We start from the raw sequence: 115,669 nt of genomic DNA, 5'->3' as shown, positions 1-115,669 counted from the left end.
ACTGGCTAGGCAACTCTAGCACCTTGAAAAGCTTCTTACGGAGCCACTCTTTTTAGTTGCCCTTGGCTGTCTCTTTCGGTCATTGTCATACTGGAAGACCCAGCTATGACCCATATTCAGTGTTCTTAATAAAGAAAGGAAGTTGTTGGCCAAAATCTTACGATACGTGTCCCATCCATCCTCCCTTTAATATGGTACAGTAATACTGTCCCCTTTGCAGAAAAGCACCCCCAAAGTATGATGTTTCCTCACCATGCTTCATGGATTGGATGGAGTTCTTGGGGTTGTGGTTGTACATTCCCTACAGGACTTTAATGCATGACGGCGTAGTGTGTTACTAACGGTAATGTTTGAGACTGTGGTTCCAGCTCTCTTCAGGTCATTGACCAGGTCATCCCATGTAGTTCTGAGGTGATTTCTGACCTTTCTCAGAATCATCCTTATCCCACAAAGCGAGACCTTGCATGGAGCCCCAGACCGAGGAAGATTGACAGTCATCTTGTGTTTCTTCCATTTACTAATAATTGTGCCAACAGTTGTTACCTGCTCATCAAGCTGCTTGCGTATTGTCCTGTAGCCCATCCCAGCCTTGTGCAGGTCTACAATTTTGTCCCTGGTGTCCTTAGACAGGTCTTTGGTCTTGGCCATGGTAGAGATTTTGCAGTGTGATTGAATGCAGAGTAGGAGGGCTTCTTAAACAAAAACTAACAGGTCTGTGAGAGACAGAATTATTGCTGGTTTATGTAATAAAATGCAATTTAACTATTTAAAAATCATACAATGTCATGTTCTGGTTTTTATTTTAAGATTCTGTCTCTCACAGAGAGATTCTGTCTCTGTACCTACGATAAAACTTACAGACCTCTACGTTATTAGTAGGAAGCTAAAACTTGCAAAATCTGCAGTTTACGGTATCAAATATTTTTTTCTTCCCCACTGTATATTTCTATGAAGCTGTTAAGTTTGGGGCAGATGAATTGCCTCCAAGCCACACATTGCAGTCCATAGATGTCTGAATTCAGCTTTCGGTTAAGTTGACACATAGTGGACTTTTCCCGCAGCGGATTTCACTATAAATCTATGACAAATTTGTGCCAAAATCTACCTGCAGATTTGCCAGAGATTTCACATGATGCATTAATGATTATGTATAATACATTTCAAAATGAATCATAGTTTGGTGATAAACACTTGCCATCAAGAACAGAACAAGCTATTTTAAACTATGTGCACACAAAGTCTTTCTGTTGAGGTTATGAAGCAGAACCTCCAAGTTTCAGCTACAAAACCTCCTAAAAAAAAAAACTGTGTGTACATAGCCTTAATATCCAAGGCAGAGGTTTCAGAATGCAAACCCAAACCCCTTCTGATGGTGATTATTTTAGTGGTCTCCTGTCACCTCCATTTACCGCTCATTTCTAGAATATAAATATCCTGCAGAATGAAGCTTGCTCTCTGCAAACCATAAAATGTGTCCTCCCTTCCAGGGTGCTCTAGGTGAGTCTCTACGCCTTGTCTCAATCTATGAAAACAGGACCCCTGTGTGAATAGAGATTAAAGATCCCCACACACTATAAAGTTGGCCTAACCCACTGATTTCAGCAGGACCAGCTGACTGTACTTTGGCGATGTCGGTCTAATGAATGCTGAACAAAGTTTCAGTCTGAGCGCGATTCATCAAAACATTGGATTGTACTCGGACCAATGTTATTCAATGAGGCAGTGCACGTGGCCGATTTTTCATCGGACCAAGTGGTCCAAGGAGAAAAATTCATAGCGTGCATGATTTGTCTCCAATAACCGATAATAATGCCTGTGATTCCATGGAAAACATTATACCCCACTCGGATGAGATCAGTCAGAATAGAGAAGATGGAGGAACTTTTTTTTTTTTAATTCTTCAGATCTGAGAAAACTGGATCCCAGTCTGATCAAACTCTGATCAAAGTGTGACTAGCATAATCGGACCAATTTTCTCTGATGAAGAACATATGGTCATCTGCACCTGCCCTTACTCTGCTTCCCCAATAAAGACACATGCACACTTGTCCAACCATGCGAGTACATGTCTTGGAGGAAATATAGCTCAAATGACAGCCATTAAAATATACTGGCACTTTAAAAAGGGATTGTCCACTATTAATTAAGGATGATGAAAAAAATAGATTTATATTACCTTGGGAACTGGAGGAATGCCATTTGCATAATATTTCAGGTACTGATTTAATTGATCACTGTAGTTTCAACAAAATTTGCAGAAATCAGTAGTACAAGTAAAATTAAAAAAACAAACAAAAGGAAATATGCTCAAATTTGGATCCACTTCTTCTTTTCCTAACCCAACACCAAAACTCCCCAACTGCAAAAATCCATCTTTGTCATAGTAAGATGCCCCAGGAGCTCACTGAGGGATCAGATTTGAGCTCCTTTTAAATGGTATCTGTCACCAGGTTTTTGCTATGTAATATGAAGGCAGCATGCTATAGGGGTTAAAACACAGATTTCATCTATTCCTCTGTAATCAATCTCTGTGGTTTTGTTTACTTGCAATGATTGTTTTATCACCAGGAGTTTATCATTGCTAGGACACAGCAGCACCTGCTGGTCCTACTACACCCCCTCCTGTGAAAAGCAGCTCAGGGTCTATAGATATTGTATATATAGAGCCTGGTGTGGGCGGAGTTAGCTTTCTCAGCTCTGCTGCATTGCTGAATCTAAAAACTTTGTCATAACCACTGCACCCAGTAAACTAAGTGATATATCATTGGATTCATGGTCTCTTTGCCTACATTATGCTGGTGTCAGATGAGGTAGCAAAAATCTGCTGACAGATTCCTTTTAAAGTCTATGAAGAGGGAGTAGCGCTGAGCACATAAGACAGATAACAGACAGATCTTACTGCAGCTTCTCACAAATGTTTTGCCTCACTCCAGAGTAGGATCCACAGCCACACTGCTCAGTACTGCTGTATAACATCTTCCATGCAGCTGCTTCTGAACAACTGCTACTTGAAGAAGAGAAAGAATCCCTCTGTATCTGTGTACTGTGTTCAGGAGATATCTTAGCAGTTAGTCTCCTTATACCAGCTTAGAGAGGACAGAAAAATTAGAGAAAGTCTAACCTAATAAAAATTGCAGGATAAAAGTCATATAATGGCCAGAAATAGTGTTGTTCTTTATGTACACACACAACAGCTTGTACAAAAAATGTAACTGAAATGACATGTACACCTTAAAGGGCTTGTCCAGGCAGAGGTGTATCTAGAAGGGGCAGCTGTGTCATGTGCCCCTGGCGCAGTCAGCAAGGGTGCGCCATTGGGCCATCTAGTGCGGCGGTCAGAAGTGTCTCCCCTGGCGGACGAGCTCTGAGCCGGCTCTCAAGCTGGCAGACGACACAGAGAAGCTGCAGTGCGCCAGCTCTCAGAGTTCATTGAGCAATTGTACGTGCGTCTTTCAGATCGCATGTGTGATCCCGACCTAAATGTTTTTGTGATCCCGACTAATGCTCATGTTTTTATTTGTTAGGGAGTATTAAAGGGGTTGTCCAAAGTTTATGATGAGTCTGTAGTCATTCTATGTGACTGCAGACCACTGAATTCTCACAGGACGCACTGTCAGGATTCTCTTGTGCCAGCAATTTACATACATGCGGTCACATGCCGACGAGATGTGTGGCCTCATTCAATGGAAATGAATATTGAGTTGGGCTGGACACGTCTAGTCTGAATGTGGCCAGAAGTATACAGATCGCATACTTATGCTGACATGACTGTCCACTCTTGCCACCAGCAAGGGAGAATTTTAAAAGTGTGCAGTGCATGCGCTGTGAGAATTCGTAAGCCTGCTGTGACATAGAGTGACTGCAGACGTTGATCTCAAACCTGGACAAGCCCTTTAATTATAAAATGAAGCCCTGTAGCCAATCCTAAAAGTGTGCAATATACACAGGATTCAGCTCTGCTTGCAGATTCCAGCACTCATCACATGGCTGCTTCAATCAAATGCGATTTTCGTACTGAAGGTCCGGTGACAACGAGCTTTTCTTTCTGCTTCTCTGTTTTTCACTGAACATTGAGAGAATTAGGGAAAGCAGGTCATCAGCACTTGACTAAGTGTGCAAATCGCATATGTGCTTGGGGGGGCGCTAAACTCAATTCTTACCCCCCAGGTGCCAGAAAACCTAGATACACCTCTGTGTTCAGGACTTAAGTATTGATGACCAAGCTAAAGGATAGATCTGCAATATGGGATCTGTGAGGATCCTGGACCAACACCGATCAGCTGGAAACTGTAGCGGCAACAAGCTGAACTAAGTGATGCATGGGACTGAACACAGCAGCCCTATACATTACTTATTGGTTACTGCCAAGTACCATTGTTTCTCTCCCATTCCAGTAGGTTCAGTATGCAGTTTTCAGCAGATCAGTGTCAGTGGAGGTTCCAGGTGTCGGACCCTTACTGATTCCCACCTAAGCATAGGTCATCAGTACTTTAGTCCTGAACAACCCTTTCAATAAAAGCTTTGGCAGGCCTGATATATAGGCTAGCTAATTTCCAATTTTGTTGTGACTAGCTGTCCATCCGAGGGTCTCCCGATTGTCCACCAACAGATGAAGATGGAGAGTATAAGGCCGGCTTCACACTCAGCGTATGAAAATACGGTCCGTATATTACGGCCGTAATACGCTGAAAAGTCCCGAAAATAGTGGTCCGTAGCTCCTCCGTAGGCAGGGTGTTTCAGCGTTTTTTGCGCATGGCATCCTCCGTATGTAATCCGTATGTCATCCGTACTGCGTGTTTTTGTCGCAGGCTTGCAAAACCGACATACGGCTATACAAGGGATCCATGTGTAAAAAAAAAACATATATACTGTCTATATATATATATATATGTCAGTAGACACATATATGTATATATATTAATATTTCATCCAGCGCGATATAGCAGAAAGCCGGTAATTCAATTACCGGCTTTTGCCATCTCCTTCCTAAAACCCGACATGATATGAGACCTGGTTACATACAGTAAACCATCTCATATCCCCATTTTTTTTGCATATTGCACACTACTAATGTTAGTAGTGTGTCTATGCAAAATTTGGCCGTTCTAGCTAGTAAATTAAGGGGTTAAATGGCGGAAAAAAATTGGCCGGGAGCCCACGCCAATTTTTTCTGCCATTTAACCCTTTAATTTACTAGCTAGAACGGCCAAATTTTGCATAGACACACTACTAACATTAGTAGTGTGGAATATGCAAAAAAAATGGGGATATGAGATGGTTTAGTGTATGTAACCAGGTCTCATATCATGTCGGGTTTTAGGAAGGAGAAATTGAATTACCGGCTTTAAAGCTGTCTAGCGCTGGAAGAAATATTAATATATATATACAGTGGGGCAAAAAAGTATTTAGTCAGTCAGCAATAGTGCAGGTTCCACCACTTAAAAAGATGAGAGGCGTCTGTAATTTACATCATAGGTAGACCTCAACTATGGGAGACAAACTGAGAAAAAAAATCCAGAAAATCACATTGTCTGTTTTTTTAACATTTTATTTGCATATTATGGTGGAAAATAAGTATTTGGTCAGAAACAAAATTTCATCTCAATACTTTGTAATATATCCTTTGTTGGCAATGACAGAGGTCAAACGTTTTCTGTAAGTCTTCACAAGGTTGCCACACACTGTTGTTGGTATGTTGGCCCATTCCTCCATGCAGATCTCCTCTAGAGCAGTGATGTTTTTGGCTTTTCGCTTGGCAACACGGACTTTCAACTCCCTCCAAAGGTTTTCTATAGGGTTGAGATCTGGAGACTGGCTAGGCCACTCCAGGACCTTGAAATGCTTCTTACGAAGCCACTCCTTCGTTGCCCTGGCGGTGTGCTTTGGATCATTGTCATGTTGAAAGACCCAGCCACGTTTCATCTTCAATGCCCTTGCTGATGGAAGGAGGTTTGCACTCAAAATCTCACGATACATGGCCCCATTCATTCTTTCATGTACCCGGATCAGTCGTCCTGGCCCCTTTGCAGAGAAACAGCCCCAAAGCATGATGTTTCCACCACCATGCTTTACAGTAGGTATGGTGTTTGATGGATGCAACTCAGTATTCTTTTTCCTCCAAACATGACAAGTTGTGTTTCTACCAAACAGTTCCAGTTTGGTTTCATCAGACCATAGGACATTCTCCCAAAACTCCTCTGGATCATCCAAATGCTCTCTAGCAAACTTCAGACGGGCCCGGACATGTACTGGCTTAAGCAGTGGGACACGTCTGGCACTGCAGGATCTGAGTCCATGGTGGCGTAGTGTGTTACTTATGGTAGGCCTTGTTACATTGGTCCCAGCTCTCTGCAGTTCATTCACTAGGTCCCCCCGCGTGGTTCTGGGATTTTTGCTCACCGTTCTTGTGATCATTCTGACCCCACGGGGTGGGATTTTGCGTGGAGCCCCAGATCGAGGGAGATTATCAGTGGTCTTGTATGTCTTCCATTTTCTAATTATTGCTCCCACTGTTGATTTCTTCACTCCAAGCTGGTTGGCTATTGCAGATTCAGTCTTCCCAGCCTGGTACAGGGCTGCAATTTTGTTTCTGGTGTCCTTTGACAGCTCTTTGGTCTTCACCATAGTGGAGTTTGGAGTCAGACTGTTTGAGGGTGTGCACAGGTGTCTTTTTATACTGATAACAAGTTTAAACAGGTGCCATTACTACAGGTAATGAGTGGAGGAAAGAGGAGACTCTTAAAGAAGAAGTTACAGGTCTGTGAGAGCCAGAAATCTTGATTGTTTGTTTCTGACCAAATACTTATTTTCCACCATAATATGCAAAAAAATGATAAAAAAAACAGACAATGTGATTTTCTGGATTTTTTTTTCTCAGTTTGTCTCCCATAGTTGAGGTCTACCTATGATGTAAATTACAGACGCCTCTCATCTTTTTAAGTGGTGGAACTTGCACTATTGCTGACTGACTAAATACTTTTTTGCCCCACTGTATATGTGTCTCACTGACATATATATATATATATATATACAGTATATATACAGTCATGGCCAAAAGTTTTGAGAATGACACCAAAATTATATTTTCACATGATCTGCTGCCCTCTGGTTTTTATTAGTGTTTGTCTGATGTTTATATCACATACAGCAATATAATTGCAATCATATTATGAGTACCAATAGGTTATATTGACAGTTAGAATGAGTTAATGCAGCAAGTCAATATTTGCAGTGTTGACCCTTCTTCTTAAAGACCTCTGCAATTCTCCCTGGCATGCTCTCAATCAACTTCTGGACCAAATCCTGACTGATAGCAGTCCATTCTTGCATAATCAATGCTTGTATTTTGCCAGAATTTGTTGGTTTTTGTTTGTCCACCTGTCTCTTGATAATTGACCACAAGTTCTCAATGGGATTAAGATCTGGTGAGTTTCCAGGCCATGGACCCAAAATCTCTATGTTTTGTTCCATGAGCCATTTAGTTATCACCTTTGCTTTATGGCAAGGTGCTCCATCATGCTGGAAAAGGCAATGTTGGGCGCCAAACTGCTCTTGGACGGTTGGGAGAAGTTGCTCTTGGAGGACATTCTGGTACCATTCTTTATTCATGGCTGTGTTTTTAGGCAAGACTGTGAGTGAGCCGATTCCCTTGGCTGAGAAGCAACCCCACACATGAATGGTTTCAGGATGCTTTACAGTTGGCATGAGACAAGACTGGTGGTAGCGCTCACCTCTTCTTCTCCAAATAAGCTGTTTTCCAGATGTCCCAAACAATCGAAAAGGGGATTCATCAGAGAAAATGACTTTGCCCCAGTCCTCAGCAGTCCACTCCCTGTACGTTTTGCAGAATATCAGTCGGTCCCTGATGTTTTTTCTGGCGAGATGTGGCTTCTTTGCTGCCCTCCTTGAAACCAGGCCTTGCTCAAAGAGTCTCCGCCTCACAGTGCGTGCAGAAGCACTCACACCAGCCTGCTGTCATTCCTGAGCAAGCTCGGCACTGCTGGTAGTCCGATCCCGCAGCTGAAACAGTTTTAAGATACGGTCCTGGCGCTTGCTGGTCTTTCTTGGGCGCCCTGGAGCCTTTTTGACAACAATGGAAGCTCTCTCCTTGAAGTTCTTGATGATGCGATAGATTGTTGACTGAGGTGCAATCTTTGTAGCTGCCAGGGGCTGGCTGGCACTTTTCAGCCTGGGGGGGCAATCACAAGGCAGTGGCCCTTCAGTTGCGGTGGCCCTCCTTTTTCCTGCTTACCTCTGGCCATTGCATTAAAGCAGCAGACATAACAGGCTTTAAAAACATGCTGGTACAGAGATATGGAAACAGAACTGAGCTTGCTGCATAGATATGGGAGCAGAACTGAGCTTTCTCCAGAGATAAGGGAGCAGAACAGAGCTTACTACAGAGATATGGGAGCAGAACGGAGCTTACTACAGAGATATGGGAGCAGAACGGAGCTTACTACAGACATATGGGAGCAGAACAGAGCTTACTACAGAGATATGGGAGCAGAACGGAGCTTACTACAGACATATGGGAGCAGAACAGCTTACAACAGAGATATGGGAGCAGAACGGAGCTTACTACAGAGATATGGGAGCAGAACGGAGCTTACTATGAGATATGGGAGCAGAACTGATCTTACTCCAGAGATAAGGGAGCAGAACAGAGCTTACTACAGAGATATGGGAGCAGAACGGAGCTTACTACAGAGATATGGGAGCAGAACAGAGCTTACTATGAGATATGGGAGCAGAACAGAGCTTACTACAGAGATATGGGAGCAGAACCGAGCTTATTACAGACATATGGGAGCAGAACAGAGCTTACTACAGAGATATGGGAGCAGAACGGAGCTTACTACAGAGATATGGGAGCAGAACGGAGCTTACTATGAGATATGGGAGCAGAACTGATCTTACTCCAGAGATAAGTGAGCAGAACAGAGCTTACTACAGAGATATGGGAGCAGAATGGAGCTTACTACAGAGATATGGGAGCAGAACAGAGGTTACTACAGAGATATGGGAGAAGAACAGAGCTTACTATGAGATATGGGAGCAGAACAGAGCTTACTACAGAGATATGGGAGCAGAACAGAGCTTACTATGAGATATGGGAGCAGAACTGATCTTACCCCAGAGATAAGTGAGCAGAACAGAGCTTACTACAGAGATATGGGAGCAGAATGGAGCTTACTACAGAGATATGGGAGCAGAACAGAGCTTACTACAGAGATATGGGAGCAGAACAGAGCTTACTATGAGATATGGGAGCAGAACTGATCTTAATCCAGAGATAAGGGAGCAGAACAGAGCTTACTACAGAGATATGGGAGCAGAACGGAGTTTACTACAGACATATGGGAGCAGAACGGAGCTTACTACAGAGATATGGGAGCAGAACGGAGCTTACTACAGACATATGGGAGCAGAACGGAGCTTACTAGACATATGGGAGCAGAACAGAGCTTACTACAGACATATGGGAGCAGAACAGAGCTTACTACAGAGATATGGGAGCAGAACAGAGCTTACTACAGACATATGGGAGCAGAACAGAGCTTACTACAGAGATATGGGAGCAGAACGGAGCTTACTACAGACATATGGGAGCAGAACGGAGCTTACTACAGACATATGGGAGCAGAACAGAGCTTACTACAGAGATATGGGAGCAGAACAGAGCTTACTACAGAGATATGGGAGCAGAACAGAGCTTACTACAAAGATGTGGGAGCAGAACAGAGCTTACTACAGACATATGGGAGCAGAACCGAGTTTACTCCAGAGATAAGGGAGCAGAACAGAGCTTACTACAGAGATATTGGAGCAGAACGGAGCTTACTACAGACATATGGGAGCAGAACAGAGGTTACTACAGAGATATGGGAGCAGAACAGAGCTTACTATGAGATATGGGAGCAGAACAGAGCTTACTACAGAGATATGGGAGCAGAACAGAGCTTACTATGAGATATGGAAGCAGAACTGATCTTACTACAGACATATGGGAGCAGAACAGAGCTTACTGCAGATATATGGGAGCAGAACAGAGCTTACTATGAGATATGGGAGCAGAACTGATCTTACTCCAGAGATATGGGAGCAGAACAGAGCTTACTCCAGAGATATGGGAGCAGAACAGAGCTTACTACAGACATATGGGAACAGAACGGAGCTTACTACAGAGCAGTGGCGTAACTACAAAAGTTATGGGCCCCACTGCGAACTGTCAAATGGGGTCCCCCCATGCCAAAATATATAGATGAATTAGAAATGGCGACACACGCAAACGTCATCTGCATTAGTAATACATGCACCATTACATAATTAGTTGTAGGCTGGGTTCACAAGAGTGAAGTTTACATTCTGTATACACACCACAACCTCCAGCCTAGCGGAGGGTATCCCTCCTGTAAACCCAGCCTGACGGGGTCAACCCCTTATAAATGGAAGTGTGCTCCTCTAAACCATGTAATCACTGCCAATCCTCCAACCGTAAGTGGTGAATTTCCAGAGCTGGGAAATGGGAGCTCAATATTAGAACACGTCAACTTTAGTTCCCATCCCGCCTCAAGGAAGTATGGCAGACAGGTGTGATAAGACTATTAGAAAAACTACTGCCACACACACAGCAGTACATACTGGCAGAAGTGTGAGGGCATTAGTGCCCGTGTATGGACATGTTAGTGCCTCTTAGCTTCTGGCAATGTTTTACCTCAGCTCACATTTGGGCCATACCATTGTAAAACAGGTAGACACATTTACCCACTGACCCTACTATTCATAAGGAACTGCTGTCTACCCCTTAGTTGCCACTGTATATAGTCAGGGTGGGAATGTGGGCTATAGAACAACACAGGGCGATGACACTGCTACCTGAACCCTTCAGCTGCCCTACTATGTGCAGGGAATAAAACCAGTACAAAGTATGGCAGCCTCCCTGCAGAGCTGTCCAGGGCCGTACTGGAACAAAAAAGGAGCAATGCCACACAAACCCCACCAGCCCACAGACTATAACACTCCCCGACACCCGATCAGTGGATTTTCCTATACTGTGTTGTGTTCTTCAACGCTCCTCTTAAAGGCGTTATTGGAAGAACTATGTTTGAATGCCGTCGCAGTGCGCACGATTGATCGCTTCTTTAGAGCGCCGGTTCTCGAGATCATGGGGGTCCCAGCGTTCGGACCCCAGCAACTACAAAGTTCTCGGGAAAGGGAATTACTTGGTATAATCCATTTAAATGTGTTTTCCAATATATATATTTTTTATTTTCCCATAGTATTCCTGAAAATAATAAACCAATATTAACCCTCCCAAAGACCAATGTCGCCTATCCGAGAACAGGACAGGAGGAGTGGTACTGAGCATTGTATATATACAGGACAGGAGAAGTGGTACTGTGCATTGTATATATACAGGACAGGAGAAGTGGTACTGTGCAGTGTGTATATACAGGAGGAGTGGTACTGTGCTGTGTATATATACAGGAGGAGTGGTACTGTGCAGTGTATATATACAGGACAGGAGGAGTGGTACTGTGCAGTGTATATACAGGACAGGAGGAGTGGTACTGTGCAGTGTATATATACAGGAGGAGTGGTACTGTGCAGTGTATATATACAGGACAGGAGGAGTGGTACTGTGCATTGTATATATACAGGACAGGAGGAGTGGTACTGTGCATTGTATATATACAGGACAGGAGGAGTGGTACTGTGCAGTGTATATATACAGGAGGAGTGGTACTGTGCAGTGTATATATACAGGACAGGAGGAGTGGTACTGTGCATTGTATATATACAGGACAGGAGGAGTGGTACTGTGCATTGTATATATACAGGACATGAGGAGTGGTACTGTGCATTGTATATATACAGGACAGGATGAGTGGTACTGTGCATTGTATATATACAGGACAGGAGAAGTGGTACTGTGCAGTGTGTATATACAGGAGGAGTGGTACTGTGCAGTGTATATATACAGGACAGGAGGAGTGGTACTGTGCATTGTATATATACAGGACAGGAGGAGTGGTACTGTGCATTGTATATATACAGGACAGGAGAAGTGGTACTGTGCAGTGTGTATATACAGGAGGAGTGGTACTGTGCAGTGTATATATACAGGAGGAGTGGTACTGTGCAGTGTATATATACAGGACAGGAGGAGTGGTACTGTGCAGTGTATATATACAGGACAGGAGGAGTGGTACTGTGCAGTGTATATATACAGGACAGGAGGAGTGGCACTGTGCAGTGTATATATACAGGACAGGAGGAGTGGTACTGTGCAGTGTATATATACAGGACAGGAGGAGTGGCACTGTGCAGTGTATATATACAGGACAGGAGGAGTGGTACTGTGCAGTGTATATATACAGGACAGGAGGAGTGGTGCTGTGCAGTGTATATATACAGGACAGGAGGAGTGGCACTGTGCGGTGTATATATACAGGACAGGAGGAGTGGTATGTGCGGTGTACATACACAGATACTTAGATTTACACCATGCAGGCTATATACAGTATATAAAACTGAGCAGCACCAAATATTTAAGGGCTTGTCCACTACTAGGACAACCCCTAAATGTTCGGCCCCGATAAATTAATAAAGCCTATACTCACCTCCTGTGCCAGCGCCGTTCCCACAGAGGCTGTGATGTGGTGTTGTGACACGTGATGCCTGGCACCAATCAGTGCTAGTGTCACTGTCTCAATCTTCGCACAATCTGAACATGAAGAGGATGTCCGGGATCAAGCAGCTCACCCTGCACGTCCTCTTCATGTTCAGTTTGTCTGAAGGCGAAGACAGTGACACCAGCACTGATTGGTTCCGGGCATCACGTGTCATAACACCACATCACAGCCTCTGTGGGAACGGCGCTGGCACGGCAGGTGAGTATAGGTTTTATTAATTTATCGCGGCCGAACATTTAGTTTAAGACGAGGTTGTCCTAGTGGAAGACAATCCCTTTAAGCAGTGGACTCTTTATTAGCCCATATTCTCGGCCATATTCTCGGAGTCCTCCGCACACACACAGGGAACCGTGGAATTACTGGGGCTCTGGCCTGTTGCAAAATGGCAGCGCCGGACACCCACGCAGCACTGCTGGGCACCGGAGACACCCGCAGCAGCGGCCAGCAACCGCCAGGCATCCAGAGACACCCAGCAGCAGCACCAGACATGCACCAGCACAAGACCCCCACACCATCACGCCGCACATCAGTGCCCCCCTCATCCTGGCCTGCAGCATCACCCCACTCCTGCCTCCTCCAGCAACGACCCTGAGACCCCCCTTCACTGCACCCAGTAAGCAATAAGACGCATGGATTATAAGAAGCACCACCATTTTATTAAAAAATATTTTTTTCTTATTTTTCTCCTCAAAATTTGGGGTGCGTCTTATAATCCGGAGCGTCTTATAATCCAACAATTACGTATATATATATATATATATATATATATATATATATATATATATATATATATGTATCCAAAAACGAGGCAGCACTCCATAGTTCAATATAAAAACGTGCAGGGTTTAATTTACCCACATATTCTGGCAACGTTTCAGCTCACAATGAGCTTTTCTCAAGCCTTAAGAAAAGCTTATTGTGAGCTGAAACGTTGCCAGAATATGTGGGTAAATTAAACCCTGCACGTTTTTATATTGAACTATGGAGTGCTGCCTCGTTTTTGGATACTTGCAATTGTGGATGATCGCTGGACTGATTGTCTTGGGGCCCTGCACCTGAAGATAAGTATTTCTGTGCTGTTCCCTTTTTCTACTCGCTATATATATATATATATATATATATATATATACACATACACACACACACATACATACATGCACGCACACACGTAGACACACACACACACACACATACAGACACTCACACACATATCTATATATACACATACATAGACACACATACATACATGCATGCACACACACAGACACACACATATACACATACATAGACACACATACATACATGCACGCACACACACACACATAGACACACACACACATACGGTATATATATACATACATACACATACATACATGCACGCGCGCACACACACACATACATAGACACACACACTCACTCACACATACATTATATAGGTGAAACCGCGACTGCGGTATGTACATTATATAGCTGATACCACTGTGTGTAATATACTGCGACCGCTAAGTATAGCCCATAAAGGCCAGACGCTGTGTGTGTACAAATGTGTGTGTGTGTGTGTGTCTGTGTATGTATATATATATATATACACACACACACGCACATAAACACTGCGGCTGACCTATATGGCCTATACACAGCGGTCGCAGTATATTACACACAGTGGTATCACCTATATAATGTACGTACCGCAGTTTCACCTATATAATGTATATACAACAGTATACAATATACATTAGACAGGTCAAACTGCAAATGCTGCATATACTTACAAAAGGTTTCATCTTGGTTCTCACCTGAGATAGTGGAGGATGAGGAGGGTCCACTGTCCAGCTGGCATCGGAGGTGCTAAGGGCGTGGGGCAGATGCCGGCTGGGGATTGGTGAGGAGAGCACTGTTCTCTGACGCTGGTTCTGGCCAGGGTCAGACACGGTGAGGCTCAGGTGTCTCTGCGTGCGGTGGCGGCCTTTTCAAACCTTTGCACAGGCCTGGTGTGTGCGCTCTCCTGTTTGCCTTCACTGACAAAAGCTGCAGCCGTGTACGCAAGCACAAATGAGGGCTGTGCTCATGTGGGCCGCCACGGCCTTGGTCAGCGCGTTCAGCAAAAGAGCACGCACCAGGGCCTGTGCAGAGGATTTAGAGGGCCGGTGGCCCATTTTGTAGCTCTGCGTGCTTAGGGGTCCCTTAACACTCCGGGCCCTGCTGCAACCTCTGTACTTACGCCCCTGATAGTGGTATACCATAGGCACAGATATACAATGTTATAAACACTGGATGGATCAATCCTGCACTTGGCCCAGGACATACATGCACTGTATATATACAGGGCCATGTATATAGCATGTGATGTCTGGTCACCAGGTTCAGGCTTGATCACTCCAGTGCTGGATTCTGTAGACAGTCTGTGCTCACTCTCGGTATAGGGAGATTTATTGCAGGAGGCTGAACTTTCCTGCAGTCTGGTGAGCCTGGAGCCGATGGCCTGGCACTGACAGGGTGACAGTTCAGACTCCTGCAATAAATCTGTGAGCATCAGCAGAGCGGCCACTGATACTATAGGGACCGGCCCTGGACTTATCGGGAGGTGAGCAGCAGCGTTCACCTCCTCACCACACAGAGAGCTGAAGGTACTCACTGATGTCTGGGCCATCCACATGCAGATCTCCAGCAGTTACATGCAGCAGTGTTCCTCTACCTCTGGAGCCGCCGCACACAGGGAGCAGGGGGCGTGTCTGCAGCTCCACTGTGAGGCAGCTGCCAGGACATAGAGAACACAGCGCCCAGCAGCCCGAATTAGCTGCTTGGTGACCGACCCGGGGGGCACATGCCCCTTTTCCACCCGGCCCAGCCCGCGCCTGGTAGCTGCGATACTCTTCCCTGTTAGGCCATTTTTGTGCAGTGCAATGATGGCTGCACGTGTTTCTTTAGAGATAACCATGGTTAACTGAAGAGAAACAATGATACCAAGCACCAGCCTCCTTTTAAAGTGTCCAGTGATGTCATTCTTACTTAATCATGACTGATTGATAGCCAGCCCTGTGCTCATCAACACACACCCACACCTGTGTTAATGGATCAATCACTAAAACGATGTTAGCTGCTCCTTTTAAGGCAGGACTGCAATGATGTTGAAATGTGTTTTGGGGGTTAAAGTTCATTTTCTGGGCAAATATTGACTTTGCAAGTAGAGTAATTGCTGTTAAGCTGATCACTCTGACATTCAGGAGTATATGCAAATTGCCATTAGAAAAAATGAAGCAGTAGACTTTAGAAAAATTAATATTTGTCTCATTCTCAAAATTTTTGTCCATGACTGTATATATATACCTATTCTATGTGTACACATTTATTCTACCTATTCTACTGGAAGCTGTCAGTGTGATTTTACTGTACACCGCACTGAATTACCGGCTTTTCTCTCTAACACCGCTGCGTATTTCTCGCAAGTCACACTGCTGGTCCGTGTGTGATCCGTATTTTTGGGGCTTCCATAGACTTTCATTGACGTTTTATTTGCGCAATACGGTGACAAACGCAGCATGCTGCGATTTTCTACGGCCGTAGAAAGCCGTATAATACTGATCAGTTCAATACGGCAGATAGGAGCAGGGGCATAGAGAATAATTGTGCCGTATGTTTTGCGAGTTTTACGGACGTAGTTTCTGCGCTCTTACGTCCGTAAAACTCGCAAGTGTGAAGCCAGCCTAAGGATTAAGAATTTTAAATCTAAACTCCCATTTCTCTTGTTCTCAGTGGAGATAATCTGCAACAGAGATGTCTGACTGCATTTTATTCTCTTCTCCCCATTGAAAACACATCAATGCTCAGCAAAATGTTCATGTGTACGGGGATATCGGGAGACATAGACGAATGCACAGCATAGTAACATAGTTATTAAGGTTGAAGGAAGACTTTAAGTTCATCTAGTTCAATCCATAGCCTAACCTAACATGCCTTAACATGTTGATCCAGAGGAAGGCAAAAAAAAACCCATGTGGCAAATGGTAAGCTCCACATTGGGGAAAAAAATTCCTTCCCGACTCCACATACGGCAATCAGACAAGTTCCCCGGATCAACGTCCTATCAAGGACTCTAGTATATATACCCTTTATCATTATACTTTTCAAGAAAGGCATCCAGTCCCCTCTTAAACTTAAATAATGGATCACTCATTACAACATCATACAGCAGAGAGTTCCATAGTCTCACTGCTCTTACAGTAAAGAATCCGCGTCTGTTATTATGCTTAAACCTTCTTTCCTCCAGACATAGAGGATGCCCCTTGTCCCCGTCTCAGGTCTATGATTAAAAAGATCATCAGAAAGGTCTCTGTACTGTCCCCTCATATATTTATACATTAACAAAAAATCACCCCTTAGCCTTCATTTTTCCAAACTAAATAGCCCCAAGTGTAATAACCTATCTTGGTATTGCAGACCCCCCAGTCCTCTAATAACCTTGGTCGCTCTTCTCTGTACCTGCTCCAGTTCAGCTATGTCTTTCTTATACACCAGAGACCAGAACTGTACACAGTATTCTAAGTGTGGTCGAACTAGTGACTTGTATAGAGGTAAAATTATGCTCTCCTCATGAGCATCAATGCCTCTTTTAATGCATCCTTTTAATGCATCCCATTATTTTATTTGGCTTTGTAGCAGCTGCCTGACACTGGCCACTAAATGAGAGTTTGTCATCCACCCATACACCCAGGTCTTTTTCATTGACGGTTTTGCCCAGAGTTTTAGAATTAAGCACATCGTTATACATCTTATTTCTTCTACCCAAGTGTATTGCCTTACATTTATCCACATTAAAGCTCATTTGCCATTTATAAGCCCAAGCTTCTAATTTACATAAATCCTCCTGTAATATAACACTGTCCTCTTCTGTATTGATTACCCTGCAGAGTTTAGTGCCATCTGCAAATATTGAAATTCTGCTCTGTATGCCCTATACAAGGTCATTAATAAATATGTTAAAAAGAAGAGGGCCTAATACTGACCCCTGTGGTACCCCACTGCTAACCGCAACCCAGTCCGAGTGTGCTCCATTAATAACCACCCTTTGCTTCCTATCCCTGAGCCAGCTCTCAACCCACTTACACATATTTTCCCATATCCCCATTGTTCTCATTTTATGTATCAACCTTTTGTGTGGCACCGTATCAAAAGCTTTTGAAAAGTCCATATACACTACGTCCACTGCGCTTCCTTGGTCCAGTCCGGAACTTACCTCTTCATAGAAATTGATGAGATTAGTCTGACATGAACGGTCCCTAGTAAACCCGTGCTGATACTGGGTCATGAGGTTATTCCTCTTCAGATACTCCAGTATAGCATCCCTTAGAATGCCCTCCAGGATTTTACCCACAGTAGAGGTTAAGCTTACTGGCCGATAATTTCCGAGTTCAGTTTTTGTCCCCTTTTTGAATATTGGCACCACATTTGCTATACGCCAGTCCTGTGGTACAAACCAATCTTTAAAGATTAAAAATAATGGTCTATCAATGACTGTACTTAATTCCTGCAGTACTCGGGGGTGTATCCCATCCGGGCCCGGAGATCTGTCAATTTAGTGATTTTTAGACGCTGCCGTACTACCTACTGGGTTAAGCAGGTGACATTTAATGGGGAATTTTTGTTATCACTGATCATATTGTCTGCATGGGATTTTCTTGTGTAAATACTGATGAAAAAAAGTCATTTAGCATATTGGCTTTTTCCTCATCCTCATCCTCCATTTCACCCAGACTATTTTTAAGGGGGCCAACACTATCATCTTTTAGTTTCTTACTATTTACGTAGTTAAAGAATATTTTATGATTATTTTTACTCTCTCTAGCAATGAGTCTCTCTGTCTCAATCTTTGCTGCCTTGATTTGCTTTTTACAGAATTTATTTAATTTTCTATATTTATTTAATGCCTCATCATTACCTACTTCCTTTAATTCTCTAAATGCTTTCTTTTTATCACTTATTGCGCCCCTTACAGCTCTATTTAGCCATATTGGTTTCCTCCTATTTCTAGTATGTTTATTCCCATACGGTATATACTGTGCACAGGTCCTATCCAGGATGCTAATAAACGTCTCCCATTTTCTTTGTGTATTTTTGTGTCTCAGGATATCGTCCCAGTTAATTGAACCAAGATCATCTCTCATACGTTGGAAATTTGCCTTCCTGAAGTTTAGTGTCCTTGTAACCCCTCTACAGCAGACAGTTTTCACATTTGTATAGAATCCTTAAATGGTTGTCCAGGCTTGGGGTTCAAGTCTGCAATCATTCTATGTGAGGTCTGTTCATTTTTTTAGGGATGCGTGTATATGGAGTTCGCCTGTGCTCCCCTTATTTACTGGAGTCAAAAATCTGTCAATTGATGTGACGATTATCACAGATTTATATCTCTGATGTAGAGACCTTATAAACTTCTATAGAAACGATCCAAAATGTATCCAAAATGAGTCTTAATATGGGCTTGTGGTTGAGCCCTTATAGCAATCGTATAATACCAGTGTCTCTATAACCCGATCAGGACAAATTTCTATCATTTAGAAGATTTTCATACAGGGAAGGTGCCGGCTGTGTTACACAGTAGGCTCCTGGCACTAACAGCTTCTACTTCTGATCGCTGATGATTAGCCACTTTGATAGTGGCATCTATCTTTGTTGATTTGTGTTTCCCAGGATGAAAAGAGCACATTTTTTAGGTGATGCCTATACTTCATGAATTAGCTTTCATAACAGTTTATTTAACACGGGAAAGTTGAATATCTCCCCGATGAAATTCACTACAGTGCACATTTCAATGCCTGTTATGACTTTCTATATTGAACAAGTTCAGGTGAGATTGAATCTACACAAGTCTGAATGGATTTTAAAGGCTGGAGATTTCTTTTTCGTTCCTCCAGAAAAACATAAGGAATCATTTGCATGGTATTCGATTATTCTCGATCCTGATACACGAAGTGTTGTGCTATTCTGTACATTCGGTGCCCTTATAGTTCAGATGAGTGACGCAGCTTTTCAGCCTGAGCAATACACAATACAAATTCCACAACAGAAGAACCCAATCTTCTGATTTTTAATGTTTTTGTGATTCCTTTGCACGCTCCCTACAACACGCACGGATACCGGAAGTCCATCACGTGACATCGTTGGAGGACCATCAACGTTTGGTGTTATCTAAGAAGTCCAGCTCATCGGGAGAAAAGGCACGAGAAGGATGGAGGAACAGACGACACTGAACAAGTTGGCCACCGAACTAGTGAGTATGAACTTCTCCACACTGAAACACCTGTCTAGGAATAGTACATTTAACCTCATACTTCCCAACACATACAAATCCACAGACATGCTCTGGTCAGTTTTGTTGGACCAGGCATACGCACATGACAAACTGTATCAGTAGAAGCATTTTCCATAAATCAAACAAATGTCTCAAAATGCTGGCCAAATTGGTGTATATCTTTGAGGACAGCATTTGAAGGATAGAACATATAGAAACATTTGTTAACAAAAGAAATGCAGAGGAAGTTTCACGCTGGATAGCTTCCACTGCCATTGTTGTGTGGAAAACATCAAACAAGTATACAAATTTGAAACATGGTTACAAGAAAGTGACCAGTGTACAGCCGACAGGGGCAGGGAAATCTGTGTGTTGGAATCTAGACTCTCGGAGAAAGAGACCCATTATTCCTACATGGACAGAGAGCTCCTCCGACTGTACACTGAGATAAATCAGTTTATGCTATGATTTTCTATATTGAACAAGGTCAGCTGATATTGAATCTACACAAGTCTGAATGGATTTTAAAAGCTAGAGCCTTCTTTTTGTGTTAAAGTAAGGGAACATGTGCCTGTGCATGTTAGGTCACAAGATGAATGTGTACACCATGTAAAAGTAAATCAACTGTTCGCCCCACGGCTCCACCATTTGAAAGGACAGGGAGCATAGGTTGCTTTCAGTGATTGCAATTCAGACACGAGGAGAAATTTCCCTCAATGGATACAGAACTGTAAAGACCTTGAAGAATCTGGTAGCCTAAGTTGAAGCCTAAGTATGTCAGAACAAGGGAACCAGATAGATGGATATCAGGGACATTTACATGGGCAGGCACAGAAACATGTGGCCATTGTAAATGCCCCCTAACGATTCCACAGAAAGAACCATGGTTAAGAACCCACAGTTGGTAGTATGCACCTTACAGGTACCTACTGAGAGTCTTGTAGACATAGATTGACGTGTACGTATCCCTAACTATCTGGCACCACTATGTAACGTCATACTGGATGCTTCTGGGAGACCCCACATAAAGGCCAGAATCCAAGATCAGGATACACAGATCATGCTTGACATTGGTGTGGAAATCTCCATTACTAATGTCAAACATGATTTGCATCCCAGTAGCCCTCAGTGTGTGGTGAATGGATAAGATTACCAAAAAGAGAAGTGAAGGCCCACAGAATAGACAAAGTCATTATCCAGATTGCCAAATCTATAACCCTCAGGATCCCAATGTGGTATTCCCCCAGTTCTGACAACATTATCTGAACTGATGTAATGACACAAAATGGATGGATCCTAGATTTGGCAAACTGCACTGTATGGAAGGGAGCCAGTCAGTCAAAGGTGTGTGTCATATAACGCCAATGTCTGGGACCTCCCTTGCCAGAAATGGAAAGCTCAACAGATGTACTCGAACACAAATGGCCAGAGGTCTCACACAACATAGACCTCGAACCCATTGTGTACGAACATAATGATCTGGGGGCCCAGAGTAAAAACGACTGAGGTAAATTGACTGTTGTTCAGGTGGATATACAAGGGCCAGACACATCCCCTCAATGCCAATACCACTTCCCACCAGAAGCGACAAAGTCGATACTCAACACTGTCCTGGAATTGGAAACAAGGTGTGTGGTCATAGAGGGAAATTCAAAGTGCAACATCCCTTTATGGCCGATGAGGAAGAAGGATACCATTGCGTGGCGTCTCACTATAGACCTATATGTCCTTAACAAATATTCCCCGATGTCTGGCACCAGCAATCCTACATATGTTCACCAGGCATTGATGGCCGTACTGAGCGTATTTTCTCGGCCAGAATGTCTCCGCAATACCTAGATGACTTGCTCCTGCACACAGAAACCATAGAAGAACACTTTGTTCTGCTAAGGGAGCTGTTGGTACTCCTAGTCAAATCTGGCCTCAAACTGAGTCCTCACAAGGCAGAGGTCTATTTTCCTGGAGGTCCAGATTTAATTTGGAGCCAAAGGAATTGTGGTGGGCCGAGTGGAAGCCAAAATTAAGTTACCTTGGCCTGGCTCTCTGCAGGACTTACAAAAGTTCCTCGGAGTGGACAATTTCATGAGGGAATTCATACAGGATTTTGCTGCCAAAGCGAAACCCCTCTATGAACTTCTCAGAGGAGAAGAACCCTCACATAAGGACTGGTCAGAACCACAGGAAAAGGCTGTTTCATCTCTGAAAAGAGACCTATCCTCTGTGCCTGTATTGGCCACCTACAATTTAGATGAGGAAATGGCTATCAAGGCACATGCTAGGACTGAATCTGTCTCTGTTGCATTTCTACAACTGATAGCGGTCTATCGTCATGTTCTAGGATACTTTTACTGGATCGCCTCGCTTGTCGAACGAGAGTTCGACGAATATGCCAAACAACTGGCTGCATACATTATGCTGTCAAAACCTCTATTATAGGCTTCAAACCATCACATTACACACTCCGCATTCCCTTTTGGTCCTTTTGCTCCAAGATATACTTCCCAGAGTCTCCAAATAGAGATTTGGAAGGTGGATCATGGACCTCAGTGGCAAGAATCTGAAAGTGGACCACAAGGCGAAGTATGTTCTGTCCCAGTTGCTGAACATTACAGGGACCGAACATGACTGTGGAGAATCACCACAGATTGCTCTAACACAAATGTTCAAGACCGAAAGCGATCCAGAAGACAGGGTCATCTTTGTTGATGGCTCTCGTTTCTGTCTGGATGGCACCTATGCGACAGGGTTTGCAGTTCTGGATGAGACACAGGCACCCAGAGTGTATATAGGTTGCCAGGTCACATGTAGCAGAAAAGGCTGAACTGGAGGCTGCCAAGGAGGCTCTCCTCCAACCTTCAGGGAATTAAACTATGTATATATAGCGATAGTTCATATGTAGTTCAATCCCTCACCCTGCATATGGACACATGAAAGAGATGAGGATTTGTGGACAATCAAAATAAACCTCTGACCCACATAACAATCCTGAAGGCATTGTGGGAATGAGGCGTGGCACAACCGGTAGAGGCTGCAATTATTAAAGTCTCAGCACACCAGAAAAAAGAACAACAGGGACGGAAGGGGTGGAGAAATGAAGAGGAAACGCCGCCCATCGGACCAGTAGAAAACTCATTTAAATATCCCGCTAATTTGAGGTGACAGATTCCCTTTAATAGCCCGGGAAGCTGCATGGGTATTACCCCCTTCCCAGGCTATAAACATCTGCTCCAGTTGCTGACTTTCCCTCTGCTGGTTTTGAAAAATGCGCGGGAGCCTACGCCATTTTTTTTTTTTCAAATAAAAAATTGTTTATTAATTAAATACATGTCCAGAAATTTGCACACACACTGTATTAATTGTATTGATCACACACATCTATCTAACTATTCTGCATGGATTTACTGTATGTAAACCATGTCTCCTATCCTGTCGGCTCCTGCATTGATTGTACAGAAGCCGACAAATGAATTAACGGCTATTCTTCTATCTATATCTCTATGCAATATAAAGATATGTGTGTTACTGACATATCTATATATATATATATATATATATATATATATACACCTATTCTAGGTGTATATATCTATTCTATTATAACCTATTCTATTCTATACTGTAAGCGGCAGATAATTTGCTGGCTTTAATCTATCTAATATATACTGTATATAAAATTCACGTACATACATTATAGTCCTCTTTTTTACATCTTTTTGTGCTGTTTCCCTTTTTTTTACTGTCTGAAACAGCATTGGAATGCTGGTCAGGGAAGTGTGCACGCTTTAAGGTATTTTTTTCTGGCGCTGTTCCTCATTTTCTACATGTGTATATATATATATATATATATATATATATATATATTGAAGAATATCTGTTTTTAAAAGGATGTGTACAGTTGTATTAATGCGATTTTAACATGAGCTTTTACATACAGAGAACTGCTGAATGTAAAAGCTCATGTTAAAATCATATTGCAATTGGATAGCAATCGCACTGCACTCGGATGTAAATCGGATGCTAGGTGTGAAAATCACATTGTACTCGCATGACACTCATTCGTTTATTTGGTCCAGAAATCGGACCGCTTTTTTCCCCACATATGGGTATGAGCCCTTAAAATTGCTATAGGGATAGCTAGTGATAGGCAGGTGGGCTCTTATTAATGTATGTATGTTTTTAGGTAAGTGGGTGGGAAGTACTATTAGGTTATTGTTGGTGTAATTATATATTGGGTGGTATTGTTATTATTGTATACTGTGTAAGGGCTCATACTTGTGAGAAACGTCAATACCCGGCGCTGCTGCCGGAACTCAGATGGGAGCGTGCGGCCGCATAGGAATACATGCAGCCGCACGCTCCACCCCTGAGTGCCGGGTGCAGTGCCGGGTATTGCCGTGCGAGACTCATCCGAGTTTCTCACAAGTATGAGCCCTTAGTGTGATAATTAGTAATATATTAACTGTAGACTTGCGTGTAATAAATATCTTTTATTGATACACGGTTTTGTCTCAGTCGCTGTTCAGTATAGTCAGTATATTATATTGCATGGAATCTGAGTACGTAACAGGTGAGGTATTAGTCGAATATTGGTAATTCATAGTCAAGCGGACATTAATAACTAATATACGGCATACAGCTTGTACAGTAAATGCCATACACCAGAAAGGACTTTTTTTGCCACCGGTGTCACTTACGGGGGCGGTGCTGGTCTCTGCACGCTGAGTATTCCGACAACGCGCTTCGTTGCTGGCTTGTTACTGCTGATCTGAGCCGGCAACAGAGCGCACTGTCATCATGCACATTACACACTAAATCTCATTATGTGCAGGCGCCAGGCAGGAAAGTAACGCTATTAGTGCTGGATTAACCCCATATCTGCAGGTTTATAGTGTTTTTTTCTGGTGACGGGTTCCCTTTAAGGCCTAGCATCATTCTCGGTACAGAGACTATGAGGCAACGTGACATCAGGAAGCCATGCATATTTAGTGGTCAGAGTGCTGTGATAAATCTATGTACATTCCTACTAATTAACAACATTGCTCCCAACATTAGTTCTCATGTCTCCAACGTGTGTAACATAGACTCACAGCACCCAATCAGAATCAAGCTTTTATCAAACTAACTGTGGAAAAATGATAGCTGTAACCTGATTGGTTGCCACCAGTAACATGGGAACTATCGGGGTCACGTCCAGAAATCTCTCTCTGAGCAGGTAACTACGCGTCATGTAACACATCTGCGCATGCCCAGTACTAACAGGAAGCCGCATTCCCCAGTCTGTTCGTCCCGTGGAAGGTCCTCTCCTGCCTGTCAGGCCGGAGGAGGGACGCGGCCGCTTCAGTTCCGCGTTGTCGGGCAGCCCTGTGCTCAGCAGCAGGTGAGCGGGGAGGCGGCGGCTGCTGTGTCAGTGACAGGGAGGAGGAAGTGACAGTGTGCCCGAACACAAACACCTCCATGTCTGCGCGCAGCCTGGCACTGCCCTGTGTGAGGGCACCAGAGGCAGGACAAGACAGTGGTTTCGCCATTAACACTGGAAGGTTTATAAAGGAGAGCGGGGACTACTCCTCAGATCGGCTACTGCCCCTCCAGCCTGGCCATGGTGCCCTGCTACATCCTGGTGTGTCCAGCCCTGGCACAGGTCTGATGGCTCACTATGAGTGAGGCACACACAGACAATCTGGGCTGGACAGCGATCTGACAATCAGGAAGCAGCCGAGCTCCTGGACTGTGAGATAGAAGAAGCCCCAATACACACCCCTGGAGACCCCTGCAGTGCCCGGGCACATCATCATCATCATCGTATCTTCCAATATTTATTATTCCCTGCGGCGCTGTCACCATGGATGCCTCCACACTAGAACTGGACGCTCTGAAGTTCGCAAAGTTAGCGGTGGTCAACGATCAGATTGGAAAATACAAGGAAGCCGTCTTCTATTATAAGGTAGGCGATCCGGGGTCTGACATGGAATAATGGACCCTTCTGTGACCGAGGCTACTGGCTTTTAAAAGGAAACTGTCAGCTGATTCCTGCTGCCCGGACCGTCCGGTTCTGACTTCTGCAGTCTGTTTTACTCGGTATATTAGAGAATAGCGGCTGAAATCGTGTCTGGGGGGAGAAGTACCCACTCCAAGAGGCAGGTACCCACTGACTTCTCTTGGACTGGGGACCTCGTCCCTGGGGAACAAGCCATGTGTATACAGAATAGGAAGTGGTGACCGCTCTGCCTCCTCCGGACCCAGTGGTCGCGGGGTGTAGGGAGCGAGAAGGAGCTGCTGGGTTTCATCATATCCAGGGCTCTAAATTTGCCCCATAACTTTGTCTAATGAATGAAAAAAGAGCAAAAATTCTTTAAATATCAGAACAAGAGAAAATTCTGGAGCTCTTAAAACTGCATACATCAAAAAAGCTGAAATGTGCCTGGTCATCAACTGGGAAAAATGGACCAGTATTGAACTGGTTAAAATAGTTCTCTAATGCTGGCATGCATGTACCCGGACAAGTCCCAGACTGATGATGCTCATTCTAGCTGCGTGCTGGTATCGTGTCTAGTGATGAGCGAACTGTCTCTTGTTTGTGAGATGTTCCCTTCAAGCCATTCACAAAACATTACAATTTGTCATGAGTGAACGTGCTCGGATGAGGTGTTATCCCAGCATGCTCGTGTGCTAGCAGAGTGTCTTCGGTGTGCTCGAAAAGTATGGTAGTGTCCATATGGCTGCGTGTTTTGCGGCTGTTTGACATCCACTACACATGCAGGGATTGGCTGTTAGGCCGATTGAGTTCAGCGCTGTCAGCCAACATAAACCAGTCAGCACCTCTGCCCCTCTACAGATGCCACGTTCATAGTGTTATCCTGTACAGCACTGAGCGAGGGCAGCCGCAGACAGGAGCCGGAGAGGAGAGCCAGCAATGGCACCATGTGAACGTTGCTGCAGTGTCTGTGCAGAGGTGCAAGGCCGCTGTTATATCCTGAAATACAGCACTGAGCTGAATCAGCAGCTCTGCACCTCAGTGTAAACTCTGCAGGAGTCCGGCCACATTCATAGTGTTATTGCTGCCTCCTGTCTTCAGTCCGGTACTGAGCGCTGGCAGCCGCAGACAGGAGCCGGAGAGGAGAACCAGCAATGGCACCATGTGAACGTTGCTGCAGTGTCTGTGCGGAGGTGCAAGGCCGCTGTTATATCCTGAAATACAGCACTGAGCTGAATCAGCGGCTCTGCACCTCAGTGTAAACTCTGCAGGAGTCCGGCCACATTCATAGTGTTATTGCTGCCTCCTGTCTTCAGTCCGGTACTGAGCGGTGGTCGCAGCAGACAGGAGCCGGAGAGGAGAGCCAGCAATGGCACCATGTGAACGTTGCTGCAGTGTCTGTGCATAGGTGCAAGGCCGCTGTCATATCCTGAAATACAGCACTGAGCTGAATCAGCGGCTCTGCACCTCAGTGTAAACTCTGCAGGAGTCCGGCCACATTCATAGTGTTATTGCTGCCTCCTGTCTTCAGTCCGGTACTGAGCGGTGGTCGCAGCAGACAGGAGCCGGAGAGGAGAGCCAGCAATGGCACCATGTGAACGTTGCTGCAGTGTCTGTGCAGAGGTGCAAGGCCGCTGTCATATCCTGAAATACAGCACTGAGCTGAATCAGCGGCTCTGCACCTCAGTGTAAACTCTGCAGGAGTCCGGCCACATTCATAGTGTTATTGCTGCCTCCTGTCTTCAGTCCGGTACTGAGCGGTGGTCGCAGCAGACAGGAGCCGGAGAGGAGAGCCAGCAATGGCACCATGTGAACGTTGCTGCAGTGTCTGTGCGGAGGTGCAAGGCCGCTGTTATATCCTGAAATACAGCACTGAGCTGAATCAGCGGCTCTGCACCTCAGTGTAAGCTCTGCAGGAGTCCGGCCACATTCATAGTGTTATTGCTACCTCCTGTCTTCAGTCCGGTACTGAGCGGTGGTCGCAGCAGACAGGAGCCGGAGAGGAGAGCCAGCAATGGCACTGAGTGTTGCTGCAGTGTCCGTGCGGAGGTGCAGAGCCGCTAACTCATATCCTGATTTACAGCATTGAACTGAGTCAGCGGCCCTGCACACGAACGTCCCCGGATAGCACCTTATCAGGGCACATTCATTCATCACTATGTATTACAGGTATGATTTTTATAGGCGCAAAATTCCCTGTATAGCATAGATCAGGGGTGTCAAACTGCATTCCTCGAGGGCTGCAAACAGGTCATGTTTTCAGGATTTCCTTGTACTGCACAGGTGATAATTTAATCACCAACTCATTATTTGTGTAGGTGATTAAATTATCACCTGTGCAGTACAAGGAAATCCTGAAAACATGACCTGTTTGCAGCCCTGGAGGAATGCAGTTTGACACCCCTGGCATAGATGGTTTTCAAGAGTTTGATTCTTCAGGAAACACCATCTTTTTTTTTTTTTTTCATGAAGCCTCTTTTTCTTAGCTTTTTATTGATTGTTTACTGAGCTCTTTTTCTACATTATTTGATCATCTGTGGGGTTCTTTTAACTTTTTACTAGCATTTTCCATTTTTTTCTTTTTAACTACATTCAGCAATGAAGAAATAGATCTATACACACACACACCCGACCCCTCCTTTTACAAACCTGACAAGACATTTCGATACTCGCCCCCTCCCCCTCACACATTTTTGTATAGTGTTGACTTTTTTTTTTTTAACCCAAATCAGTGTTCTATTTGCACCCTTTTTAAAGTCTATTTTATACGGGGTCTCCTTGTTCGTTTTTTTTTCTGTGTGAGCATAGTCTTTCTGTTTCAGATATTTTTGCCTGATTCATCAATTGTAACTTTTTGAAAAGTCACAAATTTGCTGTAACTACACTCCAAGCGAAGGTTCAGCATGTGCACTTCCATTCCAGCCATTTTCAATGAGGCTGCCAAAAATAACAACTCTGCAGACAATGATTATACAGCGGTAGAGCAAAGCCTGACCTCGGCGCCCCATTTTCTGGATTGGTGGGGGATCCAGCAGTCAGACCCCCAGTGGTTAATTACCATAGTTATCCCATATCTTTTTCAATCTTGTAATATCCCTTTAAGTATTCCACCATGTGACGATGCATACCTTATGTTTTATGAGAAAATGCATCTGTGCCCTTGTATAAAGCTAGAGGCATACACTGGTGCAGTATAGAGTCATACAGGGGTATGACCACATTATTACAGATATTTTGGGAGCATTACCTGGCACGCAGAAGAGAGTGCATAGTCGTCAGTATAGATCAATGCCAAAAATCTTACTGAGACCTAGGAATGAATTTATATTAACAGAACAGGTCTAGTGCGTCTGCTACTTGTCCTATTTATATACTAGGTGTATACCATCCATATACCGCTGTGCCAGACTCTGAGAACACTGATCTCACTCCCTGCATTCACTACGTCCTCAAATACCATTGCCCATATGTCAGAATTACTATTTTAATTAGCATATTGGGACTAATAATAATAATAATAATAATAATAATAATCTGCATAATAACTGTAAGAAGTAGAAGGAGTTAGTCCTGGAAGTGACAGAGATTCTAAATCAAGGTCCCCATTAAGGGGTGAACTGAGTGGATTTACTTGCTTGGCATTGAAGGCGGTGGGCACCTTACCAACCCACTGAGTCACGATGACTTGATCATGTTGCAGTTAGCTTATGTTTTTTTCTGAACTTGCATACAGTTAGGGCCAGAAATATTTGGACAGTGACACAAGTTTTGTTATTTTAGCTGTTTACAAAAACATGTTCAGAAATACAATTATATATGTAATATGGGCTGAAAGTGCACACTCCCAGCTGCAATATGATAGTTTCCACATCCAAATCGGAGATAGGGTTTAGGAATCATAGCTCTGTAATGCATAGCGTCCTCTTTTTCAAGGGACCAAAAGTAATTGGACAATGGACTCTAAGGGCTGCAATTAACTCTGAAGGCGTCTCCCTCGTTAACCTGTAATCAATGAAGTAGTTAAAAGGTCAGGGGTGGATTCCAGGTGTGTGGTTTTGCATTTGGAAGCTGTTGCTGTGAGCAGACAACATGCGGTCAAAGGAACTCTCAATTGAGGTGAAGCAGAACATCCTGAGGCTGAAAAAAAAGAAAAAATCCATCAGAGAGATAGCAGACATGCTTGGAGTAGCAAAATCAACAGTTGGGTACATTCTGAGAAAAAAGGAATTGACTGGTGAGCTTGGGAACTCAAAAAGGCCTGGGCGTCCATGGATGACAACAGTGGTGGATGATCGTCGCATACTTAATTTGGTGAAGAAGAACCCGTTCACAACATCAACTGAAGTCCAGAACACTCTCAGTGAAGTAGGTGTATCTGTCTCTAAGTCAACAGTAAAGAGAAGAGTCAATGACAGTAAATACAAAGGGTTCACATCTAGATGCAAACCATTCATCAATACCAAAAATAGACAGGCCAGAGTTAAATTTGCAGAAAAACACCTCAAGAAGCCAACTCAGTTCTGGAAAAGTATTCTATGGACAGATGAGACAAAGATCAACCTGTACCAGAATGATGGGAAGAAAAAAGTTTGGAGAAGAAAGGGAACGGCACATGATCCAAGGCACACCACATCCTCTGTAAAACATGGTGGAGGCAACGTGATGGCATGGGCATGCATGGCTTTCAATGGCACTGGGTCACTTGTGTTTATTGATGACATAAGAGCAGACAAGAGTAGCCGGATGAACTCTGAAGTGTACAGGGATATACTTTCAGCCCAGATTCAGCCAAATGCTGCAAAGTTGATTGGACAGCGCTTCATAGTACAGATGGACAATGACCCCAAGCATACAGCCAAAGCTACCCAGGAGTTCATGAGGGCCAAAAAGTGGAACATTCTGCAATGGCCAAGTCAATCTCCAGATCTAAACCCAATTGAGCATGCATTTCACTTGCTCAAATCCAGACTTAAGACGGAAAGACCCACAAACAAGCAAGACCTGAAGGCTGCGGCTGTAAAGGCCTGGCAAAGCATTAAGAAGGAGGAAACCCAGCGTTTGGTGATGTCCATGGGTTCCAGACTTAAGGCAGTGATTGCCTCCAAAGGATTTGCAACAAAATATTGAAAATAAAAATATTTTGTTTGGGTTATGTTTATTTGTCCAATTACTTTTGACCTCCTAAAATGTGGAGTGTTTGTAAAGAAATGTGTACAATTCCTACATTTTCTATCAGATATTTTTGTTCAACCCTTCAAATTAAACATTACAATCTGCACTTGAATTCTGTTGTAGAGGTTTCATTTCAAATCCAATGTGGTGGCATGCAGAGCCCAACTCGCGAAAATTGTGTCACTGTCCAAATATTTCTGGCCCTAAATGTATCTCCAAAACTGAGCATAATCTGTTTTAAGGTTTAAAGGGAACCTGTCACCCCCAAAATCGAAGGTGAACTAAGCCCACCGGCATCAGGGGCTTATCTACAGCATTCTGTAATGCTGTAGATAAGCCCCCGATGTATCCTGAAAGATGAGAAAAAGAGGTTATATCATACTCACCTGGGCGGGCGGTGAGATCCAATGGGCTTCGCGGTCCGGTCTGGGGCCTCCCATCTTCTTACGATGACGTCCTCTTCTTGTCTTCACGCAGCGGCTCTGGCGCAGGCATACTTTGTCTGCCCTGTTGAGGGCAGAGCAAAGTACTGCAGTGCGCAGGTGCCGGGAAAGGTCAGAGAGGCTCAGCGCCTGCGCACTGCAGTACTTTGCTCATCCCTCAACAGGACAGACAAAGTACGCCTGCGCCGGAGCCTCAGCGTGAAGACAAGAAGAGGACGTCATCGTAAGAAGATGGGAGGCCCCGGACCGCGACGCCCATCGGACCGGACCGCAGTGGGAATGACCCCAGTTGAGTATAATCTAAACCTGATGCTGGTGGGCTTAGCTCACCTTTGATTTTGGGGGTGACAGGTTCCCTTTAATATATGTATTGATTGATTTAATTATATAGCTTTATGGGGATCATGCTTCCATTCACCCAGTCATAGTTCTGTAACCACCAGTAGGGGGAGCACAGGAGCTATTCCTCCTATATAATTAATCGCTGTATGTGCTCTTATTTCTTTACTTCCTGTGACAATTTATTTGAGGGGCTTCTCAAATGGGACACCACAGAAGGATGGCCCTTTAGTAACTTCCCCACAGCTTTTATCACCCCTACTGCTCCCCGAAACAGGACATCATCAGAGGGCAATACTGCAGTCGCTTACCACATCTATTTTCACCACCGTCCCCCTGATGACCTCTTGTTTCTGTGGGGAGGGATGGTGAAGTAACCGCAGCCCCTTTCCGCATCACCCTCATCTTCAGTGGTCCCACCATAGTTCGTGCTTTTGATTCTGCTGCCTCTTTCCCTGAAACTAATCGTCATCAGGATGTGGTGATAGAAGCAGTGTGAGTGACACAAGAACTACCCATTGATGGTGAATAGGATTTGCTTACTTGCTGTCATGTGCCAACTAGACTCTCCTCCGTTAGATCACCTTTGATATGGAAGTGAGTGGTCCCGACAACCCCTCTAAGTGTGTAGCTATGTGTCTTAGCTAACCTCCTCCGTATTCAGGCTACTGTCACACTAGCATTGTACTCGGCCCGTCGCAGTGCGTCGGGCCGAGGTTCCGACGCTAGCAGTGAAATGCGCCGCACAACGGAGGCAGCGGATGCATTTTTCCTGCGCATCCGCTGCCCCATTGTAAGGTGCGGGGAGGTGGGGGCGGAGTTCCGGCCGTGCATGCGCGGTCGGAAAAAGGGGTCCGTCTGCAGCAAAAAACGTTACATGTAACGTTTTTTGCTCCCGGCGGTCCGCAACAACACGGCGCAACCGTCGCACGACGGTTGCGACGTGTTGCAATGCGTCGCTAATGTTAATCTATGGGGCAAAAACGCATCCTGCAAACAACTTTGCAGGATGCGTTTTTTCCCATAAACTACGCATTGCGACGTGTTGCAAAAAACGCTAGTGTGAAAGTAGCCTAAGCTGGCCATACACATTAGATGGCTGTCAGCTTCGGATGAATGTTCGGCCATACACAGGACTGCTATTTTGGAGGCCTGTTCTTCTTTCCTTTGAATGTTACTGACTGCTTATGGTTGGTCAGCATCATACGGCGAGAAGCCCCCAGTGAAAATGCTGATAACACCCATTATAAGCAAAAATACTCTTTAAGTTCCAAAAAGTTTGAATGCTAGTATCTCTGCAGTTCAATGTGAAAACATTTGATCGCTGAAAGGTTCTCTTTAAAACTGCAACTAATTTTTTAATCTGACCAGTAATTTCTACAATGCAGGAAGCTGCTCAAGCCCTAATTTATGCTGAAATGGCAGGATCCACACTAGAGAATATTCAGGACAAGATAAATGAGTACCAGGAAAGAGTTCAAGCTCTTTATTCAGCAGGTAAGTGGGTTATGGAGGTAGGAGGTGTCTGTCTGTCTGTCTCCTGCTGTGTACAATGAATCACTCCTTGTTATCAATTATTATTGCTGTATAGTCCCAGATACCCATCTGTATACAAGCATTATATATTTGTGATAGGTCATATAAATATTCATGAAAGCATGAACATAACTTAAAGGGGTGTTCCCAGCTCCAAGATCCTATCTCAATATTCTTCTGATTCGCTATGTCTCTTTCCTCATGTTATCCAAAAAGTATTGTTTCTCCTTGCGGAGATCGACATGCTAAGCATGCCGAGATGAAGAGACTTAAAGCCGCATTGCTCCTCTGGGTAATATGGTAATTATGCAAATTGTCTCTTAAGAGAGGAAGAGAGCTAGAACTCTAGTGCCACCTATTGGAAGTAGCAATCCTACAAGTCAATGTTGACCCTTTTAACGAGCCTTGTCACATGACTTAGCATAATAGCCAAAAAAGAATCTCAATTTGCAGACACTGTGTTTCGGGGTACTGCCCCTCGTCAGTGCAAAGCGAAGATCTGGTTTGGCTGTGTGAGAGGCGTCTGACCGGGATCCAGGAAGTATCGTTTCTCCTTGCGGAGATCGACATGCAAATTGAGATTCTGGTTTGGCTATTATCTTAAGTCATGTGACAAGGCTCGTTAAAGGGTCAACATTGACTTGTAGGATTGCTACCTTCCAATAGGTTCCGTTATAATAGATGAAATGTGGATTACATCCGCGCTGCTGCGACAAATAATAGATCCAGATATACTTGTAAGATGTTCGGGTGGTTTATTTAACGCGTTTCGAAGCTCATGGCTTCTTCTTCAGGAAGTTTCCACACAGAGATATCGCGTTGAATAAACCACCCGAACATCTTACAAGTATATCTGGATCTATTATTTGTTGCAGCAGCGCGGATGTAATCCACATTTCATCTATTATAACGGTTCTGAGAGGTCGCAGTGCCGACCTGTGGATCTGCAGCAGCTGACAAACTACACGCTTGTACTGTGTACTACCAGGTGAGCAGTTCTCTCACAATTGATCAGAAACAATCCTGGGGATAAGACCCTATTTGCGCTTTTTTTGTCTCCTATCTTTCAATACCTTCCAATAGGTGGCACTAGAGTTCTAGCTCTTTCCTCATGTGCAGGCATTGCAGGACTTTAGGTATCCATGGTTATGCTTAGAGATGAGCGAACGTTTTTAATGTTCGGTTCAGTTCACCGAACGTTTAGAAGTTCACCGAACATTTAGACGTTCACCGAACATGTTCGACAAACGTTCCCGAACCCCATTAAGTTCAATGGGAAGCCAAAGCAAACGTATACGCAACACCTTAAGGGGTGATAAAAAGCTTCCCAAACAGCTAAAATTAGGGACAGACACCATGAAAAGTGGCATCAACTGACCCACAGTAGATATTTGCTCATGGTACAGAATCGGTCAGCCGTGGGCCGTGCATGAGGTATCGTGGTTTAGCCCGGCATTTACAGCTTTGAATTGAAGTTTCAATGAGGACCTGGTGGTTAAAGGAACGGTGTAAGCCTTTTTAGCTGGGAGTCCTATTACCTCATACGACGCCTTCTATTTTTTTTCCCCAGCCACACTCAAATGGCACGAAGGTCAGTTTCATACAGCACTATTGGTAGAAAAATGTAAGGAAAGTAACATGGGTAGTTGACTGAAAGTAAGTGCAGGCCTGCCTGTCTGGGAGCCCTACTTACACAGGCAACACACATGAAGGAACCCCAACTTGAATTCGCCACATTTAAAAAGAATTATTGTCACACACCACAAAGTGGCATCAATTTCCACAAAGTAGAAACAGTATAATAGCCCTCTGACACACCTTCTACCACCCACCAGATGGAGATCCAACTTTGAGTCTCCACAGCTAAAAAAAATTGTAACATGAGCAGCAGTAGCCACAGCAGGCATAGAAGCCACGACAAAGGTGTCACAGACTGCAATAACGCAAGATCAATGCATGACACTAAAAACAACACCATTGCTTAGTCTGCCCAGTGATACTGGGGTGCAAAGTCAGCCATGACCTTTGCCTTGTTCATTTTAATGAAAGCTAAGCGGTTTAAACTTTCAGGGGACAGTGGGATGCACTTATCGCCAGGACACCACCAGCCGCGCTGACGACGGGGTCCGAGAGAAAATGCAAAAGGACCCAACCACCCCCTGATGGAATTGATATTGAGCTAGAGATGCTCCTGCACCATCGCCTCTAGTCGTTCTCAACATGTCAGACTTGGTGCACGGGCTGCTCTAAAAAATGTGTGAAACGACTCACAGAAATTGCTTTTGCTACTTACACTGCTGCTGCTAATATTTTTCAATGATTCCTTGACGTTCCTGGGTTGGACATCTAGAATTGCGTTGCACACTGTGCCTCACTGCTGTCCTGGGGAACACCAATCTTAAGATTGTGTACAAGTGTGTTTCGATATTCCAGCATGCACATGTCCCTTGAAAGGGGGGAGCATCTGACAAAATTTACTCTGGTACCGCGGATCTAACAGAGAGGCAACCTAGTAGTCCGTACTGTTTCTAACTCTAAGAATACAGGCTTCATGTTGCAGATAGTGCAGAAAGAAGGCGCTCATGTGTTGGTGGGGGGAGTAACACTCAAGGTTGCTTCCTTCATTCCCTCCTGCCAACCATGGACAACAGAGAGGGGATCATTATCCTCTTCATCCCCTCACTGTTGCGCGTCCATCACTTCTTCCTCCTCCTTTTGTTCCTCGGCTCCTGCAGCTTCTCTAACAGTTTCTCTGGTACCATGAGCCCCCCTTGATCGCTGTAATCCACCCCCGCATGGCATCTGCCTGTGCGACGAAAGTCCAGAACTTATTGTTATGGCTTTCACATCCTCTTCTACTTCCACCTCTTCCTCTGGGACCACCACCTCCTTATGTCAACTATTCAAACTGTGCATCCATTAGATGACCGGAATAGTGATGCTGAAGACTGCATTGTCAGCGCTAACCATCTTTGTAGCCATTTCAAAACTGTGCAGAAGAGTGCAGAGGTCTTTCATCTGTGCTGCCCACTCTACAAGCGTGATTTGCATCACGTCCGTACTGTGTTGGCCCAGGCTATGCAAAAGGACATACTGCACCAGGGCTCGTCGCTGATGCCGTAGTCGCTGCAACATTTGTGTAGTGGAATTCCACCTTGTCGGAACATTGAAAATGAAACCGTTAACCAGTAGGCCGAAAGACCTCGGTAGTGATGCAAGTCAATGACCTGTGGGGTGCAGTCATCGGAAGTGAGCACACAGCGACTATGCTTTCTGTAGCATCGCACCCAGGCTGGGATAGTGGTGGAGAAATTTCTGTAATTTCCGATGGCCATCAACTTTCGGAAACTATTTGTATCCACCAGGTGAAAAGGCAGCATCTCCGTGGCCAACAGATTGAAGATTGTGGAGTTCAAGCTCTTAGCTTTTGGCATGTGTAGGAGGAAACATTCTTTTACGTGATGTAAAGCTGCAGCAGCTTCGTACGCAGTGAAGAAGCAGTGACCCACAAATTCAAACACAACAGTCTCTTTTAATGTGTTTCTTCACAGCATTAAAGTCCACTTCACATAAATGCATATAAATTCAGTGATCAGTTTACACCAGTTCAAAGTAATGCATATCACATGGCTTTAGATTTGCGGTCCCTAAACAGGCCAGACTTCCCTTGTCCAGTTTCCCTGGGCGACCGCACGCCATCTCACAGTCTCTATACGTCTCCGTACAGACAGCCTCATATGTTGCAGACACTACACACGCCAGCCCTCCTCTGACTAGTTCTCGTGGGTGTCCTGCATCGCTGTATCATAGTCTTACAGACTCATTACTCACACAGTCATACACAGTTCAGGATATCCTCCGGATAGCAGCCGGGCACCATATCCACCTGTTTGCAATCGTTACACATGCTAGTCCTCTTTCGGGTACAGGACATCCACCTCCGGGCACAGGACTATCCACATCCGACTCCTACGGGCACAGGATATCCACCTCCAGGCACAGGACTGTCCACATCCGAGACCAGTACCATGGACGACTTGCATCTCTGTGTACGCTGCGGGTGCCAGGCTATCAGCTGCCCTGGGTGCTGGCTCTGCTAGCCTCCATGCACTCTGCAGACCAGCACACACCAGACTGACACTGATGTGCACCTCACACACCTGGCCTCTCCTGGCCAGACACCTGACACAACCTGCACAGCCTGACACACCCATACCCCTTACTGCAGGGCTTTTAAACACACACAAACCTGTGGCCTCCAGCCACATGGAAAACCCGGACCGGAGATCCGTGACTCTCATGCACACCTATGGACTTCATCCGTCTGCATGCACATTCTGGGGAGAACAAACAGCGCCCCCTAGCTGTATCAGAGGCCACAGCCTCACAGTGACCATAACTGCGGGAACGAGGGCTGGCTGCTTTGCTGAGAGATGGTGAAGTAGTGGGAGCAGGACAAACTGCTGGACTGTTAGAGAGATGCAAGCGGAGATGTTATGGTGGATTGAGAAAAATGTGTTGTGCTAGGTGACACAAAAACAGGAGGCATGTCCACTTCCGTAACAGCTGACGGGCTCTCTCACTCCGACTTTAGAGGGTAAACAAGTGGGTTTTCTGTGCCAGAGATCTGTGTGAGAACACTTGACACGGTGAATCAGGAGGAAGAAGCAGCAGATGTGGTTGGGGCTGTTGCTTGGCGGGATTCGCTAGTCAGCATTTCAGTGCAGTGAGATTCCTAGACTAAGGCATGTTGGTCGCGCATGTGGCGGTTCATGAATGTACAGTGCTGTGCAAATTGGGACAAAGCATTTTTTAAGTAAAATCGTAAGTTGGTTACCAGTCAGTGATTCAACCCAGTTTTAATATATAATGAATAAATCTTGGTCAACTAGCCAGTGGAAAAAGGTAGTTTTCAGAATTGGTATGTAACAGTGCATTATAACATTTTATTTTTTTGCTTTGTCCCAATTAATTTGCACAGCACTGTAGTTGTCAAATTATTGCAATTTTTGTCTCTACTTAGTTTTTTTTGCAAACTTGGCAGATAATCCTTGTCGCCCCTGCGAACTGCAGATTCGCGACCCGTGCTGGCCACAGTTGTGGTTGAGGGTGTAGTGCTTGTTGCGTATGCATCACTCCATGTCTGTGCGGCAATCCGCATTGTAACCTTCTTGTCTTCCTTCTCTGTTGAGCTACTCAGCTGCGTGCCTCTGGGGGCACGCCAAGTGGGATCTACAACCTCCTCATCATCCTCTGTTCTCTGAGTCCTCACGCTGAGTCACCCTCCTCCTCTTCCTGCCCTTACACCACAGTACAGTCGGCGTGCACCTCTGGTATCTCTCATCCGGATCACCTCCACCCCTGGGGGTTAACATCTGGTGACGAAGGTCTGGATTTTGCTCTGACTCTACTTCGTTTGGCCCCGGATCCAACATGGAAAAAATTTGGCCATCGGTGCAGATGCTTTCCTTTTCTGGATTCTGTGAATGTTTGGAGCAGACCTCTGATGCCCATGGAATAGAAAGTATGAACAGCTCTGAAGACTGGCTCATCTGTCGTTCCCCACTTTGAGTTCGGCGTTTGAAAATTTGTGACACGGGGGAAACGAGGGTGATTGGGGTATCACCTCTGAGGATTGTGCTGTGTATGATGCTAAGGTGGAGGTAGATGAGGTGAGGCCACTTGATGCAGTGCTTGTCATCCACTTGAGCACATGCTCTTTCTGAACCTCATCTACACGGCGTTCCGCTGTGCGGCTGCCAAAGAAAGGGAGTCGAGTAGCCCGTCGAGTAACAGACTTTGTCGGTGGTTTTTCAATAGGATGAGATGTTGTTTGTTCAGTTGAGCTTTGATTCACAATAACACCTAACCCATGTATACGCCAAACACCCTTCCACTACGACCTCGCTTTTTCCCACTCACGTTGTATGTACCCGCCCCCTCTTTTAACCAGCGGTTTCACAACTCTAGGCCCAGACCTGTCATTCACTTGTCACTAAATTCATAATCACTATTTAGTGGCTAATACAGTGTGGCTAGACCACAGAATTAACACAAAAGATTTTGATTATGTTGATTATGAAATGAGGCCTGGTGCATGTAATACATTATTAGCACAAAGGATTTATATTTTGAAATATGGGCTGGTCAGTGCTGGTGCAGGTCACGACTCTATCGCACACAGTGGGGAACCTGGAGGCTCGCATCCAGACATGTGAAACATCAACCACAGAGCTCCATCAGATGCTTGCACAGCAACAGGAGGAAATTAAGCAACTGAGGGAGCACAATGATGATCTGGAAAATCGCAGCCGAAGAAATAATCTACGATTTGTGGGTATCCCAGAAAACATCAGAGGAGAGGACCTTACTCTTTTCCTGACCAAGAACTTGCCCGCAGCTCTGGAACTCTCCTTTCCACAATACCCCCCACTGCTTGAAAGGGCTCACCGTATAGGGGACACCATGCCAGCAGACAACAAGAGACCGAGACCTGCAATAGCCAAATTCCTGCACTACGTGTCTAAGGAAGCAATCCTTAGAGCATATCGACAAAAGCGCAATGTCTCAGTCCGAGGTCTCAAGATTTTAATTTTTCAGGACTTTTCAAAACAGGTCTCAGACAAGAGAAAATTATTTACGCCTGTGTGCTCCTATCTGGCGGAACACAACATTAGATTCCAGTTGCAATATCCTGCTAAACTCAGAGTGCTGGAAAATGGGCGTTTTACGGTGTACACAGATCCTGATGAGGCTGGGGCTAGGCTCATTCGCCAAGAGGACACTGGCTAGGAGAAGTTATTGGGTGTTAAACACCTAGCTTGAGATTATTGCAATGTTCTACCCTGTATGCTCACGACTTCAAATTAATGCTTTTATATGTTATAATTGATGTTTTTCTATCATAGGTTTGTTCTTATGCTGTTTTTACCCTTGTGTGGACTCCCCTTTCCCTCCCCACCAGCACACGACTCCGTACGCCTTACCATAGTAACATAGTAACATAGTAACATAGTTAGTAAGGCCGAAAAAAGACATTTGTCCATCCAGTTCAGCCTATATTCCATCATAATAAATACCCAGATCTACGTCCTTCTACAGAACCTAATAATTGTATGATACAATATTGTTCTGCTCCAGGAAGACATCCAGGCCTCTCTTGAACCCCTCGACTGAGTTCGCCATCACCACCTCCTCAGGCAAGCAATTCCAGATTCTCACTGCCCTAACAGTAAAGAATCCTCTTCTATGTTGGTGGAAAAACCTTCTCTCCTCCAGACGCAAAGAATGCCCCCTTGTGCCCGTCACCTTCCTTGGTATAAACAGATCCTCAGCGAGATATTTGTATTGTCCCCTTATATACTTATACATGGTTATTAGATCGCCCCTCAGTCGTCTTTTTTCTAGACTAAATAATCCTAATTTCGCTAATCTATCTGGGTATTGTAGTTCTCCCATCCCCTTTATTAATTTTGTTGCCCTCCTTTGTACTCTCTCTAGTTCCATTATATCCTTCCTGAGCACCGGTGCCCAAAACTGGACACAGTACTCCATGTGCGGTCTAACTAGGGATTTGTACAGAGGCAGTATAATGCTCTCATCATGTGTATCCAGACTTCTTTTAATGCACCCCATGATCCTGTTTGCCTTGGCAGCTGCTGCCTGGCACTGGCTGCTCCAGGTAAGTTTATCATTAACTAGGATCCCCAAGTCCTTCTCCCTGTCAGATTTACCCAGTGGTTTCCCGTTCAGTGTGTAATGGTGATATTGATTCCCTCTTCCCATGTGTATAACCTTACATTTATCATTGTTAAACCTCATCTGCCACCTTTCAGCCCAAGTTTCCAACTTATCCAACTTACCGACTTCCTGGAGGCTCCTGCTCGCTGGGACAGGGACCACAGGATCCAGATGCAGGATTTTCAGCATTTTGAGACGCCCAGGACTGGGGTAGAATGAGTAACACACCGCTTAACACACAGCCATACGCTTTTGTATCCTGGAATGTGGCGGGCCTGAATTCCCCGATTAAACGTAAACGGGTCCTTACGCACCTAAAGAGGCTGAAGCCTGATGTGGTCTTCTTGCAGGAGACTCACTGGAGGCAAGGGGATGATAACACTTTGAGAGCACCTTGGATTCAGCATTGCTATTCAGCGCCGTTTGTTTCCAAGTCGCGCGGAGTGGCGATTTTGTTGGGGAATTCTCTGCCTTACACCTTGCTTGATGAATACTCAGACACGGAGGGACGGTTTTTATATCTTGCGATCCAAATTGGAAACACAGTATACACACTATTGAATATCTACGCCCCAAATTATCCCAATACTACTTTCTTTTCAGAGTTATATCAATTTATTCTGACAAAGCGCACAGATAATTTAATTGTGGGCGGCGACTTTAATGCTGTCCTTGCTCCACACCTGGACAGGTCTTCCGCGGCTTCCCATGACAAACGAGCTACTTTAATCATTTTAAAGATTATGCAGCACGCTGGGTTGTGCGATCCGTGGCGGGTGCTTCATACCACGGAAAGGGATTACACATTCTATTCGAGGGTCCATGATACCCATTCTAGGATAGATTACTTCTTAGTAGCAGAGGCTCTATTCGAAAGGATATCAGAAACCACAATAGAGACTATCATGATATCTGACCACGCACCAATTAAACTGCAACTGGGGATGGAGCCTTCGAGGGGCTCTTCGGCGCCCTGGAGGTTTCCATCCTATTTGGTTAACTCAGAGGATTTCAAACAGTTCCTCCAGGTCCATTGGAACAACTTCTTGGACGATAACATGTCCTCATCTTCGGATACCTCACTGATGTGGCGAACATCTAAGGCCGTCATGAGAGGCCATATCATTTCATACATGATACACCAAAAAAAGGAAAGGAGATCTAGGTATAATCTTCTTCACACTGACCTGCTAGCCATGCACCAGGAGTACTTGAGAGACCCTACAGACATTAATAAACAAAATTACTTCTCCGCCAAACAACTGCTAGATGCTTTTACTATCACCCAAGCAACCAGGAATATAGAGTTCACAAAAAATCATTACCATAGATGGGGGGGGGGGGAAGACGGGTAGTTTACTGGCCCGTCTGACTAAGCCGCATACCTCCAAGCGCACAATCCTGCAGATTCAACAACCCAAAAGTAACCGACTAGTCACCTCGCCACTTGAGATACAACAGGCGTTTATAACATATTATACCACACTTTATAAAGAGAGACCGTATGACGCCCAGGGTGCATGGGACTTAATTTCCTCGGTGGAGCCCACAAAGCTAACAGCAGAGCAGAGAGATTTCTTGTCTGCCCCGATAACCATTGAGGAGGTGCAATCGATGATTAAATCTTTCCATAATAATAAGTCTCCGGGACCTGATGGACTGACCATAGAATATTATAACCTTTTGCAACCGTATAATACCCCTATTCTAGTGGATATACTCAATGATATTTATCTTAAAGGGGAGGTGGTGGAGGGCTTTCACGAGGCCCACACAATTCTTATACCCAAACCAAATAAAGATCCCCTTGATGTGAGCTCCTTTCGCCCTATTTCACTAATGAATGTTGACTACAAACTTTTAGCTAAAATATTGGCGAATAGACTGCAGGTATTTCTGCCACAGGTATTGACACCCTCACAGTTGGGGTTTACGAGGGGGCGACACTCGACCTTAGGGGTCCGATTGGCGGTGGCGGCTACGGTTATGGCCAAACAACAAAACTACCCCCGGACAATGCTTCTCAGCCTTGACGCGGAGAAAGCGTTTGATTCGATCTCATGGAAATTTTTAAATACAGTATTGCGCTACAGGGGTTTTGGAGAGACTTTTCTGGGATTTCTGCAGAATACTCAACGTGGCGCGACTACTAGACTTTGGGTGAACAACTTGATGTCTCCCCAGATTAATTTGGAAAGAGGGGCGAGACAGGGATGCCCGATATCACCCTTATTGTTCAACCTGGCTTTGGACCCTTTCTTACAGTATCTCCATGGCTGGACAGGTCTTCAGGGCATACGATATGGGGCGACAGAAATTAAGATTGTGGCCTTTGCTGATGACTTATTGATTTTCCTGTCAAACCCGCGGGAGTCTCTGGGCCCGCTCCTTAGAACAATAGAACAGAAGGGGGCGTTGGTGGGTTTCACCATAAATGTTGGTAAGTCTGAGGCAATGATGCTCTCTGGGCCTTCTGAACCACGTTGGACACAGGAACACTCTTTGCACTGGAAGACTCACTCCTTGACTTACCTGGGGGTTCAGATCACGAGAGACCCGGCAAAACTTTACAAAACTAACCTGCAAACATACATCACCTCATTACAGGACGAGTTGACAGCATGGGAAAAGTTTACCTTGTCCTTCATAGGCCGGGCAAATTTGATAAAAATGATCTCATTTCCCCGATTATTATACCTATTTAATGTCCTGCCATTTTATCTGAGACCAGTGGATGAGCATAATATTAACCGTTTGTTTCGCAGATTTATTTGGCAAGGGAAGAGGCCCAGAATAGGATTCCACACCCTCACACAAACCCGAACCAGTGGCGGAGTGAATTTCCCAGACATTAAGCTGTATAACCTGGCAGCAAACATGCGAATTCTCCGAGACTGGTTGAAGGGTACCTCTATATACTCAGCTCTAGCGGTTGAAACATCACTAATGGGAGGTAGGTCACTGGTAAACGTACTACATGAGCCTTATACATTGATGCCCCAGGAGCTGAGAGCCAATCCTCTGTTTACAACAATTTGGCGGTCTTGGGTTGTCATACGCCGTGGGTTGGGGCTATCGCCGCGGGTGTCACTGGCACAGACGTTTTGTACTAATTCTAGGTTTCAGGCAGGGAAGGCACACCACATTTTTCATGGTTGGCAAACACTAGGCCTGGGCAGGGTGGGAGACATGGTGGATGTACATTCCAAAAAGGTCCTTACTTTCAACCAGGCGACACTTTTATTTGATTTCATCAATACACACCCTTTCCACTTCATGCAACTACAGAGCTATGTGACGAGTGTTACTTGTGGCTTCAGTGATAATGACTGGCAGGATAAGCTGATAACCAAACTTACCACATGCAAGCTGACGAAACGGCTTGTGTCAGACTACTATACATTCCTAAGAACTGAGACCAAGAGGGAAGAACATTCCACAGGAATAATGAAGTGGCAGCTCTGTGACCCGTCATTGACACCTACTCTGATTTTACAAATGTTGAGGAACACGCTTAAATTTACACCGTTTATATCTTATTGGGAAATGGCGTTGAAGATTATGCATAAATCCTATATCTCGCCAAGGCGCAACTTTCTTATGGGTAATATACCGAGTCCGATCTGTTCCAGGTGTGGAGAGGCCGAGGCAGACATGTTCCACTGTTTATGGGCTTGCTCACAAATCCAACAATTTTGGCAACGCATACTTGTATTTACTCATACGCATACACCATATAGAGTAGCTCTCACCCCAGCCTGGGCTCTTTTCGGGTACATTACTAATGAAGGGGCTGTGATCCCCACTCATGGTAGAAAATTCTTGTACATGATTTCGGCCTCGGCCCGGAAAACGATTTTACAAACCTGGCTGGCACCTAATGTGCCCACCCTGAGGATCTTCCTGGACAAACTCTCCTTCCTATTTAGGATGGATTGGGTGGAAGCATCCCTTCAGAAGGAACTAAAAACCCAAAAATTTTTTGAACTATGGCAGCCACTTATACCCATCCTTCCAACGCATATACAACAGAGGCTCAAACAATGCTTCTGTACAACTACATGGTTTCTGGAACAGGCGGTAGCGGGCCGAACACCCTTGTGAGCGGAGTTGTCTCCTAAATAACACATTGGGCGAAGTGCGGAGCCGTGTGTCCCACCACAACCCCCCCCCCCCCTTCCCTCCCTTCGACTTTCCCTAGTCTGTTTGTTGACCCCTCCCCCCTCTTTTTTGTTCTTCATTTTTTCTCTAGCTATAACTTCCCCTCTCTCATCATTTGGGGTTATCTAGTTACAGAGTGGTAGTCCACTCGTATTGTATTTCCATGTTGAATTCTATGTTTTTAGCCTTATGTTTATCTTGATTGAGAGGTACTTTGCCTTAATTTGCAAATTGGAACGCTAAAATAGTTACCGTCTTTAATAATGGGCTTCTGTAATACCGGAAAGAGGGAGGTAATTCCTTGTACCTATGTTTGCATGTTAATATACTAATGTTGAAAATGTTTAATTGAAAATGTTTAATAAAAACAGTTTGGAAAAAAAAGAAATATGGGCTGGTGACAGAACCACAGAATTAGCCCAAGCTATTTGCATTATGAAATGAGGCCTGGTGCCTGCCTCACAGTATTAGCGCAAATGATTTTCATTAGAAAATGTGGCCTTCTGATTTCTAACTGTAACACAGTTTTATCCCAAACGATTTGGAGTAGCTTATTGTGCCTGCTGGCTGCACCCCAATATTAGGCCTAATGATTTTTAAGTGGAAATCTGGCCTTCTGATTTCTCACTGCAATACAGTTTTTGCCCAAATGATTTTGATTAGCAAATGGTACCTCCTGCAACTGCAGCACAGTTCTAGCACAATCTAGTTAGATGCTGGAAGATCGATTTCACACAGGACAAGATCCTAGTAGGAGTGACCTCCGCTGTGACATTGAGAAAATGGTGATAGCAAAACAAGATGTCCGCTATTTATATGGATAGGGACATGTGACTTTGGCAGCCAATCACTGAAGTCATTGTGTCATGTCGTTGTGGATGGTTTCTGCGCCCTGATTGGCTGCCGGAATATACACTCATTAAGTTATTAAAGAAGAAAAAAAAATTACACTCTGCAACTCCTCTGATCTCCCCACACCTCCTAGCCAAAGTAATAACAAAATCATTCGTGGAAACGCCATGATTTACCAAACTGACCGAATTTTGCTGACTTTGTGTAAAAATGCTCCTGAAAACTAACACTATCCGAATGTGCCACGTTCATGCCAAATTTGAGATTGGCGAACATTTTCTGAACAAGTTTGCTCAACTCTAGTTACGACCACTAGCAACTAGCTAACTGTCACTATATCAGTGGTCGTAACCATGGATACCGAAGGTCCTGCAATGCCTGCCCATGAGGAAAGAGACAGCGAATTAGAAAAACTATACTACATTTCTAATTAAAGGTATTTGGTAATATGATGATTACACCTGCTATTTATTGAGTTAGGATCTTGGAGATGAGAATACCCCTTTTAAGGCTCTGGGGTCACAGTGCAAAACCTGTAAGTAAAGGTCCATTTAAACAGAACAACCAGACTGGCAGCAAGTGAATAAATGAGCCACAGTACAGTATGAAAAGCCCACTCAGTCCAATATTGACGGCTCATCCTAAGAATAGGTCATCAGTGTTTAAAGGGAATTAAATCAAAATGTATCACCCTTCTACAAGATGGAATGTAACTATGTGATCATCCAAACAACGAGACCTCAGTACATCACTGCCACAATGAGAAGTTGAATTAAGTAGTGGTTACAGGAAACCTCCAGGTATTTAGTATTGGTTTCCTAATCTTTAGGATTTGTCTTCAATATCTGATCAGTCGTGGTCCAGCACCCCCACCTGTCATCTGTTAGCAATTCTGATTATTTCTGAATGTAAACATTGAGCAAAGCTGCACTGCACAGCCCCGTTCAGTGTGTAGCAGCTGCTGCCGGATGCTGCAGATCAGCTTCTAGTCAAAGGTTTAGTAGCTACTCTGCAGTACTTGGCAGCGGTGGCTACAAAAAGCTGCTGACAACCGGCTGCCTCCAGGCAGCTGATCAGTCTGTGTGCCATTTATCAGGCTGATATTGGTCACCTATCCTTAGGCTATGCCATTGATATTGTCTGCATCACTCAGGAGTTTCTGTCAGCCCCATATATGTGACCACATAACTGACAATCTGTTCACACCACTTTTTGAGGGGAGCGAGGCCTCGGAGACCATGAATGGTCACACATTTACCACCTCTCCTGAATGTAAATAATACATGTTGTTAGTAGAAAAATCTCTAAATCACAGAAAACCTTTTACACTGCAGGACAATTGTTTTACTAAATGTATTCTAACCTGCAATACCGTGCCGGGTACCGCTCTGTGCATCGTATTACAAGCCAAATGCACACACTGCTGTGACATGGGTATTTGTCTATGGCCAATTTTTTTCTGCCCATCATACAAAGCAAATGTTATCTAATAGTTCTACTCAAATGGGTGTATTAAAAAAAAAAATGAACATATTTAAAAAAAAAAAAAGTACCATAATTTACTTTCACATGATTTGCAGATAGAAATACCTGTGTAAGTTTGTATGGATGCATCCATATTTCCATCTCTGATACTGATATGATATGCTTCATGATCTGGATGTAATGGGTGAAACCAGCCTAAAGGCTTGTACACACGTGTAGTGTTTCTAGTGATCAAGCCTTTATATACACCACCCTAAAGAGCATCGGGACTTATGAGTCCTGCTTAATCCATATAGCACCATCAGAACATGTATGACCTATGGACTAACACTGCCCGTGTATTGGAACGCTGTCATCTCAATTTTTTTTTACATTGACTTTAAAACCCACCATGGTGTACTTGTTTTACAGGTTTTATTGCTTTCGTAGATGTGTATTTTTAGTCAATGAGAGTATATATAGAATTTCCCAACAAAAGAAGGTATTGCTTATCTGTTATTCTAGCTGCACTAACCTTCTTTACAGAAAGCTATGCTATCAGACCTATGAGAGTAAGATGAATGAGATATCTACAGACTGTGGGCATAAATATGTAGAGACTGGAAAATGTTGGCATCTTGTGTCCAGGGAATTCTGCTAAAAGATCACTGCTCTGGAAAGCTATAAATGTTGAAACAATAAGGAAAAAACCCTAATCGTGTGCCCCAGAATCCAAATGCTCATATGGCCAATTCATCCAGATGCAGCTTTAAATCTTAATGCCTAACTGCACTTATAGAAAACCATTGACATTTCATAGAGACATGTCAGGCCTTGATCGGTGGGGGTCTCGGCATTTGCTCTCAGCCGAGCTGCTGTCTGAGTATGCAGACTTTACTCCTCGGACTTTGTATTGAGCCTGTCTTTAGTCTGATAGGAGACCAGCTCTTGTCTCTGCTTCTGCACCTTCCTTTTAGCAATCATGTATCCCAGAAATGCGAAATTCTGGTGATTAGCGCGGAGTCCCAATGGTCAGATCTTCAGTGTCAAACGAGTTGTCCAACTCCCACCAATAACTTTCAAATGCCAGGGATAATTTAAAAATAATGTGCAGTCATGGGTCCTAAGTCCTGCCACTTCATCGCTGATGGTCTCCATCGGGACAGGAAGAAATGACATCTTGTTCTTTGGTCAACTTGCCACTGAGTCCTGGCTGCAGCGATCATGTGACTGGAACAGGACATCACCCAAGGGACATTTGAGGGTGTCCTGTTCTAGTGACCTTACCACTGTGGCCAGTGACATACATCAATGACCAGATGACCAACGAATGAGACGTCCTCGCTTTATGTCCCAATATGGACCACTGGAGCAACTGAACCAGTGCGTATACCTCGTTTTATTGTTTATTGGATTTTTTTCTTTTCAATTTAAGCAATTACCTCCACAATGATGATTTTTTTTTTCTTCTGATCCCCATTTGCTCCAAAGTTATGCCCCCTAGTAATAAAGGTACAAATTTTCCCGTCAACCAACTGATCATGTACCACAGAACTTCTCCGAGGGGGTTAGCTTTTTCTCCTCTGATGCCAGCCAATCTAAACATGGCCACAATCGCTGAGAAGCTTTGGTATAGCCCCAATTGCTTGAAGAGCAAATTTGTGCCTTTAGTATAACTTTGGTACAGAAGAGAGCAGAAGAAAAAGAAAACCTGATCCAAAAATAATGGAGCAGTTTAAATTAGAAATTAATCCAGTGGATCCTCCTTTTTCAAACCATCCCTGCAATTTAGATTTTTCTTGGAGAATTTGGACAACCCCCTTAAAGGCATATGTGAAGGGTAGGCTAATGATATTAAAGTCCTAGAGAACGTTTTCAGCTTTCAAATATGAGACACGTTCTGGTCGTTTGACATAAGTAACAAACTATACTACTGTCTTTTAAGATATTCTCCAAAACTTTGCCATTGTGGCCAGTAATGGAGTCATACAGACATGCAGTAGTGGAAAACACATAGGACGTGTAAGGCACAAGCAAGAGCTAATTGTCTTTGCTGAACACGACACAAAACTTTTAAAGAAAAATCAATATATATTATCGACACTACTCATATGATATTATTCTAATTTAGTGGTAAGATATTTATTGGTAATTTATGTATTTTGTTTACTGTATTACAGTTCAAGCCCAGAATATTGATCCTTTAAAATCAAAGCAGCATTTGGATTTAGAACGGGCACACTTTCTTGTCACCCAGGCATTTGACGAAGATGACAAGGGGAATGCAGATGAGGCGATCGAGTTGTACACTGAGGCGGTGGAGCTTTGCCTGTCAACAGTGAGTGCAAACACCCGACCGACAAAATCATTAAAGGGAATCTGTCACCCCAAGGTTGGCCTATAAGCTAAAGCCACCGACATCAGGGGCTTATCTACAGCATTCTGTAATGCTGTAGATAAGCCCCCGATGTCACCTGAAAGATAAGAAAAACAAGTTAGATTATACTCACCCAGGGGCGGTCCCGGTTCGGTCCGGTCCGATCCGATGGGCATCGCAGTCCGGGTCCAGCGCCTCCCATCTTCATACGATGACGTCCTCTTCTATTCTTCCTGCCATGGCTCCTGCACAGGCGTTCTTTGCCCTGTTGAGGGCAGAGCAAAGTACTGCAGTGCGCAAGCGCCGGGAAAGGTCAGAGAGGCCCAGCGCCTGCGCACTGCAGTACTTTGCTCTGCCCTCAACAGGGCAGACAAAGTGTGCCTTCGCAGGAGCCGCGGCAGGAAGAATAGAAGGGGACATCATCGTATGAAGATGGGAGGCACTGGACCGGGACCGCCCCTGGGTGAGTATAATCTAACCTGTTTTTCTTAACTTTCAGGTGACATCGGGGGGGGGGGGGGGGGGGGCTTATCGCTTTTTCTGTTTGCTGTCATTCTCCTGCAATTAGAGACTTTATCTTTTGTAGTATACAGCTGGTTTCCATGGAGCCGAGCCTCTAATGGCTGACCAAGAGTGCACAGTAGTTATTCTCCAGGTGAGGGATTAATACAACAGTTAGCTGTTCACCTCCCTTGCCCACTCTACTCTTCCTCTCATTTTCTGAAGAGATACAGTTATACATCACCAGCCCACCAGCTTCCCCAGGATGTCTCCTAATCACAGCTGTCTGGACTTGTGTGCCTGTTCAAATGCCCTGTTATCTTTATGTGTAAATGCAGAGATAACAGCGTAGACTCAGAATAAACTACTGAAAGCTGAATGTGTTACGGTAGAAACTGTGCCGAGCTTTACAGTTCTACTATTCACTAAAGGTACCGTCACATTTAGCAACGCTGCAGCGATCTAGACAACGATCCCGATCGCTGCAGCGTCGCTGTGTGGTCGCTGGAGAGCTGTCACACACATAGCTCTCCAGCGACCAACGATGCGAAGTCCCCTGGTAACCAGGGTAAACATCGGGTTACTAAGCGCAGGGCCGCGCTTAGTAACCCGATGTTTACCCTGGTTACCAGCGTAAACGTAAAAAAAAACAAACACTACATACTTACATTCCGGTGTCTGTCCCCCGGCGCTGTGCTTCTCTGCACTGACTGTGAGCGCCATCCGGAAAGCACAGCGGTGACGTCACCGCTGTGCTCTGCTTTCCGGCCGGCGCTTACACAGTGCAGAGAAGCACAGCGCCGGGGGACAGACACCGGAATGTAAGTATGTAGTGTTTGTTTTTTTTTACGTTTACGCTGGTAACCAGGGTAAACATCGGGTTACTAAGCGCGGCCCTGCGCTTAGTAACCCGATGTTTACCCTGGTTACCAGTGAAGACATCGCTGAATCGGCGTCACACACGCCGATTCAGCGATGTCTGCGGGAGTCCAGCGACGAAATAAAGTTCTGGACTTTCTGCTCCGACCAACGATGGCACAGCAGGATCCTGATCGCTGCTGCCTGTCAAACTCAACGATATTGCTAGCCAGGACGCTGCAACGTCACGGATTGCTAGCGATATCGTTCAATGTGAAGGTACCTTAAAGCTGTCCCTCGAGGAGAGCCTGCCGTGCCAGAAACCCAGAAGTAAAGAGCTTGCATTGCTCTGAACTGCTCAAGAGACAACTTGAAAATACTATTCAAGTGGAATGTGCCTCTTAATAAATGTAGTGTATCTTAGTACTGCATGTCCCTCATCAAGACTGATGTTTGCAGTGCCAGTTTTAATTAATCGGGGCCATAATCCTAGATGTGCTTGTTGACAGGTCTTATGTTGAATTCATTACTGCAGTTGGTATTTTTCATAGCATACTTGTGGCCTCTCACCGGTTGGATCCGACACGTCCTACATTTACTGAATTTCCAAAGAAAATGAGTAATGTAATTACATTGGAAAAGGGAGTGCATCAAAAGTGAATTGCACTACACAAAGGAGCCTGGGGACCGTGGTGTAAGGATCCCTGCTTTATCCTCTGATAATGACCTTGGCTTCCCTCCTCCTGAATGATTCCTATGTCCTAGCTATTTCTCTATGTACCTGGCATTCTTCATGTAAAGGCCTTCTTCAGAAGTCCATGTTGCATGTACATGTTCTATCCGTGTTTTTCTCGGATACAACATGCACCCATTTTAGTCTGTTGTGCTGTTCATATATCCATGTTTTTTTTCATGGACCGTGTGTGTGCACAAAACTCACGGAAACATGTCCGTTTTTTTTCTGGCAGCACAGATGGAAAGTGGCGATACGAGTCTATGGGTCCATGAAAAACACGTGCAGGACACGTGTGCTGTCTGTGTGCTGTCCATGATTAACATTGCAAAGTGTAGGAAAAGCTTTGTAATTTATTTATTCATCGAAAAAACTGATTCAGGTCCCATTTTTATTTGCATACGTGAAAAACACGGACGTCTGAATAAGGCTTTAATATGTCAGTATGATGGCAGTGTTTACAACCACTATTCCTGACTGGTGGAAATTAGAGGGGTTGTTGGGTGGGCTCTGTCCTGCAGTGCAGTTTATATCCTTGTTCTTTAGGTGACATAAGGTACCGTTACACTAAACGATTTACCAACGATCACGACCAGCGATACGACCTGGCCGTGATCGTTGGTAAGTCGTTGTGTGGTTGCTGGAGAGCTGTTACACAGACAGCTCTCCAGCGACCAACGATACCGAAGTCCCCGAATAACCAGGGTAAACATCGGGTTACTAAGCGCAGGGCCGCGCTTAGTAACCCGATGTTTACCCTGGTTAACATTGTAAATGTAAAAAAAAAAAAAAAACAGTACATACTCACATTCTGATGCCTGTCACGTCCCCCGGCGTCAGCTTCCCGCACTCACTGTGTCAGCGCCAGCCGTAAAGCAGAGCACAGCGGTGACGTCATCGCTGTGTTTTATGGCCGGCGCTCACAGTCAGTGCGGGAAGCTGACGCCGGGGGACGTGACAGACCTCAGAATGTGAGTATGTACTGTTTTTGGTTTTTTTTTACTTTTACAATGGTAACCAGGGTAAATATCAGGTTACTAAGCGCGGTCCTGCGCTAAGTAACCCGATGTTTACCCTGGTTACCAGTGAACACATCGCTGGATCGGCGTCACACACGCCGATTCAGCGATGTCTGCGGTTGATCAGCGACCAAAAAAAAGGTCCTTATCATTCTCGGCGACCAACGATCTCCCAGCAGGGGCCTGATCGTTGGTCGCTGTCACACATAACGATTTCGTTAACGATATCTTGCTACGTCACAAAAAGCAACGATATCGTTAAAGAAATCGTTATGTGTGATGGTACCTTTACATGTTATATGATGAGTTCTTTTTATCCTTCTGTTTGGTTGATTGATGCAGCTATTTTCTTGTACTTTGAATATGGAAATTCAGTTCTATTTGAATCTCAATTAACCCCTCTGTGACCTTAGACGTACTATCCCGTCGAGGTGCCCTGGGCTTATCTGACCCTGGACGGGATAGTACGTCATAGCCGATCGGCCGCGCTCACGGGGGGAGCGCGGCCGATCGCGGCCGGGTGTCAGCTGCTTATCGCAGCTGACATCCGGCACTATGTGCCAGGAGCGGTCACGGACCGCCCCCGGCACATTAACCCCTGGCACACCGCGATCAAAGATGATCGCGATGTGCCGGCGGTGCAGGGAAGCACCGCGCAGGGAGGGGGCTCCCTGCGGGCTTCCCTGAGCCCCCCGCAGCAACGCGATGTGATCGCGTTGCTGCGAGGGTCTCCTCACCTCCCTCCCTGCTCGAGCCCCGGATCCAAGATGGCCGCGGATCCGGGTCCTGCAGGGAGGGAGGTGGCTTCACAGAGCCTGCTCAGAGCAGGCACTGTGAAGGCTGCAGCGCTGCATGTCAGATCAGTGATCTGACAGAGTGCTGTGCAAACTGTCAGATCACTGATCTGTGATGTCCCCCCCTGGGACAAAGTAAAAAAGTTAAAAAAAAATTTTCCAAATGTGTAAAAAAAATAAAAAAAAATATTCCAAAATAATGAAAAAAAAAAAAAAATATTATTCCCATAAATACATTTCTTCATCTAAATAAAAAAAAAAAACCAATAAAAGTACACATATTTAGTATCGCCGCGTCCGTAACGACCCGACCTATAAAACTGTCCCACTAGTTAACCCCTTCAGTAAACACCGTAAGAAAAAAAAAAAAAAACGAGGCAAAAAACAACGCTTTATTATCATACCGCCGAACAAAAAGTGGAATAACACGCGATCAAAAGGACAGATATAAATAACCATGGTACCGCTGAAAGCGTCATATTGTCCCGCAAAAAAAGAGCCGCCATACAGCATCATCAGCAAAAAAATAAAAAAGTTATAGTCCTGAGAATAAAGCGATGCAAAAATAATTATTTTTTCTGTAAAATAGTTTTTATCGTATAAAAGCACCAAACCATAAAAAAATGATATAAATGAGGTATCGCTGTAATCGTACTGACCCGAAGAATAAAACTGATTTATCAATTTTACCAAACGCGGAACGGTATAAACGCCTCCCCCAATAGAAATTCATGAATAGCTGGCTTTTGGTCATTCTTCCTCACAAAAATCGGAATAAAAAGCGATAAAAAAATGTCACGTGCCCAAAAATGTTTTCAATAAAAACGTCAACTCGTCCCGCAAAAAACAAGACCTCACATGACTCTGTGGACCAAAATATGGAAAAATTATAGCTCTCAAAATGTGGTATTGCAAAAAATATTTTTTGCAATAAAAAGGGTCTTTCAGTGTGTGACGGCTGCCAATCATAAAAATCCGCTAAAAAACTCGCTATAAAAGTAAATCAAACCCCCCTTCATCACCCCCTTAGTTAGGGAAAAATAAAAAAAAATGTATTTATTTCCATTTTCCCATTAGGGCTAGGGTTAGGGCTAGGATTAGGGTTAGGGCTAGGGTTAGGGCTAGGGTTAGGGCTAGGGTTAGGGCTAGGGTTAGGGTTAGGGCTAGGGTTAGGGCTAGGGTTAGGGTTAGGGCTAGGGTTAGGGCTAGGGTTAGGGCTAGGGTTAGGGTTAGGGCTAGGGTTAGGGCTAAGGTTAGGGTTAGGGTTAGGGTTAGGGCTAGGGCTAGGGTTAGGGTTGGGGCTACAGTTAGGGTTGGGGCTAAAGTTAGGGTTAGGGTTTAGATTACATTTACAGTTGGGAATAGGGTTGGGAATAGGGTTAGGGGTGTGTCAGGGTTAGAGGTGTGGTTAGGGTTACCGTTGGAATTAGGGTTAGGGGTGTGTTTAGATTAGGGTTTCAGTTATAATTGGGGGGTTTCCACTGTTTCGGCACATCAGGGGCTCTCCAAACACGACATGGCGTCCAATCTCAATTCCAGCCAATTCTGCGTTGAAAAAGTAAAACAGTGCTCCTTCCCTTCCGAGCTCTCCTGTGTGCCCAAACAGGGGTTTACCCCAACATATGGGGTATCAGCGTACTCAGGACAAATTGGACAACAACTTTTGTGGACCAATTTCTCCTGTTACCCTTGGGAAAATACAAAACTTGGGGCTAAAAAATAATTTTTGTGGGAAAACAAAAAGATTTTTTATTTTCACGGCTCTGCGTTATAAACTGTAGTGAAACACTTGGGGGTTCAAAGTTCTCACAACACATCTAGATAAGTTCATTGAGGGGTCTAGTTTCCAATATGGGGTCACTTGTGGGGGGTTTCTACTGTTTAGGTACATTAGGGGCTCTGCAAACGCAATGTGACGCCTGCAGACCAATCCATCTAAGTCTGCATTCCAAATGATGCTCCTTCCCTTCCGAGCCCTCCCATGCGCCCAAACGGTGGTTCCCCCCCACATATCGGGTATCAGCGTACTCAGGACAAATTGGACAACAACATTTAGGGTCCAATTTCTCCTGCTAACCTTGGAAAAATACAAAACTGGGGGCTAAAATATAATTTTTGTGGAAAAAAAAATATTTTTTATTTGCATGGCTCTGCGTTATAAACTGTAGTGAAATACTTGGGGGTTCAAAGCTCTCACAACACATCAAGATGAGTTCCTTAGGGGGTCTACTTTCCAAAATGGTGTCACTTGTGGGGGGTTTCTACTGTTTAGGTACATTAGGGGCTCTGCAAACGCAATGTGACGCCTGCAGACCATTCCATCTAAGTCTGCATTCCAAATGGCGCTCCTTCCCTTCCGAACCCTCCCATGCGCCCAAACGGTGGTTCCCCCCCACATATGGGGTATCAGCGTACTCAGGACAAATTGGACAACAACTTTTGGGGTCCAATTTCTCCTGTTACCCTAGGGAAAATACAAAACTGGGGGCTAAAAAATAATTTTTGTGGGAAAAAAATTTTGTTTTATTTTTATGGCTCTGCATTATAAACTTCTGTGAAGCCCTTGGTGGGTCAAAGTGCTCACCACACATCCAGATAAGTTCCTTAGGGGGTCTACTTTCCAAAATGGTGTCACTTGTGGGGGGTTTCAATGTTTAGGCACATCAGTGGCTCTCCAAACGCAACATGGCATCCCATCTCAATTCCTGTCAATTTTGCATTGAAAAGTCAAACGGCGCTCCTTCCCTTCCGAGCTCTCCCATGCGCCCAAACAGTGGTTTATTGCCACATATGGGGTATCAGCGTACTCGGGACAAATTGGACAACAACTTTTGAGGTCCAATTTCTTCTCTTACCCTTGGAAAAATAAAAAATTGGGGGCAAAAATATAATTTTTGTGAACAAATATGATTTTTTATTTTTACGGTTCTGCATTATAAACTTCTGTGAAGCACTTGGTGGGTCAAAGTGCTCACCACACATCCAGATAAGTTCCTTAGGGGGTCTACTTTCCAAAATGGTGTCACTTGTGGGGGGTTTCAATGTTTAGGCACATCAGTGGCTCTCCAAACGCAACATGGCGTCCCATCTCAATTCCTGTCAATTTTGCATTGAAAAGTCAAATAGCGCTCCTTCCCTTCCGAGCTCTCCCATGCGCCCAAACAGTGGTTTACTGCCACATATGGGGTATCAGCGTACTCAGGACAAATTGGACAACAACTTTTTGGGTCCAATTTCTCCTGTTACCCTTGGTAAAATAAAACAAATTGGAGCTGAAGTAAATTTTTTGTGTAAAAAAGTTAAATGTTCATTTTTATTTAAACATTCCAAAAATTCCTATTAAACACCTGAAGGGTTAATAAACTTCTTGAATGTGGTTTTGAGCACCTTGAGGGGTGCAGTTTTTAGAATGGTGTCACACTTGGGCATTTTCTATCATATAGACCCCTCAAAATGACTTCAAATGAGACGTGGTCCCTAAAAAAAAATGGTGTTGTAAAAATGAGAAATTGCTGGTCAACTTTTAACCCTTATAACTCCCTAACAAAAAAAAAAATTGGTTCCAAAATTATGCTGATGTAAAGGAGACATGTGGGAAATGTTACTTATTAAGTATTTTGTGTGACATATCTCTGTGATTTAATTGCATAAAAATTCAAAGTTTGAAAATTGCGAAATTTTCAAAATTTTCGCCAAATTTCCGTTTTTTTCACAAATAAACGCAGGTACTATCAAAGAAATTTTACCACTATCATGAAGTACAATATGTCACGAGAAAACAATGTCAGAATCACCAGGATCCGTTGAAGCGTTTCGGAGTTATAACCTCATAAAGGGACAGTGGTCAGAATTGTAAAAATTGGCCTGGTCATTAACGTGCAAACCACCCTTGGGGGTAAAGGGGTTAAAAAAAATCTGATATAAATTTTTTTTTATATGTAAATAAAAATGATTAATTATTTTTTCTAAGAATTTACTCTTTTTTTCCTATTCAGTCCAATGAAACTACAGATCAAAACCTGCAAACAAAACTGAAGCAGCTGGCTCGACAAGCTTTGGACAGGTGATTTCCGCTTTGTTTCAGCACAGTACATCCTGATGTGTCAGCGGCCTCTCCTTGTCTGTGGCACATTCCTGTGCTAGCCCATCACATTTTCCCAGGAAATAAAGCTTCCATTCTCTTCCTGAATACTTGTACAATTACAATTTGCTGCCAAAGAAAAATCTCAAGAGGGTAGAAATATTTGTGCTGTTTGCAACCCTTATATAGATTATTAATGCTGTATTATGACGTAGATCACGAAGTCTGCTATACACAAGAGGAAGGGCATCCTTAACTCCTTAAAGGGATAATGCTGTTAATCTGCAGATATGGGGTTAATTATTTCCCAGCAGTGGGGCGCTCTGTGCAGGCACCGCACGGTGTCAGAGCGCTATTAACCTGCAGATTAACCCCACATCTGCAGATTAATAGCATTATTTTACATGACCGGTTCCATTTAATGACCTGTGACAAATATTTTTATTATAAGTCACATACCGTATATACTCGAGTATAAGCCGACCCGAGTATAAGCCGACCCCCCTAATTTTGCCACAAAAAACTGGGAAAACTTATTGACTCGAGTATAAGCCTAGGGTGGAAAATGCAGCAGCTACCGGTGAATTTCAAAAATAAAAATAGATGCTCCATACCGTTCATTATGGCCCCATAGCTGGGCCATATAGTGCTCTGCACCGTTCATTATTGCCCCATAGATGTACCATAGAAAGGTGTGCCATATAGTGCTCTGCACCGTTCATTATTGCTCCATAGCTGTGCCATATAGTGCTCTGCACAGTTCATTATTGCCCCATAGCTGTGCCATATTGTGCTCTGCACCGTTCATTATTGCCCCATAGCTGTGCCATATAGTGCTCTGCACCGTTCATTATTGCCCCATAGCTGTGCCATATAGTGCTCTGCACCGTTCATTCTTGCCCCATAGCTGTGCCATATAGTGCTCTGCACCGTTCATTCTTGCCCCATAGCTGTGCCATATAGTGCTCTGCACCGTTCATTCTTGCCCCATAGCTGTGCCATATAGTGCTCTGCACCGTTCATTTTTGCCCCATAGTTGTGCCATATATTGCTCTGCACCGTTCATTCTTGCCCCATAGCTGTGCCATATAGTGCTCTGCACAGTTCATTCTTGCCCCATAGCTGTGCCATATAGTGCTCTGCACAGTTCATTCTTGCCCCATAGCTGTGCCATATAGTGCTCTGCACCGTTCATTCTTGCCCCATAGCTGTGCCATATAGTGCTCTGCACCGTTCATTCTTGCCCCATAGCTGTGCCATATAGTGCTCTGCACCGTTCATTCTTGCCCCATAGCTATGCCATATAGTGCTCTGCACCGTTCATTATTGCCCCATACCTGCCATATAGTGCTCTGCACCGTTCATTATTGCCCCATAGCTGTGCCATATAGTGCTCTGCACCATTCATTATTGCCCCATAGCTGTGCCATATAGTGCTCTGCACCGTTCATTTTTGCCCCATAGCTGTGCCATATATGCTCTGCACCGTTCATTATTGCCCCATAGCTGTGCCATATAGTGCTCTGCACCGTTCATTATTGCCCCATAGCTGTGCCATATAGTGCTCTGCACCGTTCATTATTGCCCCATAGCTGTGCCATATAGTGCTCTGCACCGTTCATTATTGCCCCATAGCTGTGCCATATAGTGCTCTGCACCATTCGTTATTGCCCCATAGCTGTGCCATATAGTGCTCTGCACCGTTCATTATTGCCCCATAGCTGTGCCATATAGTGCTCTGCACCGTTCATTATTGCCCCATAGCTGTGCCATATAGTGCTCTGCACCGTTCATTCTTGCCCCATAGCTGTGCCATATAGTGCTCTGCACCGTTCATTCTTGCCCCATAGCTGTGCCATATAGTGCTCTGCACCGTTCATTCTTGCCCCAAAGCTGTGCCATATAGTGCTCTGCACCGTTCATTATTGCCCCATAGATGCTCCGTATAAAACTGTGCCATTGCTGCTGCTGCAATAATAAAAAAAAAAATGCCATACTCGCCTCTCTTGCTTGCAGCTCCCGGCGTCTCGTCCCGGTGTCTCTCTGCACTGACTGATCAGGCAGAGGGCGCCGCGCACACTATATGCGTCATCGCGCCCTCTGACCTGCACAGTCAGTGCAAGAGGACGCGAAGACAGAGCTGCGCCCGGCGGGTGGAACGCGGACAGGTGAATATAAAATACTCACCTAGTCCCGGCGCTCCTGACGCTCACCCTGCCTGTCACACTGTCTTCGGGTGCCACAGCTCTTCCTGTCAGTGGTCACTGGCACCGCTCAGAGGAATGAATATGCCGCTCCACCCCTATGGGAGTGGAGTCCATATTCATTAATGAGCGGTCCCACGTGACTGCTGACAGAGGAAGAGCTGCGGCACCCGGAGACAGTGTGACAGGCAGGGGCAGCGTCAGGAGCGCCGTGACTAGGTGAGTATGCCTCAGCGCCCTCTCCCCCTCACCCGCCGACCCTGCCGCCCACCGTGACTCGAGTATAAGCCGAGAGGGACACTTTCAGCTCAAAAATTTGGGCTGAAAATCTCGGCTTATACTCGAGTATATACGGTACTTGATGCTTGACTGCTAATTGCACGACAGGCCCTGGCTGTGTTACACAATCTGCAGCTCCCTCTAACAGCAGCGACCAGAGTGACTGATCACTGCAGTTTAACTGTTTAATGCCACTGTCAATCTCTAGCGGCATCATTTATATAGCTGCAACATATGCTTGAGCCCATTACAGCCATTTAGTTAACGCTATCAGAAAAGAGATTATAGGGTTTCGATGGGTTATTGAAACCTTGGACCTACTGAAAGCCCCCGTAGCTGCTGCTTTGTCCTTCTGTGAAGCCAAGCCATGGAGTTGCCTTTATAGAAAAACAGTGCTGTGTACTATATACTGCAATGCCAAAGTATTGCAGTATATAATAAAAGCGAGCAGCAAGATTGCCTTGCACAGGCGTGTACTATGGAGGACAGAGAATGAACTTCAATCCAATATTGCAGCCAGCATGCAGCCAGCGGGTAAGGAAAGGGTGAATCAAACACTCGAAAACCCCGCCCCTATGGCTGAAAATTGTTCCCTCCAAATTCAGGTGACAGAGTCCCTTTAAACCCCAGACCACACCCTGGGGTGGAGATAAGGTGGACAACCTTCCACCCACTCTGTGGTTGTCCACAAAAACCCAGCCATTAATATATTATATGGGTTTCAAATCACTGAAGCTAATAGCCTCAGTGAAACGTATTTCCCTCCAGCACTTTGCCAGTGACTTTGTCACAAAAGATATAAGTTTGATATCTCTATAATCATACTGACCTGAAGAACCACGGTCATTTTTACTACCAAATGAACAACAAAACTCCCCAAAAACAAGGATGGAATTGCCATTTTTTCATCATTTCATCCCCCTTTCATTTTTATTCCTGCTTTCCAGTGCATTCTAGGGTAAAGTGAATGGTGCCATTCAAAAGTATAAAAACAAATTCTTATACAGCTATAGTGGCAGAAAAATAAAAAGGTTATGGCCCTAGGACAAGGAAGAGATAAAAAACAAAAGCACAAAAAATGGAACATGGCAGGGGCTTGAACGGGTGAAAATACTGCCTCGCTGGTATATTCTGGGTAGGATGAACAATCTAGTTGCGTCCTATACAGTACATCTGTGCTTGTAATCTCACTATACTCTGCAGTCACTCATGACAATGAAAACGAGTTCTATACAGATTTGCAAATGGTAATTTGGATTACTTCTCATTGTGGGTGGATTACTTGTATTTCGTGGTTAAGGCTACTTTCACACTAGCGTCGTGTGACGTACGTCGCAATGCGTTGTTTTGGAGAAAAAACGCATCCTGCAAAGTTGCCCGCAGGATGCGGATTTTCTCCATAGACTTGCATTAGCGACACATTGCGACGTATGGCCACACGTGTTTTGGCGGACCGTCGGCACAAAAAATGTTGCATGTAACTTTTTTTGTCTGTCGTGTCCGCCATTTCTGACCGCGCATGCGTGGACGGAACTCCGCCCCCTCCTCCCCAGATCTTACAATGGGGCAGCGGATGCATTGTAAAACTGCATTCGCTGCCCCCGTTCATTTTTTTCGCAGTTTGCGTCGGTACGTCGGGCCGATGCATGGCGGCGGCCCCGTACCGACGCTAGTGTGAAAGTAGCCTAAGGTGTTTTCCTGCCTGTTGCTACATTCAGATTTGATTTGCTCTCTTTACATATCAGTACCAGAATAAAACTTTGTTTCCTTTTTTTCAATAGAGCAGAATCATTAAGAGACTCCAGGTCTAAATCATCTTCCAAAGATAAGCCATCTGCCCCTAAGCAAAGCCAAAACCAACCAACACGGAGCTTCCTCCCTTTGGGTCCAGACTTCAGCTTAAATGATAAACCACCAGCTGGCAGGCAGGCGGTCCAGAACAGCGAGCCACCCCGTCAGAGGTACACATCGGAGGAGATCGAAGTGCTCAGGTATGGTTGACCTCACTTGTGCTTACCGATTCCTATTCTTGTAGCCTCTGCATTCTCTGCGTCACTACCCATTGGTCACAGGTTCATTCTAAGTATCTTCCATTACATTCCATGCTGATGGTACTCTGCTTTTTTCACAGGAAGACATCAAAAATTAATGGAATTGAATATGTGCCTTTCATGAGTGTTGACCTGCGGGAGCGATTTGCCTTCCCCATGCCATTTTCGTACGTATGTAGTATAGTAGTTATATATAGATGAAAAAGAACTTCAATGTATTTCTCTATCTGTCTTAGAAAAGACAGTAAATCGTTAATGAAGTAATTAAAGGGGATAAAAAAAAATGTGCCAAAGCACTAATGGGCAGGCCTTACAGACACCAGAAGCCTAATATCATCTAATGAGGCTACGTAAAGATGAGAAAGTTCTGGCGGCTCCGACTGTGAATGAAGGAACAAACAAATCAATAGGTCCCAACTAGGGATGAGCAGGACGCACAGATGATGTCACGCCAGCCCTGGCTAATCAAAAGCCACTCTGGAAGTTAAGAGATTCGCGGCCTCCTGTCCAGCCGCTAGGTACAACTGACCTGGACGCTGGACCGGAGACCCGAGAATTTGTCGCTCAGCTCTTGTCCCAACTATCCCATATACAGCAGACAGTCCTGGATTTGGGTCTATGCCCTGCAGTCTCGGGCGCCTGCTGATTGTCCCTCACAGCCAGCGCCCCTCTGACATCACCTCCTGCATGGGGAGAAAGAAATGGTAAATGGGCGTGGATTGGGGTGTGACCAGGGAAGTGGCCAAAATTTGCTGCGCTATGCGCACTGCATAATTCATCCCTCTTTCTGTTCTTCAAAGGTTGGGAGCAAATCTCTCAATGTAAAGCTCAGGTAGTCGTGGCCTGCCAATAATCATTTACAGAAAAAGAATAAATCTAAAATCAAAAGAATAATGTATGGCTAGATTTAATTTTTAAAAAGTAATCTAGATATCCAAAGAAATCTCACTGCACCAAATCCAGTGGCTTGTCTTTGGATAGTAATGAATATCCAGTGAAGATGGATGCCTGGGCCATTTGTTAAACAGCTTATATGGCTGCTGCTGGAAGACATCTCTGCACATGTCCTAAATATATCATAGATGAGGCACCCACCTATCTCGAGACTGGCCCCCATTGCTCATTGCTGTCAGAGAGGAGGTTGGAGTTACCATACAAAGTAATGGTAATTCGAATTACCTCTTAGGATCCGTTCTCAACATAGATGTATGTTCTGTTGGTGGGAACTCATCTACTATATATTCATGGGGTCTCCTGTGCATATTCCATACATGTATGAAATGGGTTATGATGAGCTACATAAAACAGTGTTTTATTAACAATCCAGTATGTATGTACATTACACAGCTCTCATTTAGATCTATGGGCTGATCATGCAATACATCCACATGGTTGGTCTAGAGTAGGGTTTCTCAATGCCAGTCCCCAAAACCCCCCAATAGGTCATGATTTACCGATATCCCATCGAGAGAACCTGTGGCAATTCCTGATGCTTTGCCAATAATAATAAGGATATCCTGAAAGCCACGACCTGTTAGGGAAGGACATGCGTTCTGGAATTGAGAAAGACTGCTCTAGTGTGAGAGATGCTTTATGTAGTCCCTTTTTACACTGGCTGATAGATGAGGTTCATGGTGTACTCTTTCATGGTGTCTATACCTGACATGGTGTTCTCTTACATGTTGTCTATACCTGACATGGTGTTCTCTTACATGGTGTCTATAACTAACATGGTGTCTATACCTGACATGGTGTACTCTTACATGGTGTATATACCTGACATGGTGTTCTCTTACATGGTGTATATACCTGACATGGTGTACTCTTACATGGTGTCTATACCTGGCATGGTGTACTCCTACATGGTGTCTATACCTGACATGGTGTACTCTTACATGGTGTATATACCTGACATGGTGTTCTCTTACATGGTGTATATACCTGACATGGTGTACTCTTACATGGTGTATATACCTGACATGGTGTTCTCTTACATGGTGTCTATACCTGACATGGTGTACTCCTACATGGTGTCTATACCTGACATGGTGTACTCTTACATGGTGTATATACCTGACATGGTGTTCTCTTACATGGTGTATATACCTGACATGGTGTACTCTTACATGGTGTATATACCTGACATGGTGTTCTCTTACATGGTGTCTATACCTGACATGGTGTACTCCTACATGGTGTCTATACCTGGCATGGTGTACTCTTACATGGTGTATATACCTGACATGGTGTTCTCTTACATGGTGTCTATACCTGGCATGGTGTACTCTTACATGGTGTCTATACCTGACATGGTGTACTCTTACATGGTGTCTATACCTGGCATGGTGTTCTCTTACATGGTGTCTATACCTGACATGGTGTACTCTTACATGGTGTCTATACCTGGCATGGTGTTCTCTTACATGTTGTCTATACCTGACATGGTGTTCTCTTACATGGTGTCTATACCTGACATGGTGTTATCTTACATGGTGTCTATACCTGGCATGGTGTACTCTTACATGGTGTCTATACCTGACATGGTGTACTCTTACATGGTGTCTATACCTGGCATGGTGTTCTCTTACATGGTGTCTATACCTGACATGGTGTACTCTTACATGGTGTTTATACCTGACATGGTGTACTCTTACATGGTGTCTATACCTGACATGGTGTTCTCTTACATGGTGTCTATACCTGACATGGTGTTCTCTTACATGGTGTCTATACCTGACATGGTGTACTCTTACATGGTGTTTATACCTGACATGGTGTTCTCTTACATGGTGTCTATACCTGACATGGTGTACTCTTACATGGTGTCTATACCTGACATGGTGTTCTCTTACATGGTGTCTATACCTGACATGGTGTACTCTTACATGGTGTTTATACCTGACATGGTGTACTCTTACATGGTGTCTATACCTGACATGGTGTTCTCTTACATGGTGTCTATACCTGACATGGTGTACTCTTACATGGTGTCTATACCTGACATGGTGTACTCTTACATGGTGTCTATACCTGACATGGTGTACTCTTACATGGTGTCTATACCTGACATGGTGTTCTCTTACATGGTGTCTATACCTGACATGGTGTTCTCTTACATGGTGTCTATACCTGACATGGTGTACTCTTACATGGTGTTTATACCTGACATGGTGTACTCTTACATGGTGTCTATACCTGACATGGTGTTCTCTTACATGGTGTCTATACCTGACATGGTGTACTCTTACATGGTGTCTATACCTGACATGGTGTTCTCTTACATGGTGTCTATACCTGACATGGTGTACTCTTACATGGTGTCTATACCTGACATGGTGTACTCTTACATGGTGTCTATACCTGACATGGTGTACTCTTACATGGTGTCTATACCTGACATGGTGTTCTCTTACATGGTGTCTATACCTGACATGGTGTTCTCTTACATGGTGTCTATACCTGACATGGTGTACTCTTACATGGTGTCTATACCTGACATGGTGTACTCTTACATGGTGTCTATACCTGACATGGTGTTCTCTTACATGGTGTCTATACCTGACATGGTGTTCTCTTACATGGTGTCTATACCTGACATGGTGTACTCTTACCTGGTGTTTATACCTGACATGGTGTTCTCTTACATGGTGTCTATACCTGACATGGTGTACTCTTACATGGTGTTTATACCTGACATGGTGTACTCTTACATGGTGTCTATACCTGACATGGTGTTCTCTTACATGGTGTCTATACCTGACATGGTGTACTCTTTCATGGTGTCTATACCTGACATGGTGTTCTCTTACATGGTGTCTATACCTGACATGGTGTACTCTTACATGGTGTTTATACCTGACATGGTGTTCTCTTACATGGTGTCTATACCTGACATGGTGTACTCTTACATGGTGTCTATACCTGACATGGTGTTCTCTTACATGGTGTCTATACCTGACATGGTGTACTCTTACATGGTGTCTATACCTGACATGGTGTACTCTTACATGGTGTCTATACCTGACATGGTGTTCTCTTACATGGTGTCTATACCTGACATGGTGTACTCTTACATGGTGTCTATACCTGACATGGTGTACTCTTACATGGTGTCTATACCTGACATGGTGTACTCTTACATGGTGTCTATACCTGACATGGTGTACTCTTACATGGTGTCTATACCTGACATGGTGTTCTCTTACATGGTGTCTATACCTGACATGGTGTTCTCTTACATGGTGTCTATACCTGACATGGTGTTCTCTTACATGGTGTCTATACCTGACATGGTGTACTCTTACATGGTGTTTATACCTGACATGGTGTACTCTTACATGGTGTCTATACCTGACATGGTGTACTTTTACCTGGTGTTTATACTTGACATGGTGTACTCTTACATGGTGTCTATACCTGACATGGTGTACTTTTACCTGGTGTTTATACTTGACATGGTGTACTCTTACATGGTGTCTGTAAGCCGAGAGGGGCAATTTCAGCCTAAAAAAAGGGCTGAAATTTCGTCTTATTCTCTAGTGTATACATTATATATTTTTTTTACTTTTCAAATGTTTTAACCCTTAGAGACAAGTTTGGAAAGTTGGCGCTGTCCCCGAAGCAAAAAGTCATGTTTTCCAAGTGGGTGAGGCCGGATGAAATCACCAACAACCCCACCATGATCTACACTGTGTCAAGTTTCAGCATTAAGCAGGTAAGGCAGCACTGTGTCACATGTGTAATGTATACACCAAAAATATAAAGGGGATATCCTCATTTGACAAATGTTCAACAAAAACACCTCATTTAAAGGGAATTAGTCACCAGGTTTTTGACATCTAATCTGAGAACAGCATAATGTAGGGGCAGAGACTCTATCAATAACGTGTAATTTATTGTGCTGCTTGCTCTAGTTTTGATAATCTCCCTCTGATTAAACAGATTTTCACTAGAGAACTAGCAAAACCATAAAGTCCTCCATATTCGTGATCTCTCTATAACCCTGCCTACACCACTGATTGGCAGCTTTCTATATACACTGTGCATAGGTAGAACGGTACCAATCTGTTTTGTGGGCAGGGTTATACAGATCTCAGTATTAGAGAACTGCTAGATCTGCAGCAGAGAAAACAAGGATTTTATTGAAACTGCAGTAAGCAGCTCAGCAAGTGACAAATCGCTGGAATCAGGGTCTCTGTCTCTACATCATGCTGGTGTCGGATAGGATAGCAAAAACCTGGTGACAGATTCTCTTTATACCGCTCCGAGCATTGGCCTGTTTTTTATTTTCAGTAGAAAAATACAAATTGTGACATTTTCCTACAGCACCTCTTCAGGGTCCTTTTAGTCTCAGCCCTTGCCTACATTCACTGGAAATCGTAAAGGAAAATATGACATCCTAACATAGAAAACACCCTCCACGTACACAAAGGCCTAGCCATAAATTGAAGGTTAAAGTCCATTGGACTTCAGAAATTATTCAAGCCTCTAAAATAAATAATAACATTTTAACCAAAGAAGTTACAAGTTTAGTATCGCTGTAATTTTACTGCCCCCAAAAATCATATTGCCAGGTCATTTTCATCACACAATGAATTCTGTAAGATCGAACCCCAAAACACAAGGGCAGTTGTTTTCACCATGTCACCTCTTTTGGAATTGTTTATCTATTTTTCAGTATGTTATATGCTAAAATGAATGGTGTCATTCAAAACTAGCGTAAATCCCACAAAAAAGCCCTTATTCTGTTACGGAGTCAGAAGAATATAAAAAATATAAAAAAAGGGGGCGGGGGGACAAAATAAGCTGCATCCTTAAGGGAATAACAAGAGACTCCCAAATTTTGTTAGACAAGCTTGAGACATTTGTTCAGTTCTGCTAATCATGAATAAAGTCCAGTCATCCACATTTATTATAACTCATTTCACCCTGACCTGATACATAATACATATAGGTTCTTTGGTTTTAAAGAGGACCTTTCACCAAATTTTTCACTGTGAACTAGACACACAACATAATAGTGGTTGGAAAGCAGACTAAACAATTTTTTATTTTTTTTATTTCATCTCTCCTTTGTGGAGATAAATCAAACTATTTGGCACTTAATGTGTTAACACCTGCTTGGACTTTAAAAAAAGTTATCAGATAGCTTTCACTGGGGGCGTGTATCTTCCTCCAGCATGAGGTCAACCAATCATAAGCTGACTTCAGTATAACAGAAAAAAAGAACTCCGCCCGATTGGTTAGCATCATACAAGGGGAAGAAATACACGCTGCAGTGAAAACAATCTTTCACAGCCACTTGGACTTAACTATAGAAAATTTCTTATGTTTCAAATATTTTGATTGCTAATATCTCCGCAACGGAGAAGCAAAATCTAAAAAAAAAAACACAATGTTTTATTCCACTCATCGTGTGTCAAGTTCAGCGTGAAAGGTTCTCTTCAAATAACCTGAAATCAAGTTATTAAACCACTGATCACCTATTTTTTTTGTATTTGATAGATTAACTCTGCGCTTTAGTTTCTTTTACCCGTATTTTGGTATTTATAAACCTGTATAAGATTAGGCGTCATAAATGTGCAGCACTTGGCGGTGGGATTTAATCCCCTTTTCTTTCTGAATGTACAGCACAAGACAAAAGCCATCTCTGTCTGTCTTTTCTGCGGCATCCATAGCGTCTAATGCCATATCAGCAGGTGCCATATTATTGCTGCATGCCCTCAGGATGGCTAACCTACTGGGTGTATATATGCCCAGGTCAGCTTTGCTAGTGACTAATGTCTCTACAAAGGACTTTTTTTTCTCCTAATTGGGGCTTCTATGGCGAGATTGGCTCCCAGAGATCTATAATTACTCCATGGGGATAAATTATTTTAATAGGAATCTGGCCCTGGAAAATTGCAGAAAGCACTTGATAGTAGAGATTTCAAGTGTGTAAGCGTACCTTACTGTACAGTTTTAGCATCAGCGTGAATGTGAAAACAAGGTTTTATTCTCGCCTGCGAGTGCTTACTATCGCTACATTAATGGCTCTGATGACCGGAACCAGAATATTTTCATTAAATACAAACCCCCACCTCTGCCATAGTCAACCATTCATTCTTTACACACAAAAAAAAGCTGTCGGTGTAACGAAAAACGCACTGCAAAAATTATTTTGGAGCCCAATAAATAAAAAGTTGAGACTGTTGTGCATCATAAACAAAAAAATCCCCAAACACTGTCTGGTCATTTAGCACTAGAACACTCTGGTCTTTAACAGGTTAAGGAAAGGCTGCATGAGACTTGTTGTGGGACCATTGGTGAGCGAGCAGTGTAACCATTGTGTGTACTTTGTCTCCAGACAATTGTGTCAGATTGCTCCTTTGTGGCCTCCCTCGCCATCAGCGCTGCCTACGAAAGACGCTATAATAAGAAATTGATTACAAGGTATGTCCTGCTGAGACATTCATTTAATTCTGGTCTTAAACGGGGATGTCATAAAGGTTGATAGAGATCATTTTGATACATGCTGTTTTTTTTTTAACTATAAGATGCACCTTTTTGCATGACAAAATTTAGCTTAAAAGTGTCTGTGCCTTATAATGCGGAGGCATGTATCTGTGATGGAGGAGAACGCTGACACCAGTGTCCTTCCCAGTCTCGGAGAGAACTGCTGTCTCCTCCTGCCCTGCCCTGATCAGTCTAGGCCTGTACATCTCTAAAGCTGCCTAAATACTGAAGAACCTTTCAGGTCATCTGATCAGTCACCAGCGTGGAAGGAAACGTGGCAGTATACACAGTGTGTAGCAGTGCTGTGTGTTTTGATTATGTAGCTAAACTGTGTTGATGTAGCTGAGCTATGGTTGTTTTTATGTAGCAAAGCTGTGTGTATGTAGGAGAGGTGACTGCATGCAGCAGTGCTGCTTAATATGACTGCACTGCAGATAGTGCACTCTGTAAAAAGTCGTGTATACTACCCAACGCTGCAGAGAAGAACTAGCAATAGATTATTTACCTCCATATTCTACCCTACTGCATTGAAATTAGTGATAATGTCCCTTGCATTTCTTTACACTTACTGGCATATTTTAATTAGCTGGAAATAACATTTTTTCTCATGTTCTGCTCTCTAAATCTGGGGTGTGTCCTATAGTCTTAAAAATGTGTTGTGGGTGTAAAATAAATAAATGTATTACACACACAATACCATACATGCCTGTGGGGAGGTATTGATAAATAATTGCCCATAAATATATAAAAAAAAAAAACTCCTGTTGCTATGGACGCATATTAACTTTCACAAGTGCACCTGCTAAGTGTTATCAGAAAAGGTTATTGTTTAAGATTGTTATTAAAAAAAGTATCCATTTCAGGAGAAGATTGTAAATTCAGCAATTTTCTTTCCCAAGACATCTTGATATTGCAGGATAATGCCCCCCAACAAGTCTAGTGTTACCCTGCAAAAACGGAACTGAAATCGTCTTTGAATTGTTGATCATCTGCCATATTCTCCTAGTTTATTGGGAGGATTTCCTGCCAAATACTCTTGACAGATGTCCATGTATAAAGATGCAGCAGCATCGGACGCCTGTAGGCTTCCATGTTCCATAGTATACCATTCTTATTTTTATTGGGTACTATTGTTGGTATAGCACCGCAGGCTGCACCGCAAACACGAGGGTGTATTAGCCCGGCTCTTATACACACGTTTGCTCTTGTACAGACAACCTCATACTGCCAGGACAATGTGCACCAAAAGCGCCATCGTGGAGTGTCCTTCCAGGCTCACCTACAGAGTAGCAACCCAAGCTCCCATCGCCATAAAGCCAAACCAGGACCCCTAGAACAGCTCACCCAAACCCAACCTGACCGAACCGTTAACCAAAACAACCTGACAAAAGCCACAATCAGGAAGATGGTAGAGGAGGGACAGGAGAAGTACGTCAGTGTCTGGAGGAACGAGATCAGCAGCTCACAGAAACTGACCGTGTACCAGAGTCTACAGAGAGACTACAGACTGGCTCCATATCTGGGGAAACTCTCGGACCCCAGAGACCGCCAGATCCTGAGCCAGTATAGACTCAATGCCCACAATCTGGCCATCGAGGTCAGCCAGCACAGATGGAGCTACAAGCCCAGGGAAGACAGACTGTGCGTACACTGTGACCTGGAGACCCTGGAGGATGAGATCCACGTCCTGCTACACTGCACCAAATACTCAGCAGTGAGGGACACTCACTTCAGGAGACTCTCCGATCTCTTCCCGGATTTCAGCTCCATGAAGGAGGAAGAGAAAACATATTCTGCTGAGGGTAGACGAGAGTGCGGTGGAGATAGCAGCGCAGTATGTGAGCGCGTGCTATAGGCTGCGAGAAAGACAACCATTACATGCTATGGACTTCCTTACTCCAAACCTGCACCCCATCCATCGTTCCTACAGTCCCCACCCATTATCCCCACAGTCCCTCCTCCCTATTCCATATTGTGCATGTGCTTTGGCAAAACTAATGTTTATTTGGTCCTGCCAATAAAGCTTCTTTGAATTGAATTGAGTGAAGGTTGGGTGAGGATGGGGAGAAATTACCTCTTCAGCCAAGGGCGTATTTCAGGTTTTGTTTTTGGAAGGATCACAGCAGCAAACATGCTGAATAATTTTATTTCTATTCATATAAATTACTTGATAATATACCAGATTTATATCCTATTTAGTATCATCTACCCACAAAACAAAAAAGGAGAACCAGAATACAACCCTTGTGGGAAGTACATGGTGAAGCTGCACATTAATGGCGTCCCCAGAAAGGTAATTCATTTTTCCTGTTCCTCCCTACTGCTCTCTGTAGTAATTCTGCTACTCTAGATCAGAGGCCACAACCATCAGGTCCTGGACATGCTTGTGTGTGCCATATAGTGGGGGCAGGGACGAGTACCTGGTGCACTGGGGGACCGTCTATGGGACCCCCATATTTTGACAGAATCCACGCCAATAAGAAAACTTGGGAGGGGCCCCATGTACATAAGCGATTCTCAAATACAGCAGAGAGAGCAAACATCAGCACATATGAATTCTGTTTGTGGGAGAAAATAAAAGATCGGCTCTTCACTAAAGGTTGGAGTTGGGGAAGTGGAATCGATCACAAGTTATAAATGTCTCGGATTGTAATACTGCTTTATGTTTTGTCGCATCGCTTCATTCTCTTTATTGCAGCGCCATTTCTAATTTATTCTCACAGGTGATCATAGACGATTTTCTGCCTGTGGATCATAATGGAGAGTTGTTGTGCTCGTATTCTAACAACAAGAATGAATTATGGGTGTCTCTAATAGAAAAAGCCTACATGAAAGTAATGGGAGGTTATGACTTCCCCGGATCTAATTCGGTAAGATAAACGTGCTTTCTTATCTTTTCTGTGTGGCCCCTAAGGCCATGTTCACACAGTGCGTTTTTTACCGCGGAACCGCGGCGGTTTTGCCGCTGCGGTTCCGCAGCTGTTTTCCATGCAGGGTACAGTACACTGTACCCTATGGAAAACAGGACACACTGTGCACATGGTCCGGAAATTGTAAAAAAAAAGACGCGCTGAATAGCTCCCGGAAAAAAGAAGGAGCATGTCAATTCTTTTTCCGGAGCCGCAGCGGTTCTGCACCCATAGACCTCCATTGTGAGGTCCAAACCGCAGTAAAACCCGCAGATCAAAAATATATCTGCGGGTTTTACTGCGGTTTGATGTGCAGAACCGCTGCAGCAGGAAGTGCGGGGAGCGGGCGGAAGTGCGTGGGCGGAGTGTGGCTGCCCCCCCCGTGTTCCGATCCCGCCCCCCCGTGCTCCGATGCCCCCCCCCAGTGCTCCGATGCCCCCCCCGTGCCCTAATCTCCCCCCCTTATACTCACCCGGCGTCCCGGTGTCCGTCCGGCCGTCTTCTCCCTGGGCGCCGCCATCTTGCAAAATGGCGGGCGCATTCGCAGTGCGCCCGCCGAATCTGCCGGCCGGCAGATTCGTTCCAAAGTGCATTTTGATCACTGAGATATAACCTATCTCAGTGATCAAAATAAAAAAATAGTAAATGACACCCCCCCCCACTTTGTCACCCCCATAGGTAGGGACAATAAAAAAAATAAAGAATTTTTTTTTTTTTTTTTTTTCACTAAGGTTAGAATAGGGGTAGGGTTAGGGTTAGGGGTAGGGTTAGGGGTAGGGTTAGGGGTAGGGGTAGGGTTAGGGTATTTTCAGCCATTTTAACCCTAAAAAAGTTCCTAGAAAACACACAGACTCTGGCTAGAAAACTGCATCAAAAAAACGCATCAAAAAACGCATCAAAAAACGCATCAAAAAACGCATCAAAAACGGACCAAAAAAGGACCAAAAAAAGGACCTGCGTTTTCTGCCAAGAGCTGCAGTTTTTTAAAAAACAGTCAGGAAAAAAAAAGGATGGAAATCCTGAACGTGTGAACATACCCTAAATCTGATGGCTGCCCCGATCCCAAGATATGACTTCCGTGTCTGCAAGTAATACATGAGTAAATTCTGCTATTTTATAGATCTATGCCACTTGTGTTTTGTATAGCTGTATTATAATGTATTCTTTAGGGGTGTCTGTACCTATGTGGGACAGAGGTGTTTTCTGCTTTAACCCATTCACCACCTTGCGATTTTCCATTTTTGCTTTTTCTTTTTTTGCTCCCCTTCTTCCCAGAGCTATACCTTTATTATTTATTTGTTTTTATGGCCGTATGAGGGCTTGTGTTTTGCAGGATGTACCTTTGAATTAAACCATTGATTGTTACCATATACTGGGGGGGAAAAAATCCAAGTGCTGTGAAATTGTAAAAAAAAATTGCAATTACACAATAGTTTTTTGGATTTTTATTTACTATGTTCACTAAATGCTAAAACTGACTTGCCAATATGATTCTCCAGATATATAGGGTCTTTGTTAAGTGGTAAAAAAAATCACCATTTTCCGAGAACCATAGCATCACCATTATTCGGCATCTGGGGCTAGGTGAAAGCTTATTTTTTCGCGCCGTGCTGATGTTTTTATTGATAACATTTTGGGATAGATAGGATCTTTTGATTGCTTGTTATTGCATTTTATTGCAGTGTTGCGGCATTTAGGCGTTTTGATATTTTTTCTCGTTGCGCCGTTTACCAATCGGATTAATTTACTATATATCTTGATAGATTGGGCAGTTCTTAATATTCTTTAAAACATTTTTTTTTAAAGAAAAACATTAAAAATCGCTATACATTGTCCTAATGATTGCAGCATTTTTAAGATTTTTTTTCCTTTACAAAACACTTCATTAGGTATTTGTTAGGTGATCTAATAAGCCTTGTTACAAAGCAAATTAAGATGTGTGCCATCCTTGCCTTTCAGAATATTGACCTGCATGCACTGACTGGATGGATCCCAGAGAGGATTGCTATGCACTCTGACAATCAGGCATTTGACAAAGAAAATACATTTAGAATGTTGTACCAAAGGTATAGTGTCTAATGGCTTGTAGATAAATGAGTAGTGCTAATATTTTAATTTTTTTATTGTACACTTACTGATCAGTGTATATTGTAAAATGATTCGGATAAAGTATGTGAACCATTGGGATGTTAATTGCAGTGTGTACATGGTGAAAGATGTGATCCAATTACTGTTATACATACATGTTTTTCCGTCCAGGGCTGTGGAGAGGTTAAACCAAACCACCTACTCGGACTCCCCAATTTCACTGATTCCCGACTCCACAGCACTGCCTCACTACTGAGCATGTATATAAAGTGCAGCACAGATTCATCACCACAGCACTGGACACTACTGAGCATGTACATAAAGTGCAGCACAGATTCATCTCCACAGCACTGGTCACTACTGAGCATGTACATAAAGTGCAGCACAGAGTCATCTCCACAGCACTGCCTCACTACTGAGCATGTACGTAAAGTGCAGCACAGATTCATCTCCACAGCACCGCCTCACTACTGAGCATGTACATAAAGCACAGTACAGATTCATCTCCTCAGCACTGGTCACTACTGAGCATGTACATAAAGCGCAGCACAGATTCATCTCCACAGCACTGCCTCACTACTGAGCATGTACATAAAGCGCAGCACAGATTCATCTCCACAGCACTGGTCACTACTGAGCATGTACATAAAGAGCAGCACAGATTCATCTCCACAGCACTGCCTCACTACTGAGCATGTACATAAAGTGCAGCACAGATTCATCTCCACAGCACTGCCTCACTACTGAGCATGTACATAAAGCGCAGCACAGATTCATCTCCACAGCACTGGTCACTACTGAGCATGTACATAAAGTGCAGCACAGATTCATCTCCACAGCACTGCCTCACTACTGAGCATGTACATAAAGCGCAGCACAGATTCATCTCCACAGCACTGGTCACTACTGAGCATGTACATAAAGTGCAGCACAGATTCATCTCCACAGCACTGGTCACTACTGAGCATATACATAAAGCGCAGCACAGATTCATCTCCACAGCACTGCCTCACTACTGAGCATGTACATAAAGTGCAGCACAGATTCATCTCCACAGCACTGGTCACTACTGAGCATATACATAAAGCGCAGCACAGATTCATCTCCACAGCACTGGTCACTACTGAGCATGTACATAAAGCGCAGCACAGATTCTTCTCCAAAGCACTGGTCACTACTGAGCATGTACATAAAGTGCAGCACAGATTCATCTCCACAGCACTGCCTCACTACTGAGCATGTACATAAAGTGCAGCACAGATTCATCTCCACAGCACTGGTCACTACTGAGCATGTACATAAAGTGCAGCACTGATTCATCTCCACAGCACTGGTCACTACTGAGCATATACATAAAGCGCAGCACAGATTCATCTCCACAGCACTGGTCACTACTGAGCATGTACATAAAGTGCAGCACAGATTCATCTCCACAGCACTGGTCACTACTGAGAATATACATAAAGTGCAGCACAGATTCATCTCCACAGCACTGGTCACTACTGAGCATGTACATAAAGCGCAGTACAGATTCATCTCCACAGCACTGCCTCACTCCTGAGCATGTACATAAAGCGCAGCACAGATTCTTCTCCACAGCACTGGTCACTACTGAGCATGTACATAAAGTGCAGCACAGATTCATCTCAGATAAAAGCGGTATACAAATAAGGGGGCAAATGGCGTGGCTCGGATGTCCGTGTACCATTACGCCTTTCCAGATTGAATGCTGAGAAGGTTAACAAATTTTGATTGACAGCGCTTGGTGCCTGAACTCAATCAGCAGCTTAGCACCCCCCACCCCGCACATACACTGCAGGAAACATTTTACTGTAAGGGAAAACGTGCCAGGCAAACAATAGATAACTTTGTGATAAAATTTCTCACATAATAAGTTATTGTTTGCTTCTTTTAGATTTCATAAAGGTGATGTACTCATTACCACAGCTACAGGCGTGATGACTGAAGAGGAAGGTGAGAAATGGGGCTTGGTACCTACACATGCATACGCCGTCCTGGACATCAGAGAATACAAGGTATGATGCATTTCATTATTTGTGTCAGTGGACACTGCTGCCTCTGTGCAGTTAATGAGCGACCCTTATGAGTAGCCTTGTGCGGCAGAAATCTATGTATTTAAACTTGGAACATATAGAAAAATATCTCTATCAAAGAGTGCAAATTTAGATTAGTTTTGGGGTATTTGCCCCTCATCAGTGTCGACCAGGGTCTGACTGGCTGATTGTGATGCCCTTTAGCCAAGATGAGGGAAGTACTTGTTATCCTTAATGATTCCAGGTAATATGTCTGGCTTGTCCCCAGTCATGTTACATAGCTGCATAGGTTGAAAAAAGACCTAGGTCCATCAAGTTGAACCTTTCTCCACCAATTATACATTTTTGCCACTAAATTAACTACAACCCACAATGTTATGTGTACTGAGGAAATCATCCAGGCCTTTTTAAAGCTGTTATTGTCTGCCATTACTACCTCTTGTGGTCGGCATTCCACAGTCTGACTGCTCTATCTGTAAAGAATCCTTTCCTATTTAGCTGCCGGAATCGCCTTTCTTCCACCCATAATGAGTGCACCCTGGTCCTTAGTATGGTCTTTGGAAGTCATGTGCCAGTCCTCTGTACTGACCCCACATATATTTATACATGTAAGTGAGATCCCCTCTGAGACGTCTTTTTTCTAAGCTGAATAAGCCCAACTTCTCCAACCTTTCATCATATCAGAGGCCTCCATCCCTTGTAATAATCTAGTTGCCCGCCATTGAACTGACTCTAACTTCTGAATATCCTGTTTAAAATGTGGAGCCCAAAACGGCATCATATATTCTAGATGTGGCCTCACCAGTGATGTATAGAGGGGTAACAAAACGTTGGGATCACGGGATTTTATTGTGTTTTTTTTTAAATACAATCTTAAAATCTTGATTGCTTTTGCAGCTGCTACGTGACATTGAGAACTGCTGCTCAGCTTACTTGTAACCAGAATACACAAGTCCTTCTCCTGTTCTGTAGTCCCGAGTGTACTCCCATTTAATGTATATACAGCAATGGGACTACTCCATCCTAGGTGCATTACATTACATTTATCTATATTAAACCTCATTTGCCATGTGTTTGCCCATTCATTCATTTTATCCAGATCGTTTTGCAATATTGTAATGTCATGGTCAGATTTTAGTATCCTACATAGTTTGGTGTCGTCCGCAAAGACTGACACTTTCAAACCCATCCACAAGGTAATTTATAAAGAGGTTAATAAAATCGGTCCTAGCACAGATCCCTGCGGTCCCCACTGCTGACTATATCCCATTTAGAGAACGTATCACTGTGAAAGACTAGTTAAAGGGTCGGACTTTGACTCATTTGGTGTTGCAATTCCTCCTAGGTGTTATTGGTTTAGATAGCATATTTGACGTGCCTTATGGAATCAGCGATTACCCCTTACTGACATGTCGGAAACGTATGGTACATGTTCGGTCCTGTTAATGAATTTTAGGAGCAGAGGCCAATCCGTACACAGTGGGAGCAACTGCAGCAATTAGAGCTGGTTTCAATCAATGTTGTTCAGTTCCCTGGATTTTGTGGTAAATTATGAATGAGGCATCAATGTCACTCCTGCCAATGGATTTTCACAGAAGGCATTTCCAGATATCTGCCATAGATCACTAATTGGTATAATGGTGCTGCAGTACAGCGATCACAAATTCAAGTCACCTAGGAGAACTAATGGAAAAATGATAAAAAATGAAGGGACAAACAAAACATAAAAAAATGAATCAGTCTTTCATGAATATAGGGATGAAAATTGATTGTGGAAAAAATAACATTGTTGGGGCAGGAAAGGGTTAAACAATCAGAGAAGTAGAGGGTTTACTCATGGGGAAACTCTGAATTTTATTTCATGCAGTAATTTTTATTAAAAAAAATATATATCCAAAAGTTTGGACACACCTCATTTAAAGATTTTTCTGTATTTTCATGACTATGAAAATTGTACATTCACACTGAAGGCATCAAAACTATGAATTAACACATGTGGAATTACCGTATATACTCGAGTATAAGCTGACCCGAGAATAAGCCGACCCTCCTAATTTTGCCACAAAAACTGGGAAAACTTATTGACTCGAGTATAAGCCTAGGGTAGGAAATGCAGCAGCTACCGGTGAATTTCAAAAATAAAAATAGATGCTCCATACCGTTCATTATTGCCCCATAGATGCTCCATATAAAGCTGTGCCCCATATAATGCTCTGCACCGTTCATTATGGCCCCATAGATGCTCCACATAAAGCTGTGCTCCATATAGAATGCTCTGCACTTCATTATGGCCCCATAGATGCTCCATAGAAAGCTGTGCCATATATAATGCTCTGCACCGTTGATTATTGCCCCATAGATGCTCCATTTAAAGCTGTCCAATATATAATGCTGCTGCTTCTGCAATAAAAAAAAAAATCACATACTCACCTCTCTTGTTCAGGACGCCGGCGCTTTCAATATTTACCTTCTCCTCGTGCGGCTCCGTCTCCAGCACTGATGCTCAGCAGAGGGCGCGCACTGACCACGTCACCGTGCCCTCTAACCTGAGCGTCACTGCCAGAGGACGCTGGAGACAGAGCCGCACCGGAGCAAGGAGCAGGTAAATATCGCGCAGCGCTCCCCTCCCCGTATACTTACCTGCTCCGGCGCGGTCCCTGCAGTCCCTGCTTCTCCCGGTGCTGCATCTTCTTCCTGTATTGAGCGCCGGGAGTAGGTAAGTATAACTAGACAGCCCCCGCTCCCCCTCCCCTGCCGATCCCGGGTATGACTCGAGTATAAGCCGAGAGGGGGACTTTCAGCCCCAAAAAATGGGCTGAAAATCTCGGCTTATACTCGAGTATATATGGTATATACTTAACAAAAAAGTGTGAAACAACTGAAATTATGTCTTATATTCTAGGTTCTTCAAAGTAGCCACCTTTTGCTTTGATGACTGCTTTGCACACTCTTTGCATTCTCTTGATGAGCTTCAAGAGGTAGTCACCAGGAATGGTCTTCCAACAATCTTGAAGGAGTTCCCAGAGAGGCTTAGCACTTGTTGGCCCTTTTGCCTTCACTCTGCGGTCCAGCTCACCCCAAACCATCTCGATTGGGTTCAGGTCTGGTGACTGTGGAGGCCAGGTCATCTGGCGTAGCACCCCATCACTCTCCTTCTTGGTCAAATAGCCCTTACACAGCCTGGAGGTGTGTTTAGGGTCATTGTCCTGTTGAAAAATAAATGATGGTCCAACTAAACACAAACCCGGATGGAATAGCATGCCACTGCAAGATGCTGTGGTAGCCATGCTGGTGCCTTTAATTTTGAATAAATCCCCAACAGTGTCACCAGCAAAGCACCCCCACACCATCACACCTCCTCCTCCATGCTTCGCGGTGGGAACCAGGCATGTAGCGTCCATCTGTTCTCCTTTAGCGTTCCACAAAAACACGGTGGTTGGAACCAAAAGATCTCAAATTTGGACTCATCAGACCAAAGCACAGATTTCCACTGGTCTAATGTCCATTCCTTGTGTTCTTTAGCCCAAACAAGTCTCTTCTGCTTGTTGCCTGTCCTTAGCAGTGGCTTCCTAGCAGCTATTTTACCATGAAGGCCTGCTGCACAAAGTCTCCTCTTAAAAGTTGTTGTAGAGATGTGTCTGCTGCTAGAACTCTGTGTGGCATTGATCTGCTCTTTAATCTGAGCTGCTGTTAACCTGCGATTTCTGAGGCTGGTGACTCGGATAAACTTATCCTCAGAAGCAGAGGTGACTCTTGGTCTTCCTTTCCTGGGGCGGTCCTCATGTGAGCCAGTTTCTTTGTAGCGCTTGATGGTTTTTGCCACTGCACTTGGGGACACTTTCAAAGTTTTCCCAATTTTTCAGACTGACTGACCTTCATTTCTTAAAGTAATGATGGCCACTCATTTTTCTTTACATAGCTGCCTTTTTCTTGCCATAATACAAATTCCAACAGTCTGTTCAGTAGGACTATCAGCTGTGTATCCACCAGACTTCTGTACAACACAACTGATGGTCCCAACCCTCATTTATAAGGCAAGAAATCCCACTTATTAAACCTGACAGGGCACACCTGTGAAGTGAAAACCATTCCCGGTGACTACCTATTGAAGCTTATCAAGAGAATGCCAAGAGTGTGCAAAGCAGTCATCAAAGCAAAACGTGGCTACATTGAAGAACCTAGAATATAAGACATAATTTCAGTAGTTTCACACTTTTTTGTTAAGTATATAATTCCACACATGTTAATTCATAGTCTTGATGCCTTCAGTGTGAATGTACAATTTTCATAGTCATGAAAATACAGAAAAATCTTTAAATGAGAAGGTGTGTCCAAACTTTTGGTCTGTACTGTGTGTGTGTGTGTGTGTATATATATATATATATATATATATATATATATATATATATATATATATATATATATATATATATATATATATATACACCGTGTATGTGTGCATTTATATATGTAGTAGTTAAGTTTTTTTTTCTCCTTCAAGATTGGAAATTAACCAAGTTTTGTATTGCTCTGCTGAAAAAAAAAAAAAATGTCTACAAAACTAGTTGTGGCCCTAACCCTAAAAGTATCATTGGGGTCTATTCACAGTCCTCACAACAGTCACAGCTATTTTTCATTCTTAGCTGTTGTCGCATGTATCTTTTCTTAGCTTTTTTTATTATTATTTTCAAGTCATTGCGGTTTCTCCAGCTGAAGAATCCATGGAGTCATTTACGGTGGAAAGGTCGATTTTGTGAGAAAGATGAGAGAAGCTGGACCCCGGAGTTACAGAAATACCTAAACTTTGACCCACGGACTGCTCAAAAAATTGACAATGGTAATTTCTCATTCTACTGTGACAACTAAGGTCAAGGTGGCTGTTACTGGGACTACTGGGAGGTTGGCAAATGGGAGTCCTGATGTGACTACTGGGAGGTGCGTGACAGGAAGCTGGGATGACTACTGAGGAAGTTGGGGGGGGGGGGGTTCTGCTCTAGAGATAGTGTGAGGGACACAGGTAAAGTAGATACTCTTAAAGGGATGCTGTGTTCTGACTAATGAATTGTCAATCATGTGCTGTATGGGGTTATTTACAATAGCTTTAAAAGAATTTCGCCATTTTGAACAATTTGGGGGTCCACTCTGGGAGCTGCTTGAAAGAGTAGACATGCTGCTGAGGCTTTGTGGATGAGCGGTCATACTCGTGACAAACCATTTCATGATTATTTTGTAGTTTTTCTCGTTTTAAAAACCTGTAACTTGCTCAAAATAGAGTTGAATAACTTGTAAAAATTCCTACGCTCCTCTCATTTTGACTCTTTTCTGTTTTGCACTGCATCATTTTTTTGCAAAAATATCCACCTTTGTTCTTCTGGAGCACACCATGTGAATCTCTGCTTGCAGACCAATTGAGAATTTCTTCAGAGTCTTCTCTGGAGGCGTGTTCCTTCACCCCTCCCTCCCAGATGCTGCCAATCACAGCTGGTAATGTGGAAGTCTACTAGATCAGCTGCTGAGCTGTGATTGGCAGTGTCTGGGAAGGAGGGAGGAGTGACAGTGCAAGCTCCGAGGGAAGACTCTGAAGAAACGCCCAGTTAAACTACAAGCAGAGACTTGGATATCTCCTCTATCATGTCATACAACGCAAAACAGAAAAGAGCAGGAGAATCTGGAGATTTTACAAGGTAATTAATGCAAATTTTTTTGAGCAAGTGACAGGTCCTATTTAAAGGAATTAATCTCTGTTTGAGTATTTTGAACACCTCCTTGAATTTTTAGCTTACTAATCTGCGACATAACTAGTGTAATGATGATTTGCCACCAATGAGATTCTCTAAGACATTTACAGAGCATGGCCAGCAGAGGTCCCCATATAACCATCGAAATAACATGCTGATGAATTGAAACTAGTTGAGCTTCCAAAAGAACTCCTCCAGTTCCTTTTTAGAGAAAGATGGTGGATTGGGGGGAAAAAAAGCTGTCGAGGCGCTAACTGATGTCTAATGAATGTAATTCTGCCTGTAGGTATTTTCTGGATCACATGGGATGACCTGTGTCAGTATTATGATGTCATTTATTTGAGCTGGAATCCAAGTCTTTTCAAAGAATCAACTTGTATTCACAGGTAGGTCAGATAACCAGCAGCCAAAAAAGATTGATACCGTGTAAGGTCAGAAATAAAGAAACTAATTGGAAAATGAAAGCAGAAGCCTACATAGCTTTGGACATTTCTGCAAAAGTGATAACAGGAAGTGCAGCTCCATCTTCGTCTTAGAATTCCCCTCTTGGTAAATTCTGAAAGGTGAAGCGCATGGCTGCACGTCCTGTTGTCCCTGCTATTGGGTGTCATCGTGCTCCTTTCATCTACTCATATTTTCATGTTTTTTAATGCATATGTTATAATTGGTATAAATATGCTAGCATACATTACCTTGGTTATATCATGACCTTTTTTTCCTTTAATATATGTTTTAGTTATTACAGATCAAAAACCTGCATGCAACTAAAGGAGGATCACCGTTTTTAAGAAATAAAAGATCTCTGCTTGCTGTCATACTGTGTGGAATCCTACATTTAAAAGAATTGTGTCTTGTAAAGAGCTGAGCACTTGTGATGAGCGAACATGATTAGATAAGGTGTTGTCCAAATATGCTCAGGTGCTAAATGAGTGACTTCGGTGTGCTCGAAAAATATGTACAAGTCCCCATGCCTGCATGTCTCGCGGCTGTTAGACGGCTTCAGCACATGCAGGGATTGCCTAACAAACGGGCAGACATGCAGCCACATGGACTCAAACATGTTTTTCGAGCATGCCAAAGTCACTCGGCTAGCACCCGAGCGTGGTCAGATAACACCTTATCTTAGCACTTTCGCTCATCACTACTATCCCATGACCCCTATAGATATATATCCAGTGGAAGTAATCAATTAATGGCACCTATTGATTGATGACTATCAGAGGAATTAATACTGTAATTGACATATGAATAATATTGGAGAGCTGTATAATTTGTACAAACAATATTAATATAATGCCCCTTTAACCTGACGACTACCAAGCACCGTAAATTTACGGTGATTTGTCCTGGGCTTTAAATGTGCACAAATGTAAATTTCTGACATGGGGTCAATGCTCCTGCAATCTAGCCGAAGAAGTTCAGATCTCCAGCTGTCGGACAGCCAGAGACCCTGGAGAGAAGACAAAAGCAGTTTATTACAGCTTCTGACTTCACTTTTGCAGGATAGGTAGTGCTCAGTGAGCAGAAGCATCGGCAAAGCAATCGTATGATCACCGGGTCTTGGTTTGTCAGCACGGCAGAGCTGCCCCCCCTCCCTGGTCCTGGCCAACAGAGATTAACCCGCCCGTGGCCTTGCCCGCCAAAGCTGCCTTCCCCCCTAGGTCCTGGCTCGTCAGGCTGCAGAAAAAAAAGAAGAAATAAAAAGCTTTAAAGATAAAAAAAAAATAAAAATTTTTTATTTTTATACGTAAAATACATTGTCGCGTATAATAAAAACTACAGCTGTTAGGTATCCACATGACCATAGAGGAGAATTCATTCAACAGGTAATTGGGTGTAAAGTGTGAACAGTTAAAAAATATAAACAAACAAAAAAACTAAACCAAAACGTTTTTCTATATTTCTGTCGCAAACTTTTTCTTATCAATATACATCATAATATATGTACTCCAAAGCAGTGTTTTAATAAATAATACAATTTGTCCTGTATAAAGAAAGCCTTGCACAGCCATGTCGATGAAAATGATGGCTGCTGAAAAGAGCGGAGGCAAAAACAGAAAAGAATCCAGGTTCAGCCAGTAAGGCTTTATGCAGTCCTGTAAGTAGGCGCTGACACAACGGGTTTAATCTGCCGGAGGTTTGGGAGAGATCGCCGCTCTACCTGGGGGCACCGCACATAACATCATGCCCAGAGGACACTGCGGGACCGAGCTGCACGCAGCTCATGAGTGACTACAATTAACCTTCTTGGGGATTGTTGTTGCTCAAAAAAATTATAATATCAAGTCATCAAAGCTGTGGGCATGGGTTTATGGTGAGCTTCTCTGAGGAGTTGGTAAATATCCTGATTGCCCCCAGCACAGACTCCTGCAGATTTATCATCCATCAGTGGTGAGGACAGCGGAGATGAGCAGTGCGGCTCACCCGATGTGACACATGAGGCTGACTGATCTGATTAGCGCTGTCACTGGCTTTAGTATACTTCAATGCTTTCTGACGTGACTATATCGAAGAGATAGAGAAGGAAAATAATGATTGGGAGAGCACTTTCTGTGCAGGGCACAGCCGAATTTATGGTGCCAAGTAGTCCCCATATTTCCTCTATTAGGTCCCTATGGTGTAATGGGCCATTCACTATTCTCCTCCCGGGTTAGAGGGGTTTTCCACTACAATGTCCTACAATGGTATCAGACTGGTGGTGCCGGATTCGTACCAATCAGCTCTTGTGACCTCCCACTTTGTTCGCTGTTTGCAGCCAGCAGCAGGTGAACACCACATATCTGTCATATTGTTTACTGGTCGCTCGCGGGTAGGAGCTGACGTGCAGTACCTGCAGTGGCCACTAAACAGCGCTTGGAGCTGTGGCGCTCTGCTCTGTCTGTTTTTTTTACAAGTGCTGGAACTGGAAACGGCTGATCGGTGGGGTGCGGGGGGTCGGACCCCCACTATCCTGATTTTGAGGACCATCCAGAGCATAAGTTATCATTGTAGTGGGAAAACCTTTGTAAATAAGCAGACCGACTTGCTACTTAAAGAAGCACTCCCATCATATTTATTTTCATTAAATATGTGTATGGTGTGGGAGTAAAGCGCACATTGTGCCGCACCTGATGACAAACACATAATACCATCACCTATTCTAATCATACTAGATTAACCCTTTAGTCTTGAGCGTTAGACAGGATGTTGCTTCAGTATTTTAATCTGGTGTGTTTCTAATGCTTGTTGGTATTATGTGTTTGTCATCAGGTGCGGCACAATGTGCACTTTACTCCCATTGGCTGTTAATTGGACATGTGATTTTCAGCGTCCACTATTTAGTGATCGTATTTTCAGCAATACTTGAACCATAAGTAAGACTTTGCAGCAGAAAGACGTAGGTTTGTTCTCGTGATGGAGGCACCACCATTTTTATAATGCAGAAATAAATGTGAAGATTTAAATCTGCAATTTGTGTCATCGCTGGAGGATTTTCTTTCTTTCTTTCCCTGCTGATTGCTACTCCCGGACCCGGGGGGCTCCGTGGCATGTATAGATTGTCACCACCACTAGGGTCTTGTTGGAGAGCGGATTCTCCCTCTCCCCTCTTCCCATACCTTGGACATAGTAAAATAACGGTGCAATGTAAAGCTCCTGTAAAGTCGCAGGTCCAGTCCACCGCTGCCATGAACGTTATGTAGTGGACAGAAATATCGGAGTGCTGATGCTTCTATAGGACCTGGCAGTCAAATGATCACAAAGTGTTTGCCGACATAGCATTGCTACTGTCACTGTACTCTGCTGTCTCCCCTGTAACTGGTCATCCAATTAATGTCTCAGTTACAGTTGAAACAAAAAAATCAATAAAGGACAAAAAAATCAATAAAGGGAAAAAAAATGTTCTCCAGATGTCTGTAAAACATCTGCACATTTAAAAAAATAAAGGAATAAAATGTAAAATGTTCCTTCAGAATTTTTTCTTCATATAAAATTCATTGTATTACAAATGCGTAACAAAAAAACCTAAAAATACTACTTCCATTGAAAAATATAAACAAAAAACCTCCAGAAATGACAAGATAATTTATATGTACCCCCCAAAAATGGTAAAAAAAAAATATCATATAAAAATATCATATAAAATTCATTGTATTACAAATGCGTAACAAAAAAACCTAAAAATACTACTTCCATAGAAAAATATAAACAAAAAATATAAACAAAAAACCTCCAGAAATGACAAGATAATTTATATGTACCCCCCAAAAATGGTAAAAAAAAAATAATACATCATACAATCTGTTTTGGATAACACAGCCTCATACTGCCAGTTGAGTTAGAAAATGGGAGTCTGGAGGAGATTTACACCAATAAGAACTACCACACGCCCACAGAGAAGAGAAAATTTGAGATTAAAATAGAAAATGAGTCTATCCCAGCCATGATTTTCGTGCTGGTCACCACTATCCACATGCTTTTTTTCAGTGTTAATTAATGTCCTTTTTTTTTTACTAATACATCTGTAAAATTCATATGTAGTTTTAGGTACAAATTATGACTATTGCAATGAACCTTCATAAATGAGAAACCATTTCAGAATTCGAAAATTCTGTGTTCCAGTACATGGGATGCAAAACAAGGACCTGTGAAAGACGCGTACAGCCTGGCAAACAATCCTCAGTACAGACTGGATGTTCAGTGTCCGAAGGGAGGCGCCGCAGTGTGGATTTTGCTCAGCAGACACATCACAGATAAGGTCAGTATTGATGATCAGATGTGTTTTTGAGTCTGACTCCTAATGTCATCTGTTTGTGACTCGAAGGCCATATATTTGGTCAGTAAAGCCAAAACCAGGAGTGGGTGATAAATACAGAAGTGGTGACGTGTTTCTATTATTCTCCTGGTTTTGGCTTGCAGATACTGAACGTGTGAACATGGTCTTCTAGGGTTGTCCCATGAAGAGCCCTATCTTGGCGTGTGAACGTGGCCTTCTAGAGCACCTCTCACTTCTGTGTTCTGAACAGGGAATTCTTCCCTGTGAAATCCATATGTCACCTTTATCAGGCCACTATTTGTCTTTTTCTCTGTAGTTCACAGCTATGGGCAGTAAATTGATTTGACTACATCTGTTGGCATCTAATGTTCTCCCAAATCCAGTCCCACCAGGCTGTTTTGTTCTCCCCTTGGACCTGTTAGCTCTGTTGCCATGTCTGTTTTTTTTTTAATACTAGTATTTCCAATAAAATACTAATTCTGATTTTTATTTTTATGTTCCTTCTAGAATTGTATTGATAAGTTGACAGCTAAACATGAGTAATGGGGGGAAGGAATGTTCTTGCACACTGTGGCTGTCTAATACATGCTGACAGTGTCTGATTGTATGGGGAAATATCATTTTAAGGAAGAAAAAAAGTGTTCACCACTCGTTAACTTAGGTCAGTATTTCCAGGAGAACTAATACACTAATGGCCCACTGCAGAGCTATGAGAATAAAATGCTACATAAGGCAATATACTGGACAGCAGAGGTGGCAAGTCCTCTTTAGACTTCAGCTCTGCTGGTTCAGATTGGCTGCCGTGGGTTGGCACAAGCTCACCATGAAGGCAGGACATAAAGTGGCAGTTTTCATAGAATAAGATAACTACAAGTACCCGAATCCCTTCAGGTCAGAGGAGTATGTGACTGTGTGTTCCTTAGTGGAATGTTGTCATTGATTTATTGCAGAGTATGTTGCTAAGCATGTAGAAACCTGCAGAGCACAGATCCAGCAATGTAACACTGATTATTAATGATTATATTCACGTACAAATTACATTCTTGTTTAAGACATGTCTGAATAATTATATAATCACTCGTTACAAATTCTTCCTGGTCCCCTGCATAGATAAAGATCCCAATAAAGTCAGAAGAATGTCAGTGACATGGGTAATAATGGACGATAAGCGCACCTATGTAACAACGAGCATGTCAATATTTAACCAGGGCAAAACGCACTGTCCTTACATACGCCTGAGCAATCTGTAACTTACCAGGTCACTAATTACCTCTTACCTTGTACTTTGTGAGATGCCAGACTATAATGCAGACAGATTGGCTCATTCCAGTAACTTAGCGGGGTTTTTTTTATTTTATTTTTTTAACAGTTCATTTGTTGATCTAGATTTAGATCTAAAGCACACGTCCTAAATTCTATGTAGTATACGACTAATGGAGATTAACTAGATCTAAAACCTTTGCCTGTTTCTTGATTTACTGATCCACAGGTTTACAATTATGGACCATGTCTTCCTGAAAGGAGTTTTCCTCTATTAGAAAGGTGGACCTCAAGCGATTCCAGTAATGTAGCACAGTAAAGATAGATGGTACTCGCCCTCCCCCGTCTGTGTGTTTTGGCTGCATTGGTGATGTCACATCACCGCTGCAGCCATTCCCTGAGGTCAGCGACTTTGATGATTTAGATTGCACAAGTTGGTGAGCTAAGTGATTGTCTGCAGGGGTGATATGAACCCCCATTAGGCTAGCACCACTGTACCAAAGCAAAAAAATCGAAGCAGGGATGGGCAGCTGGGGTTGAAATGGCAGAGGGCAAGTACTAGTTGTCTTTGTTATTCTAAATTACTGGAATCGTTTGGGGCCCACTTTGATTAATGCTGCCCAAACCACGGACTGCATAAATCAGAGTCTGGCTGCACAATTATAGCCAGATAATCTTTTTCTGTGAAACGCTTTGATGTTAAAGAGAAGATATAGTTACAAAATCTTGCCTGGAACCAGAGCCAAAGACATAACTAGCTGAGCTCTGCATCACAGCCAACTTCTTCCCACACCGCTCTTGGTGATTTATTGAATGGTCATTCCCATAATGAGAGACCTGTCAATTACCAAGAGCGGTGCGGGGAATAGCCAACTGATGGGCTACACTAGACTAGTCTTGTTTCCGGCTTTAGAACGATTGATAACATTTTCTCTGAAACTCCAGAGCCTTTTAGAGAAAAATCTACTTGGCTGCAGTCTTTGCACTCAGGTGTGGATGGCTACGGAACCCTGAATCGGCTGACAGCTTCCTTTTCATTCTTAAAAAGGTTGACCAGGACTAAGATGCTGATGACATATTCTTAGGGCACAGTCAGATGGCTGTGTAATCAGAAGGAGATTGGAAGGCAATGCTTGGACTGGCTGGCAGGTCTCCCGACCTGAGCGTGGCAGCTTCATAGAAATACATGAATCTATCACGCTTGGGTCGGGAGAGCTGCCTGGCAGTCAGAGCATTGCCTTCCGATCTCCGTCTGATTGATACGGCTGTCTGATAAAGTTGACCTATCCTAAGGGCACAGTCAGACTTGTGATTGTCCGATACCCTGCAACCCTACCGCTCCACTGACACCTGGAGCTGTAGATGCTATGAGTTCATATGCAGTACCTTTTGGCCTCCAAACATGGGGTGTATTATGGCATCCAAAGAGTTTAATTTCGGTCTCATCTGACGACCTCTGTATGCCACATAGTATTCATTCTTTGGTACTGCTGCTCAGAGCACATTCACTTTAAAGGGAGCATCATCTATTGTACCCTAGAACGGACACGTCACATGTACTGAGCTATACAGCGTATAGGGATCCTAAGGATCATTCGTCCATATCTTAGTCCCGGTCAACCTTTTTAAAAGAGATCTCTGTATTTTCACCTCCAGTGTTTTACACAGCCTGGCAGACACTTACATATAGGAGGAACATTAAAATGTATATAGTACAAGACGATGAAAAAATGTTGCTCATGATGAGATGAAAATCCATCAAAGAAGCATGTGAATAGCGTGTAATTAATAATCTGATCTTTTAACTGTGCACCAATGTGACATTTAGGATATAAGTTGAAGTAAAGGTTTATAAACACAATGCTGACGTTGGTCTGCTTGCTTGTAGGATGACTTTGCCCAAAATCGAGAATTTATTACATTGGTCGTTTACAAGAGTGATGGGAAAAAAGTTTACTACCCAGGTAAGTTGTATATTTGTGTAAGAATCACCAAAACATTACAGATTATTTTCGTCCAAATTCATATTACACTAAATAGTATAGTCTGAGCACATAAAGCCTTTTAACCCTGTATAACCTCGGGGCGGTTTTTGACCCAGCATGTATGACCGATCAGTCTCCGCTGATGCCACCGTGCTGGACCGGCACTATGCAGCAGGAAGGTCTTCATGCTATTCTGGGATTAAACTTTCACATTAAAGTTGGAAACTTATTCAAATAGCATAACATTTTATGTCACCGCTATGGCTGCCCAGTGATATTCCCACACTAAAACATTGAGGACACAATATGCCCAGCTGAGAAGGAAAAAAAATAAGTACGCCCTGTTTGATTTGTTTGTCATCATAAATAATCTGGTCCTTAGAAGGTCTTCATATTAGGGAAGTACAGCCTCAGATGAAAAACACATGATACATTACACCTTGTCATTAATTATTAAAAAAAAGAAAAAAGGTAGGCCAAAATGCAGAGGCAGCGTGTGAAAAATTAAGTACACCCCATGAGTCAGTAGCTTGTAGAGCCACCTCTGGCAGCAATAACTTACAGCAATCGGTTTCAGTATGACTGTATCAGTCTCTCGCATCGCTCTGGAGAAAAAAGATTTCACTCATATTTTCAGCATTACTTAGGCTAATTGTGGTTTGTAGGCATTCGATTATGCAAAGCTTTGTTAAAGGGAAACGCCTGAGATAGAAGTTATTCACTGGGAATACCTTCATGAACTTAAAGACCGACATCCATTGATCTGTTTCCCATCATAGTATATGCTAATTAGTGTGTCGCTGGTTTTGGTGGCGGGTTTTCCCCTCCCTTGGGAATGTCGTCACAGATCAGGGGGCTTGGCCTGCTTCTGGCCTCGAGTAACAGCCAGCCCCCTGATAACATCTCCGTCCATCAAGCCCGCGATCAGGTGGTGTGGTCAGCCTCTGCCATGTTACAGCTCTTGTATATTCCGGCTTTGCTCTCTCTGTCCAAACCCCTTTTCACTCAGGGTTTACGCTTGCTAATTAGTGATGAGAGAATATACTCGTTACTCGAGATTTCTTGAGCACGCTCGGGTGTCCTCCAAGTATTTTTTAGTGCTCGGAGATTTACTTTTCATCGCCTCAGCTGAATGATTTACATCTGTTAGCCAGCAGAAGTACATGTGGGGGTTGGCCGGTGGCTAGGGAATCCCCACATGTAATCAAGCTGTCTAATAGCAGTATATCATTCAGCTGCGGTGAAAAAAAACTAAATCTCCGAGCACTAAAAATACTCTGAGGACCCCCTGCTCGGGAAATCTCAAGTAACAAGTATATTCGCTCATCACTATTGCTAATTAGAATGCTTCCCTCAGGCTGGGGAGACACATGGATATGGAGTGATTGAGTTGCAGGGACAGGAAACTAACCAGATGGTATGGAGGGAGAGATTAACTTTGTATAATGAATATGGAAATGTTCTGCAGGCTCCGCTCCCTGCCTGACACTTGCCATAGTTCGTACAGCAGCCAATCACAGCCTGTGTTTGTGCACCTCTTTTCTGATATGTCCAGGAGCATCACAAAAAAGCTGAGAATTATCATAGATCTCCAGTGAAGGGGAGAAAATTCAGGCGCACTAAGCAAAGCTGGATTACACAGGAGCTCCCGCTTGGCAGGGATTGGCCTCACCCCGATCACATTCTGAACGGAAGGAATTATGAGCGGGCGGGCTGCTACTAGGAGCCAGGAGAAGCCCACACACCTTAATCTGTGACCTAATGTCCATGAAGGGAGTGGGAGCACTGAGGAGGAGCAAAACCAGCGACCTAATCAGCTGATACCATGGAGCGAACGCAAAAGATATCAGCTTCATAGTTTATGAATGTGAATTCTATCTCCACAGATGCTTACCACAGCATTTCAATTTGGTTTAGCAATCTACATTTCAATTTGGCTGAGGGCTGGATCTTGACTGGTCCAATGCAACTCCTTGATACTTTTTCCTTGTTAGTTATTCTGCCGTAGATTTTCTGGTGCTCTTGGGATCATTTTTTTTGTTGCATAACCCAGTTTATTCCAAGGTTAAGCTTTTGGATAGATGGCCTCACATTTGACCATACCTCCCAACTTTTGAAGAAGGGAAAGAGGGACAAAGTTTGCGGTGTGCATGGCGCGCCACGGCAAATTTTAGGCCCCGCCTCTGAGCACACCCATTTCCCAACTAGTCAAACCCATATCCACGCCCCAACCACACCCATTTAGCATTGCTGATCACACTGCTTCATAAACAATAATTATAAACAAAAAATATGGCCACACAGTGCTTCATACTGTATAATGGCCACACATGATGCTGCATACAGTATAATGGCCCCACATGATACTGCGTACAGTATAATGGCCTCACATGGTTACCCCACCCCCATCATTGCCCTCACACCCCCATCATTGCCTTCTCCATCACTACACACACAACTCTTTTGCAGCAGCCGGCAGCTTTTACTCCCGCGGCGCTGAATGATGTCATCCAGCCACACCGCACCGCTGACTGCTCACGACGCTGCAGCTCCGGTACACCACTGATAAAGACCTTTCCGTGTCTCCGGTGCCAGTCAATGTCAGAGCGAGGAGCAATATGTGCTCCGATCTGACACAGCTAGCGTCCGCTCCGTACGCCTCGTACACACGCGGCTGCGCTCCTTACGCCTCGTACACACGCGGCTGCGCTCCGTACGCCTCGTACACACGCGGCTGCGCTCCGTACGCCTCGTACACACGCGGCTGCGCTCCGTACGCCTCGTACACACGCGGCTGCGCTCCGTACGCCTCGTACACACGCGGCTGCGCTCCGTACGCCTCGTACACACGCGGCTGCGCTCCGTACGCCTCGTACACACGCGGCTGCGCTCCGTACGCCTCGTACACACGCGGCTGCGCTCCGTACGCCTCGTACACACGCGGCTGCGCTCCGTACGCCTCGTACACACGCGGCTGCGCTCCGTACGCCTCGTACACACGCGGCTGCGCTCCGTACGCCTCGTACACACGCGGCTGCGCTCCGTACGCCTCGTACACACGCGGCTGCGCTCCGTACGCCTCGTACACACGCGGCTGCGCTCCGTACGCCTCGTACACACGCGGCTGCGCTCCGTACGCCTCGTACACACGCGGCTGCGCTCCGTACGCCTCGTACACACGCGGCTGCGCTCCGTACGCCTCGTACACACGCGGCTGCGCTCCGTACGCCTCGTACACACGCGGCTGCGCTCCGTACGCCTCGTACACACGCGGCTGCGCTCCGTACGCCTCGTACACACGCGGCTGCGCTCCGTACGCCTCGTACACACGCGGCTGCGCTCCGTACGCCTCGTACACACGCGGCTGCGCTCCGTACGCCTCATACTGACATTGCAGTGCAGGAAAACTAATGTCCCGCCCGTGACCATGGAGAAGACTGTCAAAATCGTGACTGCCCCGCTGGATCCGGGACGGTTGGGAGGTCTGCATTTGACTATGCTTTATTAACCCCTTTCCGACATTGGGCATAATAGTAAACCGATGTCAGACTCCCTCCCTTTGATGTGGGCTGTGGCGGTCAGCCCTCATCTTACCGCTGACATGTCAGCTGTTTTGAACAGTTGACATGTGCCCGCTATTAATCCAATAAATGCCGCTGTAAACCCTGTCAGCGGCAGTTAATGCACGCTTTCAGCCATTGGGCCAGAAACCCGCCCATCGGTGACCCGCGTCACGTGACCTGGATCTGGATCTCCTGGAGACCTCTGTGTTTGTCACTGCCGGATTGCTGTGAGTGCCACCCAGTGGTCGACGCTCATTGCAAGTGAGCAATTCTACTACATAGAGGCGATCTGATCATCGCCTCTATGTAGCAGAGCCGATTAGGTTGTGTCGGTTTCTAGTCTCCTATGGAGACTATTGAAGCATGCCAAAAGTTTAAAAAAAAGTGGGGGGTTTAAAAATATAAAAGTCGAAATCACCCCCCTTTTTCCCCATTCAAAATAAAACAAAAACAAATCAAACCTACACATATTTGGTATCGCCGAGTTCAGAATCGTCCAGATCTATCAATAAAAAAAGGATTAACCTGATCTCTAAGAAAAAAAAGTCAAAACGCCAGAATTGTTTTTTTGGTCGCTGCAACATTGCATTAAAATACATTAACGGGCGATCAAAAGATCATATCTGCACCAAAATGGTATCAATAAAAACGTCAGCTCATCGTGCAGAAAATAAGCCCTCACCCAAAACAAAAATGCAAAACCAAAAATACCTCTGGTCGTTAAGGGGTTAACCAAGCCTCTTCACCACCATTCTTCACAGTTGCTGTGTCTTTGTGCTAATGCTAAACATTTCCACTTTGGTCTCATCAGCCGAAGAAGCATTGTTCCAGAAGTCCTGTGGCTTTTTCAGATGCAACTTTGCAAACTTTAGCTGTGCTGACTAGTGATGAGTGAACGTGCTTGGATAAGGTGCTAAAAGAGTGACTTCAGCGTACTCGAAAAATGTATGTTTGAGTCCATGTGGCTGCATGCCTCGCGGCTTTCCGACAGTCGCAACCAATGGAGGGATTGCCTGTTTGTTAGGAAATCCCTGCAAGTGTTGCTGCTGTCGACCATACGCGAGACATGCAGCCGCATGGACACGAACATATTGTTTGAGCACGCCGAAGTCACTCGGTTAGCACACGGGCATGGTGGATAACACCTTATCCGAGCACGTTCGCTCAACACTACTGCAGACTGGTTGTGGGGTTTCTTTTTTTTAGAGAAGAAAGGGGCTTTCTCCTGGAAACACGTTCAAGCAGCTATACTTGTTCTGTGTTTTACTCATTTTACTTTCATGGCCTATATGCATGCTTAACACGCAAGACTCCTGAACTAAACTTTACTCAACAACATTTAGATAAGCCTGTGAAATACTGGGAGAAATTAGACTGGTCAGGTGGACCAAAATTGAACTCTATGTTTCAAGGCCAAAAAGCACTGCATATCACCCCAAAAACACCACACCAAGTTTGGAGGTGGGAACGTCATGGTGTGAGGCCGTTTTTCAGCATACGACACTGGCAAACTTCATATGGGTGAAGGATTGATGAATGGACAAATGTACCAAGACATTCTGGATACAAATCTGCTGCCATCTACCAGTATGGTGGCGATGAAACGAGGGTGGACATTTCAGCAAGGCAGTGATCCCAAATACACAGTCAAGGAAACTTTCAATTGGGTTCAGGGAAAATAAAGCTGCTAGAAACGGCCCATCCAATCACCGGACCTGAATCCTATAGAACATTTATGGAAGGAACTAAAGCTCAGAGTTCATAGGAGTTCACAGAACCTGCAGGATTTGGAGAGTGTTTGTGTGGAAGAATGGGCCAAAATCTACACAGTTTACACAGAAGATTATGTTCAGCGATGAGGCAAACATTTTTGGATGGCCCATTTATATGGATACACCTAAATAACATGGGAATGGTGACAGATTTCTTGCGTAGGGTGTCTTGCATTGAAATCTGCTGCAATGACCTAGGTACTGCATTCACCAGACATCAACACAATTTCTATCCGCTCCCCATGTGTTAACCTCTGTGACATGTCAATGGCTGTAAACAAAGAGAAACTTGTAAATAGCTCATGAAAGAATAAAGTTACGTTCAAACCAAGCACACCATTGTTTTTCTTGTGAAATTCTAAATAAGTTTGATGTCACATGACCCTCTTCCCATTGGAAAAAATAAAGTTGGATCCAAAATGGCCGACTTCGAAATGGCCGCCATGGTCACCACTAGTGATGAACAAGTATACTCGTTGCTCGGGAGGTCTCCCGAGTATTTGTGACTGCTCGGAGATTTAGTTTTCCTAACCTCAGCTGCATGGTTTACATCTGTTAGCCAGCATAAGTACATGTGGGGGTTGCCTGGTTGCTAGGGAATCCCCACATGTAATCAAGCTGTCTAATAGCCGCAAATCATGCAGCTGCGGCAAGCAAAACTAAATCTCCGAGCAGTCACAAATACTCGGGAGATCAAATTCAAGCAACGAGTATAACTCGCTCATCACTAGTCACCACCTATCTTGAAAAGTTCCCCCTCCCATATACTAATGTGCCACAAATAGGAAGTTGATATCACAACCATTCCCATTTTATTTAGGTGTATCCATATACATGGCCCACCCTGTATAATACATACTATATACCGTACATATCAGGACCTGTTCACATTTCGTTTAGCGTACATGGTTGACGTGACGTTTGCCTGTACACAGATGCCACAGACTATACTTCTACTGTGACGTCCATCTGCTGCTTTTGGTGGGATCAAATTGTATTGAAAGTATAGCTAATCTGTCATTTCAATACAGTAAAAAAAAAAAGTTACTGCCATATTGCAACTACTTGTAGTTCACCTTCCTTTGGCAACCTGTGGCCAAAGATAGCTGTTATTTCATTGCTTACTTTGCATGTTAGTAACATTTCCCTCTCTTGCACCATATCATGGCTGCTGTGCACTTAGTCCACAAATTTGCCCCCAAAATGCACGATGGTGTGTTAATGATTACTTGTCAAATTCATAATTACCGAATGCCAAAACAATGTAGCAGAGCCTGTCTCAGGTCATGCAAGCACATACATATGATTGCTCATGGCTATCCAACCCCTTTTCACGTCTGAAATATGAAATTCTTTTTGCATTGTTAGAAGGAATAATAAGGCAGATGAACATTTTAAAGGAGACTCAAAAAAAATGTTAAAGATTATTTGACATTTGAAACATGACATTGCTATTTTTTTCTTTTAAGACCTCCATTTAGCTGTATTAACCATTATCACCTTGTGCAGTTTGTGCGACTTGATGTTTTGTCTTCCAGCGGACCCTGCTCCTTATATCGATGGAATACGGATAAACAGCCCTCATTACCTTACAAAGATCCCGCTGACCAACCCCGGAACCCACACATTTACTTTAGTGGTATCTCAATATGAAAAGCAGAACACGATTCACTACACTCTCAGGGTGAGTACTCTTGGGCAGCAGCAAGTGTCTTCAGGATAGAAGAGCACAACCGTTGGGCTGGCACCATTGACCCAGAAATCCTTCTCCATTCATCCGGAGCTGCTGGAAACCTTTTCTTCCATTAGTAGAGACCCCTGTTGTTTTACTTGGTGACACTCTGTTCTGAGATATGGTACAATAACTCGGATATCCTAGAAATAGCCAAAACGACAGCTGACTTGGTGGGTATTGGTGGCAATCCTTGGCCAATTGTTTTCTTCTTCTGTGTAACTAAACCAAATGTCTACTTATGGCCTTAAAAATGCATATTCAACTCTGCATGTAGGTAATGTCCAATTATTAGTTCTGCTTACAAGCATGTAGGATGGTCTTCCATGAGACCGAGAGGTTATTTCCCTCAGTGCTTGATGGTTGGCTGCTTTTTACCTCCTCTGTATTAGGCTACGTTCACATTAGTGTCTTGCGGTGGTGCATCGGGCGTCACCACGGTGACGCATGCGTCATGCGCCCCTATATTTAACATGGGGGCGCATGGACATGCGTTTGCATGCGTTTTGTGATGCATGCGTCTTTTTTGCCGCAAGCGTTAGGGCGCAGAGGACGCAGCAAGATGTATTTTTTTTGCGTCCAAAATCCGGCAAAAAAAAAGGACGCATGCGTCGCAAAACTATGCGTTTTGCATGCGTTCTTGTTTGCGTTGTGTCGCCGACGCAGCAGCGCACAACGCAAATGTGAACGCAGCCTTACAGCAGAGTTATGACCTGTGACTACAGCTTTGCTACCGGCCTACAGGGAGTCTGTAGTAGTCTGAGACACACCTCCTGTCTTATCATTGGTTCATACTGCTGCTCTTTCCCTCCCCTTGGATCGCTCTCTCCTCTGATTGGCTGCTGTATGTAAACAAAGCTTTATCACATGCTCGCCTCATCAAACTGATTTCCATTACAGCTAAGATTGAATAAAGTGCAGATTGCTAAACCACAAGTGAAAAACAATTATTAGGTAGTGGCTGCACTTACACTGCGGCAAATAAGCCTTGCTAAGGCCGGTTTCATACAAGCCTATTTTACAGTCTGTATATAGACCACAATACCTGAAATGACCGCGGGTCTCCTGACACACGAGGTATAAATTTTGGGCTGTATGATCCACCTCAAGATCGGGCACTGCAGTCTGTATACGAATCGTGAAATATCCTAGTGTGAACCTGGATTAAGGCAGAGCCTGGAGGGTCATTTTTAATTAGATATTTAAAAAGATTGTCCTCGTTGATTGTCAACGGTTCTAATGAAAACCCTGGGACGTCTGCAGGCACCCACGGCCACTCTTACCAGTTCTCTGCTCAGTTATTGTTTTTCCTTGTCATACAGGTAGCCATTTACATTATGCTTTTAACTGCACTAGATGCCGATTTTTTGCATCTATCACATTCTACAGTTCATACAGTTATGAAATGAACATTCAGCCCATTTCTGATTTGCAATAGTATTCACCCTGCTTAATCAATCTTATTTCTTCTGTATTGTAGGTGTATGCAGCTTGCAAGTTTACGTTTTCCAAGATCCCAACACCATATACAATTAACAAACGGGTAAAAATGATGCATCAACAGGGTTTCATTTCAGCACTGCTGCCATATTGTCTGGTGCTAACAGCTACACTTTTTTTTTTTTTTAGATAAATGGACAATGGAAAGGCCACAGTGCAGGAGGCTGTGGTAACTTTAGAGACACCCACAAAAATAATCCCATATATCAGTTTAATTTAGAGAAAGCTGGACCATTACTGGTTGAGCTCAGAGGACCAAGGTCTGTTATTTCATCTTATTCTTTTTACGGTTATTATATTATATATTATTATATTATACGGTTGGATAAGTTTCACGACTGTGAGAAATGATAACAATAAATTTCACTACTTGGAAAAGAAATAAGAACAAAATAAATGAAAAATTGATTTGATACCTCTGGTTTCATGTGATCTAATTGAGAGGTGATCATGTGATTTACATGCTTGACAGGTTTGTACTTTGAGGCTAACTATACTTTCATCTGTGTCACCTCTGAACTGCAGCTCACTGAATTCTAAGGCGCCTGTGTGCCGGCATGCACTGAGTGCAGTGAGGTATACAGAGTGTCCCTAAAGTCTGGACACAGACAAAAATACATATTAACATGTTATTCAATTGAAATCATATTGAAAAAGTTATTTAATATTCCATTAATTTGCGATGCAAAGGTTGATGCGCTTAGCAAAATTCTTTTATAGTTAAATTAATATTATAGCTAATGAGAATGCCTATGTGTCCAGACTTTAGGGACACCCTGTAGTTTATCTGCTGTGCAGAAGAAAAGATTTTATGATATGGGACACACGGTGTAACCTCTTCTCTGCAACATCACATGTATGTGGAGAGAATGAGTCTCCATTGTTTGCAAAGCTTACAGTGTAGAATTCACAGATTAAAATGTTGCATACAGAAAAAGGACGATGCCTTAAAGATGACCTATCACCGGTCTGAGCATATTAACCTGGCCACATCATGGAAAAGTAGCTGCACAACTGAGTAAAACGAGTTTTTCATCTTTTAATTTCTTCTCTCCATTATGGAGATATTAGCCTGTAAAGTTCAATTGGGTATTACCGGAGATTTGTTTCTGGGGTTGTGTGCTATACACGGAATAAAAGAACACCCCCTCATCATCTCCCTGATCCCTGCAGCTACTATGCAGAGATACAGCAGAGCTGAGTTATGAATCATTACAAACACTCCAGATCCCATCTCAGGGCAGTCTGTATGAGGGGGGAGGTGACAGCACTGAGAGATGGGATCTGGAACAGTTTACAAGGATACATAACTCCGCACTACTGTATCTCTACACAACATCTGCAGAGATCAGTAAAGAGGGGAGGGAGTGTCCTTTTCTGCCTACATGACTCTGCCTGTTCATGATTGGTCACTCTCATGCAGGAAAAGAAGTACACTTCCCAGAGGAGACGTCGACAAATAAAAACTACATTTTACTCAGCTCTGCAGCCACTATTCCATGAAAGTTTAACATGATCAAACTGGTGAAAGGTCCTCTTTAAACATAAGGAAGATACAAGGATGTGAAAAAATAAAGAAACCACTGTGAGTTCATTAGCCCTCCTTGCTTCTTCACTGTAAAATGTGTATCTATTTTAAGTCCTAAGTAGCGCATATTAAGCAGGGTGCAGAACATGTCTTTGTCAAGGGCTTCCATCTGAATCCCTGAAAATTGACAGAAAGATTGTGGAGCAAAAGCCCAACGTCTCACATTTTGCACTCTGTCGCCTAACTGAAGTAATTAGTTCCTGGGGATTGTAATAAAAGTCTCTGAAGCCCACCTTCACAGAACATTAGCCATAAGTCTTGTCATTTACTATGCAGGCAATACAGCGTGGGCTTTGAAGTCATTACTGTGTCCACATCCGGAGATCCAGGGTCCTCAGGCGTCCAGAAGAAAAGCAGCGGTGATTACAGGTATTACACACATGATGATCCAGTATTTTACAAACTCGCAGTACAAGAAATGCAACAACTGAAAATAGACAAGTAAAACCCCCCTTGGCCATACACTCTTACATCATCTGATTAGAAAAGAATTATATTTTCAATTGCAACCATTTTACAGAATATCCATAAAATTATTCTATATAATACATAGAGTAAGTTTGCAAATCTGTTTGTTTCTGGAATCAGTCGACATGCTTGTAGTTAAACACGTTTCTGCTTAAATAGCTGAGATCCTGTAATAGTGAGTTATCAAAAGTGACGCTCGATGGCACACACGTGGCCAGAGCAAGCCCTGTGCAGTCTGTAGGCCAGCGGAGAAAACTGGGACATGTCCGCTCTGAAACCTTCTATGTATTCTGTACATAAACTGTAAAGTGGTATTGGTAAATACCGTATATACTCGAGTATAAGCCGACCCGAGTATAAGCCGACCCCCCTAATTTTGCCACAAAAAACTGGGAAAACTTATTGACTCGAGTATAAGCCTAGGGTGGAAATGCAGCAACTACCGGTGAATTTCAAAAATAAAAATAGATCATTATTTCCCCATAGCTGTGCCATATAGTGCTCTACACCATTCATATTTCCCCATAGCTGTGCCCCATATAGTGCTCTGCACCGTTCACTGTGCCCCCTAGCTGTGCCATATACAGTGCTCTGCACCGTTCACTGTGCCCCATAGATGTGCCATATACGGTGCTCTGCACCGTTCACTGTGCCCCATAGCTGTGCCTTATACGGTGCTCTGCACCGTTCACTGTGCCCCATAGATGTGCCATATACGGTGCTCTGCACCGTTCACTGTGCCCCATAGCTGTGCCTTATACGGTGCTCTGCACCGTTCACTGTGCCCCCTAGCTGTGCCTTATACGGTGCTCTGCACCGTTCATTGTGCCCCCTAGCTGTGCCTTATACGGTGCTCTGCACCGTTCACTGTGCCCCCTAGCTGTGCCATATACGGTGCTCTGCACCGTTCACTGTGCCCCCTAGCTGTGCCTTATACGGTGCTCTGCACCGTTCATTGTGCCCCCTAGCTGTGCCTTATACGGTGCTCTGCACCGTTCATTGTGCCCCCTAGCTGTGCCTTATACGGTGCTCTGCACCGTTCACTGTGCCCCCTAGCTGTGCCTTATACGGTGCTCTGCACCGTTCACTGTGCCCCCTAGCTGTGCCTTATACGGTGCTCTGCACCGTTCATTGTGCCCCCTAGCTGTGCCTTATACGGTGCTCTGCACCGTTCATTGTGCCCCATAGATGTACTCCATATACGGTGCTCTGCACCGTTCATTGTGCCCCATAGATGTGCCTTATACGGTGCTCTGCACCGTTCATTGTGCCCCCTAGCTGTGCCTTATACGGTGCTCTGCACCGTTCACTGTGCCCCATAGATGCTCCACATTAATCTGTGCTGCCGCCGCTGCTGCAATAAAAAAAAAAAAACACATACTCACCTCCCTTGATTGCAGCTCCCGGCGTCTCGTTCCGGCGCCTCCATCTTCCCGGCGTCTCTGCTCTGACTGATCAGGCAGAGGGCGCCGCGCACACTATATGCGTCATCGCGCCCTCTGCCTGATCAGTCAGAGAGCGCAGACGCCGGGAAGATGGAGGCGCCGGCCGGGAAGATGGATCGGCGCCCGGCGGCTGGAACGAGGACAGGTGAATATGCTATACTCACCTAGTCCTGGCGATCCTCGCGCTGTCCCCTCCTGTCTTCGGCGCTGCAGCTTCTTTCTCTATCAGTGGTCACCGGCACTGCTGATTAGAGGAATGAATAGGCGGCTCCGCCCCTATGGGAGGTGGAGCCGCTTATTCATTTCTGTAATGAGCGGTCCCACGTGACCGCTGAAGAGAGGAAGAAGCTGCAGCACAGAAGACCGTGGGACAGCAGGGACAGCGCGAGGATCGCTGGGACTAGGTAAGTATACCCCAGCGCCCTCAGCCCCTCACCCGCCGACCCCACCGCTACCGTGACTCGAGTATAAGCCGAGGGGGGCACTTTCAGCCCTAAAATTTGGGCTGAAAATCTCGGCTTATACTCGAGTATATACGGTAAGTATTTTCAGTACTGTGCAAAAGTTTTAAGCAGGTGTGGGGAAAAATTACTGTAAAGTTATAATGCTTTAAAAAAATTAATAACTTGTTTTAAAAAAAAATGTAAAGTGAATTAGAAATGAAATCAATTTGGTGTGACCGGTCTTTGCCTTCACAACAGCATCACTTCTATATACTTATTTCAAAACTATATCTCACCAGGAAAGTTATTCCAAACCTCTTGGAGAAGTAGCCCCAGATCGTCTGTGTATGAAGGCTGGTGAATTTATAGGATTGTTCTTAATGATTTTAGCTGTATGTTTGGGGTTGCTGTTGTCCTGCTGCAGAATAAATTTGGAGCCCATTAGCCTCAATGATGGTATTGCACGATAGATAAGTACAGTCATGGACAAAAATTTTGAGAATGAGACAAATATTAATTTTTCCAAAGTCTACTGCTTCATTTTTTCTAATGGCAATTTGCATATACTCCTGAATGTCAGAGTGATCAGCTTAACAGCAATTACTCTACTTGCAAAGTCAATATTTGCCCAGAAAATGAACTTTAACCCACAAAACACATTTCAACATCATTGCAGTCCTGCCTTAAAAGGAGCAGCTAACATCGTTTTAGTGATTGATCCATTAACACAGGTGTGGGTGTTGATGAGGACAGGGCTGGCGATCAATCAGTCATCATGATTAAGTAAGAATGACATCACTGGACCCTTTAAAAGGAGGCTGGTGCTTGGTATCATTGTTTCTCTTCAGTTAACCATGGTTATCTCTAAAGAAACACGTGCAGCCATCATTGCACTGCACAAAAATGGCCTAACAGGGAAGAGTATCGCAACTACAAAGATTGCACCTCAGTCAACAATCTATTGCATCATCAAGAACTTCAAGGAGAGAGCTTGCATTGTTGTCAAAAAGGCTCCAGGGTGCCCAAGAAAGACCAGCAAGCGCCAGGACCGTATCTTAAAACTGTTTCAGCTGCGGGATCGGACTACCAGCAGTGCCGAGCTTGCTCAGGAATGGCAGCAGGCTGGTGTGAGTGCTTCTGCACGCACTGTGAGGCGGAAACTCTTTGAGCAAGGCCTGGTTCCAAGGAGGGCAGCAAAGAAGCCACTTCTCTCCAGAAAAAACATCAGGGACCGACTGATATTCTGCAAAAGGTACAGGGAGTGGACTGCTGAGGACTGGGGCAAAGTCATTTTCTCTGATGAATCCCCTTTTCGATTGTTTGGGACATCTGGAAAACATCTTATTTGGAGAAGAAGAGGTGAGCGCTACCACCAGTCTTGTCTCATGCCAACTGTAAAGCATCCTGAAACCATTCATGTGTGGGGTTGCTTCTCAGCCAAGGGAATCGGCTCACTCACAGTCTTGCCTAAAAACACAGCCATGAATAAAGAATGGTACCAGAATGTCCTCCAAGAGCAACTTCTCCCAAACGTCCAAGAGCAGTTTGGTGCCCAACAATGCCTTTTCCAGCATGATAGAGCACCTTGCCATAAAGCAAAGGTGATAACTAAATGGCTCATGGAACAAAACGTAGAGATTTTGGGTCCATGGCCTGGAAACTCCCCAGATCTTAATCCCATTCAGAACTTGTGGTCAATCATCAAGAGACAGGTGGACAAACAAAAACCAACAAATTCTGGCAAAATGCAAGCATTGATTATGCAAGAATGGACTGCTATCAGTCAGGATTTGGTCCAGAAGTTGATTGAGAGCATGCCAGGGAGAATTGCAGAGGTCTTGAAGAAGAAGGGACAACACTGCAAATATTGACTTGCTGCATTAACTCATTCTAACTGTCAATATAACCTACTAGATTGTGGCCCGATTCTAATGCATCGGGTATTCTAGAATATCCCTGTAATATATGGACAATGATGATTCCAGAATTCGCGGCAGACTGTGCCCGTTGCTGATTGGTCGAGGCAACCTTTATGACATCATCGTCGCTGTGCCCGTTGCTGATTGGTCGAGGCCTGGCGGCCTCGACCAATCAGAGAGCCGGGATTTCCAGGACAGACAGACAGACGGAAAAACCCTTAGACAATTATATATATAGATTGGTACTCATATGATTGCAATTATATTTCTGTATGTGATATAAACATCAGACAAACACTAATAAAAACCAGAGGGCAGCAGATCATGTGAAAATATAATTTTGGTGTCATTCTCAAAACTTTTGGCCATGACTGTATCTGCCTGCCTTTATCAGCATTGAGGACAGTAATAATCCTGACCAAATCCTCAACTGCATTTGCTGAAATGCAAACCCACACCAGCAAGGAACCTCCAACATGCTTCACTGTATCTTTATTGTGGTGCTCTTCAGCAAACATCCTTCCGTTACAGCCAAATGTTGATTCATCAGTCAAGAACACCTGCTGCCATTTTTCTGCACACACATCATGTAGTTTTTTTGGCCACAATTCTTTTATGAAGACCATTTCTGGCCAGAGTTCTACTAACAGTAGCTGGGTGTACCTTGTCCCTACTGGTGGCTGCCAGTTCTGCGTTGATGGCACTGCTGGAAACCTTCAGTTTTGAAGCGAAGTAAGCATGAATTGTCTTTCAACTGCTGCAATTAGGATCCATGATTAATGCATCTACAGTCCTGAGCTTTCCCCATTTCTTGGTTCTTCTTCAAAAGAACTTGAACATCACATCTTCTTTGAAATCTTTGCCTGGAAGATATTTTAGTGATGCAATAGAATGACCTTGTGTCTTGTTGCTGTGCCTAGTCTTGCCATGGTGCATGACTTGTGAAGTTGTGACATGAAAGGATCCTCCACATTCTCACCTGTAGCAAAATTGGGCTGTTCCTCACTGTTTTAAGCCTTCTACATGGCTGTAAAAAAAAAAGTTATGACTGTTTCATCTTACATATGAAAATGACAATTATTACCGGTTTGATATAACTGGTTACTCACACTCTTGACACAAGTCCCTGACTGTGTGCAGGTGTACCTAGAATTTATGCGGATTTACAAAGGGTAGTCACACCAAATATTGAGTTGATTTGGATTTCTCATTTCACTTTGCATTAATTAATTTATCAATCTATTTTTAAAGCATTCTTACTTGTATCTTACAGGAATACATTTCACCATTAATGGGTTTTTTTATAGAATTTATGCCAAAAAGACTTTTCAAATGTATAGTGTGTAAAAGACATTTTCATTTTAGCGCTCTGGTAAATATCTCATGAGCCCATCTGAAAAGAGGTTAAAAAAAAATAAGTGGTGTCCATGTGAAATGACTGACATCCCGCTGTAGTGACTACAGATAAATTGGTACAAGAACTACTGTTATTCCTCATCCTGCTGCTATTGTTTCATAGAAACGGTGTTGGCGAAATATGGCATTATCTTGGCCTTTACAATCACGGTCTCTTCTCTCCACAGATGTGGTTTCTGCTATCTGGAAATAGACAGTCTGCCTGCGGGAATCTATAATGTCATCCCCACCACGTTTCTACCCGCACAGGAGGGCCCGTTCTTTCTGGACTTTAATAGTGTAATTCCCGTCAAAGTGTCACAGCTACAATGATAAAGGAAATGGCGCCCAATACTTCTCAGGACATTTCTCTGCAATACATCTTCACCTGAAGGGAAAGTCCTGGCAGGCATGGCATTCACAGGACTCATGATACAGCGCTGGATTATCATACTCCGCTTTCAAATCCTGCTCCCTGAAGAGGACGCCTCTTATGGAAGGGAAAGGTACTGCTGGTATGATGCAGTATAAAGGGCTACTTGAATATTTTATTGGAGAACCTCAAGAAATAGCTGAAAAAATAAAATATTTTTTCACCACCACACACTGATTTGCTTTGTGGACTGATGTTGGACATAAATTAGGAATTCATTATTTAGGCAATGATAAGTTCTTCAGCATTTCTAGCACTTATAGAGTTATGTGACACAAAATGCCAGGACATCTTTTTCTAGACTTTGCTTAATACACAATATGAAAGAGGGTGTTGCCCGCAGGCTATAGGGCATTTACAAACAGATCTGGATCTGCGGACCACCTACACCAAACTGAGAACTACATGATTAGTAGTCATTCTGTATACAGTGTTAGTTGTTAAAGGCATTACTATAACATATATTGATGATCTATACTTATGATCAATATCAGATTGGTGGGGGTTTTAGGCAATGGACCCCCAATAATCAGCAGATAGCCGCTCCTGTCATATGTAGATGGTGTATGGAGTTGGGAGCAGCAGAGCTCCTCACACTGCAGTGTTCGTACCCGAAGGCTACAGCTCAACTCCTATCTACATCAATAAGAGCAGAGTTGCATTACCCTGGAATGGCCATGACCGTGTCCAGAGCCAATGCCATACGCCATTTACTTCTGACAGCGTTTGGAGCTGATAACTGCTCATCGGTGGGTCCAGTCATTTACACCTTCCCACCTGCTTATTTGCCCTGTCTCCAGCCCCCTCTTTGATTGACAGCTTTGGCTTCATAGGTGGGAAACTATATAAATAAATGCTTGGCCCCACCACAAAGCACCTGTATTTGGTTTGAACAGCCATTCTATGCCGACAGTCCCTTTAAGGATCTGGTGTGTGTGATTTTGGACTGCCAAGCCTAGTCTCCTGTCTACCAGACATATCTACCAGCGACTCTCCAAGAGTACACAGGAGCACTGCCGAATATGGCAGCTGCGGCTGAGAGAGATCAATGATGGGTTGGCCAGCAGCTGACAACAATCAAAAGTGCATAAGGAGGCTTAAGGTAGTGAAGGAGTTAATTGTAATAAGTAATATAACCCTGAAAACCTGTGGGAGCCCTGAATTACTGATCTGTGCCGGTACAACTCCTAGTGCTCCTGCCAATTAGCTGAGGGCTTCACTTACAGTACCTTCTCCCCTCCATCATTACCTATCTGTGCATAGTGCTTTCTGGAGCTGCAGCTAATATGAAGTAAGCCGAGCCCACTGGCCTTGGTTCTCCAGCAGATTAGCATTGATAGTTTGGCCTCAATTCAAAGCGATTATTCCACAATTCTAATGTAAATTGCCATTGAAAAGTCACAACATTTTTGCGCAACAGAGAATTGTGGAAACATTGAGACATTAAGCGTTTGCATGACAGTTTTGGCAAAATGGGCAGAGACCAGGTATGGTGTCCGCATCTTGAGTAATTAAAGTCCTTATTTCCGGCCTGCAATAAGATGGGGCGAGGTGCACAACACTTGTCAGCCTTCATTAAAGGGAATCGGTCAGCAGGTTTTTGACATATAATCTAAGTGCAAAGGCTAGGGATGGGTCATTTTATTAGACTGGGTACGGTAATTTAAATAAAACGTAAGATTATATCAACAGGAGATTATTGCTGCTGAACTAGGCGTGCCTTCCCGTATGTTTTACCCAGCCTCAGCACTGATCAGTAAAAGGATATTATGTTTTTAACTTTGAATGTTTTGCTTCCTCCCCTGCCCAGGAGCTGTGGTATGCTCCGTACATGGTCAGATACACTGAAGCATGTGTCTGACCATGTACAGAACATACCACAGCTCCTGGGCGGAGAGGAAGCAAAAGAGAATACTGACCTTACAGCAGGGGATCACAAAGGATTTCCTTTGTCAGGTAAAATATTTCACTGACTATTTTACCTCACAAAATGTATCCTCTGCGATCTCCTGCTGTAATGTCAGTATTACACAGGTCAAAGAACAGATGAGAGGAGAAGACAGCAGATGAGGGAGAGAGAAAGTGCACAGGGGTGAGAGACAGCAGACAAGGGGGGTAGACAGGTCAAAAGAGAGCACAGATGGGAGAAGTCAGCACATGGGGAAAGAGAGCGTGGATAGGTGGGTGAGCACATGGGGGGGGATTAACGCTGCAAAGCCTGCCCCCATCATGACATTACTAGATGGAGGCTGGATGCCATCGCATCGGGAGGGCGGTAGAGATATTCCTTAATTATTAATGAGGAAAACAATTATATGTACTCTAACATGAAACAATGTGATTATTGGATATACAGTAAGAGCTGGTTTAGCTGTAAGGTCATCTAGAAGTACAGCAGCCACGAGGGACATTCTGTCAGGTTAAGTTCCTGCGACGAGTTTGATGCTACATATTTTTACTGCGTAAAAAATCAAAAAAGTCTTACAGCTCCAGCAAAGTGAATTGGATTTACAGAAATCTCATGGCCATTGTTTTTTTTCTAGACTGCGTACACGGATCTGTCGTGCAATGTAAATCTGCAACGTCTTAATTTCTCTTGAGTACTGCCTTGTGAAGATTCTCTAAAAATGCATGTAACCCGCACATGATTTTATCAAATCCAAATTCCAGAAAGCATAAAAAAATAAAGCAGCACAATTTAAAACATGGCCAAACAAAGAAAAGCTGCACCGTAAAAAGTGATTAAAAATAATGGAATGAAAGAAAACTCAAGTTACCTCATTGTTGCAGAAATACAGCATAAAATCTGCACCAAACTCAAATACTCATGTGAACATATCCCAATATTGAAGCACACCCAACAGGTCATTGCTGAAAGGCTATGCACACCTTTTCCATTACACCTAAAATAAAGCCACTTCTAGGTGTGCACAGAAGCTGTAGCTACAAGGTTGTGTCCATGGTAAGACATCAAAATCATCTGTAGTCCGATTCTGCAGTTATATTCTTTATCGGTTCCATGTATCAGTCTGGCAGATTATCATAAAATGGACAGCTGGAAAGTAATGGCACCAGGATCAGGCTACTCAAGTTTTGATGGCAGTGTTACTAGGAAGACATTGATCTAGATAGGAATACTTGTAAATGCTCATTGTAATGTTTATTCAGATTTTCATTTTAAATGCATTAGCACAAACCGTGACCCTTGTAGGATTAATGAGATAGGAGCACTTGAGAAATACCCAACAACTCCCAATTAGCGCATATTTATGTAATAAAGGGGCGCAGGGAGACCTAGAAAAGCGAACTACACAACCCTTAGGCTAGGTTAACAATCCATTTAGCGCATATGCTAGCGGATTGCGCTAAACGCAATGTCCCAAAAGGGATCGCGTTTGGCGATCCCGCTGGCGCAGATACCCGATCTGCGCTAACGAGGGACAGACCTCGGACGCTTCAAGCAGCGTCCACGGTCCGTCCGAAACTAATGGGACATCGCTAGCACGTGCCGAAAATGGCATGGCGTTAGCACATTGCCGTCAATGGGTGCGCTTCCCATGACCTTGACCGCATGGTGGGAAATATGCATATCACATACTGTACTTGGGGTCACATGAGTGCTCACTTGCCGACAGTGCTTACAATCCAAACTCGCAGTCTTCACAGTGCGCACTGTGTGTGATGTGAAGATTGACAAGTCTGCAGTCATGTAGAGTGAATGCAAACATTTGTGAAAAACCTGGATAACAGACAAATACAGAAATACTGTTTGTCCAAAGTCGTCTCGGAATGTTGATCTTGATTGAGAAATGAACTATGTTACATTGGTTAGAAGATATCTGCAGTGAATAAAAGGTTACATTTTCAGAAATGGACAGATCACATTTACAGGAGTTTGCAAGAATAACAGGAAATATGCAGGAATTATTTGCATGAAACACCCTTTAATACATATAACTGTACAGAAACATACAAGTTGTGACACAAAACAGACGGCGGGGACGGGTCACATTCCAGTAATACTAAAGTGAACATGATACAAAGCAAACAGTTTAATATCATAGAAAACACACAGCCTATAATAGGCAGCTACAAACTAGCAGCACGGACTCCGCTGTCTGGAGAGCAGCATCATCGCCTCTTCATCCCACATAGTACGACCATGCACTATACATGGGGGCCACATGTCTGTTATCTGTACTATATATCTAGGCCTAGGTACAATATGAAGATGGCAACAGAGAAAATGTCAGACCTTTAGGGCGATATTTCTGTATTGCTTACCCAATATGGCAAATGGGGTCATACATACACCATAAAGTAAGAACATCGGTGTCGAGATCTGACTCCAGCTGCCATGATATGAACTAAGGTTACGTTATGTTGCCTTGAATGGCGTCGGATTTACATATCGCTAAACTGGTTGGCAAGTTATCAGGATTAGTAGTATCCCTTTGGCACAAGGTAGAAGTGGTCATTATCACTTGTCCATGTAGGAGGTTTAAAATGCAAAATGGCTGTGTGTCCACAATAGAGTAGAGCGGTCTCTGATTATGACGGACAACAGGTAATTCACTAATTTTTCACATTTTTTATGAAGTCATGTTTCTTTAAAAATAAAGGCTTAAGTGCAATTTATAGAATCTGATTCTTGTATTTTTTTTTTTTTATCAATAGATTTGTGTGTTGTAACAACGAATGTAGATAAAAAGACTCGAGTAAGCAGGTTGGATGGACGACCGTGCGTGAAAATGCTGATGCAGCACATTTGGCAGAACAACTTGCTGGTAGGAAAAATCTCCTTGAACTGACTTGGAAAGAGTAGTTTATAAGGGACAGGAAAGGAAAAGCGAGGTATGCCAATTAGACAAGCGGGATTCTAGTTATATACAACCACTAGGCTTCATTTGATCTACTGGCAGGTGCCCATGTGATAAAATCACTTAATGGTTGACTATTACTGGTCTTCCTGGGGAACTGATGGCTGATGATCTGAATAAATACCATTATAAATGAAGAAAGTGCACAGGAATAAAGATGAATCATGGCATCTATGGACAGGTTCAAGAAAACCGTTTATATGATGCAGCCAAGATAGGTCTAGTTCACATTGAAGTCTTACACGACAGTGACATTCAATGGGAGACAGATGCGTATCACACACTGGACTGCAGCGTTTCTGCGTCACCACTCAATATAGTAGTATATAGTAGAGACTCGACAAACAGAAAACCTTACTGCCAACACCCATTTGGCAAAGACTCTCGGATGCATTGCTTCAGTTATTGCTCTAATTATGGATATCTTGTGCTTCTGCCCCAGTTTCAGGTTATATCGTGAGTTAAGGCAGCAAACAGTATAGCGGCCACCTGCTGGCAAAGCCATCTGTTCCGGCCTCATCTCGCTGGCTCATGCTGCATATCCATCCTTCAAACCAGGTTACGTCCCAGCAGTAGGCACAGCACGTGCCCAGAGAAAGTTGTTGGCACATATTGTCTGATCTGTAATCCATATGTCATACTGTTCACACTGCATTGACCAGCGCTGACGAAGCAAGGGACTGCGAGCGTGCACACTTCTTTATGTCTGCACCACTTTCATTATCTGCACGCTCCAAAGACAAACGCTTCATTTTGTTGTCCAGCAAAGGCAAAGCTCTGGGTTTAATGATGTTACTGCTGCTGTTGTTATTTATTTTGTCCTGGGCTTTGTTTTCAGATCCTTCTGCCCGACTGCCTTTAAAGAAATCACAGAACAAGTAAAATCCTCTTTCAGCATAACACGTCAGTCACAGTGTACACAGCTTACATTATATTAAAAGCAACCACTTTTTAGTTAACTAGGCCCAAATTATATTAAAATTTATATACATATACACACATACACTGTATAATCAAATGCAGAACTCTTCATCCTTCCATAGATGAGTGAAATGAAAAAATGACAGCAATTTGGCTGCCAGTAGCCACTACTAAGGGTGTCTAAAGGTTGTCCACTACTTAAGACATTGATGACCTATCCTACAAATAGGTCATCAGTGCTAAACACCCGGTACCCCACCGATCAGCTGTTCTAGGTGCTGACAGAGGCCGAAACTGCTTAGTTACAGAGCCGAACCGTCTACCAATAATGGCCGCGGCCGGGTACTGCCCATCTACCCCAAATTCAAATCAATAGGGGGTGGATGTGAAGTACCTGGCCACTATAAGTAGACTGAGCAGCTCCATAACTGAGCAGTTCTGGCCATCGCTGGCACCTACAACAGCTGATCAATGTGTCCCATCCCAACCGATCACACATTGATGACCAATCCCAAGGACAGGTCATCAATGTTGACGTAGTGGACAACCTCCTTAACTCTCTGACTGTTTAAAAGGAAGCACTAGGTTTGAAGCTCTGTATCCACACTGATGGTCAATTAAAAGAGGTGAGTATGTCTAATCTCATTGGTGCTCATAAACTTCATGTCCTGCCCCCATAGATCCAGCTCCAAGGATCGGATCACTACTAGTACATTGAAGACTCTCTGGATGTGTAGACCTCTAGCTGGATCCACAAACGTTTTAATCCCAAAAGTATAAGTAACGCAGAAATGCAGAGATAATCCCATAAAACTTATCCTATTGATATCTTATTTTACCCATGAAGCAATAACACTTTTTTAGTTTTGCATGGACTGTTTTCCCTTCCTTTTCTAGCTCACATACCGTTCATTCATGTTTTTTCTGATCTCCTTGATGAGTTTTGCATCATATGTGCAGTAGCCACACCGCACACTGGATCCATGGCACAACGGCAGCCAACAGACCCACTGACATATTGTGATTCCTCAGAAGCCTTAGCTAGCCAAAATTTTGCTTCCCAATATAATGAGCCATTTTTGCTACGGGTACATTGGTTGGAACATACTGATCGAGCTTAAGATATGAATGATTTTTACCAGGGGTGTTCTTGTACCTTTTTATTGCTCCCAATGTATTTCCAATGAAAAGTACAACTATCTGATTATAGCATTTGTTAATGACAATGACAGTGCAGTCCTCCAATACATACTGAGCTCGTTACTTAGAGGGAATGTTATTAGAACATTTTAATAGTTTTTTTGTCAAATGTATTTTTTAAAAATCTGGGATTGCTTGTGTGAAGGGACTGGAATGGGAAGCGGTACACAAATAAATAACAATATAAAAATATATAGATAAGATCACAAGATCATGGGAAGAAACCAGGTGGAGTTGTACTTAGAATGTCCATACACTCTTAGCAATACTGGCAGACAAAGTCGTTGTCCCGAACGTCACCGCAGGTCCTGCACAGCATCGCATAGGATTCAACACAGGCCGCGCGAGTGTCCGTCACCGGCCGGGATGGCGCCTGCACTAGCCGCCTAAGGACTTCCAAAGACCGCGCTTACTTAAGCTACAACGACTTTGTCTGCCAGTATTGCTAAGAGTGTACGGACATTCTAAGTACAACTCCACCTGGTTTCTTCCCATGATTAGTTACATGACAGGTACCGGATCCCCACTTGTTTTGTATCTAGTGCACTAACTGGAGTCACAGATATATATTAGTGACTTTTTTTCTTCCGTCAGGCTATGCACTTCCCAGGGTGTTAGTCCACTAGCCCCCCGTTTTATAGCTCTACATAAGTGATTCACTATATACGTACTTAAAGGGAACCTGTCACCCGAAAATCGCGGGTGAGGTAATCCCACCGGCATCAGGGGCTTATCTGCAGCATTCTGTAATGCTGTAGATAAGCCCCCAATGTTTCCTGAAAAAGGAGAAAAAGACGTTATATTATACTCACCCAGGGGCGGTCCCGCTGCTGGTCAGGTCGGATGGGCGTCTCCGGTCCGCTCCGGCGCCTCCTATCTTCTTTCCATGACGTCCTCTTCTGATCTTCAGCCACGGCTCCGGCGCAGGCGTACTTTGCTCTGCCCTGTTGAGGGCAGACAAAGTACTGCAGTGTGCAGGCGCCGGGCCTCTGACCTTTCCGGCGCCTGCGCACTGCAGTACTATCCTCTGCCCTCAAGAGGGCAGAGCAAAGTACACCTGCGCCGGAGCCGTGGCTGAAGATCAGAAGAGGACGTCATGGAAAGAAGATAGGAGGCGCCGGAGCGGACCGGAGACGCCCATCCGACCTGACCAGCAGCGGGGCCGCCCCTGGGTGAGTATAATATAACGTCTTTTTCTCCTTTTTCAGGTAACATCGGGGGCTTATCTACAGCATTACAGAATGCTGCAGATAAGCCCCTGATGCCGGTGGGATTACCTCACCCGCGATTTTCGGGGTGACAGGTTCTCTTTAACAGTCCCGTATAGTTCACTTTATTTTTCTTTTGCTTTTATTAATATTATCCTATTTCTAGTGGCTCCGTACTTGTGATCTTATCTATATATTTTTATATTGTTATTTATTTGTGTACCGCTTCCCATTCCAGTCCCTTCACACAAGCAATCCCAGATTTGCCATACACGCCCATAGACGGACTCACCACTACCCTTCTACCAACCAGGTAACCACCCATCGTGTATGTCTACTATAGTATTCTGTTAGGATAAGCGC

General features: G+C 43.9%; 2 protein-coding genes across 3 annotated transcripts in view; one reads left to right on the top strand and one right to left on the bottom strand.

Moving 5' to 3' along the window:
- The first annotated feature begins 25,219 nt into the window (after window positions 1-25,219).
- On the top strand, window positions 25,220-107,267 carry CAPN7 (calpain 7). Of its 2 annotated transcripts, none has more exons than XM_069730056.1 (21): window positions 25,220-25,924; window positions 33,297-33,405; window positions 49,842-49,999; window positions 57,939-58,006; window positions 62,289-62,498; window positions 62,639-62,725; window positions 67,146-67,272; window positions 69,904-69,989; window positions 72,252-72,345; window positions 72,776-72,922; window positions 74,921-75,027; window positions 76,965-77,085; window positions 81,796-81,940; window positions 83,128-83,227; window positions 87,441-87,576; window positions 90,743-90,818; window positions 97,713-97,858; window positions 99,387-99,449; window positions 99,536-99,666; window positions 101,271-101,363; window positions 106,853-107,267. In XM_069730056.1, the coding sequence occupies exons 1-21, from the start codon at window positions 25,823-25,825 to the stop codon at window positions 106,995-106,997; spliced, it is 2,451 nt and encodes an 816-aa protein (XP_069586157.1). In that variant the 5' UTR covers window positions 25,220-25,822; the 3' UTR covers window positions 106,998-107,267. The 2 variants fall into 2 exon arrangements, with proteins under 2 accessions (XP_069586157.1, XP_069586158.1); XM_069730057.1 differs by having other exon boundaries at window positions 25,238-25,360.
- Window positions 107,268-111,021: 3,754 nt separating this feature from the next.
- Window positions 111,022-115,669, bottom strand: part of SH3BP5 (SH3 domain binding protein 5) — an 86,214-nt gene continuing 81,566 nt past the window's right edge. Inside the window, exon 9 of the mRNA XM_069730055.1 lies at window positions 111,022-112,833. Coding sequence (XP_069586156.1) covers window positions 112,622-112,833 — 212 coding nt within the window. The 3' untranslated portion in view covers window positions 111,022-112,621. The remainder of the gene's footprint in view (window positions 112,834-115,669) is intronic.

The sequence above is a fragment of the Ranitomeya imitator genome, chromosome 6 (genome assembly GCF_032444005.1).
Source record: "Ranitomeya imitator isolate aRanImi1 chromosome 6, aRanImi1.pri, whole genome shotgun sequence".
Lineage (NCBI taxonomy): Eukaryota > Metazoa > Chordata > Amphibia > Anura > Dendrobatidae > Ranitomeya > Ranitomeya imitator.
Note: the sequence above shows the minus strand (reverse complement) of the source record. Positions and strands in the feature narration are given on the sequence as shown.

Excerpts from the sequence above, each read along its gene's own strand:
- CAPN7 (XM_069730056.1), top strand. The coding sequence starts at position 25,823 with ATGGATGCCTCCACACTAGAACTGGACGCTCTGAAGTTCGCAAAGTTA. Across the intron at positions 25,925-33,296 it reads AAGCCGTCTTCTATTATAAG|GAAGCTGCTCAAGCCCTAAT; the intron begins GTAGGCGATCCG and ends TCTACAATGCAG. Across the intron at positions 99,667-101,270 it reads GTTGAGCTCAGAGGACCAAG|GCAATACAGCGTGGGCTTTG; the intron begins GTCTGTTATTTC and ends TTTACTATGCAG.